This window comes from Ursus americanus, chromosome 17 (genome assembly GCF_024610735.1).
Source record: "Ursus americanus isolate L20-20 chromosome 17, mUrsAme1.1.p, whole genome shotgun sequence".
NCBI lineage: Eukaryota > Metazoa > Chordata > Mammalia > Carnivora > Ursidae > Ursus > Ursus americanus.
Window position 1 is genome coordinate 49479005 of NC_142143.1, and position 144179 is coordinate 49623183.

Genomic DNA, 144179 nt, shown 5'->3' on the forward strand with positions numbered 1-144179 from the left:
CCTTTACTCATACTCAGGAACCCGCTGTTCTGCCAAGTTCGCCAAAGGTCACAGACCACCTCGCAACCCAGTGATTAGACAGGAAGGGATGGAGCTTTTTGGGCGGGTCCCCGGATCACGTGACCAGCGAGGGGGGAAAGTTGAAGAGGAATGTCAATGGCACGACAATATTCTATGCATGCGCTCGGAGAGAAAACGGCACAACAGCTACAACGAGAATCTTTATGCACATATCTCTGTAATCAGTACAATTCTGCAGAACAACAACAGAGACCCAAAAAAGGAATACAGTGTTTCAGTGACAGCCCAGAGGTCAACATTACAAACTAGGTTTAAATCATCTGGAGGCTTTTGTTAAGAGTACTGAGGTGCAGAAGCATCGGAAGGAGCCGGCTCCCCGCACAAGTGTTGACGGGACAGACATAGCTAGAAATAAAGAAACTGCTACTTGGTAAGTATTTCTGGTGCTTGCACAGTGTCCAATACACAGGGACGATAACAAGTCCATACTGGTCTTTGCACATGCTGTGTGGTTCAGGCTACTGCGCATGTCTTCATTTTCTAAAGGTGGCAAGGCTCCAAAATTGACCAATTCACATTGTGAGTACATGGTACAATGCATGCACGTTATTGGTACAGAGCGTGCTTCCACAGAAATCCGTCGGTTTTTAAAATCCTGACAAGGTCATTTTTACCTCAAAGGACTATTACACTTTCATTTCTTCGTTCCTTCATTTGGGATCAATGCTTATTCCAAAGCACGTGCCATCGCATCCAGCCCTTTCTCAGAAAGACCAACACCGGGAAACGGGCGGGGCATGCGCTGCTAATGCCAAGACGCTTTGTAGACAGCAACAGCGCCATCCTCAGGAGGGTGGCGAGTGGGCTCCACCCCACGCCCCGCCTCCCCAAGCCCAGACCCTCAGGGAGCAGCGAGCCCCCTCAATAGAAGAAAGAACAATTCTCTATTCGAGTCAGACGTCCCTCAAAGGGATGAGTCTGTTCTGACTCATGTGGGTCAGGGGAGGAGAAAAGAATATAAGGTGGAATCATTCTTATCTGTAAAGTTTTAGCAGATGGAAGAAAATCATATCATTTGCTTAACTTTGGAAAATGCAGTGGGTCTCATCCCCTGGGGGTGGAATGCAAAGTAAGCCCAACATTCCACCTACACTCTTCCTAAGACAGAGGTGGTGGGCATCGCTGCTTTTTAAGAAGCTGCATGCTAACTTCAGACTGCACAGAATTCAAGACCAAAACCGCAATGACTTATTAGTCATATTTTCCATCTTTGGCTCCTTTGGGGGTAAAAATACCACAGAAGGGATAAAATGGCTTTTCTCACTGTATGTCATTCTTGTGTTTTCTGTTCAAAAGAGCCCACACAACCACATTCTCTATTATAAAAATTAATACCTCTCATAGTAAAAGCCCTCTCTAAAATTATAGCTTTGGTTTCAGAACTGGCAACCCAATTAGCTCAAATTAACATCGACTGCATCAACACTAGGCCTGCAAGCATGGCCAAGGTCTTTCAGAGATAAGGCTAAAGATGCTGAGTCTATTCTTCTAATGACAGTAAGAGAAGGGGACTGTGGCGTGAGCCTTTGTTCAGACAAATGACAGCTGCGTGAAACATTTTTAAAATGAACCACCTTTTTGGGTAAAAAGGTTAGAGCTGGTTTTGTGAAACACCATCGCAGGGCTCTGTAACATCTGGAGAAAGGTCCTCCGAGTCGGGAGGGAGCATCATGAATGGCTTCCCGGTCTTGGTTTTTAGAACCCATGTAGCCAATGCATCTGTGTACAAAGCACATTAAATCCGCCTACGGCGCTGGCACAGTCACACTGAATACCAGGGGTATTTACCGTGAGGGTCAGAGGTGCTACCTCACCTCTGTTGTGGCTCAGAGTTCCCATCTGCATAGTGGAAATAACAGGTGCTGTCTCTGACCCGCTGGGACCGGGGAAGAGGTGGGTAAGAGAGAGCTAAAAGCACTAACGCCTTCTCTCAAGAAAGGCAGTGTTCAAGTAACAAAGTCCTCAACAAAGTACTCCAATCGAAAAAGCACAAAATTCAAGTAACAGAATTGCAGGTGCTATGTTCTGGCTTTTGAATAGCAGGGGCCTCGCGGCATCTGCCGTGAAGAGCTGGTAGGTAAATGAGCTATGTGGCGGAAGATGCGGGACCAGCTCCGTGTGGAGCCCATCGAGGCATCCCACCACTGAGGACCGTAACTCTTCGGAAGAGGAGAAGAGGAATCTTGGGAAAAGCTTCGTGGAATCAGCAAGCTGCTCAGGGCGCTTGTTTAATGCATATCCCATGTGTGTTCACTGCATAAGATCTTCGAGTTGGAGGACCAACCTAAATTTCAACAGATAGAGGTTTTCTTCATTTTGCAGGCAGAAATAGAAAGGCTATCTACATTTTTCTCCTGCACTGTAGCATAAGAATAAAAAAAAAAAAAACAATCTTGAGACTGGCTGAAAAAACTACTGAAGAAAAACACACACACAAACATTCCCTCGGTGGGGCAGGGAGAGGGAAATCGGGAAGTTTTTTGCAAACTAAGAAACTTATATCCTTTTTACAGTTTCTGTTCTAGCAAGCTAGTTTGTGCATGCTCAAGGGTCAGTAACACCCAGAGAACCAGAAGGTTTGGGGGGAGTGTGGTCACAGGGACCCTGAAGGCCCTCAGCACAGGAAGAAGGAAGAGGGGTTAACAGTCTAGATGCACAGTCTTATCTAAACAACTCACAATGAAAAATTGGGAAAACTTCACACTTTAAAACTACGATATTTATTCTGCCACGAGAATTCACTGGATCAGTTATCGGTGGGTGGGGACACGTACCTATTCTAGCTCCCATTACAAAACTTCCAGTTCCCCTTTTCACGGACTGGTGTTCATCTCTGAACCTATCTATTCGTTTTCGCTGGACAGTCAAAACTCTTACGAGCCATTCCGCTGGAACCCTTATACGGCCACGAGAAGGTGAATCGGGATTCAGTTTCTGAGGGCCGTCATCGTTTCTTAGTGCTACTGTTTCCACCACCCGATTTGCTGAAACTCCTGCTCATGTGAGGAAAGTGCACGGTTGGGGTTCTTTCAGTAGGACCGTATAACCCCAAATTCCTGGCGGTGGCTGACTTCCGCAGTGGTTTGACGCTGGGGAAAGGGCTGAAGATGGGCGCTTTTGGGTGGCTGCCCTGGGGAGGCTTGCTGGGGGCTTTGTTTTCACCAGGGGCATCAGGCCGCTCCGGGAAGTGCTGTTGGCAGGGCGGGTGTGCCTTGGGCTCGGGGACAGCAGCGGTATCCCTCCGGTTCAGTTCCAAGGCTTCTAACTTCACCTGGACCTCGGACACATCGGCAGCGGCATCCCCGAACACAGGCTCCGGAGACTGCCCTTCGATCGTCCTCCCTGTGCTGCCTTCAGAACAGCTGCCCTCTTTTCCAGCTGTTGCTACACAACTGGAGGAAGCCTCCGCTGCCCCCAGGCCGTTAGTCTTGCAGCCCTCATTCTGCTCCTCTATGAGCCCAACGGTGTCCCCGCAGCCCAGCTGACTCTTGGTCCTCGTCATATTCTTTTTGTGGACTCGGATGTGAGTTCGCCATGGGGAGTTGAGCTTTGTCTTCAGGTCTTCATAGGGGACAGGAGACGTTTTGCCTCCTGTGTGACCAGGGATGTGTACGACAGCATTCTTGGCAGGTCTGTTTGACATTTTCATCTTCTTTCCTAAGAGAAGGTGGTTGATAACTGGAGAGTTGTTTACCTGAGATGGGAGAATGCTGGTCACTGGCCCTTTGTCTGAAAGAAACGGTGAAAGTTTGGATGAAACAGACCACAGAGAAACCATCCGTCGTGGCATAGGAATCACAGACAGCTTGTCCCCCGATCCTGCCCGTATACTTCCCAGGTTTTGGCAAGGCCATGTGACTGAAGGGAACAAAAACTGAATTCAACCCTAGAGCCCACTGTGCCTATTCCGTCCTCTTCAGAGAGGGGGACACACGAGGCTGAGGATACAGAAGAAGCGGACTCCAGCCCCTCATTACTAACTCAAGTGCAGACACTCTACTGTTCCTTCCCAAGAGTTTTTGTCTCTGAGAAACAATGGCAGAGGCCTTGTATCTAGAAAATCTTAGAAGACTTTTCTAAAATAAGTCAAACACTATGACCATATGGATTATCAGCTGTTAGTTTCTGAGAGGTAGGAAAAGAACATACTGTGTATTATGAAGTGAGAGACAGCAGGATGAGAGAAGTGATAAGAAGGTGGTAATAACGCAGTGAAGTCACTGCTCCCCGATGCCTGGGCCTAGCTACGAAAATCCATTCCCGGTTCCTCAATGCACTTTGAAAGCAGATCGAAAACTGGAAAGCACCAAAAGTTGTGTTCTCCTGGAGGGCACTGTTGATAGTATTATTGTCCTCCTCCTCCCGTGGCTACAACCAAGCCCCTATTTCAGATGATGCTCAAACACACACGGCCCCAGGGAGAAGGCCCCACCACCTTTGTGTGAACGGCCTTCCTCCTGACGTCCATGTCATCAGCTGAACTCACTTCTATGCTTCTCGACTACTGTCATCTACCTCTGGCCACACTCCAGTCCTTACTGAAAATGCTGACAACTCTCTCCTGTTCACCCCATATTCTATCACCCCCCTCAGTTACTTTAGTGTTTCTCTGACTGACCCATCCTCATACTTCTTCAACCACCCCCATCCTATCCCAAACCTCATCACTCAGATCTACCTTACCTGAAAAATATTTAACTCTCCTATTCTTCTCTTTGACTCTTCTAGCACTCGGGCTCTCAATAGAGCCATCTATGGTACTGAAACAAAAAGACCTTGGTTCTTTGATCTTTCAACCATCCCATCACCCTCGTCTGTGTCTGGGTCACTTACACCCCTACCAGGCTAGATGCATGGCTGATCTCTGGGACTGCTGCTTCATCAAAAACCACACACTCTCCCCATCCCCATGACTTTATGCCTGGCAAAATCCCAACCCTGGACCCACAAATCACATTATCTTTTCGAAAAAGGTGGGGGAACCACACAGACAGGTGGACTGAAAGCCCTTCAAATTCATTAATTTCCTATTTTGTTGGGTCCTCAAAGCCACTGAACAATCTTTTCCTTTCCCTCTTCCATTCCATCCAATGACCTATCCAAAGCTTCCTTACTTTCTCTACTCTCCCACCTTAGTCCCCCAGCTTACTCCCAAGCAAATGACTTTATCTCCAATTGCTCCACAAAAACAGAAGCTATGAGGTCCAAAAGGCCCTAACTTCCTGTCCTCCCTAACCTGGGAAGTTGGTCCCTCAGCCACCATCCTCACCACCTTCCTTTACATCTCAGAAGCTGAGGTCACGTGCTACCACTCCCACCTGCACTGCTAATCCCACCGTATACCATCGCCTCTAAAAGCTTGCTGCTCAAAGTGGGATCCCCACCCAGCAGCACTGGCATCACCTAGGACCTTGTTGGAAATGCATAATCTCAGCTTCACCCCAAACTTGCTGAAACAGATTCTTCGTTTTAACAGATCGCCAAGTGATTTATATGCACACTGAAGTTTCAGAAGCAATGCTCTAGAACTTTGCCTTTGAGCAACAATCTCTCCCTAAAAAGAAGCACATAAACTATGATCTAGAGAAGAGTCAGCAAACTTTTCCTGTAAAGGACCTGACTGTAAATATCTTAGATACTGTAGTGCAAAAGCAGTCATAGACAATATGTAAATAAATGGGCATGCCTGTGTTCCAATAAAACTTTATTTATAAAAACAGGCAGCTAGCAGGATTTGACCTGTGGCGCATAGTTCACGGATCCCTGACTAGAGTACAAGGCACTGGGCTGACTTAATACCCACTGGTAATACCCCCTGTTCACCATCCCACCCATAGATGTGTATGCTGCGTATGAAAAAGGACTACACAAAGAATCAGAACACAGGGGTCTAGCCCTGGCCTGACCACCCACCAAAGCCACGTAACCTGGCTAAGCCTTTCTGAGCCACCATTTTCTCATCTTTAAAAAGGATATAAGAATATCCATCCTTCCCCTCCTCACAGATTTGCTCTAAGGACAAAATGAGGATACGTATGAACCAATATTTTGAAAATTAAAGTGCTATCGTTGTTTCCTTTGAGATTTCCTTCTTAATGATTCAGGTCGAAGTAAGAATCTTCGGGAAGTCGCCCCCTTCCCCCTTATAAGTGGAAGGTAAGTTCAGTTTTTGTGCAAGATCAGTCACAGGCTCGCAAGCCTCTTAAAAACATGTCAACTTCATAGTTTGATTAACACCAGGCAGGCATCATAATCATTAGGATTTCACTTAGGACGAGACGAACCACTTCCCAAATCAGCATGTATTAAGGAATAAAGCAGACTGTTCGTTGCGATTTTTGGAATTTAAAAAGAAAAAGGCAGTTTGACAGTCCTTGGAAAAGAGCATTTCCAACTGCATCCCACTTACGTTCTTCTCAGCAGACCCCCCAAGACAATGCCGACCCATCAGTGAGACACAGGAATTTTTTTTTTCCTTTTTCTCTGACCACAACTATCAGTTATATAACTACCTAAATGACTGGTGGATAGCTTATAGCTTAATTGACTAGCGCCCAGATGAATGCGTTCCAGAGGCAAGAGCTCCAAAATGTCTCAAGTCCAAGGACTGCATGGCTTTTGCAACATTTGAATCAGTCGTCAACCCCTCTCCACAAGCACACATAGTAAAGAGGTGTTTAATACCATCGATTGCCTGGTTCTTGGTACCTAAAAGGAACCCATGGTCTTTTTCTTCCGTAGAGCCTGATAAAATAAGAAATGAGATGCTAAATGTGCTGTTAGCTCATGCTAGCTGTGTTTGTGAATGCTGAGCCACAGAGAGGGGCAATTCGGAGGCTATCCTCGGACTACTTGCTCTTTCCTTCACAAGCTGACACAGACCTGAAATCGATTCGAACAGAGAATCGCATTACCTGCCCTGATGTACACCTGCTGCACCTGCTGCTGCTGCTTCTTCTTAATCCGAGAATACTGCCGCTTCAGCGCGTTGATGTCCGTGGTCATGCGTTCCATCATCATACTGTTGAAAGCTGCATGGTATTCACTTCGACAGGAATTGATGGCTCCTGGACTCAGCTCCGCGATGTTATTAGACCGCAGACTCTGTTCTTCGTTCGGTTCTGCACTCCAGGGGAGAGAGAGAAGGACACGGTGTCATAGAGGAGAAAGGGACTAAATGAGCACTGATGACACCATGCTCCGGGGTAGTATCTTAATTCGAACCACCAAAAAAAAACGTTCGCTACAATTTGTCTGGTTCGTGTTTTTCTTTGGCTCTGAAAATATTTCTGCATTTTCTTAGCCTAACTGTGGATTCTGAAATGAGCTGTATGTGTTCACTGCCGGATTTTTATTACCACTTTGTTCATTAGGTAGACCGAAGATCAACTGTTCTGACATGAAAGTCACTGCCATTTTCTAAAATTCCATTAGGAAAAGAGAACTCCAGGTGTCTAAAGTCCGTTTAGAGATTAGCATATAACTGCGCGAGGATTTATAAGGAACTGATTAGAGAGTTTAGTCAGTCATTAGAAGTTAGTTTTTAAGGTAAAAACAGCAAAACATTCTATAAAATCATCAAAATTTCAGATCACTACATCTCTGGCAATGAATTTTTTTTTTCCCTTTAACAAACATTTCCTGCTGTCTACTATACGTGTTTTGTCCGATGTGGTTTCTGCTCCTGTGACGCCTACAACTAGTAGATTTGGCCCTTAAATAAAACTGAGATTACATCAAAGAAGCAGAAATAAGTGCTGTGTGAGAGCGTACACACATACCACACAGGCTTTTCTAGCACAATATGGGAAAGTGGCCTGGGAACAACCTTTTAAAAAATGATTAATGGGGGATTTCAACTATGCTAACATCTACTAAAAGTGTTATTCAGATAAAGCCTAAACATCAGATAAATTTACTTCCTTTTTCACTGAAAACACCTTTTTGAGGAGAAGAAAATTAGAGGGGACCTGCTAATCTGAACTTACTTAAAACTGACAAGAAAGGCTAACAATAAAACTTAGGAGAAAGTGATCCTATCATCCTGAAGCACATAACAGCTACACAGAAAGAAAAACAGAAGGGGAAAAGGAAAAAAAAAAAAAAAAAGGACACATACCCAGACTACAGAAATGCAGATGCAAAAAATTTAGAGTTAAAGTACATATTGATTTCGTGGCTAAACACCAAAAGCTGAAATTCAGGTCACAAAGAGAAGGGATGGAGGGCACAACAAATCAGTAGGACTCTTGCTGAGTTTAGGTTGTTTAAAAACCATCAATGAAAATAAGAGAATATTTGGTATGTGGCCTGATATAAAATAAATATATAGAAATTTTAAAAAATTAAAAAATTAAAATAAATAAAAGCCATTTAAAGAGATGAGAGTACACAGCAAGGACATACACCCAAAATCACGTGAACCAAAACTATAAAGCAGGCTAAAACTCAAAGCAAGCGAAGGCTTGAGAAACAGACTACCACAAAACTTCCACAAGCAGAAAAAAACAGCCGAAGAAAAATAAACCTTCTGAACACAAAGAACAAAAATGAGAAAATAGCCCCACGACTCTGAGAAGGTAGTAGGAGGCTAGCAGAGGGCAAAGAGAACACAGTAGGGCTTGACATCTCTGGTCTCTGTCCTCTTTCACCAGGGAGAACGGTCTTCAAACTAGAAGGGGTACAGCAAATGTTCTAAAGGAGGAACCGTCACCCAAGATAGGAAAGAACACAGTGGGAGGACCACGAACTGCTTCCAAAGAGTTCATTACATCCATGGGGTCCAGACCACAGGGAGTCCATTCTCCACAAGAAAAAAACAAATGCAGCATAGCCTCCAATTCAGAGGGACACTACCAAACGGCAGGGCATTAAAAGGTGAATATGCAGAATATTAAAAGTTCTGGAAGTGATACCTTTTGAAAAACTCTGAACTTGGGCCATACAGAAGGATTTGGGGGACATGATGGCTGTTCTCAAAGATTTAATGAGACGTCCAGTGGAAGAGGGAGTAGACTTGTTCTGTTTTGTTCAAAAGAACTATTAAAAGAACTGGTTGGTGGAGATTATCTCTTCCCAACTAAAAACCATGGGCTAAGCAGAGGGATCCAGCAGAATGTCTTATGAGATAATGAGTTTCTAATCACTCAAATTCAAGTAGAGGCTATCCTAATGTTTCAGAGTACATTTCTATGATGGAAAAGAAGCCAGTCTGTATCAATTAAACTTAAACTGCAGGTGGTAATAAGCATCTATCATATGCCAGGTTCTGAGCTGAGGAACTGAGCAAAGAAAGTGGAATCAGATAAAGTGGGAGGAAAACACATCAGAAAGAAGAAGAAATATGCATGATGTATGCAACACCTAACAGAGATCCTACTAAATGATAAAGGCACCTGGGTGGCTCAGACTGTGAAGGGACCAACTCTTGGTTTCGGCTCAGGTGGTGATTCAGGGTCATGAGATCGAGCCCTGCCTCAGGCTCCATGCTCAGCACGGAGTCTGCTTGGGTTTCTCTCTCCTTCTGCCCCTTTGCCATGTGCGCGTGGACACGCACGCACGCGCTCTCTCTCTCTCAAAAATAAATAAATCTTAAAAAAAAAAAAGATAAAGTAACACAGAAGACACTTTTAATAAAGACCTTTAATACTGGTAATCAGGCCAGGAAACAGCAGGCATTTATCAGACACAATAATAATACCTTTGCTATAGTGAACCAATACATTGAGATCACCTACACAGAAAGCCGCCTCTTTACCTTTAATTTGCTTTTGGTACTTCTGCAGTTCAGGGGCCAGGAGCCCACTGAAAGGTCCAAGACACCCCACAGCATTAGCAATAGCATCTTCATCGTCTGGGTCGTTCTCCTCATCACTGTCTCTGACCTTACTGTGTCGTCTTGGAAAACATAAAAGAAGAAAAAAAAATATTCAAAGAAAATAATGGTGTTTTTAAAAAATAAACGATACAGTCACATGGTTTAAATGACATATACATAATTTTTATACATAAGTATACATATAACTAATATATAAAACGTCTCCCTCCCATCCCTGTCCAACTTCTGCCCCTGCCCCATCTAATTTCCAAAGATGACCCTTGTTACTAATTTCTGATGGGTTCTTCAGTGCATAGGTAAGCAAACAGAACTATATAATCTAATTTTTCTCCTCTTTTTGAATAAATATTAGCATACTATATACACTCTTCTGTACCTCGCATCTATTTACCTAAAAGTCTCTCCATATTCACACACAGAGCTTCCTCGTCCTGTTTTTATTGCTGCATTATATTGTATGCAGGTAGCCCGTGTTATGGACCCGGGCCACTAACGACATACACCTGAGTGGTTTCCACTCACAGACTATTATAAGCAATGCTGACATAAATAACCTTATACGTACTGTGTTTTGCAGGGGTACACATATATTTGTGGGATAATCATAAAGGTAGAATTGCTGGGTCAAAGGGTATATGTACTAATAATCTGGGGAAACACTGCCAAACTGCCTGCCACAAATCTTGTAATAATTAACCTCCAAACAGCAACGTGCAGTCTCATCAACAGAGTGCACATCAACCTTTTCCATTTTTATCAATCTGACAGGTAAAAACAGAGCCTCAATCTAGTTGTAAGCTACATTTCTCTTCATACAAGTGATGTTGCCTCTCATGTAAACTACCTATTCCCATTCTTTCATCATTTTCAATGGGTGGTCATTTTCTTATTGATTTCTAGAACTTTCTATATGAGATATATCAATTACAAATATTTTTTCACAAGTATTTTTGTGCCTGCTCATGGTGGTTTGGTTTTGTTCTGTTTTCAGTTGTGTAGAAAATTATTTTTAAAGTACTTAACTTTTTCCCTAGTGTTTTTGAGGCAGTTATTAAGGCCTTCCCAGTGCCAATGAACTAAAGATATTCTTCCACATTTTCTTCTGCTAATTTTATTATTTTTTCCATTTAAATATATTTTTCACTATTGATTTGATATGCTGTTGTCAAACACTAAATTTATACATATATATCTGTCAATTTCAGTCTTTACATTTTAAAGTAGTTCACGGTCTCTTCATGCACCTGTTCTATACTATTTTAATTATTAAAATGTTTAATATTTGATATTTTTAAATAAGTTTCTAAAATGCCTTTAGTTTATGTTCCAATCTTCTTTGGAAAGTACAGGTTTAAAAGTCTCTCTCTTGAATTTCAATCAAAACCTTTGGGAAAGAGACATTCAGATTTTAAGTACTGAAATACTTTGAATATATACGTCTGGGTCTTAACAAATAGGAAGTTACAATAACACATTGTACTAAGTCATCCATCATAAAAACAAGAAAAGGCAGAGGGGAAAAGAGACCTTACCCAGAAACTGAGGTGGGTTTAACTGTGGCTGGGAATGGTGTAATGTTGTAGGTGTATTTTTCCCTCAACTCTGCCAATTGTGGGAAAGGGAATGGAGCCATAGAGTAAACAGTCTGAAAAACAAAAGCAAAAATGCCAAGTCTGAAATGGTGGCCTAAAACAATTCTTATCAATCCTGGAAAGACATTAGTTTTATGATTTGGACGTGAAGAGGTAGATTCTGCTCCTTATACAGCAGGTGGAGAGATTCTACTTCAATACCTGCTTTAGAGAAGAACAAAATACTGATAAATGCAATGCGTGAGTTCTCAAATCAATCTAGCTGTGCCTAGGCATTCCAGGTGGTGAACACGGGTGGCAGATGGGGGCAGTCTGACTGCCTCCGTGCCCAAGTGACAGGTGGGGTAATTCAGAAATTCACAGCTCCCTATTACTTCCTTTTTTTTTTTTAAGTAGGCTCCACACCCAGCGTGGAGTCCAACACAGGGCCTGAACTCACAACCCCGAGATCAAGACATGAGCTGAGATCAAGAGCCAGAAGCTTAACCAACTGAGCCACCCAGGCGCCCCCTATTACTTCTTTAACAAAGTACCCATCAGTTATCTTCATATGTAGTGCTTATTTTTCAAAGCTTTGTTTGATGATTTTTATAGACATTTAATGTCAACTTTCTGGACAAAATTAAGTCTAGTGGATGATCTTGTGACCAGCTGCATGCTTTCTCCAAAGATACCACCTTTTCAAATGTCTGGGAATGAGTTCCAGGTGAAAATCGTTAGCTGTTATTTTTAAAGAAAAAAAAAAAACAAGAAAAAAGTGACAGGGTGTAAAGCAGAGGCTGTTAAAAATCTATAAATAAAAATGGGAAAAGCACCTGTACTCCTCCAGAATTTTAAAATTATATATCCCTCTATCAGCAGGAGGAAAGTAATCCTGTTTGCTCTCTTAATTTTAGTAAAATTTAATTGCTCCAAACATATTTCTTCAATCTTTCAAGTACTTATTCACCAGAAAACGTATATTAATCACAGTTTCATTTCTCCCAGGAAGCTATTAGCCTAAAACTAACAATGTTATAGAGGTCAACTATACCTCGATAATTTAAAAAAAGAAACCCCTGCCATTTGGATTCAAGTTTAAAAGATGAAATTATTAATGCTAGGAATTTCAAAATTGCTTATAAATGAAGTCAGATGTCTCACTGAAGACAATTAGTAGGGGAATCAGCTAAAGATTCACTTGTGTATTATTTTTTGCCAGTCATATAGAAAGCTACCAAAACAGTCCCTTGTCCAGCCCCATGAAGGAAGCTGGTAAGAAAGGAATGGGAAGTCCATCCCGCCCCTACTTCATCCCATCCTGCCCCAGCGTAACTGGCCCGGGCTCCTAGAAGCTCCTTCAAGCTTCCACTCAGTTTCAGACATCTGACCAAAAAGAAAACTGGCCCCACTGGTGCTTTCATTCTCTATTTTTGGTCTTTCTTCCTCTATCCTTTACTTCCAGTTAGTCCTTCAAAGAAGAAATCAGCGCTCCTGAAACAAATGCGTTTCTAGTACTTCTTCGCATATATTCACTCACGTATTTGAAGGTCTCACATCTGAAGGCAAGTGTATGCCAGGAATGTACGCCACACATCACCACAGTCCTCAGAGTACCTGAGAAGCTCGAGGTCCCCAACTTCGTAAATCAGAGACTTACAACAGATTCCAAGGAAGACATGTTAGGAATCACCTTAGAGCCAAATATGGTGCGCTAATAGAATCTTAGGGCTAGAAAGGCGTGTGACCATAATTTAGTTCAACTTCCTTCTGCAGTAGAAATTCCCTCTAGAGCATCTCCAACAGATGGTCACAAAGGCACCACTTAAACACTTCCAGTTACGGGCACACATTATTTTGCAGAGCAGACGGCGACAATTTTTGACAGCACTAATTCATCAAACATGATCCTTCTATTGCACAAGCATCCACATCCTTGTAATTTCCACGCCATCACGGATGGAAAAAAGTGAACAGTCCAGGGGCTCCTGGGTAGTTCCGTTGGTTGAGTGTCCGACTCTTGGTTTCAACTCAGGTCATAATCTCGAGGTCCTGGGATCCAGCCCTGTGTCGGACTCCGCACTCACAGGAGTTTCTTTGGGGTTCTTTCTCTCCCTCTCTTTCTGCCCCTCCCCCCACCTCTCTCTCGTGTACGCATGCTCTCTCTCAAATGAATAAATAAATCTTTAAAAAAAGAAAAAAGAGTGAACAGTCCAAGGGCAGATCCCACATCATGGCCCCGGAGCACTCCCCCAGGTAACAATCATTATTGACAAGCACTTTGGCGTAGGCTTTCCCAAGCACCTACAGACCCTTCTAACAACAGCACCTAATTTTTCTCTCTGTTGCCCTCGAGGAAGTCATGAGAGACTTTGTCAAACGTCTTACTGAAATCCATATATACAATTTCACTGGCATCCTCCCAATCTCTTTTCCAGACACTATCAATTTTTTTAAACCAGCCATTGCTAATAAAAAAAAAGAGAGAGAGAAAGATGTGATTTACTGAAGGAAAAAACCCAGCAGATTATTATGTGTGTGGCATTGAGAACTGAAAGAACTGGGGAAGACCACCAGGGAGAATCCTTCCACGTCCTCAGCTCAAAAATAAAGACCTTACACGCAGCCTACATTCTTCATCTGGAGCCATTTCAGGTTTGCTGACAGATTTATGGCCCACCATAATTGGATCCCAGCCATTGAATTATTATTTTTTTAAAGAGTGAATACAGGAAAGAGGGTGCCTTGAAATGACATTCGCCATTTCTCTCTGTAACACCCTATGATGCCAAGGAAAACCAACAAGTCAATTTACGATCCAAACTACCAACGTACACTTAAATAGACATTTATATTTAGATACTGCTGGAAAAAAATCCTACTTCTTTTTTCACGACTGACATGCTTTACAAAAAAACATGAAAACATAGTTGTACAAAATTAGGCTCAGTTCATCTCCACCCAGATGTTTTCCTCAGCAGAAGAAAAGCCATTCAAATGGCATCTCATCAATCAAACCACAGCCTGCATTCTTCCCTCTAGGATTCTCTTAAAGCAGGGGAATGAGGTGGTTCTCTTTTCTCCTAATTCCTAAGATTGGACACTTCTATAGGACAAAAATGGTGTATGTCAACATGTCTTTCCTTTGTTCTGGCAACGTTTAAGTGAAATAAAATATTGCTTTATTTTTCTAAAGGGGAACTAAGCCTTGAGAAAGACATGTTTTGAATAAGGTGGAAGCGGTGTGCTGGGTGGTAGGGGGAAAGTAGCGGGCCAGGAGTGGAGCACTTGGCTCTGGTCCTGGGTCTGCCACAAGACAATCTAAGGAACTGGCCACATGCTCACTCTCTGAAGTGAGAGAATTCAGTTAGTTGATCTTTAAGCTTCTTTCATTTTTCTTTAAAGATTTTATTTATTTATTTGAGAGAGAGAGGGAGAGCGAGAAAGAGAGAGAGAGAGCAAGCGCACAAGCGAGGGGAGGGACAGAGGGAGAAGCAGGCTCCCCGCCGGGCAGGGAACCCAGTGCAACGAGGGGCTGGATCCCAGGACCCTGAGATCATGACCTGAGCTGAAAGTGGACACTTAACCGAATGAGCCACCCAGGTGCCCCTCTAAGCTTCTTTTAAACCACTGTTTCCCTAAGTGTTGTTTAAAAACCACCTGCATCAGAATCACCATGGGCTAAATGCCTGCATTCTAACACACTCCTGAAAGGTTTCTCATACACGGTCAAGTTTGAAAACCACTGCCTCGAGTTCTAATGTTCTATGAGTCTGTGTGTTCACTGAGCAACCAGGTGTATTCTTAACAGTCCTCTAGATGTTATGAGGATACAGAGTAAAACGAGGCCCTTATCGTTAAGGAACTAACCACTTCATTAGAGAAATAAGATCAACATATTTGAAAAAATGCCAACAAATGTAAAATCATCTCTAATTAGCATTGAGTTGGTTGTTGAAACTCTTACGTGCTGAAGGAACACCAAGGCAGCCTCGTCGGTGAGGGCTGAGATGAGAGAGGCTGTGTGGGGGTAGGGGAGAGAAGGGACTGAGCGGGGTCCAGGTAGGCACACAGCTTTGCACAGAGAGACTGTCAGAGGGACCCACAAGCCCGGGTATGGGCACGAGAAGAGAGGGCCGGGTGGGAACAGAGCTCTGACCAGTGCAGAAGGTTCCGGCTGTAAAGTAGTGGAAACACCTCGCATGGGTAAGGCATGGGGCAGCCAGAATGGACCTCCAACACAACCTATCTCCAAACAAACCCATCTTCCTCCCCCCATACACTTACGCTCGCCTTCCTAAGCCAGAGACTTGTCAGCTGCCTTTGTCTCCCCATTTCTTTCTCCCTCACCCCATATCCATTTTCTATGGCCAAGTCCTATTGATTTTGCCTTCTAAATATCGTCTCTGTTCCATCCTTGTTTCTACCCATCACTGCCTCTCACGGGCTCCTGCTGATAGACTTGACCCCTTCAAGTCCTCCCTTCACAGTCTGCCCCTGCCTGCATCTGACAGAAGCCACAACTCAGATCATTTTCCTTCTCTCCTTAGGACCTTTCAGGTCTTCTTTTTCCCTTTCCAAAGGCTCCACAGAATCCCTAGAATTCCAGCAAGCACGATTTCACAACCACTGACCTAAAAAGTCAAATCCAATCCTTACCACGGGTTGTAGTCTTCCATACCTACCCCAAATACCAAACTCCTTGTAGTCTCCATCACACACACACAGTTTTCCACTGCTATGCCCTTGCTCATGCCACTCCCATAACCATGAATCCCCTTCCTGCTCTCCACCACTGCCTCCAACACACACACACACACACACAGACACACACACACACAATCTCACGTGTGCAGGCACCCATGTGCATACACACATACACATACACAGAGCCTGACCAACGCCATCCTTAAAGGTAAAACCAGACATTATCTTCCTCAAGGAAGTCTTTTGACAGCTAGAAATGCTCAAAAATATTTGGAGAAGTTAATATAGGGCCTAGAAAATAGGCTGAAGCATCTTATTTACTGCAGTTAATAACAAGAAAACACTGAAGGCGTTATGAAGAACAGAGAAATGACCCAAGCAGTGCGGACTATCGCTCTGGCAGCAAAATGCCAACTGCATTAGAGCAAAGGGAATCTAGAAGGAGGGCCGCCATCTGTGAGTGTTGTTTAATCCAGCAAACATTTATTGAAAAAGAGTCGGCAGGGAACTAATCGCAGACTCTCAACAGGTGTTTGCTTAATGAAGTAATAAATTTATTGAGCAGCTCTAGTAAAAGCCAAAGTGCTAAGTGTTTACGAGCAAAGCACAGTCTCTGTCCTCGAGGAGTTTAAAAATATCACTAAGGAAATAAGATGGTCTTCAGTCAAGGTCAAATGTGATGAAGGCTCACAAGAGAGGAACAAAGAAAATGCCATGGTGATTCAGAGAAATGGGAGATGATTTTCGTTGAGATTATCAAAGAATGTTCCACAAAGGAGATGGTATGTGCACTAGAACTTTTCAGGAGGAGGCAGGCCTTGAACATGTGGAGGCAGAAGGGAAAGACTGAGCCGAGGGGGCACAGGGACAGAGGAGGCATATTCCCAGGGATTTCAGGGAGCGTGGAAGACAGCCTGACTTGACTAGACTAAGTCAAGGGTACAAAACGGAGCAGCATGGCTGGAAAGATAGGTTAACACCAGACAGTCAAGAGCACTGGATGGTAAGCTGAGAAATCCACGCTTCATTTTGTAGGCAGTACATCAAAGGAGCTATTGGAGTTTCGTGAGTGAGGGAGAAAGGACGACACACCAGAGTCCTGCCTTGGGCATATGATTCAGGCAGTTGTGTGGGACGTAGGGGATCTCATACGTGGAAAATGCCAAGAACGGACCTCACATCCAGAGCCATGTTCAGTAAAAGGTACTTCCCTCTGAGTGAGGATGAACAATGATGCAGCAATGGCCCTGGGATACGTGAGAAGAGTCGGGATCAGAGCATCGATGTCAGCGTCGACAGAACCCTTCCTCCTCTGAGACAGGAAAGAAGGAAGAAGAGATGAGAATGCAAAGAAAAGTTGAAATGAGAAATACAAATGTTCAAGGAAGTTCTATCAGGTGGCCAACATTCTCAATGAGTCAGGTAGCTGTCTGCTAAAAATCAGGGATTCTGAGAAGGAGCTGGAGATGCCAGCAAATGAGCAAAGGAATAGAAATTCCCCCACTTCTCCAGCCCTAAGTCAGGGTCTGAGCCTTCGTGTACCAATCTGTTGACTGGGCCCAGCACCCAAACATGACCTCACACATGGAACCCAACATAAGGGTAAAAGCTAAAACCCAGAAAAAGGAGAGAGAAATCACAGAGAAAGAAGGAAATAAGGCCCAAAGACAACCTTGGACAAGACCCATGGTTGGTTAGTGGGCAAGAGAAACAACCAGGAAGAGAAGCAGCAGCAGTCAGAAGCATCAGAGGAAAATAAGGGTAAAATTATATTACACAACCTAATGGAAGAGAGAATGTTAAGAAATTTGCTATCTTTTCTATACTCACTATCAATTTTAATGCCTTCATGAATATAATACTGAGATATAATAACATGCCAGAAAGTAACAAAACCCTTCAAGTCTTTCATATTGAAACTTAACGATTAAGACATAGATCTCACTGTCCTGGGATGGAGTCCGCATCGGGCTCCCTGCTCAGCAGGGAGTCTGCTTCTCCCTCTCCCTCGGCCCCTCCCCCCACACTGTGCTCTATCTCTCAAATAAATTAAATCTTTAATAAAAATACATAATAACATGAGTAGAAAATATAGGTAAGACAAACCAAAATGCTGATTAGACTAATCTCCTTTTTATCCTCAATAATTTCTCCCACAAAATAATTATGTTGCCCCACAAGTCTCCCTTTAAAAGGTTAAAAATCAGATTCGTGGGTGCCTGAATTTGCCTCAGTCAGTTGAGCATCTGACTCTTGATTTCAGCTCAGATCATGGAATCGAGCCCCACGGTAGGTGCTCTGTTCAGTGGGGAGTCTGTTTGAGGATTCTCTTCCTCTGCCCCTCCCCCTGCACACTCTTTTTCTCTCTCTCTTTCTCTCTCGAAGAAATAAATAAATCTAAAAAAAAAAAATCAGATTCGGAAGTTTTGGGGGTTTTTTTTGGAGGCTGGACTTTTAAGCAACACAGCTTGAATGAAGCATAACAAATATCCATGATTCATGTCTTTCTTCCTCTTGTGACATAGTTACATTCTGATCAAATTACATATAGACTCCCGGTCAAGTGAAAAACTAAATCTGAGGGCTGACCAAACATATTTCCCTGAGTTCCCTGAGTTCCCTGAGGTGGGGCCGTGGTGCCCACTCACCTGCATGAGTTCGTGGCTTTCCAGAAGGTCGTTCTCTAGCATCTCCTGGGTGAGGCGCCCCATGGTGCTGTAGAATTCATCTGCTGTCTCACAGCATTCTATCTGCCTGAAGAACAGAAGAAGAAAATGTTTAGGACCCCATGCTGGTTATCAGGTATATACTGCAGGTGCAACCGGATGTTGCCTCTTGCCATCGAAGTCAGCATCAACAAAAATCACAATCCTCGGCCATCAACAAAAATCACAATCCTGGGCACTTGCCCATGGCCTCGTCACAGTTTGCATGTCCTGGCTTGCAATTCTCTGCTATTCCCAAATAAACCCATTTTTGCTGATTTTTTTTTTTTTTAATCACAACCCTGGTACAGAGTTTGCCCAAAAAATACCAAAGGCGGCTTAGAGGTACTTATTACAGAATGAGTTCCTATCGTTCCTATCTGGTCGCCAGCCTCACAGCCCCACCTGTGGCATCTTTATTATTTTCACGTGACACCGTCTACACATCCCAATGCCCACCACCAATCAGAACTAATAACCACAAAATTGAGTACTGAAGAACAATTACCCCCTGCAGGGAGTCTGGGGCTCTTCATCTGCAAAATGGTGCTATCACTGATAGACTGAAACCAAACCACAGTAGAAGTGAAACATGAGAAATGCAAGAACAAGAACTTTTCTGCATATTTCATCATCCACAGGACGCTTTCACAGACAGAAATGTTTCCGTTCTTCTCCGGGCACCGCAGTCAGCCGGAGATTACACCCTGCTCCTTGCATTTGGTTCTACGTGTAAATAAAGAAATCTGTCACCTGGCAACCTATAAGGCAGGTTAGACTTTCATCCTTCTTCTAGAGGGGGGGAAAAAAGGAACGGTCTAAAGCAAAAGAGCTCTTTCCGCCCACGGGTCCTGTCCCTCTGCTTTAATAAAAACAACTTTTTTGGCACAGAAAAATAAATAAATAAATATTAAAAAATAAAGCAAAAGTCCTGTGTGTTTGTTTTATCTATTACAACGTCCTTTGTACAGCAGGATGATTGTATTTGCCCACCGACCATAAGACGTACATTTTGACATATACTAATGTCAGGGAATTTCCACGGGGCCACCCCAAAAAAACATGATGATGGAAAAACTTCAGGTTCTGGAGAGCTCTTCAATCCCATTGCCATTAAATGAAATAGACTGTTGAAGTGCTATTAGAAAACTACAGAGTAGCATGTGGCCATAATTGAAAAAGTGGTTAAGTTTACCCTGGAGGGTGAGGAAGGGAAATCACACTTCAGATGAGTTCTGAAAAATATTCTCCAGGCTGACAAGGAAGAAAAAGCTTTCCAAAGATGTACAGGCCAAAGACGGCAGGCCCTTTCCGGGCCCTGCAAGGAGCTCCACGCAACCAAAGGTGGCCAGGAAGCCCGCATGGCCAGAGGGCAACAGCGAGAGCAGAGGGCACAGGGCTGCAGACAGCAGATGGCAACGGGGTCACGTGCCAGCTGAGCCTCTTCAGGGCAAAAGCCCCTCAAAGGCACTTCCCAGGGAGTGTGGGAACAGATGTGCCCTCGGCAAGGTTGGCTGGAGGTCGCACGGCAAGTGTAGGATTTGCCAGGGAGACCGGGGCAGAAACACCGCGCTAGGCCGGGAGGAGGTATGAGGGAGCAAGCCAACGCAGAGCGTCAGACGAGAAAGGATATGTGAGAGACGCGGGGGAAGGTGCGCTGAGAGTCCACAGCTTACGTATTCCCAAAGCACCCGTGGTGTGAATGAGAAGAAGAAATGCCAACTTGCAGGGGTAAGGGGAATGGAGAGGTCCCATGGATCTGTTGTTCATAATTTTTCCAGTGGAAAGTTTGTGGGTAGGAATACGGGCACTGGAGTCAGAAAGATCCAGGATTAAGTCCCAGCTCTGCGACTAATGAGATATGTGACCAGGACCTGGTCAACTCACCCTCCTGGGGTAGCTTTCGCACTTGGTAAGGCAGGAGAAGAATCCTACCTACTTCCCAGGGTTATGCGGAGACCCAAATGAGACCATGTGTTTAAGCTGCCTGACATAATGAAGGCACTATAGGCGCTTAGGAACGTGTGTTGGCTGCCCTTCCTTTTGCTTAACAGGCGGCATGCTCAAAAAATGTAGAAGCGTAGTGAGCAAAGACACAGAAACACTTAAAGTCCCACCAGTGTGATTCCCTATACCCCCTGAACTTCATAAACAATACCTGCTTAGTGTCAGTAGATTCACATTATTAAAGTGCAGATTCTAGGGGCGCCTGGCTGAGTCGGTCAGTGGTAGACCATGCGACTCTGGATCTCGGGGTTGTGGGTTCGAGCCCCATGTTAGTTGTAGAGATTACTTAAAAATAAAATCTCAAGTTTAAAAAAAAAAAAAAGTGCAGGTCCTTGAGCCAGGGTATCTGGGTTCAAAATCAGGCCCTTCCACTTACTGAGTGACCTTGGGCAATTCACTTAACTTCTCTGTGTCAGTTCCCACGTCTGTAAAATGGGGGTGAGAACAGTACCTACCTCATAAAATGATGGTGAGGATTAAATGAGTTAGTTTCACTTCTAGAGTGCTTAGAGCAATGCTGGTCCACAGTGTGACATCCCTGGGAGGACCAGATGAATAAATTCTGATCCTACACATAATGGATAGTGGGGAGTAAAACCAGAATCTCTTCTTTTCCTCCTGCCCCATAACTACAAGAACTAACACAAAGGCGACTCTAATGGACTCAGCACACAGTAAAGTGCTACACTATTTTAATCCCATGAACTAGTTACCGGGTGACCGTACTATCCCACCCACAGACACTAGCAAAGTTCAAAGAGTTTCAGGCATAGAGTAGGTTGGAAATGTAGGACTGAAGAAAGATCTAGATATTGGCGGGAAATGAAAAGATAAGTAAACAGCACACCAAAACCTTCTCATTTATTTGCCCAGCTGAAAAGCAGTGTATCATAAAACAAAAGCAAAGGAGATAGCTGTGTGATGTTTCAAAATACTTATACACAATAATGATCTTTCTAAATCCCTGAATTGATAGTTGGTGGAGCTTTCTTGCAAAAAGTATGAAATTACTGCAAGTCTCCCAGGAAACAACTTATCATAAATAAAAAGGCTAGTTAAAAGGTTTTTGAAACAAAACACTGGCAGTGATTTATTAGTTTTCTGACATGTTGTCTATGAGTACCCACTCAAGTCATTTATAGCTCTAGGAAAGAAACATCAAAAACTTTTCTGCATCGTAACTATAACAATTTCATCTTAATGTCCCCTCCATTACCCAAAAGGTAGAATTTCAACATAATAGTCATAATATATTAGAGATGGGTGAAAATACCCTCCTTTTTGCAGTTCTACTACTGGTAACAAATGTAAGTAACATCTGTGTGGTAATATGTTTGGTAGTAATAGATTTCATCACAGAATTAATTCTTGATGAAAGGAAAGAAGTTCCATGTGTTCTACTATTTTTTTATTTATTTTAATTTTTTTTATTATATTATGTTAGTCACCATACAGTACATCCCTGGTTTTTTATGTAAAGTTCGATGATTCATTAGTGGCGTATAACACCCAGTGCACCATGCAATACGTGCCCTCCTTACTACCCATCACCAGTCTATCCCATTCCCCCACCCCCTCCCCTCTGAGGCCCCCAGTTTGTTTCTCAGAGTCCATAGTCTCTCATGTTTCATTCCCCCTTCTGATTACCCCCCCTTTCTTTATCCCTTTCTTCCCCTACTGATCATCCTAGTTCTTATGTTCCATAGATGAGAGAAATCATATGATAGTTGTCTTTCTCTGCTTGACTTATTTCACTTAGCATTATCTCCTCCAGTGCCGTCCATGTTGCAGCAAATGTTGAGAACTCGTTCTTTCCGATAGCTGAGTAATATTCCATTGTACATATGGACCACAACTTCTTAATCCAGTCATCTGTTGAAGAGCATCTCGGCTCCTTCCACGATTTAGCTATTGTGGACAATGCTGCTATGAACGTTGGGGTGCATATGGCCCTTCTCTTCACTACGTCTGTATCTCTGGGGTAAACACCCAGTAGTGCAATGGCTGGGTCATAGGGTAGCTCAATTTTTAACTTTTTAAGGGACCTCCACACTGTTTTCCAGAGTGGCTGTACCAACTTGCATTCCCACCGAAAATGTAGGAGGGATCCCCTTTCTCCACATCCTCTCCAGCAATTGTTGTTTCTTGCCTTGTCAATTTTTGCCATTTTAACTGGCGTAAGGTGGTATCTCAGTGTGGTTTTGATTTGAATTTCCCTGATGGCTAATGATTTTGAACATTTTTTCATGTGTCTCTTAGTTAATTATTCCCTGCATATTCTCAGACCACAACGCTCTGAAATTGGAACTCAACCACAAGGAAAAATTTGGAAGAAACTCAGATACTATTTTTTTAAGTAGGATCCACACCCAAAGTGGGGCTTGAGCTCACAACCCTGCGATGGAGAGTAGCACGGTCTACCAACTAAACCAGCTAGGTGCCCTTTGTGTTTTCCACTACTGACTATGTATTAAGCACCAGAGACACCTTGTACATATTATCTCATTTAATTTTATCATGACCCTGAAGGGCAGAACTAAATAAAGACTAAGGATTCAAAAATCATCCAAGAATGTTAATCAACAAACCCAGCTACTCCTCTCCAATCTTCCTCTTCTCCGTTCCTCTCCTTCCCCTACTTCTCAACTAGAGTTCAGGGACAGGCTGCAGAGTAAACCAGCCAGAACACTAGGACTTAGGAGAAGGAGATCTACAGACCTGGAAAAGTCTGCCCCCTTCCCCTAAATAGATTCTATTTTCCCCCCCAACAATCAAGAATCAGCCAACTAAGATTTCAGGGGGCTAAAGCAATTCGACAAAGTTCCCAACTTTCTCTTTTGCTCCTACTTAAATAGAGATGCTTTGCACGTTAGAGCACAACATTGCGTAAGCCCCCCCCCCCCACAGAACAGAACAGAACAGAACGGGGCAATCACTTACTCCCCCAATTTTGCCCAGATGGCCAGCGACACTCTCAAGATGATTTCCGAACCTTCGAAGAAGACTGAATCCCAGATCTTTAAGACCGTATGGTTAGGGAGGCATGTAGCAAAGAGAGTCAGAAACCACTGCATCGTGAAGACATTCGTAAGGGGGGGCTCGTATCCACCTAAAATAAAAAAAAAACACTCTGTGTTTCCTCAGAATAGATGCTTCGCAAAATATAAAATTAGCCTTGTTCAATCATCCATGTCCACCAAATATGTTACATTTCCTGCCTAATTTCTTTTGATCTCTAAATTCAGGTTCTTTCCTCCTTTTTCTCCTTCCTCTTTTTGGAAGAACAGAGGTGTGTTTAATAAAAATCTCAAGAGATTTCCACAAATTCTTTATGATATTTCAGAAATCTTTTTTGAAAAGATTTTATTTAGTTATTTCACAGAGAGAGAGAAAGAGAACGCACAAGCGGGGGGGGGGGGGCAGCAGAGGGAGAGGGAGAAGCAGGCTTCCTGCTAAGCAGGGAGCCCAATGTGGGGCTGGATCCCAGGACCCTGGGATCATGACCTGAGCCAAAGGCAGATGCTTAACTGACTGAGCCATCCAGGGGCCCCGATATTTCAGAAATCTTAACCGAAAACTTAATTTGGCTCTACCTATTGTGGGGTGCTGAAAATTAAGGAGAATATTCTCCTCACCAAAAAACAGGATAGAAAGAAAGGATTTTAAGCCTCTTAAGAGCAGAATCCAATTTTCAAAACCTCATAAAGCCCACTTTTATTCAAATGCTCCTGATAAAAACATAGCTCATTACAAAATTATTTGTCTACTTCTTAAATTATGCACAGCTCTCAGATCACAGTGGAATTAAACTAGAAATCAGTAACAGGAAGAGAGCTGGAAAAGCCCAGAGTATCTGGAGATTAAACAACATGAAATTTTAAAATATTGTGAACTAAACTATACACAGCTCACACTGAAGTTTCTGAGTTCACCAAAAACACAGAGCTCCTTTCTACTTCCCAGGATGACATTAAGTATGTAGTTTATGAAACATAAAAATGTACATATTTAAACTGATCCTCCGTCCAAATTAGTCAGACTATGCATTTACCCAAGGATAAGCCAAAAGAGCTCTATTCTCCTGCACTCATTTTCTCTTCTTCCACAAGAACAAAGGAGCATCTTTGTTCAGAGACTTACAATCTGAGGGCAATGCTTACGGGCAAGTGCAGGACATTGGAGGAAAAGGTGGAACCCAGGAAAGCATGTCTGACGTGGGACAGGCAGTCTATCTGAAGTATTATGAAATTCCCACAGGTGCACAAGGACACTGCAGAGCCAGATTAAATGAGATTATTCAAATGGCTGAAAAGGAAATGCTGAGAGACACCCGGGCACCACTAAAATTTCCAGTGTCCTGTAATCACAGGTTAGGTCCTCACATCCTTTCATACCTTCCCAGATTTAAATGCACGGGTGGGGAACTGGTTACCGTTTACAGGAAACACAACAAACTTCATTGTTCTTTCTGGTACCCTGCACACTGCCAGGGAAGTGCAGGCAGTGGGTACAACCACAGCCGCGAGCTCGGGCGCTTCAGAAAGCTGGGCGATGCCCACCAGACAGCAGCGACTCCATCTCGGCCTCAACCCGGGGCCTCCCTGCAAGGCTCAGATGCTACCTGGAGGTCCTGGGGAGCTCATTCACCTCTAGTAAATCTAAATACTCTTACCATGGAGAGATAAAAGGAGCACTGAATATTTTAATCCAAAAGACTGGTGGTTTATCTCCCAAAACTTAAGGAAGATACATATTCCTCTCTCCATAGGCTCCATGGTTCAGGCAAACCCAGTCTTTTTGTAAATTGTACCATCCTCGGCTTGAAACAACTCCTATGGCTTGGTGCCAGCTGAGAGCAGCTCAACTGGATGGTAAGACACAGACTGCACTCTTCATCTAGAGTGCGATACATCATTTTAGGTGTTGAGCCGGTAGTGGTAAAGTATTCGGTTCTTGACGGATTTCCTAACCAGGACCAGTCAGAGGTTCAACGTGTGGCCCTGTGATTTTTTCAGTTGTGTTTCTGTTCTCTAGCCATCTAGTTCACCGCACCAAACGCTCACTAACAGAAATACCTGAAAACAAGTATTTCCGCTCAAGGTTTAGGCTCAGGTTGTAGAATCGGGGAAGTAAAATATTTTCAAAGGTATCACAGCACTGAGTCATCACTACCTCCACTTTCCTTGTTTGCTGTTCTCTGAAGAGTATCCAGGTGCTGAGATAATTCGGGGAGCTTCAGTCTCAAGAGATCTCTGAAGACAGCCATATCCACAGACAAAGCCCGGAGATTATTGACAAAATAGCTCTCGGGAAGTACCTTATCAATAAGGTAAATCATAATCTGAAGAAAAAAATAAAGAGTAAGATTGCTTCCTAAAACTAGAATCCCAATATGTCCCAAATAGAAGGAACATATTCAAAAATGCAGTTAGCCAAAGCACACCAACCTTCCAATGTGTCAATACCGAATATTCTGGAATTTCAAGGTTCATCTCCATGCTGGGTAAGGAGCGAGTGGCATAATGATTAAGTAACTCAGACCCACAGCCCACTGCTGTCTAAAGTTTCTAGATGGGCCACTAGACCTGAGCTCACCCCCCTAAGGAGCTGTGCTGGTACAACCCTCAGCCTCACTCAGAAGTGATGGAGCCCATGCACCACCAGCAGCCAGCAGGAATCCCAATACTGGCTCCCTGATGTCAGCACAGTTTCACAACCTTCATATGAAAACCAAGAGCTGAGCCATCATAACTCCCCCCGCCCCCGCAGTGAAAGCAAGTCTCGAGATACACTCAGCATCAACCCGGTTATTAGAACTCAGAGTGGCCTTTAGCCCACTTTCCTCTCCCAGGAGAATGCAACAAGGGTTTTGTTTGAACATATGGTACTTTCAAAATCTGGATTTATTTCATAAGATTGCCTCACCAGTTCTTGAAATTACTACTTTCATTCTTACTTTTCTATTTGTGTTACCTTTGTTAAGATGTCAAGAACCAGCAGAATGACCCAGCAAAATGCAAGAGTTCTATATGCCAATCTCTGGTCCTTCCCCTGTCAGCTCATATCCTCTGTTGTGCTCCTTCTCCCTAGACCACTCACTCCCCAGAGTGCAGGAAAAACACAATTATAAGAATAAAATCATAGCTGACCCTATATCATGGTCTCACATTTTAATTTTCAGTCTAACATGAAACTCTATTTTCCAAGAAAATTCTCTCCCAGACCTGACAAGGGCCCATCTTTCCCTCATCTCTGGCTTGTAATTTCTACTTTTTAGGGTCATTGTTTCGACTAAGTCAATAAGGACTGGGCCATACTCTTTTTTTTTTTTTTTTTAAGATTGTATTTATTTATGTGACAGAGAGACAGCCAGTGAGAGAGGGAACACAGCAGGGGGAGTGGGAGAGGAAGAAGCAGGCTCCCAACGGAGGAGCCCGATGTGGGATTCGATCCCGGAACACCAGGATCACGCCCTGAGCTGAAGGCAGACGCTTTAACGACTGCGCTACCCAGGCACCCCAGGACTGGGCCATACTCTTGAGAGGGTCCCTCTGAGACCTTTATTATAAGAGTGGGTAGGTGGAGCTTAGCAATAAAGGGAGTACAGTATATTCAATCTGTGTGGAGGAAGGAGGTCTTGGAGAGACTGGGGCCAGTTGCTGGGGAGTGCAGATGTCCAGCACAGCAGACTGCCCTCTCTGAGTAAGGACAAGAGGGATGTTACAGGATCACAAAGGCAATATTTAAAGGGAATGGTCTACTGCTGCACTTTTTATCTAAGGATATAATACTAAGAGAGATACTTCAGCTTTTCTGAGCTCTCAAAATTACATGAAACAAGAAAAACAAAAATAAATGTTCAATTATCATAGTAATTCCTGTGACACATTGAAATTCTCTGTCCAAAGGCATCTCAAACTCTGATGCAGGACACCAGAGACAGCTCTGTGTAATGTTAGGTACGTCACTCCACCCACTAATCTATTTCGAAGACCACACATTAGACCTTTTTAAAAAAATTAGGATAAATAATGGCAATGGTGCAAAAAGAGTCTCTTCAACAAATGGTGCTGGAACAATTGGACATCCACATGTCAAAAAATAAATCTAGACACAAACCTTACACCTTTCACAAAAAAATTGACTCAAAAGAGATCACAGACGTAAATGTTAAATGCGAAACGATAAATCTCTTAGAAGATAACATAGCCCAGATGACCTTGGGTATGGTGATGACCTTTTAGATGCCAAGAGCAAGGACACGATACATGGAAGAAATCACTGGTAAGCTAGATTTCTTCAAAATTAAAGAACTTCGGTTTTGCGAATGATAACTTCAAGAGAATGAGAGGACAAGCCACAGACTGGGAGAAAATATTTGTGAAAGACCTATCTGATAAAAGACTGTTATCCAAAATACACAAAGAACTCTTAAAACTCAAAATAAAACGATGTGACTAAAAATGGACCAAACACTCTAACAGGTACTTCGCCAAAGACGTATTCAGATGGGATATAAGCTTATGAAAAGATGCTTCACATCATACGTCCTCAGGGAAATTCAAATTAAGACGAGATACCACCGCTTGCAATGATTAGCATGGCCGAAATGTGGAATGCTCCCAACACCCAATGCTGACAAGGGCGTGGAGTACCGGGAACTCGCACACATCGCTGGTGGGAATGCAAAATGGTACAGCCACTTTGGAAGACAGTTTGGTGGTGTCTTACAAAACTAAATATACTCTTACCATATGATCCAGCGATCACACTCACTGGTATTTACCCAAAGGAGCTGAAAACTCACATCCACACAAAACCTGCACACAGATGTGTATACCAGCTTTATTCATATTTGCCAAAACTTGGAAGCAACAGAGACGTCCTTCAGCAGGTGAATGGATAAACACACTAGGCATATCCCGACAGTGGAGTATTATTCAGCACTAAAAATAAATCAGCCACCGGGGGCGCCTGGGTAGCGCAGTCGTTAAAGCGTCTGCCTTCAGCTCAGGGCGTGATCCCGGCGTACCGGGATCGAGCCCCACATCAGGCTCCTCGGCTGGGAGCCTGCTTCTTCCTCTCCCACTCCCCCTGCTGTGTTCCCTCTCTCGCTGGCTGTCTCTCTGTCACATAAATAAATAAAATCTTTTAAAAAAATAAATAAAAAATAAATAAATAAATGAGCCACCAAGCCACGGAAAGACACGAAGGAACCTTAAATGCATATTACAAAGTGGAAGAAGCCAACCTGAAAAGGCTACACAAACCGTATGATTCCAACTACATGACATTCTGGATACAGCAAGACTGTAGAGATGGTAAAAAGAGCAGAGGTTGCGGGAGGGTGGGGGGATGAACAGGCGGAACACAGACGATTGTCAGGGCAGTAAACATCCTCTGTACGAATATTACAACAATAAAGACAGGTCATTAAACATTTGTCTAACCCACAGAATGTACAACACCAAGGGTGAATCCCAATGTAAACTCTGCACTTTAGGTGATCACGACATGTTGACAGAGGTTCATGACAGAGGTTCATGGATTGTAACAAATGTACCCTTGGTGGGGGATGTTGATGGTGGCGGAGGCGGTACGCGCGTGGGGGCAGGAGGCATATGGAAAATCTCTGTACCTTCCTCTCAATCTTGCTGTGAAACTGCTCTAAAAAAAATTACGTATTTTTTTAAAGTAAATAATGAAGGAGCTTCAACGTTTTCACAAATAGTTAAAAACAGTTACTAACGAAAACCAGTAGGTGCTGAAAAGCACTCAAAATGGTTTGCCTACATCTCAAATAACTATATATCTGCCTAATAATTAAAATTTGCAGGGGCCAAAATAGCTGCTGAAAAACACTGACCCCCAATATCTTCCTTTGCATCTGAAGTGATTCCTCGTGAATCTAACCTTCCTCTGCGTATTTAATGTCTAACCACAAGATTCCGAAATGATGATGATGATGTCATTTCATTTCATGAGTTCATTTTCTTAGAGGCCGAAATATAAATATTCTGTTCCTCAGTTTTCTCTCATCCATCTTTTTTATGTGAATTTTTAGTTTCTCAAGGAGTTTCTTTCATGATTTGATTGGCATGTATGTCCCCTCCCCCAGACTTCTCCACCTCACCCCCTAACCTGAACTGCTTATTCCAACCTTTCAACGGAAGAGTTCTCATTTTATAGTCATGGAAATTACCTCTGAAAAGAAAAAATCGACTAAAGCTGATAGACTGAGTTTAAAAAAAAAAAAAGGCTTAATAAAAAATGTTTTAAACTCATGTATTTGATTTGTCACTGGCTCCCCCTCCCCCACTTATTTGATGAACAAGTAGTTTCAGAGCTGTTTCCTTAAGTACAAGAATGGAAAAAATGAAAGGGTGAATACAGATTTAGACTAGGTCGGGCTGGGTTTATAATTAATTCCACCATGATGCATATAAAACCAGGAGGAACATTTGTTTGTTTTTCCATATGACATTAGTCAGTGACTGGGAAGATCACTAAGGTATTTACCACAATCAAATACAAGGCTGGGGTTGGGGGAGGCTCTTGAATACAAAGAGTAAGTATCCAGCCCATCCATCACAAAGCAATGCAACCAATAGCAGTTTGAGAGCTCAAATATGAATTAGCAACCCCATATTGCCCCCAAGCTAATAAGGAAGTAGCCATTATGTGCATGTTAAATGCTTCATTTCTCATAAAGATTCTTTCTGGTGACTCCCAGACTCACATTCCAATTTATAAGCTTAAATTGCTTGTAACCTATCTCAGAGTGTTTCCAGAAAGTTTTTTACTAATAAAGCTTCCAGGCATTGAAGATTAAAAGATAATAAAATATAATTCACTTCCATAACCTTTCTCCATGCAAACAGCTTCCATCATACACTCACTCCATCCATTATACACTCACTCCCAACTTACCTCCTCCATACCTCCCCCCATCTATGAAATAGTAAAGCAACCCAATAAGAAGATCCAACCAAAATTAAACATAACTTGTGGAGTAGGCAGTTTCTAACATGACACCTGTGACTTCCACCTCTTGGTAGTCACATCCTTACATAAGCCCTTCCCCTTGAGTAAGAGCTGGACCTAGTGACTGGCTTCCAATGAATAGAATATGGCAAAAATGATGGAATGTAACTTCTGGTACTCAGCTACAAAACTGCAACTTAATCTCTCCTACCTTGCTCACTCTCTTTTACTCTCTTAATCACTCTGAGCAATGCCAGCCACCTTGTTGTAAGATGGAGACATGGCAAAGAACTAAAAAAGGTCTCCAGCCAACAGCCAGCCAGGAACTTAGGCCCTCGGCCCAGCCACCTGTGACGAATTAAATCTTGCCAACAACCACATGAACTTGGAAGCGAATGCTGTCTCCACCTGAGCCTTCAGATGAAGCTGCAGTCCCAGCCAGCAGTTTGGATGCCACAATGATACGACTTTGAGCCAGCTACGGTGCACCCAGATTCCTGACTCAAAGAAACTGTGAGGTAAATCATGTTTGCTATTTTAAGTGGCTAATTTGTTACGAGCCATGAAAAATTAATACAATTCATATTCAACTTGCTTTAAAAATGTGATGTTTTGGGGCGCCTGGATGGCGCAGCGGTTAAGCGTCTGCCTTCGGCTCAGGGCGTGATCCTGGCGTTATGGGATCAAGCCCCACATCAGGCTCCTCCGCTAGGAGCCTGCTTCTTCCTCTCCCACTCCCCCTGCTTGTGTTCCCTCTCTCGCTGGCTGTCTCTATCTCTGTCGAATAAATAAATAAAATCTTTAAAAAAAATAAAAATAAAAATGTGATGTTTTATATGTGGGACCAAAAACATAATTATTCTCCTCACATTTGGCCGCTACAGGAGTCTGTCACTTGACCTGGCTTTACCGTGGGGGAAATGGTCATTAGGGGTCATTACAAAGGTGCAGCAAACATCTTGGAAGGGGGGTGGGACATCAGGGAGGAGGAATTACAGTTCCAGTATTTCACTCTCAGAAGAATTTCAATTGCCCTTCAAAGTCTCATACTCACTTTCAGTGCATCCCCTTCATTGCCTTCCACTACTTCCAGAATTAGAGCAGCCAGGATGTTAAAGCCTTGGCAGTACCCAACATTCTTGTTCCATCGGGCGTAGGCCAACAGGACCCGTTTTAACACAACCCTGTCCTGCTCAGCCTCCTGGCCACAGTAAGAGCTGCAGCCTGTGCGGTGAAGATCCTGCAGGAGGCAAACATGGTTTTTTAAAATGGCTCCTTATAGTCGCTCCAAAAAAATGCTTTTAGTTATAACTTTGCCTCAGCATTATTATCAACACGGATTTTAGTTTTTAAAAATGTTATACACCTGAGCCAAAACAATTTTTTAAATTTTTTCTTAATGTTTTCTAATAGGCTAAGATACATTTTTTTCCCAGTTTTATTGAGATATAGTTGACTTAGAACATCGTCAAGAGGCATTTCAGTCAGGCAACTTTTCTAACCTTCTTTATAATTTCCTGTCAAAATTTAAAGTGTTTCCAGAATTAACACAAAAGTGATTCAGGATCAACAAAAATTACATTACCTGTCTATATAAATTGACAGTTTCTTTTAATACTATGTCTCAGATAAAGCAAGTCATTTCAACACATGTAGGACAGATGTTAACATTATTCCTTTCTCTGAAACACGATGTGATATTCAGCTATCAAAACTCTAAATAAGATTAAGGAGCAAAATCAAAATAGCAAATATGCAATCTGACTGGAGAGAGACAGGAAAGCCATTCTGTACAAGACAGAAAAATCTATCAGAATTGTTTTATAAATTTGTATAAAACATACAGAAACATCTGTCACACTTTAATATTTAATGAGGACAATATATATCATTTAATAACTCAGCAGAGACTATGGTTTTCAGGAGCTAGTGTCATTTTTACTGACACAGCAGTCACTTCAAGGAGAAAAATGAAAGATCCTCTTAATAACATGGTTGTTATAAAATGTATACGACCTTAACTCACAATTTAAAAGAAAGAAAACATTTCAAATACGGAATACTTCATCTCTGAGAAACATTCTGAAATCCTGAATAAACAGCTGAAATGCGGACAGTGCCCAGGCTTTTAAAACATACAAAATAGAATTTCATCATTGTTTTTAACATCTGTCTGAAACAGACCAAGTTAGACCACAAAGTAGCTCCTTTCAGTTAGTACTTCTTCAAGAAAAAAGTATCTTCAAATCTGTCAAAACCTTAGCCAAATTCTGGTGGCCAAAATGTATATGAGACAACTTTCCTTTTAAAACCCCAGCTTAGCATTACACTGTAATGAACTCCTATAAAATCAAAAGCCATGTGCTAGAGGCTTATGTAAGAGAACAAGAGTGGGATCAAATGGTATCAGCAACCTTGGCTTTTGGCAACAGGCCCTAATCAATTGTAATAATCCCAGTAGGCAAACCACAGCTGCCTCCACAGCTGGCTTGACCCCTTGACCATCTGGTTTTAAGTAGACCCATCAGTCACTCTATCTTCATAAATTGGCAGTTAAGAAATCATCAAAGACCCTAGTAAGAACCCAATTATTCTAATATGAAATATACTTAACTTTAAATTTCCCAACCTGTAACTTTTATGTCAAAATTCAGCTAACAGCACTGACCCATGCTAAAGAAAGAAAAAGAAATTTCAATCTCTTATCAAGTGAGCAAGATAAATAAATAGAATAGGAATAGGAACATTTTCTTCTTACTGCCAACATGCAAATTTATGAAAACAAGACCATAGTCAAAGTTCCCATTAAAAGGCTGTTAACTAATGGAATAAGAAAGCAGAAAATACACAGACATTCAGACTATAAGGTTTGATCCTCTGTCCAGGGAACATCTGGCTCTTAGAAACCTTCTAAGTCAGGACAACAGGCCAAACTCAGGGGTCTTACCTTGACTATCTGAATTCCCATCGAGTCATCATCAGGATTACTCCTTTCATTGAAAGTGAAGCGCATGGTTTTGTCCCAATCAATAGCTATACTGTGCAAATAATGATCTGCCAAGGTCAACCAAACCTAAAATATTAAGATATAAAGAAGAATGCTAGGGGCGCCCGGGTGGCGCAGTCGTTAAGCATCTGCCTTCGGCTCAGGGCGTAATCCCAGCATTCTGGGATCGAGCCCCACATCAGGCTCCTCCGCTAGGAGCCTGCTTCTTCCTCTCCCGCTCCCCCTGCTTGTGTTCCCTCTCTCGCTGGCTGACTCTATCTCTGTCAAATAAATAAATAAAATCTTTAAAAAAAAAAAAAAAGAATGGTAAAGTAAAATCTATAATTTCACCTTTCTTATTAAAAAATAGTTATTGCATCTAACAAGAAAATGGGAACTGATCCTAGACCAAATAGAACCCACACGTAGGAATCAACTTTTCATTGAAATGTTTGCTTTACTGAATTGCACCAGTTAGGGCCTTTCATTTCTTCTTTCCACTAACATTTGTTGAGCTTCTACTATGCACCCAAGCAATGATTCAGGCATTAGGTATACTGTTAAGAAAAAAAAAAAAAAAAGTCAACTCCTATTTCAGTTCACTGGATTAGGTATATTATCTTCTGAGCTTGTTATACTTGGCTCAGAATTGCTGTCTGTACTTGGACGTTCATGGGGAATGGGTCTTTTTTTCACCATGGAGCAGCCTCTGCTTTAAATCATCCTTCAGTCTCTCTCACACACACAAATCTGACAGATGGGGTCCCATAATGAATAACTTTTTTAAAAGAGTCACTGGATATTTTTATTCCTTTGATTACTTTATCCTGAAAAGCTGTTTCCGTAAGATTTTTAATGTATATGTTGAGGAAACCCCAATGTTCAAATTCTAGGGATATTAAGACTAGGTTTATAAATTACTATACGAAGAAAGTATTTCAAGTTTTTGTATTTGAACATACTTTAGCAGGAGTAACACTGATCATTATCTCCAGCCAGATTTTTCTCCCAAACATCAGAAACACATGCCTTATATTCAATCTAACAGGAATCCATGTCAGTTCAGCCTTCAAAATGTAACTAGAATCTGACCCCTTTTCTCCATCTCCACTACTGCAACCTGGATCCACCTCTTGCCTGAATTATCCCAAGTCTTCCATTGATCTCCCTGCTTCTGCCCTTGTCCCTCATATTATCAAGCCAGAGAGGTCCATTTAAAATATAAGTTGTATCAGGTTGGTCCCCCACTCAAAACTTCCTAATGCTGCCCATCTCGGGCTGGGCAAAGGTCCTACTATGACCTATAAGGTCTACGTGATCTGCCATCGCCTCACCCCCAGCACATTTACCTCTATGACCGTCTCTCCAATTGCTTTCCCCTTGCTCCCTGTGCTTCAGCCACCCTAGCCTCTTGCTTTTGCTTGCATACTCCTGAGATACTCTCGCTGGAGGGTGTTTCCCCCTGTTTGCAGTGCTCTTCTCCCAGGTAGCTGCCTTCCCAGCTGCTCACCTCCATCAGGGCCCCATTCAAATGTCACCTTGCTATTTAAAATTCCACCTCCTTATCCCCATTCCCCCACCCCCACCCGCTCTCCTCATTTCTTTCTCTGCTTTAATTTTATGCATGGCACTTATCACCATCTAACATACTTTATACTGTGTTCATTGTAAACTCCATGAGGACAAAAACTTTGGTCTGTTTATCCTCCCACTCCTGTATCCTCAGGATCTGGGACTGGCACAGAATCGATCATCAATAAATGTTTATTAAATGAATAAAAAATGAAGAGAGACAGCTTTCAAATTACTAAATCTAGAATATTCTTTTGGACATTTCAGACACTTTAAAGAGGAACACAGTGCTGATCCTTTTGTATTTTAGCCCTCTGAGTCCTCCTTACCTTTCTCCTCCATTCCTTTGGTATTCCTGTTGATAATCTGGCAACTGCCTTGAGAGCATCATACCACTGGGAACATGGAAGAAACACTGAATTGGTAAAGTGATAATACTCACCTGAATAAGCGCTTTCAACCTTTTTCCTATTTTGACACCCAGAGAGTTATGGCAAAATTTGTACAGCACACTGAGGTGAATAGAACTTCTTTCAGCTAGGCTCCAATGTCTACCCACCCCCCACCTTAGGTACTCTTAATACACCTGGGACTCATGTGCACACACAATGGTTGGGAAGCTCTAGTTCAGAAACAAAAACATGTATTATGGATTCAAAATAATATATATTCAGGTTTTTAAATCTTTTCTCACACTTGCACCATTAATAGCAAGTATAAAATTTTTCTTCGCAGATATAAATCCAGGCCACTTGTAGGCTCATAAGTTAATTTACCTATAATTTTAAAAACTGACTCACCTTATGTGTATCAAAGTATATGCTAATTTTCCTACTCCGAGAATATATCTCAGTGTACTTTGTAGATGCCCCCGAATAAGAGTATTTTCAAAACCGAAAATAGTTACCTGCTGAAAACCATTTTGACCTAAAGATGGCTCAAGAGTGAACTTCAACTTTGTGTCAACTCCTAAAAGAAAAATATAAAATTGTTATTTTGGAAGAAAATAACAAGTTAGATCAAAAATAAAAGTAAAAATTAACCTGATTCTACTGAATCATCATAACATTTTTAAAGCATATGTTTTTACTAAATTTTAGTCAATTTTGTTAAAATTAAAGGTAATAATACTGATTTTTAAAATAGAAAAACATCCTGCGGCCACTAGAACGGAGCTTACCACACAGAATGGTGGCTTCCACAACTGTCGGGAACGTAAAAAAAACAAAAACAAGACACCACAGACTTGCAATCACTCAGACGCCCCCCCACTCAACTTTGGTTCCTACAGTCAAACAAATTATTTAACTTGTCTCAGTCTCAATTCCTTTTTTTTTTTTTTGAGAGAGAGAGAGAGAGAGCACAAGAGCACATGGGGAGGGGGGCAGAGGGAGAGGGAGAGATTAATATGCAGGCTCCGTGCCCAGAGCAGAGCCCAGACGGGGCTGAAACTCAGGACCCCGAGATCATGACCTGAGCTGAAACCAAGAGTTGCTGGCTTAACTGACTGAGCCACCCAGGCGCCCCTCAATTCTTTATCTTTAAAATGAGGATGATAATATCTATGTCAGTAGATTGTTGTGAAGGTTAACTATAAACCACCCAACACAGTATAATTAATATTTATGAAACTTAGGAAGAGAATTCTCTACTTACAGAATTTGCTTTCCAAGACATTTGCATGGACTAAGTCTATGAAGGAAACTTCAGTGAAATATTAAAAGTTATAAAAATAATGTCACTGCCTTCTCACTTGTGGAATAATCCATGTTAACAATCTTATTTGGAGATTTTCATGTATCTTAAAATTCTGTCATGATACACTTGCTCATTGAAGATAAAACAGTTGGTATGTTTAATCATAGACTACAAGCTAAAAATATAATTGGGCTCTAATTCCAAGTTGTCTACAACTTTAAATAAACTTCTTTGATTCCAATCCCAGATCAAAGGAAGAGAACAAAAGAAATAGGAGATTATATCAAGACAATGTGTTTATAATATATAAAGACTACATGCTATATTCATATTGGGCTTTTATTCAGAATTCCACGTTAGAAGTATGTGCTGTTGTTCCTGAAGTGAAATTACATGACAATTTTTATTCCCATATAAATTTTATTAAAAATAATATAATCAAATCTGAAAATGTTTTATGTTCTTTTTCTACAATTTCAAAATCAATTAAATCATATTTCAAGTCACTTTTTTAAAGACTTATTACTTAAAAGTTCAAGGATCAAGATACACCAAACATTATTAACAGCATTTCAGTTTTATAATTTATGATTGTCATTTATGACAATATGTTTGCTTCTAAGATGTTGATTGCAGATTAGACATACTGAAACCCTCCCCACAACTACCACTGCTTAGGACTGGTATGTGGATAGAAACGATCTTCAGAATTTAGAATTACAATAATAAAGTAGACTTGTCCTTTTTAAAAACATATATATATGGAGTCAAGAAGCTGGAAAGAGATGTGCATGAGGTGCCCAAGCCCATGACACTATGCAGATGCCCTTCTTGGGAGTCCTGGAAGAGTACTGAAAATGCAAATGTTGGGTCCTAGATTTCTAAAGTCAAGCTGCGGTACAGAACCCCAGGCATCCAATCAATGCCCTGCTATGTCTTTTCAAAGCTTCAGGGCCACAAGCATATTCTGCCTAAATAGATAAGATCTCCTTCTCCAAGGGTATATCAAGTACCCCCGAAAATTCTCATCTCTCTGAGATGGTTTAAATGAAGTCCTGCCTCAGTGCAGAGCAATGACACGATGGCCACATGATTGCCTCCAGCTGGAGAGAATGATTTAAGGCAGTATGAAAAACACACTTCGTTTTAAGGTTGCTGTCCAGATTCGGGGTGCTGAATGGAGGAGCATATCGTCATGACTTTTGCTTTATTGTAACAAAGGCAAGAAAATTCTGTCCCGTGCTGACTTATTTCAACCGACCTAAAAGCTCTGGATTCCCTGTGTGTATGACCGATTATGCTCCCTTTGCTTTCTCAGAGCACCTGCTGGGCATCAGGTGCTGAAAACCGGCTGGGGTTAGTCTAAACCACAACTATTTTCTCATGATCTAAAATGAGTCACAGGATTTAACTGGAATTGATCATTCACCACCTGCATGGGATAGCTGAAATCAGGTCATTTTCTCCTCTTTTCTTCTGAGTAAGGGAGGGGAGAAGGTTTATGTTTCATCTGATAGTCACTGCTGTTCCGTATTCAGAAATACAAAACATTTTTAACGTGGGAAGGAGATTTTTTTTTTTTAAAGGGTAAAGGAAGATGGTGAATAAATACTACAGTCTCTGCAATTAGACACTTCCTTGGGGAGAAAAACAAAGAAACCACAAGGTTCGTAAAGACAGTCACGCGTACCACCCTTTGGGGTTCTGCGCCTCGTCAGATTCTCGCCAGCAGCCTCAGGATAGCAGGTCCCCGATGGCGCTAGGAGGCAGGGGCGGGGGGAGGACAAACTCGCCTGGAACGACGCTGGTGCCACTCTGGGGACAAGCGAGCCAGCGCTAAGCACCGGTGAGAGTGCAGCCGGCTGCCTCTGCGGCCACCCCTTGACAGAAAGCTCTATGCCCAGGAGCCCGCGCCAGGGCCGGGCCCATAAAACCCCAGGGAGGGATGCTGGGTGGTGGAGCAGACGCGGAGTTATGCAGCCTAGAGAAGCAGGGATGTGTAAACACAAGCTAGCAGTATAAAAGGCCTAGCCTAGCACGCAAAGCGCGCTCCCGGACTTTGGCTCTAAGAAAGAACCTCTACTTGCAAGAGTGCGTCCTACCCGTTCCCCACACGGGCACACAAATTAGAGGCTCCAGGCGAGCAGAGCCTGGCACTCACGCGGCACAGACCCTCAGGAAAATGCACCCGATTTGTCCTTCGCAGCCGCTGCCTTCCCTTCGGTCCCGAAGTATCAAACCTGTGCCTTTCGCTACCTCACACACCTCTTTCAAGATCTAGCTTCCCGTAAGCCCGGAGCACAATTGGTTGCGCGGCCTCTGGTACCCTGGGTAGCCGCCGGCACTGCCCTATCACACGCACAAGGCCGAGCGCACCGCTCGCTAGCGGCTCCCGGCACAAACAGGGCTAGACCGCGCACAGGCCGCGGGGTCGGGACCCGCCGGCAGGAGCCGGCAGCAGCGGGTCCTCCCAGCCTTGGGAGGCCGCTGCCCGCGCCCAGGCCTTCGTCCGCGGTCTTCCCTCCCAGATCGACCCAGCCCCGCCTGCGTGGAGCCGCGGAACCCCGCACCAGGCGGCCTGCGAGCGCTCCCCGGCCTAGGCGGAGTCCAACTGAGGCAGAGGCACCAGCTCCGGGGCGCCACGCTACTTTCCAGTGCCCTATCTGCAGCCCCGGGTCCTCACCCGGCTCCAGGGTGCAGAGCAGCCGGGGCGCGGTCCGAGAAATGCAGCTGCGCTTTTTGAGCACATTGCTCAGAATGGTCCCCACGCCGCCGCCACCGCCGCCGCCACCCTGCCGCTTCAGGCATCTCCCTCCGCGCCTCAGGGAGCCGGTCAGCTTGTCCTGCCGCATTCGAGAGCGCCCTGGGCTCCGCTGCGGCCACCGTCCGCCTTGGGTCCCCGCTACCCCGCCGGCGTAGCGGCTTCGCGCGCCGAACTTGGCGAGTCGGTTTAGTCGAGGAGCCCTTGGAAGCAGCGGGAGTACGACCGGCGCTCGGGGGTCGAAGGGACCTGCGGGGTACCGCTGGAGGCGCCGAGCGCGGGGCGGTCGGCAGGCATCTGCAGTGCGGAGCCTGCACAGCTGAGGCAGGAGAGGGCTTGGGGCGGGGAAGAGGGCGGGAGCGAGCGAGTGCGCGGGAGACGAAGGCGGTGCTCCCGCCCCCAATCCCGGCATCACTGTGCGCAGGCGGGGCGGCCCTAGCTCCCCAGCGCCCGGCGGGCTCCTGGCACCTGCGCCCGGGAGCCGCAGAGCTGCGAAGCCTGGAAACCCCGGAGCCCGGGAGCCTGGGAACTGGAGAGCGGCCGGGTGAACAACTGCGCCCCGGGACCAGAAGCAGCGGGAGTTTTCTGCGCTTTCCCCAAGATCTGGGAGGGGCTGGGGAGGGTGCACCAAAGAGGGCAAGTCTCAGGTGCAGAACATCAGAGAGATGCAAGTGCCCACCTAACCAAACAGCGTCAGAAGGGACAGTTCGCAGACGGAAGGACGAATCTGGCAGCGTGGCAGGGAAGCTGGCAGATGGTGAAACAAAAGCTTCATCCCAAATTGTGTTAAACTCTTTTCTAGCAGCTTAGAGAGACACGGAAAGCACGTAAAAAAAATAAGAATATTGGTTGTTTCTCCTGGAAGAATAGGCTTCAAGAAAAAAAAGTGTTCACATTTAAAAGCAGTGTTGTTTTTTTTAAGTGCTCCCTCATGTCTCCAGCCAGACATTTAAGTAGTTTAGAACTATGAACTATTATTACTGTTAAAAAAAAAAGGTCATTCTTAAACTATGACATTAACCAATTTAATATTAATCATAAAAATGAATGAGGAATAAAGGACAGGATGTGGAAGGAAATACAGAGGCATTTGTATTTGCTAATATTTAGAAAAGGAACACTACATGGATAAACCAAAACTAAAAAGTATTTATATGAGAGGGAACAGTGTGGAAGAAAGAGGAATGGAAAACCAAGAGATCTTCTGGTTGTGCCTTACATAGTTTTGACTCTGGAATAGCATATTAATAAAAAGAAAAAATGAAAATGAGTGGAAACAAATGAACCTAACTGAATATCCCGTTGATGGCACAAGAATACAGAAAAAAATTAATAAATTGCTTTAGAATACAGTATTATGACTGTACATGAATGGTGGTTATATTCTAAGGGCAAAAAGAGCTGCAAAGAAATCTTAAATGTCAATAAGTAGCATTATTGTTATTTATGATATTGATGTTGTTTTTTTAATTCTTATGAACACTATGGGATAAAGCAAATAATTATGTAACGTTAAAAGGAACCAAGATCTTTTCAGTGTGACAGAAAATACAAGTGCACAAAGAAATTAAGGGTTTTAAATCCTGCAATATTATATTTAAATTGGAAATACTGGTATAAACTCATTTTTTTCTTTTTTTTTTAATGTCTCCAGACATTTGTCAAATGTCTTTAATTTTGTTTTAAGATTTTATTTATTTGAGAGGAGAGAGAGAGCATAAGTGGGGGTAGGGGCAGGAGAGGGAGAAGCAGACTCCCTGCTGAGCAGGGAGCCAGCCCTACTGCAGAGAATGGGGGGAGGCTGGATCCCAGGACCCAGATATCATGACCCAAGCTGAATGCAGCCGCCTTCGGCCTGAGCCACCGAGATGCTCCTCTTTCTTTTCAAAAATACATACATGGTTGATTCTTGAATAAGGAACAAAGGGAATTGGGGGCATACACCTCTCCCCACTCCCCTCCCACAGTAGAAAATTTGCAAATAAATTTTGACCTTCCAAAAAACCTTACTAATAGCCTACTATTCGCCAGAACTCTTACCAATAACATAAAGCAGGCAATTAACTCATATTTGGATGGGGCACCTGGCTGGCTCAGTTGGGAGAGCATGCGACTCTTGGTCTTAGGGTCCTGAGTTCCATGTTGAATATAGAGCTTACTTTAAAAAAATTAATTCCTGAAGTGCCTGGGTGGCTCAGTGGGTTGAGTGGGGACTCTTGGTTTTGGCTCAGGTCATGATCTTAAGTTCCTGGGATCTGCTAGGCAGTGTTGGGATCCGCACTCAGCCCAGAGTCTGCTTCAGATTCTCTCTCCTTCTCCCTGTCCCTCCCTCTTTGCCCCTCCCCCAGCCCACCAGCTCTCTAAAATAAATAAATAAATAAATAAATAAATAAATAAATAAATAAAATCTTTTTAAAAATTAATTTCTGTGCAAACTTTTGAGAGACACCTGGCTGGCTCAGTCAGTAGAGCATGTGACTCTTGATCTCAGGGTTGTGAGTTTGAGCCCCACATTGGGTGGAGATAGTACTTAAAAAAATAAAAAAAAAAACACTTTGGTATGTTATATGTATTATATATGTATTCTTACAATAAAGCTAGAGAAAAAATCTTAATCATACATAAGAGAAAATGTATTTATAGTACTCAAAAAAAAATCCACCTATAAATGGACCCATGCAGTTCAAACCCGTGTTGTTCAAGGGTCAACTGTGTATCCCTGAGTAGGTTTCGAACTAAGGACGACCCAACAGCAATGAATACCTACAGCCCCCAGGCTGTGGTCTCTAAAAACCATTGCCCACTAAAAAGAACCAGGGCTCCTTTGAAGTGTGACTGATTCTAGGTCCGAGCCAGAAGAAAGTACAAAATGAGCCTGAACCATTTTGACGAGCTAAGGAAGTAAGGAAGTGCTCCAAGACTAGTAGGGTCATGTCAAAAGGACATGAGAGTCACATGAATAGGCTACTGTTGGCCAAAGATGGAAAACTTTGAGCATCAGGAACAATGGCTGCCATTGATTGAAAAGTATGGAATATTTTTTAAATGCATTCCTAGTGAGACTCTGAAAGAGCTGGAAAAGAAGTCATTCTTACGACTCTGGCATACTTATTTGGTAATCAGTACATTCTGGGCTTTGTGAAGTAGCCCCAGAATTTGAGGACAATGTCAGAAATGACACAACCCTAAGCATAAAATATACATTTCATATATAAGAATCTGTTAAAATGAGATTGTTAATCCTCAAAAGTAAACCTGGCTCAGACGGGATATAGAAGCTACTCAGTTATGCCTGCCCCACCAGAGGAAAAGTGCTTTGAAAAGGCAATACTCTGCCTCATCGCTTGAGAAGATGAAGTCATTGCTTAACCTGGTCATGATTAACTGTTTGGCTTAGATTTCCCAACATTTTACATGAACCTCGGGTACAAAAATCTATCCTTCATCAGACTGATGATATCATAGTTTCAGTACATGTTCATTTCTTCAGCTTTCTCTTATTTTTAATAAGATGTCCATTGACTATTCCAGCCTATCTCAGCTGTGCTGAGAACAATAACAGAAAGAGAACTGATGTCTGGCTTTGGCCAATTTTCTAGAGGGCACCCCGGGCCCCTGGGGGTGAAGATGGTGATTAACGGCCGGAATCAAAGGAAGAGAACTGGAAGGAGAGGGAAAATCCAAGAAAACAAGCTGGTGTCTGCATGCACAATCTCGTCTTCCAGAGCTCTCATCGGCTCAAACCTTAGAGGGTTTTGTGTTCTCTTTTAACAAGAGAAGCTATTCACACTCCATTTCCAGCACCAGGCCAGCAGGAAAGACAGCCTCAGCAGCCAAGAGGAGAAGCAATGGGCGCTGCTCTACAATACTGCCTCTGGAGTAGAAAGGACATCCAGCTCCCACAGCTGGCTGACATATGCCACTCACACCATCCCCCTCCCTTTGGCTCGGACTCCAGGCTCACCAAGCAAACACTGAATGTCATCTGACTTCCCATAGATTTTGCTGCAAAGGAGACAATGTACTGACCGGTTAACAGTGCAGCCAATACCCCTGAATTCGGTCAACTCTCAGGGAGCTGAGGAAACCAAATTTCTGGACTGCCAAAGCTGAATCTAGACCCTAGATTGCCAAGCCACCTAGATGTGTCATGGCTGACAAAAAGCCCTCTCCTTGAAACTCTTCTTCAGTTACTATACTTTTTTTTGCCATTAGTAACAGGGGCTTGTTGATAAAAATTGTATTTCACCTCAGATTTATTACAAGGAAAAATTCACTCCTTAAAAAAAAAAGTTTCTGGGTGGCTCAGTCAGTTAAACATCTGACTCTTGATCTCAGCTTAGGTCTTGATCTCAGGTTTGTAAGTTCAAGCCCTTCACTGGGCTCCATGCTGGGTATGGAGCCTACTTTAAAAAAAAAAAAAAAGTTTCCTTGAAAACTTCCCATTCCCATTCTAAACTACATAGAAATTGAAAACAGAAAAAAAAATTTACAGTTTCTACTATTATACCAATAAGTAGTGAGGGAATTAAGTAATATCATTTTGTTTACATTGGAGAGGAAAGCCAAGATTGCCGACTTTTATAGCAAACAGATAATTAAACAAGCACTAAACTACAATGGTCTACGAGCAGTCATGGCACAAGCCTAGTATTATACTTATTGTATGACTCATAGTTTCTTATTCATGTCTGGAATATTGTTTTCTAGAGGCAAAAGATGTCACCTGAAGTCAACTTGCAGCCAAAACAATGCTAGCATGGACTTTGCTTGAAGTTCTCGGGTGGTAAGATTTCCAGCCAAGGCCTGCTTCACATCCCTCTTAACTAATGCAGTGACCTTCACTAATCAAATAACATCACTGAATTCACACTTGGGCAAATCGTATCTTGGCACAGTCCAGAGCACTTAGAATTCTAGCTGAATTTGGGAAAAGGAAGGCTTCACACTGAATGAGGATCTTTCTTGGATTGCTGAAGGAACATCCTGCATGTCTCCGAGAGTCCAGTCCCCTTGGGACATCCCCAGAGAGGGAAGTTCCCAGGCTGACCCAAGAAGTCGGGACTGTTCGGCTGCCCCTGCACCTTCAAGTCTATGAGCTGGGAGTGAGGCTTCCTTGAGAGCAAATTATCCCTTTCATGGGAGAAGGGGAAAGAAGTCAGAAGGAACAGAAAGCCCAATTTGAGGAATAAAAGCTCTGTCCCAAGGGACTTCCAGACAGAAATCAGGTCTGGGACTTCTGTGATTTCCTAATGCTGCTATTTTTGTTTAACAGTAAAATCTTAAAATAAAAAGGGCCTACGTGCTTATCTTCAGGGACTGCACAGAACAAGTGGTGACAATTACCAAGAGAAAAAGCCCCGGAAGCCTGATCTGAGGAGAGAAAAAAACCGCAGGGAGCTGGCTTGCTCTGGGGAAATGGGCCTGGAGCTCATCCTTCCAGCTGCAGTGTTCCCTGGCCGTCGTTCACGAGTGCACAAGTCTCTGCGGATCCGAAGAGGTCTCAGCAGAGAGCAGGTCTAGGGTGTCTCCCACTGGGCAGACGGTGGGTACAACACCTTTGCATCCCTGCTAATAAAAAGGGTGGGGGGCTGGTGGCATAAAGCCCCAATCTCCTCTTTGCTCCCCTCACGACTTTTGAAGGTCTGTGAGCAGCTCCCAAATAGTAAAAATAACAGCTCCCCTGAAGGGATCGTTTCTGTGGGCAGAACTGTAAGAAGTTGACACTCTCCTCAGACCTACCCAAAACGAAGGCCGTAATAAGTAGTTCCCTCAACCCATGACCCAGGACGAAGCCCACACAATCTGAGCTCATGGTGACGAGCTTCATAACCATTTTCCCCTCATGGAAGAGGCACAGAGGAAGAAGCAGGAAGAAACTTGGGGGGGAAGGGAGGAGAAAAACCTTACAATTATCTGACACATCACCTTACGTACACAGGAACATTTTTTCTTTTCTTTTTGTATGATGTTCTCCCCCTCAGTCATAAAAACCGATTTCTCTGTTTAAATACAGGCATCCTCGAAGACCATCAGGTGTGGCTTTTGTATTGGTTTACTACAGAGAAAGGATTCTATCAAGCATGAAACAGAGAGGCTTTGAAATTCCAATACCAAATCAACTCAGCCCAGCCTTCTACCCCCTGAGAGTCCCTGCTGATGCTTTCCCAGGACCATTCCCTTTAATCAGATATTTTCAAGAATAAAACCACTCCTCACATTCCCCCCAAACACACTGAAATATTTTGGATGAAGTATTTTAAGAATAATCAGTTTTATCGACAGACCAGAAATTTTTTAAATTAAAAACTGATATAATAATTCACAAGGGGAGTGGAAGTCCCATTCCAGGGTACCATACTGGAAATATACTTAAAATCCCACAGCCAGGTAGGTCCACATAACCTCAGATACACAGCTAACCCAAAATTTTAGAAATCATCATATTATTCCTCTTGACCTGTTATTTTCTGTGAAGTATTTTCTGGCCTCAAAATAACTGAAGCTGATTTAATACTACTTAAGGTAGGTTTATGTTGACCATATAATGACATCTTTCTATTTCTTTTGTTTATTTATTCATTCATGAAATAAATGTTTATTTGTCAATTGCTGCTGGAAAGGCATCATGCTATGGTCTGGGGAAATAAAAGTATGAATTTAGTACATTCTCTACCCTCAAGGAACTTACAGTTTACTGAAGGAGAGACAAAGTGGGTAGAGATAAGACAGTGTTAAAGGTTTAAAAAATACTATGTGAGGGGCGCCTGGGTGGCTCAGTCAGTTAAGCCTCCGACTCTTGATTTCAGCTCAGGTCATGATCTCAGGGTCTTGAGATCAAGCCTGGGCTGGGTTCCACGCTAGGCATGGAGTCTGCTTGGGATTCTCTCTCTCCCTCTCCCGCTGCCCCTCCCCTGCACTCAGTTGCTCCCTCTCTCTCTCTCTCTCAAAAAATAAAAAATAAAATACTGTGTGAGTACTTGGAGGGATAGCATTATCTTTACCTCCTCCTAAGGATTGTACATTCCAATGTTTTCCCAGGGCTTTATTTCATTGAGCTATTATATTTCAACTGAAAATGAGCCAAGGAAAAAGCTCATCTCTGCTCTTACAATTATGGTATTTGGCTCTTTGCTTCCACATCAAGAGTGGAACTGAAGACTTACACCATCACTTTAGAAGATGAAATCACTGTTCAACCCAGTCCTGATTAACTACTTAGCTTAGCCTTCCCAACCTTTTGGGCCAAACCATTCTAAGATTCCTTTGACCCAGTCGAGGGATATGAAAAGAGAGGGTTTCTGATACCTGTCGATGCAAATTAGGGTGGCTTAGAAATATACGTTTATGCAGAGAAGAAGGGTCATGCCTTGGAAAAGGACGTGCTTAATTTTGATGGTGAGAAGAGAGAAGTGTGGGAAGGAGAGATTAGAATGGACATTAATGTTGGCTTGGCTGGGCTGGGAGGCTCAGATCACTCAGAGAGAAGATGCAGAATGTGCGGACGAATGAGGGAGCATATGAAAGCAGTCTCTGCACCTCATACAGCCCTCCAGGAAGGAGTGTGGTGTGTCACGAAAGCGCTGCAGACAAGGTGAGAATTCTAACGCCCACACTCAACTAGCTCAATGTCCCTGGGCAAGTTCATTAATTCCTGGGTTTCAGTTTCCTCCCCTTTAGAATCAATGTTACTGATTTACATTCTTGTGAAAATGAAATGGCATAACAAGTCAAGAGTCTAGCACACAGTGGCGCAAAGCAGGCACTCAATAAGACTTACATTTGGTGTCCTTTTGTTCTTAGTACTTGCTGTTACTGTTGTTACAGGCTAAAGGTTAAAACGGCCTGGTGCGCGGTCTACCTGGACGCCTGCCCAGCAGATGAACCAGGCCCAGACCCACAGGAGCGTCTGACTGGCCAGCACACCTCACTGAGGTCCTCCCCAGACGTTCCCTCTTCTACCTTCTTCTCCTCCTGCCCTCACTCACTTGATAGGAGTATTGAGATTAGCTTCCTATGTACTCCAAAGGACCAAATCAGAACTGCTACATGGGAGTTACAGGGAGGCAGATATCTGCAAAATTCAAGAACGCTCTAACCATAATAAAACACAGAGCCTCAGGAGGTCTTCAACGCCCTGTCATTTGCAGCTCTCAGGCTGCATGCCCAGCAGTCAGGAGTACCCTGGGAGGACATGTAAAATGAGGTATGGTTCAACAATCAATACCAGTGAGGTAGCTTCAATTTAACTGATACTCAGATTCTATTACTCTGTCCTCAACCCAATATCACCAACTGTGATGCATAGAGAATACAGTTTGGGTTGTCATATTTTTAGGTAAACTGAAATTTAAGCAAAAAAAAAAAAAAAAAAGATCCTTTTGGCTTCGGTCCTCAATAGGAATACTTTTTTTTTTTTTTAATTTGACAGAGAGAGAAAGCACACGAGCAGGGGGAATTGGCAGAGGGAGAGGGAAAAGCAGGATCCCCACTGAGCAGGGAGCCCAACGTGGGGCTCAATCCCAGGACCCTGGGATCATGACCTGAGTTGAAGGCAGACGCTTCACCGACTGAACCACCCAGGCACCCCAAGAATACTTTTAAAATGTATTACTATACTTTCCTGACTTAAAAAGAATATTCTGAACAAACCGAATTTTTCTGTATTTATTAAGAATCTTACATTATCTTTAGATCATTATTTTTATTATATAAGAGTCCAAGACAGGTATTAGAAAGAAATTCCAAATCACGTTAGGAACTACGTGAAAAGGAAATCGCATATCTCCTGAATTACACGGGTGACAGATACTTGGGGGCAGGAGGGATTTTACAGTCTATCAACACAGCTTCAGTGTAGCTTATCTGGTGATTTATATTCACTTCTACCTCTACCTTTATAAAAGCTTTAGGAATCCACCGGTGCGTCCTTGGGAATGGTCATATACATGTTCTAGCTTTTGAAAGTCAACCTAAAGTTTTGGTAATAGAGAAAAACTCTTAAAGAAGCAGACAACTCTTAGTAAATCCACTTGCTATGTGCTCCTTCTCCTCTAGAAGCAATACAACTGTGGCCTATTATACTCATGTACTTGATAGGGCAGTGCCAGCACCTTCAATTACCATTGTCTTTAGTCCCCGCTCTCCAGAGTGTCACTTGGCAGTATATCAGTCTGGCCTAATGCCAGAATCAATCAGATATGCCAGCTCCTAGGGAGGGAATAGATTATGTCTTAAAAAAAAAAAGTTATCTCTGGTTTCTCTAAATTTTAAAGCTTCTTGACCCTTGAAAACTAAGTACCATGATGTATTTTAGAAAAATTCTAAATGATTTTCTAGCGCAGGTCCTGATACACCATAGGCACTCAGTAAATGTTGTGGTTTTTTAATTGCCTCTGTGACACACAGAGAATATCAGATCATGATCCTGGATTAAACATTTAAAAATGGTACCCGCATGAGGACCTGAATGGACATTTTTCCCAAGAAGACATAGAGATGGCCAACAGACACATGAAAAGCTGCTCGACATCACTCATCATCAGGGAAATGCAAATCAAAACCACAATGAGATACCACCTTACACATGGCAGAATGGCTGAAATCCAAACAACAAGAAATAACAAGCGTTGGTGAGGATGTGGAGAAAAAGGAACGCTCATGCATTGTTGGTGGGAATGCAATCTGGTGCGGCTACTGTGGGACACACTGTGGAGGTTCTTTTAAAAATCAAAACTAGAAATACCATACAATTCAGTAATTCCACTACTGGGTATTTACCCAAAGAAAACAAAAACTCTACTTCAAAAAGATTTAGGCACCTCTATGTTTATTGCACCACTATTTACAATAGCCAAGATATGGAAGCAATCTAAGTGCCCACTGATAGACAAATGAATAAGGAAGATGTGGTATAAACACGCACTGGTCTATTACACAGCCATAAGAAAGGATGCGATCGTGCCATTTGCAGCAACATGGATGGACCTAGAGGGTATTATGCTAAATGAAATAAGTCAGGCAGAGAAAGACAAATACCATATGATTTTACTCATACGCAGAATCTAAAAAAATAAATGAATTAAAAAAACTAAAAGCAAAATCAGAACTATAGAGAACTCATGGTTGCCAAAAGGAATGGGGTGGGGGGAAATGGGCAAAATGGATGAAGGAGAGTGAAAGATACAGGTTTCCAGTTATGGAATGAATAAGGCATGGAAATAAAAGGTTCAGCATAGGGCATCTAGTCAATAATACTGTAAGAGCATTGCATGGTGACAGACGGTGGCTGTATCTGTGAGGAGCACAGCATAATGTACACGAAGCTGAATCATTATGTTGTACACCTGGAACTGATGTAACATTGTGTGCCAACTCTATGCAAATAAAAATGTTAAACGATAAAATAAAAAAAAAGTACCTGCATATTGTGGCAATCACTTCACAATATATACGTATCTCAAATCATTATGATGTACACCTAAAACTAAGGTGTCAATTATTTCTCAATAAAAATAAATAATTTTTTTACAAATGGTACCTGCCTTCACACCTATATTCCATATGACACACTTCTCCCAACCCCACAGCTGATTCATCTATGCCTTTGAATTATTTATAGGCAGATCTTTTCCTCTTAATAGATCATAAACTCCCTGGAGCGTAGGGACAAAGTCTTATTCATTGTTGTATCTCTCCCCTCCCCTGCCTGCAGCGAGCCTGGAACTCTGTACACGTTTGGTACTCAGTACATGAATGTTAAAAATACACATCATAAATTCATCATGCCAAGAAGAGAGCCATACCTTCCCACTCATTGAAAAAGAGCTTTTTATTCAACCACAAGAGAAATAAGCAGATGTGTTTATGAACAGTTATTTTCACTGACATTTGTACAATGTACAAAAAAATCCACAAATACTATTCTTAGTCTCCCTGACAAGTTTCCAAAATATGTGATGCTCAAATGTGACATATGTGCTCTACTTATCAGGCAGAAGACGCTCTTGAAATGCTATATCTAATGGCAGTCAGCATAATAAAGCAGCGAAAAAGCACAGACTCTAGAACCAGCTGCCTGGGTTTGAAACCTGGCTCTACCACTCGGTAGCGATGCAACTGGGGTAAATTCATTGTCTCGTTTCCTCATCCACAAAATGAGACAATTAAAGTACCTACTTCATAGGAGTTATTCTAACAATCCAATGATACAGGTAAAGCACTTTACTACAATGTCTGGCCCACAGTAAGCTCTATATAAATATAACCTATTATATCTTTAGTATCTAGTATAACGGGGGCACCCGGGTGGCTCAGTCAGTTGAGACTCTTGATTTCAGCTCACATCATTATCTCAGGGTGGTAAGACCGAGCTCTGCATTGGGCACCCCACTCGGGGGGAGTCTGCTTCTCTCCTTCTCCCTCTCCCTCCACTCCTCCCCCTGTCTCCGGGCACTGTGCACTCACACACTCTCTCTCTCTCAAATAAATAAATAAGTAAATAAATCTTGAAATATATATATAGTACAAAAGGCACTTTGTCTTTTTTTTAAGATTTTATTTATTTATCTAATTGAGAGAGAGAGCAGGGGGAGGAGCAGAGGGAGAGGGACAAGGAGACTCTGCACTGAGCCTGGAGCCCAAGGCAGGGCTCGATTCCACAACCTGGAATCAAGAGTCAGTCACTCAACCACCTGAGCTATCCAGAGTCAGTCACTCAACCACCTGAGCTATCCAGGCACCCCGAGACTATCTTTTAAAGGAAAGACATTTTAAACTAATACATCAATATTGCTATAGATTACTAACAATGCCACCAGCTCACTCTAGCTTCTTTGCTCTTTAATTATGTCACTACCCATTTTGGAATACAGATTTTAGTGCAAAACTAGTCTAGGAAGCCCATAAAAAAGAACATTCATTTAAATTGACAAACTGCTCACATTTTTCATCACCCTGATTTTTTTTGACATGTTGAGAATTCACTTCAATGCAGACAAGTTAATCCTTCCCTTCTCTTCATAAATTAATAAAGCCCCAGCATTAGTTACCCAACAGCCACTTGCTCTACAAGATCACTACAAGCAGGAAATCAATCTTTCACAGCACAATTTAAGTAAGCAATTTTCTTCTCAATCTTTCCATTCCACCAATATTATAACGTTTTAAATAATGCATGCAAGTTTCCGAAATTTGGTTCAATCATTTTACTGTAAAGGTTTCCCAAATGTAGGCCAGCATTTATTAGAAAGTTTTGGTCTTTCGATAAATTTTGATTTGCAATATAATAAGTTGTATGGTGTATTCCACATTCTTACATGTAGTAACACTAATTCCTCAAGCTGAGAGTGGCAAAGACATTCTAGAAGGAGAAATAGGTTGTCCAAAGAAAAAATCATTTTTATAAGTCTGTAAATTTCCAGAACTATATTTTCTAAGGGAGATGCACAAAGAAAGAAGCGAGGATGAAAGGAGAACAACTAATAACAACCATCACGTACTAATTGTCTACTCTGAATCAGCACTAAGCTAGGTGCTTTAATGAGCTCATTTTAACCCAAAAAGGTAGATATTATCTTCCAAGAAATGGAGAGTAAAAGAAAGTGTATGCATATAATTTTTTGCTAAGCAGAGGAAACAAATGACTGAAAGAAAAATACAATCCAACACCATGAATCCTGTGTGGTGGGAATATGGGAGCTTCCTGTATTGTTCCTTGTACTTTCCTGACTTTTTTTTATTCCCTAAGAAGGAACCAAGGAAGGAAAGAAAGAAGGAACAAACAAACAAACCAAGAGATGAGATAACTTTCCAAAGGTCATACAAACAATAAGTGGTGGCGCTGGGATTTGAAGGCAGGTCTGTCTCCCTCCAAAGCCGCACTCTAGCCTCTAAGCCAATAAAATATAACCAGATAATTTTTATCTGAGCAGGATCAAAAACATTTTGGAAGTTCTGAAAGACTTGTTCACAGCCCCATTTATGTTACCAAAAAGTGAATAAAGTACCCATCATTTCCTCAAACTCCCCCTATTCTATTAACCTACTAAAACAAAGTGTGGGTAGAGGTAACAAGGAGCTGCTTCAACCAGGTCAGCTTAGCCCAGCAGTGAACAACAACAACAAAAACCCCATGATGCCAGAGCAAACGAGGGAAGTTCTTAGGCTGGGATTACAGAAAACCAGCTGTATCCTTTATGACAACATGATGGGGCATGCAGGAGTTAATTAGTGCCCTTGGAGAGGTAGGCTTGGTGGAGACCCCATGGGGCATGTCTTTCTGCATCAACTCATCCCACAACTCATCCAAGCAAAATCTGGGCCACCTTGAAGTTCCCCCAAGAAGCTGCAGATATGATTTATCTCTAAAAATAATTTGCCAAATGTGAAACAGGAAGCAGGAAGCTGGTTTAATTAGCTGAGAAAGCAACAAACCAAAGACCCTCTCCATAGAGAGCAAATGGTAAATGATGCGGACTCAGGGTGTAATCAGTCTTGAATGATGCTGGTGCCATTGTTGCGTTCCCTCATGTGCAAGGAGCAGCTGTTGTAATTACTACATCTCGGAGTCAGGATAACATTTGAGATGATTCAAACCAAATTGCCCAGACTTTTAAGAACGTGTCTGAAAACTCTTGCGCAATATCACACGCGGTAGCAAAATCTCATTAACTACTTACTGATGCTAAAGATTCGATGCAGTGAATCAACACTTCAGATGCTCCCTTGCCATATGTCCCACATTTGCATTACAAAATCTGATGTACAATTTGATTCAAAATGAACTTTAGTCAAAGAGAAATGTTTAGGATGCTTCCACCATCCCACCTGACCTCACCCAGGTGAGTTGGAACCACATAGAGGGATGTTAGAGGCAGCAAATTCCTCTATGACTGACTCTTCCAGAAGGGACAAATCAGATTAGGCCAATGATGTGAGTTCACCTTCCACCTCCTTAGTCTTCTGGCTTCCTAACAGTAAGGACAGTTGTGCTCTAAAATAGATTACTAGGGGGGCGTCTGGGTGGCTGAGTCGGTTAAGCGTCTGCCTTCGGCTCAGGTTGTGATCCTAGGGTCCTGGGATGGAGCCCCGCATCTGGCTCCCTGCTTCTTCCTCTTCCTCTGCCCCTCCCCCTCCACTTGTGCTCTCTCTCGCTCTCTTTCAAATAAATAAATAAAATCTTCAAAATAAAATAAATAAAATAGATTAGTAGGGCCTAACAGAAATGACTGCCAAAGAGAAGTTTTCAGGGAAAGAAGTCCAAAGAACACTGAAGAACAAGATTGTCTTAGACTCAAGTCAATAGCCAGCCATTTCTTGTGTCCTTCCGTGCATGTTGCAGTTTTCTTCCATGTTACCCTGGAACCTTCAGGTAAGTGTGTTACCCACAAGCAGCCTCACGCCAGTGGTACTTTGGGGAATGACAAAGGAGGCTCAGGGTGAGAGTGAAGCGAAGGAATGAGGAGGAAAGCATGGGGGCGGGGAGCACATAGCAGTGGAGAAGTCAGAAGGCTAAACCAGATTAGGTGTGAACCACGCTGCTGCCCCTGCCCAGATCCACCAACAAGGGCTGCTGGGAGCAGGGGCTGTATTTTGCTATTGGTTGTCTCCGGTACAGGAGGTCACTCTTCATTTCTCCTAGGCTTTGCAATCGTGGGAGATGTGGGGAGGGGAGCCAGCAGGAATGAAGGGTAAGGAAGGGAGGCTTCATGCTGAACAGAGCATGGGAGAGCTGCAGCCAGAGAATCCTCCTTTCTCTGATGAGAATAGCTGGGAAAAGCAAAAGGTAAAGCCGTGGAGGGAAGGAGAAAGTACAGGAGGAAGAGGGAGGGGAAGACATTCTATCAAGAGATCCCATACTCCATGACGTATGGTAGCAAGCCTTCAGACAGGACCTGTGGATGACCGACCTGAAACCACAAACAAGTGGGTGGGTATGAATCACAGAAGCAGAGGGAAGCCACAGAAGCAATTTTAAGTGAGGAAAAACAAGTCACAAGATCAAAGCTGGGGAGACTGGAACAGGACAAAAAGCAGATGGATGGAGAAAAACAGTTCGGGATGAAGGCTATTAAGAACTCAGGGTAGGAGTGCCTGGGTGGCTCAGTCAGTTAAGAGTCAGACTCTTTTCAGCTCTGGTCATGGTCTCGGGGTCATGAGATCGAGCCCACTTGGGCTCCACGCTCAGCGTAGAGTCGGTTTGGGACTCCCTCTCCCTCTCCCCCTGTGGTCACTCACGTGCTCTCTCTCTCTCTGTCTCTCTAAAATAAATAAATAAATAAAATATTTTTTTTAATTTCAAAAAGAATTCAGAGTATGAAAGGTGTGTTTTTGATGTAGTGCTGTATGAATGGCACAAGGCCAGCTCTGCCATGTTTATAAAGTCAGAGCTACTTTGTAGCAGCATTATTCCCAAGAGCCACCGGGTGAGAGCAACCCAAGTGTCCATCGCCAGATGAATGAATACACAAAACGTGGCACATACATATGGTGGAACATTGTTCAGCCTTTAAAGGGGAGGAAATTCCGACATATGCTACGACATGGACAAACCTTGACAACGTTAAGTGAAATAAAGACAAATACTGAATGCTGGTTGACAGGGGCTGGGGAGAGGGAAAATTGGGAAGTTCTTGTTTAGTGGGCATGGTTTTGCTGGATGAAAAGAGATCTGGAGACAGGTGGTGGTGATGGTTGTACAATATAAAGGTACTTAATACCACGAACTATACCCTTAAAAGTGATAAAGATGATAAAGCTTATGTTATGTGTATTTTACCACGATAGAAAAAATGAGAGGGTGCCTGGGTGGCTCAGTTGGTTAAGCGTCTGCCTTCAGCTCTGGTCATAATCCCAGGGTCCTGGGAGCGAGCCTCTGCCTGCTTGCGCTCTCTCTCTCTCTGTCAAATAAATAAATAAAATCTTTTTTTAAAAAAATGAGAGATGCCCTTAAAAGAAAAAAGCCAGAGAGTTGCAGAGTGGGACTCGGTGTCAGGCAGTTTTGAATATGTGTCCCCTACAGCAGTATCTTCCAAGGTACAGTTCATCTTTGGCAAACATTTTAGAGCATCTACCTATACAAGCAGTGTGCTAGACACTGAAAACGTCCAGTTCAGCGTGAGATACAGACCAGGAAACAAAGTATGGCAATTCCATGTAGCCAGGATGACCCTGAAAACAGTGAGCATCTAATTCAGACTATGTGGTCAAAAGTACTTTGCAGGAGAGCTGATGGCTCAGCAGGACCCTAAAAACAGAAATTACCATCTAGAGGTGGGGGAGAAAAGAGGAGCAGGCAGAGGAAGTCGTTGGGGCTGGAGAGAATATGGTGAGGTTTAAGCACTGCAGTGTAACTCACCTGCCTGGAGCACAGAGTGACAAGTGACGTGAAGGAGAGGAAGGCAGAGATGGAGTCAAGCAGCATCCACACATCAACAATGAAAATTATTTTTCTGGGCAGTGGTGAACCAACCCAAGGAAGGATGCTTTAGCTTCTGATCATAATTTTGAGGGGGGGGGGGAATGCCATGACTGGCATATTAGGACAAGCACAGAACAGGAGGTAAGAGGAAATACAGCACCAACTACCCACGCGGGCACAAGCATCTGTGTGTGTGTGTGTGTGTGTGTGTGTGTGTGTGTGTGTGTATGTGTGTGTGTGTGTGCGCGCGCACATTAAAATACACATAACATAAATTTACCATATTAACCATTTTAAGTCTATAGTTCTGGAGTGTTAAGTACATTCACACTGTTGTACAACCATCTCCAGAACTTTATCTTCCCAAACTAAAACTCTATACCCATTAAACAATAACTCCCCATTTCCTCCTCTTCCCGGTCCCTGGCAACCACCAACCTATCTTATGTCTCTATAATTCTGACTTCTCTAGGTACCTCATGCAAGTGGAATCATAGAGGATTTATGTGATTGCATTATTTCATTTCGCATAATGTCCTCAAGGTTCGTCCACGTCGTGGCCTGAGTCAGAAAGGCTGAACTACGTTCCACCGTACGTACATAGCACGTTCTGTTTATCTGTTCTGCACTGATGGACACTTGAGCTGCTTCCACCTTGCGGCTATTATGAATATTGTTGCTATGAACATGGGTTTACAAATGGCCCTGCTTTCAATTCTTTTGGGTATATGCCCAGAAGAAAAATTGCTGGCTCATATGATAATTCTATTTTTAATTTAATTTTTAAGGAACTGTCACACTTTTTTCCACAGCAGCAACACCATTTTACTTTCCCACCAGCAATGTACAAGTGTTTCCATTTTTTCCACATTCTTGCCAACACTTGTTATTTCCCGTTGTTGTTGTTGTTATAGGCGCCTTCCTGATAGGTATAAGGTGGTTGTAAACATCTTGCTCAGCCCCTCTGAGCCTTCATCATCTGCAAAATGAGTACCTTGCATTAAATGATCCCCAAGGATCTCAAATTTCATTAATCTATGAATTGAGGGGAGAATAGGGTTGATTTCCTGGGAAAATTCAGGTCATCAATCACTCTGAGACTCATATTCCCTAACTGTATTCGCAGCAGTGACACACACTCTGGATGTGGTTTCAAGTAAAGCACAGACTGAAATTCAAGAGCAGGGAAAGTTTAAGAGAGGCGGGTCCCAGCCATCCACAGAGAGGGCATAGATAGCGCTGGATACGAAGTTCATGGGTCCACACAGCTGGAGCAAAGCTTACAGTTCGCCCACACACACAGGTGGGGCTGATTGCTAGCAATGATTATAATAGAGACGCCTTCTACTCACTGTTCAACGTTCACTTACAGATAGAACTGAGGGACAGAATTGCAATTAAATAAAAAAACGGCCAGGCTGGGATGGCTGACAGAAGAGTCATTACCCCCAAGAAATCTGTTATGTTTTCTGGTGTGGGGTGAATCCTCCCCACTCCCAGATACAGCAAGAAAAACTTCGAAAGAGGAAACATATGTTCTCAATGAGATACCTTGAAGAAGAGACACCACTAAGTCCCTGGGAAGAGCACTGTGCTTACAAACAGGTAAACAAAGGCAAGCAGGATGATCTGCAGAAAAAAACTGTAGTATCAAAAACAGAATCCAGGACTCCTGAACTCACAGTCTAATACGGTTCACAAATTTAGCTCCTCCTCTAAAAGGGAGGATTATTATTATCACATCTTTCCAAGAACAACAGCAACAAAACCTATTAATACGAATGTGTACAGACTGTTCAGCTATGTAAAAGTCCAGGTCTCTTTTTGTAGGAGCGCGGGAGCACCGAGGACCTTGGTGTGGTATTCCCACAGGAGAAGCCTCTTTCACGTGCTATTAAGAGTCATCATCCAACACCTGAAAACCATAAGGGTCAAAGATTGAGTACCTTATACTTTCTGTGGCTGATCTGGGGAGAATTAGGGCAGAAAAAACTCAGAGAAGGTCACCAACATGGGCTGAAAGAGATCCTCCCCAAAAGAGTCACGCTTCATTTTTAATCATATTACATACTGATTCTGGAAACTGTGATCTGACAAATCAGAAAACTGCTGGATATGAGAAATACGCAGCAGGAGTGGGGCGCGGGGTCCAAGCCCCAGATCAGCGAAAGGAGCAAGCCTGCCCTCTACTGGCCAGTCTGAGTAGTGGCAGCAGGATCTGAGAATGAGACCCTTTGAGCTGCAGGAGGATCCAGACCCGCAAAAAACCAAAGCGCCCATCTACGAGTTTCACACGTCTCAGAAACCTTGTGGGAGGGATCACAGGCCAAATGGCAAACTCTGATGTTGCCTTAGTGGAACCCATTTTTGCAAATGATGTCGAGAAGGCAATGCTGAATGAGACCAAAAAAGAGCTCTGTATACAGGGCGCCTGGGTGGCTCAGTCGGTTGAGCAGCAGACTCTTGGTTTCCCCTTAGGTCATGATCTCAGGGTGGTGGCACGAGGCCCGCATCTGGCCCTGAGCTCAACGCGAAGTCTTCTTGAGATCCTCTCCCTCTCCCTTTGTCCCTCCCCCTGCTCGCACTCTCTCTCTCTCTCAGATAAAATAAATAAAATCTTTAAAAAAAAAAAAGTTCTGGGCGCCTGGGTGGCACAGCGGTTGAGCGTCTGCCTTCGGCTCTGGGCGTGATCCCAGCATTGTGGGATCGAGCCCCACGCCGGGCTCCTCTGCTATGAGCCTGCTTCTTCCTCTCCCACTCCCCCTGCTTGTGTTCCCTCTCCCACTGGCTGTCTCTATCTCTGTCAAATAAATAAATAAAATCTTAAAAAAAAAAAAAGTTCTGTCTAAAAGGGCATGGGCTTCGATGTGCATTCATTAGGAGCTATTCTTTCCCGACATAAGATAGAAAAATATATTTCTGGGTGGCTCAGGTGGCTAAGCGGCTGCCTTCCGCTCAGGTCATGATGCCGGGGTCCTAGGATCGAGCTCTGCACTGGGCTCCCTGCTCCTCTGGGAGTCTGCTTCTCCTTCTCCCTCTGCCCCTCCCCCCATTCCTGCTCTCCCTCTCTCATGCCCTCTCAAATAAATAAAATCTTTAAAATACATATACATATATATTTCTACAGAGTCCATTGCTAACACCTACCTGTTCATGCAATTACCAGAAAAAAATGTTACATTACTGTTCAATGATCTATAACCCATAGAAAGTAAAAATCATGACAAAAACACCCAGAAGCAGGTAGGAAAAAACATATGACATCCTGAGGAGGGAAAGAGAGTCAGATGAATACTTAGAATCAGGTAAGTAAACTTTTACAATGCTCTTAAGGAGATAAAGACAATACAGCTGAATTATCTGTATTTGCTATTGTCCTGCTGCCTGATATATAGTTTTCAAACAATTTTTCAGACCTTCTTCTACCTAGAATGATATAACCTAATTTTTCTCTACTCACTCCTTCCTCACATAGAGCTAAGACTGCATTAATAATATCAATTAATAAATACATACTTGCCAAATAGCCAAACTCTCAAATAGCTTTCACACACTGGTGTCCTGTGTTCAACAACAGGGACACTGATTAATTCTGAGGAACCCTCTAATTCCAAAATTCTAAGATTTTAAAATTTTACAAGATTTCCGCACATTTACTAACTAAAAAGTTCCAATCTCAGCAATCCTAATACTGCTCCTTCCTAATCAGTCCCTTCTGCATTTATCCAAGTGATGATTCCAAATATGCACTGTTGTTCACAAGCTCTGAGCCCACCTGGTCTCTCTCACTTCCGTCACCAAGTCGCCTGCCTCACATGTGCACAGCAACTTTGATCCAACCTCTTAATTTATCCACACCCCCTAGCTATCTATCCATCCGTCCGTCCGTCCATCCAGCAGACCATCAGTGAGCTCCATTGTAATGCCAAGCCCTGTAACAGGTGCTGAGGATAAAAAGGTGAATGATACAGACTCTCCCCCAGGAGATCTAGTCTAATGGTGGGGGAAGGAAATAAACAGATGTATAAAGAAACAAATTACCACTATATATATATATATATATATATATATACACACACACACACACACACACACATATCACATATATATATCCATATTACCGCCATATATATACATATATACATATACATATATATATGTATATATATATAAAATTGGTGCTTTGGTAGAACTAAGGATAGGGAATAGTGGGGTTAAGAGGAGGAAAAGGTTAACCAACAATAATCAAAGAGGACACAGAAAAGGCTCCTTACAAGAAAGTCAGGACAAGCCTAGTTCTCAACCCATCTCATCACATCACCAAAAAACTTGGAAAGAATGTAACACCCTTGCTGTCTAAACCAAGTGTAATATGCCTTCTGTCTCCACCATTCGAGTGCAACAGAAACTCCTCTCCAACATTTTAAAAAGGCAAAATCCAATGCCCTTTTCAATGCTTCTCCTATTTGACTTCTCTAGAGTAATTATATGTACAGCCACTTTACAGTAGTTCTTGAAAACTGTTCTCTAGAAGCTGTTCTGTACAGCTGTTCTCCTGGAAACTGTCTCTGTCCACCAGCAGCTTCTTCCACACGGCTCTCCTCTGCGGGCTCTTCTGTGTCCAGCTTCTGTGCTCTGGCCATTCCCCACTCCCCACTAGCAGTCCCACATGGTGCTCCTCAGGGGTCTCGGCTCTAAGCACTTACCGATGCCCCCCACAACTTACCCAAACCCTCGAGCCCCCAGATTCCCCCTCTTCCCATACCACCTTCCCGGTCCTAAATATCTCACTGCCTTTTCTCCATTCCCAGGGCTCCTTCTCTCAGGGCCCACCAATTCTGCTCTATTGCATCAGCCTCCTCCTGATACTCACGTCCACTCACCCTCTCCAGCCTGTCCTCCTCACTCGTGCCAAAGTGACCCTTGAAACAAAAATCCAACCACATCACTCGTGCTCAGCAGTGGTGCTACAGGACACCATGGAAACTCCAGCCTCGAGCTCTGCCGCTTGCCTCCAGCCTCTAATTTTAAATCCAGTAACACAAGAGTACTAAACATCTCCCAAATACCTGATGCTCTCACAGCCTCTGCACCACTTCTCTGCCTGAAATGTCTCCCCCACAAGGCACACATGTCCACAGGGCACATGTCTATCATTCTTCTGATCCTAGTTCTTTGAGATGTTTCAAGGAGGATTTTGGTGGTTCTCATATTTGCTCCTATTGCAGACAGGCAGTTGCCTATTTTCAGATATAACATGTGTCCCAAAGACATGTTTACATGTCTGACCAACTGAAACACATAAAAGAGAAGGAACCTCCTTGCACGTTATTGGAGAAGAGTAAGCTCTCCTTTCCCAAAGGCTAAAAAATGTAAAAAACCCGAATGATGACTATTCGATATCTCCTCTTCCAATAACCCCATCCCATCGGGGTTTTTTTTAAGATTTTTTTACTGATTTATTTGAGAGAGAGAGTGCGTGCACATGAGTGGGGGAGGGGAGGCAAAGGAGAGGGAGAAGCAGACTTTCCACTAAGCAGGGAGCCGGACATGGGGATTGATCCCAGAACCCGGAGATCATGACCTGAGCCGAACACAGAAGCTTAACTGACTGAGCCACCCAGGTGCCCCCCCAAATTGTTTTTTTTTTTTTTTAATGAGGAGCCTTAGCAACCTTCACAGTTGCCTTAAAAAGGAAAGTATCCAAAGGCTGATGGAAAACGCAGCCTCTGAACCTTCCCACAATAATGGGCATAATAGTAAATAATACAGCCAACACTATTCTAACCATTTTATACACTTTAACTCACTTAATTCTCATAACAACCCTCTGAAGTAGGTATTATCATCATTCCCTGTTTACTGATGAGATGACTAAAGCACAGGGGTGTTAAGAAACTTGCGTGAGGGGGCACCTGGGTGGCTCAGTAGTTAAGTGTCTGCCTTCAGCTCAGGTCATGATCCCAGGACCCTGGGATCAAGCCCCACATCGGGCTCCCTGCTCAGCAGGAAGTCTGCTTCTCCCTCTCCCACTCCCCCCTGCTGGTGTTCCCTCTCTCGCTCTCTGTCAAATAAATAAAAATCTTTAAAATAAATAAATAATAAATAATAATTAAAAAAGAAACGTGCATGAGAACGCACATCTAGTAAGTGGCAGAAGTGGGCTCCAAACCCAGACCACAAAGAAGTTCCCCCTCTGTGGTTTCGCTTTCCATCATCCACAGTCAACCAGGGTCCAGAAGTAAATGATGCTCCTGGTGTGTCATATCCTGACCTCCTCTCATCACACAGGTATTGTATCATTTCATATCATCACAGGAAGAGTGTGCACAGCACAATCAGATATTTTGAGAGAGAGAGAGACCACATTCACATAACCTTTATTATAGTATATTGTTATAATTGTTCTATTTTATCATTGTTGCTGTTAATCTGTTACTGTGCCTAATTTATAAATTAAATTTTATCATAAGTACGGATGTATAGGAAAAAATATAGTACATAGAGGGTTCAGTACTATCCGCGATTTCAGGCATCCACTGGGGTCTTGGAACGTACTGCTCGTGAATAAGGGAGGTCTACTGTACAGAGAACATAAATGTAATACTGCTCTTAAGAAAGCTTAAAAGAGGACGAGAACGCCCCCTGCTGGCTGCATATAGATTTTTCTTTTGTCATAACTGATAGCAAGGAAATCCAGCAGGGAACTCCTGAGTCACCAACCAGCTGAGTGAGTTTTAGCAAGGCTCTCAACTCCGCTACACCTCACCTTACTCAACCATAAGGTTGGGAGGAAGTAGAAAGTAGGTTTAAGTTCTCTTCTGGCTCTAAATGATTACGACTTTGAGATTCAGATCTTTTTTTCCTAAAAGCCACAGTTCCCTTTGTAAAGGCTCACAAGGAACATCTACTGTTTCTTTTCAAAGCCACAAGAATCTCTCAGAAGTCAGAGGTTCAAAAGCTATTACTGTTCCAAATATTATACAAACTTGCAGTATGCGTAGGAATAAGCAAATTAGGACAAAACAGAAAAAAAAATAATCCTTAGCTGCAAGACACTAAAGAGTTGAAAGAAAATGAGAGGAGGCTGTGGCTAAAAATATCATAAGCAATTATAATCCCATTTCTTTCATCTAGTCAAATTCTTACTAAGTTACTTCAGGGCAGACCAAGCTGCTACTTACATATCAAAACATACCTAAATCTGTTATCAATGTTAACAAAATTGTGCCAAAATTCACAATTCTGCCACAAAGTTCCAAATGTAAAGCAAATCTACCTTAATTTAAATGCTAACTTCCTTATACGTTAAATATATCTCAGTAAAACTAGAAAAAAAAATGCTTATTTCTTTTCACCTATCAAAACAAATGAGCTCGTAAAAAAGGAATGTGCACATCTGGGTTAAGAAGAAAGACTGAAAAAATTGCATGTAATTTTGGTCCTCACCAAGATTACACTAAAAAAACAGTACAGGGATTTTTATCATAACCTACAAAGACCAGGGGGAAAAGAAACAGACAACACCACAATTTTGAAGCTAAAAAAGCACATAGACAACTAGAAATGGACTTAGCAGATCATATGAAGCCAAATCCCAAATTGACAGGGGCAAAGCTTTATTACACCACATATTCCACAAAACACTCAGAGATAGGCAGCCAGCTCTTGAGGAGGCTTAATAAGGAGACGTGGAGGAATCTGTTGAGAAACAATTGCATTCCTAGGTCCTCTCCTCTACTTCATGAGGCTGGGCAGTTACTCTTCTCCCATCCCTACAAAAGTTTGAAGGTTTTGTTTCTAAAGAGGGTTCAAGGAGGGAGTTGACAGAGAGCCAGCTGAGGGCTGCACACTCATGCTCTCGCTTGCTCACTCTCTAAAAATAAATAAGTAAATCTTTCAAAAAAAAAAAACAAAACACCAAAACAGAGAGATGGAAAATAAGAAAATAAAGAATCTTACAGAACTAGTCCAGAAGTTCCAACAGCCAAAAAATAGAATTCCAGAAAGAGGAAAAAGAAAAAGAGGGAGGAAAAGCATCAAAGAAATAATTTGCATGAATTTTCCAGAACTGAAGGATGTAAGTTGCCTCACTGAAGGAGTCTATCTACGGCGAGCACAACAGGTGAAAACAGATCCACACCAAGCAACATAATCATGAACATGGTGGTTTCAGAACACTAAGAACAAAGTGAAGATGCCACTTTCAAGGAGGAAACAAACAACAACCCAGGACACAGGATGAGGAATCAGAAAGGCTTCAGACTTCTCCAGAGCAAGAATGGAAGCAAGAAGCCAACAGAGCAAGTATAGAGTTGTCAATGTGAGGATCTAATAAAGACATTTTCATTCCTGCACAATTTCCAAAATTCTACTCACAGGCACTCTTGCTCAAGGGGATATGGGCACTGATATAAAATGAATAATCGGGAAAGAAGAAAACATGGAACATAGGGAACTAAAGATCCAACACAGGAGAGGGGCAAAGAGAGGGAAGGGAAATCCCAAGGTAACAGCTGTGCACCAGACTGAGCACAACCGGTCCAGAGTGTAGCAGTGTGGCTCAAGTGACAGTTGTGTTGATGGCAGTCAACACAAGATCCTTCCTGCTACTGGACCATCTTTCTAACTGGAGGACAGAATGCCTAGGAGAGCAGGTCCACATTCTCATCTGTACTTGTTTATCTCACAATGTGCTGACCAAGTGCTCGCCCTCTCCTCCCCTCCACGCCCACAAAAGTGTTCCGCTTTGACCTACTTCTGAGAGCAAGAGCAAGGCCATGGTCAGCTTTGAATCAAAAATAAAAAGCACGCCACTCCCCCACTTAGCTGATCACACAGCAAAAGATGCCACAGGACTCGTTTATAACCTTGCTCCCTGGCTCCCCCAGAAGGGGGTCCCGGGCATTCTCAGGGGAACCCAACACCACACTGTGACCCAGAGACTGGTTTATCTTTGGGGAGCTTTTATCTAACAGAGGCAACATTAATTCCCCTTTCCCTGTACAGCTAGAGTTGGGCTTACTACTCAGTTTCTCGAAAGTATACATTGTTCAGGAATGTATATAGGAGGTGGAAAAACTATAAAGAAAAGTAAGGGAATGATTAACACAGATGTGAGGAAGAGAGGAAGTTTCAACCAGGGAGGAACACTCAAGAGCTTCTAAAGTGCTAGTAAGTATTACTCAGTCTTGGTAAGTAGATATCCACTTATGTAGAACTTTATTTTTTTAAATTTATTTCTAACACATATATGTATTAGGATGCTCCTTATGATGATACATTCTATAATAAAAGATATTTTAAGTAGTCAGTGAATTCCTATTTAAATCAGTGAAATCAAAAATAGTCTTTAAAATTTTCTGCCTATAAACGAGAAAAGTTATGTGAAATGGGCAAATTCTATAATAATGTACCAAAGCTGATACAAGAAGAAATATAAAATATAAATAAGACGATAATTTTTTTTAGGTTAAATCTATAATTTAAAACCTTCCTACATAGAAAACTTCAGGCCCAAATATTTTACCAGCAAATTCTTTTTTTTTTTTAAGATTGTATTTATTTATTTATTTGAGAGAGAGCAGGGGGAAGGGCAGAGGGAGAAAGAGAGAGAAGCAGGCTCCCCGCTGACCAGGGAGCCCCACACATGACACACGAGGCTCCATCCCAAAACCCCAAGATCATGACCTCAGCCAAAGGCAGATGCTAACCAACTGAGCCATGCAGATTCTCCTTACCAGCAAATTCTATCAAACATGAAAGGAATAATTCCAGTCTTACACAATCTCTTCCAAAGAATGGAAAAAGTGAGCACACTCTGAAAGTTCTTTTATGAGGCTCCAGAAACCTGACAAGAGCATTATAAGAAAGGAAAATTACAGGCTTGTCACTCATGAACATAGCCATAGTAATCATCAGCAAAATATTAGCAAACCAAATCCAGCAATATATACATATACATATATATATATATACATATGTGTGTGTGTGTATATATATATGTATGTATGTATGTACATGTACCACATGACCCAGTTAGGATATTTCCAGGAACGTGAAGTTGTTTTAGCATTCAACATATCATCTCAATACAGCAACAAAGTATATGATATGATAAAGTTCAACATCTTAGCAAATTGGACAAAGAGAATTTCCTTCATTTGATAAAGGATTTCTACAGAAAACTTTCAGTAAGCATTGGACTTAATGGGGAAATGATAAGGCAAAAAAAAAACCTTTCCCTCTGAAATTTTACCTGAGATAAAAATTTCACTGCATTATCACTACTTCTGTTCAACATTATCCTGGAGGTCCTAACCAGTGCAAGGTTAACCTTGTCCTAACTAGACAAGAACAAGAAATGAAAGAATGGTAATGAAAACTGACATAAAACAGACAGTATTCACAGATGATAAAGATTATGTTCTTTAAAAAATACAAAAGAATTTACTGGGGCACCTGGCTGACTCAGTCAATGGAGCGTGTGACTCTTCCTCTCAGGGATGTAAGTTTGAGCCCTACATTGGATGTAGAGATTACTTAAAAGAAAACGAAAGCTTTGGGGCTCCTGGGTGGCTCAGTCATTAAGCATCTGACTCTTGATTTTGGCTCAGGTCATGATCTCAGGCTTGTAAGATCGAGCCTTGCATCAGACTCTGCTGGGCGTGGAGGCTGCTTAAGATTCTGTCTCTCCCTCTCCCTCTGCTCCTCCCTCCTCTTAAAAAATCTTTTAAAAATAATAAAATAAAAATTCAAAAAATATAAAATACAAAAGAATTTATAGACAATTAGAATCAACAACAAAAAAAGTAAGAGTGTTGGATATAAGGTCAATATGCAGAGAACAACCATATTTCTATGTACTAGAAACAAAGAGAAAATGATTTAAAACATACCAATTTAAAATAGCATCGAGAGACTCAACTACCTAAGAACAATCTAGTAAAAGATACGTGAGACCTCTATACAGAAAACTGTAAAAATAGACCAAAAACCATAAGATACCTAGGAATAAACACTAAGCAAAGAGGTAAAAGATCTTGGGGCGCCTGGGTGGCTCAGTCGGTTAAGCATCTGACTCTTGGTTTCTGGCTCAGGTCATGATCTCAGGGTCCTGAGATCAAGCCCTGTTGGGCTCCACACTCAGCAGGGAGCCTGCTTGAGATTCTCTCCCTCTACCCCTGACCCTCCCCGAGCTTGCACTTCCTCTCTCTCTCTCCAAAATAAGTAACCTCATATGCAGAACACTTTAAGAACTCCTGCAGGTCTATAAGAAAAAGTAGGCAATCCTTTTCTTCTTTGACAAATAGCCAATAAACATACAAAGAGGTGCTGAACCACGTTAGTAATCAGCAAAATGAAAATAAAAATCACACAGTCACTAAACAAACACTCACTAGAATAGTTAAAATTTAAAAGACTGGCAATACCAGTACCAATTGTTGGCCACTCCAAATCTCCCTTTACCTGTTTTTTTTTTCCATTTCCTATAGTACTTATCACGTCACCACCTTCTACACACATAAATATTTTGTTGATTTTTAGTGAGCAGGTGACCCAACTAGGTCAAGGAAAGTGAATTATGGAACTTTCTAGAACTATGGAAAAAGAGATCTGTTCTTTCAGGTAAGCTTGCTTAATTGGAGTTGCTATATTGGCCATTTTGGCATTATCCAGTGCAGAGGAAAGCACAGCTAAGAGATGAAATCAGTCTTAAAGATACTATTTGAGCAGCTCTATCTGATTTAGTTACACCTGAAGCCATACCCCTGGAGTTTTAATTATGTAAGCCAATCGACTTCCTTTTTCACTTAAATTAGTTTAAGTTGTGTTTCTGTACTCACGACTGAAAGATTTTTCACTATTACAATGTTCTAACAAAACAAAAAGATAGACTGAAAAGCACTGTATTAATCATTCAAAATTATATTTACGGATAATTTATGTCAATGACACTAGCTTGTGATATTACGTGAAAAAGGTAGGATACAGAAATGTTATTTAGTACACTAATTTTGAAAAAATTTTGTGAGCTCAGTCGGTTGGCTCAGTCAGTTGGGTGGCTCAGTCGGTTAAAGCGTCCAACTCTTGATTTCTGCCCAGGTCATGATCTCAGGGTCCCGGGATCAAGCCCCGAATCAGGTTCCCTGCTCAGAAGGAAGTCTGCTTGTCTCCCTCTCCCCCTCCCCCCATTTGTGCTCCCTCTCTCTCTCAAAATAAAATAAATAAATCTTAAAAAAACACTTGAATAAATATTAGAACTATGAAAAGACTGTCTTTAGAAAATGATTTTTTCCTCTTCTTTTTATAATTTTATATTTTCCAAGGTTTCCATAAGGAATGTATTATATTTTTAACACTTTTTATTGAGATATAATTCACATACCATAAAAGTCACCCTTTTAAACTGTATAATTTAGCAATTTCTAGTATATTCACAAAATTGTGTAGCCATCACCGCTACCTAATTACAGAACATTTTTATCACCCCAATAAAAAACCCATAGCATTAGCAGTCACTCCTCATTCTCGTTAACTCAGCCCCTGACAACCACTAATTGACTTTCTATTTCTTTGAATTTACCTCTTTGGGACATTCCAAATAGAAGCATACAATACATGGACTTCTGTGTCTTGCTTCTTTCACTTAGTATAATGTGTTCTGGGGTCATCTATGTTGTAACATGAATCAGTACTTCATTCCTGTTTATGACTGAATACTATTCCATTATATGGATATACCACTGTGGTTAATCCATTCATCCATTGATAGACATGTGAGTTGTTTTCACTTTGTGGCTATTATGAATAATGCCACTATGAACATTCATGTATAAGTTTTCATGGGGAAATACATCTTCAATTCTCTAGGAGTGAAATGGCTGGTTGAGTGCATTTACTTCTTTTTTTTTTTTTTTTTTTTTAGTGCATTTACTTTTATAATTTGTTTTAAAAACACAGAGAATTGTTTAGCGGAAAATGTTAAATGTCAGTGTCACCAAACTCAGAGCCACACAAACTCCTTCTCCTGCCACAGAGAACAAGGTACTGTTTTAGAGAAGACAACCATAGCAAAAGAAGAACAAGGACCACTGACTATTTGACAAGTGTCAGTGTCTGCCAGGCATTTATGATAGATAGCAAGATTTAATCACATTATTATCAAGATGCCAGAGTAGACACATCAATCGAATGAGGCTATAAGCTGTTTAAGATTCCTGTTTTTGGGGTGCCTGGGTGGCTCAGTCGTTAAGCGTCTGCCTTCGGCTCAGGGCGTGATCCCAGTGCTGTGGGATCGAGCCCCCACATCAGGCTCCTCCGCTGGGAGCCTGCTTCTTCCTCTCCCACTCCCCCTGCTTGTGTTCCCTCTCTCACTGGCTGTCTCTCTCTCTGTCAAATAAATAAATAAAATCTTTTTTTAAAAAAAGATTCCTGTTCTTATTGACAAGGCTAAAATAAAGACAATACTTCCATAAACATTCACAGTTTTCCCACCCTTTTCTCTTACCACAGTTTTCCAATGACAGCTAGATTTTATCACTTGATTTATACTCCATTTCACAAACTTAACCAGCATAAACAACGTAAGTATTTACTACACCAATGCAGAAAATTGTAAAATTAGGAAATGCTGCTAATTAAGAGGACGTCCCTTCTGCCTTCAGGAAAAAAATAGTTAAATCATAAGATAAGCCAATCACTTAAAAATCTTGAGATCAGAATCAAACTCCTGGCCAAACACATCTTATTCTTCTCATTGTCTTGAAGCCATGAGGTGGATTTTCCGGCACACCTCCATGCACTTGATGAACAGTGATAGTCGCTACCATTCTTATCGTTAATTTTATTATATAATATTAAATTGGTTATACCATGGTTATCCTTAGATAGACAGTTAAATATAGGGAGAAAATCTGCATTTCTACAAGGCAAATAGTGATTCTGCTCTTCTGATTCCCACCCCTGTTTTAAATAAAGGGATTCTACCATAAGGCTTGGTGTAGGAAACCATAAAATCCAGGCAGTTACATCATACGTGTTCAAAATAAAAACGATCTAGTCATTTTTGTTCATAATCCACACGTACTTATGAAATCGTTATATCTCCTTTGGTGTATCAACAGGAAATGACCCTTTTGATTGAAGATTAAAATAGTTCTATATTATAACATGTTATGGAAGGGGGAACATCACTTACGGAAAGAATTATAAGCACTGGATCCATATATAGAAGGAGAAACGGGGGTTTTGTGGACTTTTGCATATTAAATACAAAGAAGTCAACATGCATGTTGTATTTAAATGCATCACTGCCGATCACTACTAAAATGAAAGCCCATTTATTCAGTGTAAAACAGTGAAATCTAAATTCTTTAAGAGTTCTAATCAAATGTATCTATTAGATGACTTTGAGGAAAGAAGCAAAATGTGCAACTATGGGAATCAGACATTGAGTCCCAAAACATCTAACCTCTGGAGGAATAACCATTCAGTCAAATTTTGAACAATGTCTACATCATAATATAATATCGTATGATGAGAATGATAATTCTGATCCATTGTCCTTTCTTGATTCAACAAAAAACATTCTGTTCCATTTAGTTAAGTCTTATTACCAAGGTGATAATTCAGCTCCCAGGGTTAAGAGGTATTAATCCCATACTCTCTGAAGTACGAAACTGTGGCTAGATTTAAAGAAACAAACTCTAAAACACGTTAAGAAGTCTGCATTCACAAATTCACAGATTGAATTAGGTGCTTGTGAACACATTTTTTTCTAAAAAGACACAAATGCCCGTCTTTTTATCAGTCAAGTAAATTCAAACTCTGAACGGTTATCAGTCCCTGGTAATTATCAACCCCTGATCCTGGGCCAGTCAGACATTCCTCTCTGTCTCCCCCCTTAGACTTCCCCACACATCCAAACTCCATGCATTTACCACTTCATGCTTTTAACTTCTGGTAAAAACAATAATAATGGGTAGATGAAAACATAGTTGAAAAAAAAAAAGAAAAATCAAGGTATTTCAAAATAAAAGGGGAAAATAACAGCATTTTTACTAGACACTTGGGAATCTATCAGAATCCATGGAAAAATATCAACTACCTACAATACAGGCTAACTTTTTATAGACAGACATAAATAAATATACGTAGATGTATATCTATGTATATCTACATATGTATTCTCCTTCTCTAGCTATTTCAGACAAGCATCTGGCTCTGGAGAAAACCTTATTCAATGACACCCCTGCTCTCTGTATGGGCCGTTATATCATTATAATAATTAAGCAACATTCTGTTTAATATACATTAGGTTGACGTCTTCTTTAGTAAACAGCAAGAATAATAATTTGGGGCTGACAGACAGTGATATAATAAAACAGGGGGAAGAAAGGGTGGTATTTACATTTAATAATGAACAGAAGAATGGAACTGAAGCCATTAATTTTAGTATCTGAAACTCATCAAGCCCTGAAAATTGCTTTATGAAAACAAACACATCTTAATTTGGAATTAAAAAAAAAAAACTACAAAAGGTATCACTTTATATATAAAATATGACAGGGTAAAGAAACAAAGTAAGGCAACTTTCACATGCACCTAAAAAGCTGTCATAGGCATTTTAGCAAAACATCATTGGTGCCTCTATTTGCCATACCTGAACATAGAGTTCTGCCGTGCTGCATGTTAATAAAGAATACAAAACAAAAATAAGGACATGTTAGCAGAAGAAAACATAAAACTACTGCATGGAGAATTAAAAAATTAATTCACGTGCTTTTATATCTAGAATTTAACATGGATCAGTGATTTAACATTTTTAACTCAATTAACAAACCACACAGCTCTTAGCTATGAATGGACGGCCCAGGAGACGGATTTAATTTGTTAAAATATTTTGTCCTTTTTAGACTTCAAAGCAAGTTGTAAGACTCTGTTACAAAAGTGTCCTTCTTTTAAGCCAATTTTTAATGTACTTATTTGAGTGACACAGCATAAGAGAACGAAGATATGCTTTTTTTAGGTGGTGTCTATTTGATGCAATTCAAAAAATAAAGATTTTAGTCCTTATTTAGCATCAGGTAAAAAATAACCATTGTCAAAATGAAGTACTACTTCAAATCCAGATTAAACTAGGCTTGTAACATCAGACATGCACTATACATTGCAACCAAAAAACTAGGAAACTTGAGTTGTTCGTAGTTCTTGGTTCTGAGGCTATAAGCTTCCATTTAAAACTCTGTGATATAGTCAAAAACACGACTACCGGCTCAGCTCCACTAACATTCCAGACACGTGTGGCAAAAGGGCTAACCCGCACTCCCATACTTACTTCGCTTCTGGGACACAGCCTGCAAGCATGCAGTCACAATATCACAGTTTCTCTGTACTTTGTGCAGAAGCCTGTCTTTTTGCTTCAGCTGCCGAAGTAACTTTGCTGATTGAATGCCAATTCTGTACTTTAGCTCTCGAAGGATTGTCTTCAGTTCATTAATGTCTATCAGTAAAGAAAAAGAAAAAGGACATAAATATCCAGAGAGGAATATAAATTCCAATGTAATATTAATCGTAGGATAAACATCTAGAACATCCATTTAAACCAAGTAATTCTGGGTTCTCACCCAGGATTACCTGTATGTATTCAGCTGAGATTTTTTTTTTTAAGATTTTATTTATTTGAGAGAGACAGAGAGAGAAAGAAAGCCCGAGCGGTGGGGGGAGGGGCAGAGGGAGAGGAAGAAGCCAAGTCCCCTTTCTTCCCCAGGAGGGAACCCAAAGTGGGGCTCTATCCCAGGACCCCAAGATCACGACCTGAGACAAGGCAGACACTTAACCCACTGAGCAACATAGGCGGCCCCAGCTGAGATATTCTGATCAAATAATTCACTCAAGCATTTCCTGCCCTGTCACTGAAACAAATACTGTAAGATAAATTTTATCCTTGGGGCGCCTGGGTGGCACAGCGGTTAAGCGCCTGCCTTCGGCTCAGGGCGTGATCCCGGCATTACGGGATCGAGCCCCACATCAGGCTCCTCCACTAGGAGCCTGCTTCTTCCTCTCCCACTCCCCCTGCTTGTGTTCCCTCTCTCGCTGGCTGTCTCTGTTAAATAAATAAATAAATAAATCTTAAAAAAAAAAAAAAAGATAAATTTTATCCTTGAGGCTACTTGCAACACGTAAGCAAAGACTCTTGTCATATTTAGCTCTGGTTACAAATTTACCTTTCATTGCCTGAAAATTGGCATGTATATTTTGTATCATTAAAGTGCTCAGATGGTAAGCTTACAAGAAAAGAATCCTTTTGAGTCGGTCACATCAATGATAAACCTAATAGTTGATAACAAATGTTTTTAAAAGCACTCACATGTTTGTACATGATCAGTTAAAAATAATAATAGAACCACATTTTCTAATGTAGATGAATATAATAATATTGGTTTTGTTTTAAATATACAGTCTTCCAATAACTTGACTATTAGGTACAATATTTCATTTTAGAAACTCAGTAATTTTTCAAATATGATAGAAAATACTTTTCCTTTAAATGGATAAATTAAGGATAAGTCTACATTCATAACATTAATATTACCAACAGCTGTTTTTCCACATGTGAAAAAAGATTTGGGAAGCAAAACTATCCACAAACTTTGTATGAATAATCATTACAATTTGGGAGTTCTGTTTATCACACTTTTTTTAAAAGAATTTATTATTTATTTGATAGAGAGACAGAGACAGAGAGAGCATGAGTGGGGGTAGGGGCAGAGGGAGAGGGAGAAGCAGGTTCCCAACACAGGGCTTGATCCCAGGACGCTGGGATCACGACCTGAGCCAAAGGCAGACACTTTACTGACTGAGTCGCCCAGGCACCCCTATTTGTCACTCGATATTATCATTAGTCACTACAGTGTGACCTGCCAGTCAGGCAAGAAGCTTCCACTCAACTTGGCATTAGCTAGGCCCTCATTAAAGGTCCTGTGTGGGATTTGGAGAAACTAGCAAGGACCAGAAGAGAACAAAAGAAGTGTTCAAAGGCAAAAAAAAAAAAAAAAAAAAAAAAATCCAGAGGTCAAAGAAAATGAACTTTGGGGGTCTGTGTAACAGAAGTGCAAGGGGGTCCTTTAACAGCAGTCATATTTGACCACATCATGGAAAATGTATTTAACCTTAAAAATGCAAATTCTCTTTGGATCAAGCAACTACCTTTGTGATCTTAGACAAGGTAGTGCTCTGAGTCTCAAATTCTGCTTAGCATACAAGATAATTCTGAGAAACAAATGTGAATAGTCTTTATAAACATCAATACAAATAACACTAAAGTAAGAATAAAGGACTACTATGAGGAAGAGACCAAAGGCCAGTTATTTTTCTTACCTTGAGTTTAAACATGGCGGTATATAGTGGGAAGTAAGAGCACATTTAGGTTAAATGATAGTATTTGTGCTCTAAGGACAATTAAATATGGAAACAAACTATAAGAAGAGATGAGAGGGCTCTTCATTCCTAGATTCCTTCCATAGAGCAGAGAGCCTTTCTTTGAATGTTTAAAATTTTTCCTTCCAGAAAGAAAACGGGTAGGAATATCATCATCTTGCATTTACATTATAGATTTCTTCCAACAAAGAGTCATTTTTAGTGACTGTTAAGGAACCTACAGTTCTGTGATTCTCTGAAGTGTATGTATTGTCCAATATGCGAAAAATCTTCAGAGGTGAGTTACAAGTGTCTTCTACAGCAATATGTGCCGATATACAAGCATCCTGAAGACAGAAAGAAGCTCTCCTTTATCCTTGTATGCCTTACTGCCTCAGCCACTTTTGCTGTTAAATGAGTGTTAAATAAACGAGCAAAAGTGCGATCATCAACTGACAAGCAGTGGACAACCTCCTCTCCAAGGCATTCTGGTGTATGTGATAATAATAAAAATAGTATCTAACATTTGTTGAGCATTTTGCACACAAAAACTTATATAATTATCACCACAGCCCTCTCTCGGGTTAGGTTATTATTATCCCCAGCTGCAAGGGAAGAAAATGAGAGACAGAAAGGTTAAAAAGCTTGCCCAAGGTCACACGGCTAGTAATGAACAGTGGCAGGATATCAGCTCCAGCATTCTGACCTCAAAGTCCACCTCCTTTATGAAAATGCTGAGAAGAGAGCCAAGATTTCCTGAGAAATCATTTTCATGCCGCACGTAAATGAAGGATCCACACATGCCAAACATCTATAAATAGGTGCTACAGCAAAATTCCTAATAGAGAGAAGAGTGAATTAACACACCAATTACCTGCATTATATGAAATTCTTACTAAGCATTATGTTAGCAGAGACATTTTTTGACCCTGAATAAAATCAAGTAATCTAATAAACTATAAAATTATTAATGCAGGCAGCTGTTTTCAGGTGCTTCCACCTGTTTCTTTATTCTTAATACTCTTCTTTTTAAGATTTTATTTATTTACTTGAGAGAGAGAGAGAGAGTGCACGCACAAGCAGGCAGAGGGGCAGAGGGAGAGGGAGAAGCAGACTCCCTGCTGAGCAGGGAGCCCGACACAGGGCTCGATCCCAGAACCCTGAGATCATGACCTGAGCTGAAGGCAGACGCTTAACCGACTGAGCCACCCAGGCACCCCTATTCTTACTATTCTAATGATGTTCATCAATAAAGGGGTGTCTGTGTGTAACATTATTAGAATATGGCACTTTTGTTCATTCTAATAGGGTTGATTTAAAGGAAAGAAAGGGTAGCAGGCAACTAACCATGCAGTAAGACTGAAACTTGGAAAAAAACAGACTCTTAGAGGTCTTAATGAATTAATAGAGTGGTCACTGGTTTGAAATCCACGTGCAAAGCTGTACTGTTACCTCTTCTTTACAATTTAGCTTGCCAAATTTCCTCTTCCAAAAGGAAATTACCAATCCCCAGAATTTGCTCAGTAATGAAAAGTGAACATTGTTGTAAAAACAGAAAGCCAAATCATAATTCTTCAAAATTGACTTTGTTAGATTCTGAAAGAACTATCGCCTTACGGAACTCTTGGCATAAACAGACACTCTGAGAACAGCCAAGTAACTGTATAAAATGAAATGGCACTATTCCAGGCAAAGTCCTAGGCAGGGGGAGGAAGGTGGAAGCCATTTGTAACAATCAGCTGGGGGAAAAAAAAAACCTTTGCTAGGAAGCCAAAAGAGGAAGTTGAATGCTGTTTACATAGATTTGAGAAAGCAGACAGATTTATTCCTTTTCTGGTGTGTGTGTGTTTCCCCCTCTGGCACCAGCTAGACTGATTACAATTAGGAGACAGGAGACCATTCTATAGTTTCCTCTCCTTCCTCCCTCTCCTGGTAATTTAGCACAAGGACATTAATGCAAAAAATGTTATGGTGACTTAGCATCTGTTTTCCACTTCCCACTTCATTTTGTAAATTGAAGTCTTGGTATGCCTATAAAAAAGACAACTGTAATAACTGTGTGAGTGCCTGAAAGGCAAACTATTATGAACAGTGGGGGGGGGGATCTCAATTAGGACGTGAGCATCAGAGTCTGATAACAAAAGAAATACCAAATTAGCCTCTCCCCACCGAAAACAAGGCCATTTTCAGATCGCCCTTTCCAACTGAAGGTACCAGCAGTCAAATCCCGTGATAGTGCCAACACAGTAGGGCCCTCCACTAATCCTCCACCCAGAGGGAAAAAAAATCCACCTAACGAGCTTCCTGAAGCCAGACAGGCTGGCAGAAATGGAATTCATCCGCTCTGCTTAGAAACTGCATTATCGAATTATTCTGCCTCACTAGCGAAACACTATCCTAGGGCTGTGGCCAGGGGAGGGCGGATTCGGGGAAGAGGAAAAAAAAAAAAAAAAAAAGCCGCAGGAGTCGCCTCTCTTGTCCGCGCGCCCTCTAGGTAACTTCTGATACACGTATCAGAAACTCCAAACCCGTCCTAACAGCTGTTCTGGTGAAATCAGACGGTGGCCTGCCTCTCCCTTTGGGCCTCCACAGACACATGGCGGGGTGAGGAGTGGAGACCCGCCGCTACCACCCCCACCCACTGAGGTTCCACCGGACAACTCGAGAGGGAATGGGGGTGGAGGGATAGTAAGCACTAAGTTCAGTCATGAATCGGTGACGCTGTGGGCACTAGCGGCAGGTCAGAGGAGACGCCCCAGACGTACTGTCTGAGCGCTCGGCGGCTCAGCCAGGTGTGCCCAGGTAAGCGCTGGAGCGCAAGCGGGCGCGGTGGGGTCGGGCTCCGGGCAGCCCCCCAGAGCCCCCGGCCGCGGCGCTCACCTTTCTGCCGCAGGTACTGCATCTGGTGCCGCTGGCTCGGCCGCTCCTGCAGCTCCTGCAGCACGCGGGAGTCGCCGGCGCTGCCGCGGCCGCCCAGGAACACGTCGGAGCCGGAAGCCTCCGTGGAGCTGTCGAGGCTGTCGCGGCGCCGTTGGCGACCCCCGGGCCCGCGGCCCCTGCCCGCCGCTTCCTCCTCCTCCGCGCAGCTGTACAGCTCGGTGAGCAGCCCGCTCACCAGGGACGCCGTGCGGCTCGTCCGGCCGTCCCGCGGCTCGCCGGACTCCAGGTCCTCCTCAGCCTCCCAGGAGTCCCGGGAGCCCCGAGGCCGCTCCGCCGGGGGCGCCCCTCGCACGCACGGGGCTCGGGGCACTCCGGGAACCGCCTCCGCTGCCGCGTCCTCCGGCCCTGCCCTGGGCTCCGGGCGCCCCATCCGGCCCCCGCCTGCGGGAAGGACCTCCATAGCCCGCGGCGTGCGATAGCCCGGCTCCTGCGGCTCCTCCCGCCCTGCCGCGCGGACCAGTTCCGGGAGGAGGCGCGGCCTCATCGGCGCCGGGGGTGCCTTCGGCCGGGCGCCGCGCCAGTCCGCCCCAAATCCCCGAGTCGCCAGACCTCCCCGCTTCAGGCACCGGAGCGGCGGCCCCGCAGCCCAGTCCCCGAAGAGCGGAGGGGCGGGGTGGGGTGCGGCCACGCCTCCGGACTACATAGGGACACCTGCAGCAGGTGAGGCCCCACTTCTCCTGGGAGCGCTATCTGATCCGCCTCAAGGAGGATGTGGCCAGAGCACATCAGGACGAAGCAGCCCTCAGCCGGAGGGGGAGGGCGTTCTGGCCATCTTCACTTTTAAGCACGTGATTTAATTCAAAAAGAGGGTAACTCTTTCATCCTATTCAGTCATCAGCTAGAAATCATGCCGGGGAGAGTTCTAAATGCCACTCAATAGTCCGAGGCCGGGATAGTCTTCGCATAGGCCGGGCACAATGCCCAGGCCTTTCCACCTTCCCACCTGATCTGGGCCCCTTTCCAGGCGCCCTTACTTTCTGACAATAACCTTTCCGAAGACTTGGCATATACTTGAGATTTAATAACGCTGTGAACTTTAATCCATCAGTGAAAAATAAAGTGCTAGATTAAGATCAACTAATTCCCAGGCACGAGACCTCACAGAGAATGAGGGTTTTGATAAATGTCCATGAGATGGCCAAACCAATAAATAGACATTGCTGATTCTGACAGAAAAATCAAAAGTTCACGTGATATCCTGAAAGATGTATCTTTACATTAGATCTCAATGGAAGAACTCTGAGATGCCTCTCCACTGTATGTATTTTTGTGAATTTAATAACAATTTTCAGTTTTTGAGCACTTTTTTGTGTGCCAGAAACTGTTCTTCGTTCTTTGCACAAATTATCCTATTTAATTCTCACTTTAACCTTATAAAGCAGGTAAATAGTACTTTTTTTTTTATTGAGGTATAATTGACATAACATTAAGTTAGTTTCAGAGGTGCCTGGTGGCTCAGTCGGTTAAGGGTCTGTCTTCGGCTCAGGTCATGACCCCAGGGTCCTGTGATGGAGCCCAGCATCAGCTCCTTCCTCAGTGGGAAGCCTGCCACTCCCCCTGCTTCTGCTCACTCTCCCTCTCTTTCTGACAAATAAATAAAAAAATTTTTTTAAGTTAATTTCAGGTGTACAACACTTCAGTATTTGAGTATATTTCCAAATGATCACTAGGATAAGTCTAGTTAACGTCCCTCACCATACATGGTTACAAAGGTAAGTGCTATTTTATCCTCACTTTTCAGATGAGGGAGCTGAGGCACAGAGAGGCTAAATTACTGCCCATCACAAAGAATAAAGTGAATTTCTCTTAAAGCATAAAGTGTCTGGTTTTCATCATGGATAAATACATATTCCATTATGGATGAATACGTATTTGTCTATTTCCTAGCACTATTAAATATTTGCCATATTTCTAAAAGGAGCCATAATGTACCTAGTGAACAATGATGGTGCTTTATGTTTGTTCAGCACACTTTTACTTCTCAAGGCACTTTCATAATAGAGCCTGACCCTACAGGTAAAAAAACCTGATGTCTCTTGGCACTACCACCACAATACTTGTAAACAGCGCGAGAACAATAAGACCCTTTTTGAAATTGGAGTTAATATAAGAAAAGCAAAATGTTAATGACTTTTCCCTTAGGTATCCAGAATTTGAAATTATTCTAGAAATATTATTTTATGGTTTTATAACTGTATTAACTACTACTATATCTATTTAATTTTAAAATGTATGAAATAGAAAAAATTGAAATTATTTAGTTTGTCTTTTGAGCTTTTTTTTTTTAATTATTGTTTCCAGCTTTGAATAGAGTCCTGGGAGCCTACTTTCATATGCCAAACTTTGCAACAAGCAGGACTTTCATAAAGGGAAACACTGAAATTGGATCTCTTTTCTTATTTGACTCCCCAGCCCTTTCTCTAACTCCATCCAGTAAAAGATGTGATTAATAGTCTTCAGCACCTCATGTTGGGCATCTCTATCAGGACCTGTGGATGAAGCTATTCCAAGTGAACGAGACCAGTAAACACAATAGGTCATTGACAGTCAACATTTCTAAATTAATCAGAACTTCAAAAATTATTTCTCGTTTCCCATCAGTACCAAATCACACGAGGAGAGGAAATTGGCAAAATAAAAGATAACAAGGAAAGCAGATTCAAGATCCTTCCATGTGTTGGAGTGATCATCCCCCAGGTATGCACGTGACTCTTACCTCACCAGAGTCAAGTCTCTGCTTAAATGTCATCTTCTCAGTGGGTCTAACCACCCTATTTGAAACTGTGGATCCCTACCCTCCCTTATTCCCCCTCCTTATTCTCTTTTTTTCTATAATACACTCTACCTTCCAATATACTATATCAACTACTGACTTATTATCTATCTTCTGCCAGTAAAATGTGAGCTTGGTAAGAAAAGAATTTTTGTCTGTTTTGTTCACTGATGTACGCTCATCACACTAGACAAAAGACCAACCAACTACCTGCTTTCCTATGAAAAAAGATTCTCATTGAAAAGAATCTTAGAAGTGTTGTTAGCAAAGAGCAGTCCATTTTGGATCTTACATTACGGCTTCTTGGTGACTGGAAGGCCCCAGGTGAATTCCCTGAAGCTCTAAAGCCAATTAATTGAGTATAAGAGAACTAATGGTCTCACAGAATATGATTTCAAACTGATCATGACTAAAGGTAATAGCTAAAATTAAATTTACTATGGTTAATTATGCTACTGATAATCATCAGTATTTCAACTTGTTTAGAACCTTAGTTTTAGGGGCGCCTGGGTGGCACAACGGTTAAGCGTCTGCCTTCGGCTCAGTGCGTGATCCCGGCGTTATGGGATCGAGCCCCACATCAGGCTCCTCTGCTATGAGCCTGCTTCTTCCTCTCCCACTCCCCCTGCTTGTGTTCCCTCTCTTGCTGGCTGTCTCTATCTCTGTCAAATAAATAAATACAATCTTTAAAAAAAAAAAAGAACCTTAGTTTTATTTAAATAATCATACTAATTATTTTATACCAGATACAAGATCTAGTGCTGCATTACATTTACAAGGAGCTAAGAAGCATCTATGTCTAAGTTGAGTACAATTTACTAAAATCTACAGAATACAATTTATGTGAAACTAGTGCACAAGCTACAGGCTATGAACATTTAAATTACTTCCAAACAGTTATCAGGGTCTTATCGATAACCTTCTGATACCCACCATTTAAAACTACCTAACAAAAAATAAAGTGAATTAAAGCTTGTTTAAAAACAAAACAAAACAAAAACAAAAAGAAAAAAAAACTACTTTGGACGCCTGGGTAGCTCAGTAGGTTAAAGCATCTGCCTTCGGCTCAAGTCATGATCCCAGAGTCCCAGGATTGAGTCCTGCATTGGGCTCCCCCATTAGCCGGGAGCCTGCTTCTCCCTCTGACCCTGTCCCCTCTAGTGCTCGCTCTCTCGCTCTAGCAAATAAATAAATAAAATCTTTAAAAAAAAAAAAAACCACCTTAACAAGACTCTCAACATTTTTGATAATTTGATAATTTTTTTCAGCATATTCAGGCACACACATAAATACTGAACTGCTATGATGAAAGCTTTAATTATGCTTGGAATGGCTGATTTCTAAAATCTAGCATTTAATCTTTCACTCTAATCCTTCAGGGATTACTCATTCCCAAACATAAGAGGAATTCAAAAGGTCACTGCTGGGCTTCAGCTTCTGCTCATGGATGCTCATTTTTACTCTTTCTTTTTGCTGATTAGAATTTATTTATATCCTTGGACTACAATACAATCTCTATTCTCAGTTTAATAACTATACATGAAGAAGACTCATATTTTTCAATCCAAAAAGTTGGGATGCCAGGTAAACAAGGGATTTTAGTACTTTTAAAAACCATCAAGCCTTAGACAGACCTTAGGAAATACATAGTAAGACATAGACAGTCAATAAACAAAGGCTATTAATGATGAATGACATTTATTTTTTTTAAAGATTTTATTTATTTATTCGACAGAGATTGAGACAGCCAGCGAGAGAGGGAACACAAGCAGGGGGAGTGGGAGAGGAAGAAGCAGGCTCATAGCGGAAGAGCCTGATGTGGGGCTCGATCCCAGAACGCCGGGATCACGCCCTGAGCCGAAGGCAGACGCTTAACCGCTGTGCCACCCAGGCGCCCCCAATGATGAATGACATTTAAATCATAAAATTTGAGTGCCTAGAGGAATTTTGGAGATCTGACTACTGCCTAATTAATTATTGTTACACTAGATTTCAAAGTGACCGAATATAACCTTTTCTTTGTAATAGTAAAAAATTGTGATTGCTCAATGCATATCAGCTGGGAGCCAAACTTCTGCTTTCCCACCCGTACTCACGTGACATTCTTTGAGCGTGAGGTGCCTACCATGCCAGGATTTAGGTAGCCGCTGACAAAGGGTGGCTAACCTAAACTGACTAAGCTGTTTTGTCTAATTTGTTGTTCAGCAGCTCTTCCACGGTGAATGCTTTCTGGTGAGCATAAATATGTCACACAATGATCTTCACACTTTGTGCCTATTCCTGTGTGTCCATCCTTTGGCCTCTACCTCAGACCTCCCTATCCCTAATCTTCCGGTCATTTTCCTTCCATACTCATGATGGGACCAGCCAAGGTCATTTACCACTACCAATGAATGCATATATATGCTAACCGCAGACCACTTCCCTTATCTCAGAAACCGGATGGTCAGGTGCACCAACCAAAGCCTTGCCCATTAGGATGGTTTTCTCTTACCGCTATCATTCAAGGCCGGCCCGGAGTGAGGCTGTAATGCAACCCACCATCCATTTCCATCCTGCACCAATACACCAAGCTGTTTATCCATAAACCAAGCTCGGACCTTCTCCTCCTCCTTCAGGTACTCCAGGAACCATGAGGAGCACTGTGGGTCTGGGCTACCTTTTCATGCACTTGTTTATGCCCTCTGATCTTGCTCATGTTTGGTTCCAGATGTAACAGTTCATCACATGTAAAATTACCGCTGATCCTGACCAACTCTGACTTGGTGGGACCCAAGAGGACCCAACTCATGATGGACAGTACAGGAAGCATGATCATTTGGTGTCTCATGACTAAGAATTCCATCTCTATCAGGGCTCAGTACACCAGGAGCTGTTTTTCAAAAGATATGTAATTCCTGCTGTAGATAACATGACCCTGCTCCCAAAACCCGAGGGTCTGGGGGTAATTTCCCCACTGGGGCTTGTTCCACGTTGCATCTTTTCTCATCACTGAAACCGGGATAGCATAGGGTCTGCCAGAGTGTATGGCCCAAGCAAAAGGGTTCCTTGTGTCACAGGCTGGATCTGCCACCAGGACGGACTTCAAGATGTGGACCCTGTAGTTATACAGAGCCTCTCTCAAAAGGTCCCCACACTTGGCTTAGGCTTTGTGGTCACCAGCTTGAAATTATTAACAATTTTATCTTTGAACTTGTGTTTTGAAAATAAAGTCCAATGGGACATGTACGTGAGCAGAAGAGATAAACCAGGACAAGGAGTACAATAAGCAGGAGTCATGCACCAAGTCATGCACAATTGTCACATGCTCACGCCTCAGGGCAGTCAGAGAGTCTCAGGGCCCCAAGGCACCCAGAAAAAGAACAGAGCCCAGACTGATGGCAGCAATGGCAGAAAGAACACGGGAGAAGCAGCAGTGGTGGCAACAGCAATAGGAAGGGAAAGGGGCTCTACACAAGGTCAGTGCTGGACCTACTGTGGGGGTCCCCATCTGCTCCCCAAATCTCATCTTTGTGATATTTGCACAAATCTTTGAAAGCTATGATGGGAACTGCCAGCTTTCAGGCAATACACTTTGTCAGTAAATTATTACAAAATAAAAGCACATGTGTTCATGAGAACACTGAAATAAAGCAAATCAGAGAATTATTTGAATTATTAAAATTTACAGTTTAGAATTCTCCGAAGAGTTTAGAAAACTTCTGCAACATGGCAAATCAAATATCCACAAACTTATAAATGAAAATAACACCATTTTCATGTGAAACTACAGACAAACTAATTATTAATGATGAAAACAATTTAAAATTAATTTTTCCTTGTAATTGAAGACACAGTGATCGAATGATTATACAGGCACCTTCAACTACCATATATTAAAGGTTGAACCCATTTGAGGTTTCTTGTGCACCCTCTACAAGTTACAGGAAATGTCAAAGGAAACATCACAATGTAACTATTATACCAGTGACAATTTTACAATTGCAAAATTACAATAACTTGTGCTTTACATTTAAAATCAAATTCATATCTAAATAAAACTGATCTATAGGAAGATTTACATGTATTTATTTTATTTTTTTAAGACTTTATTTATTTACTTGAGATAGAGCGAGACAGATCACAGAGGGAGAGGGAGAGGGAGAAGCAGACTCCCTGCTAAGCAGGGAGCCCAACACAGGGCTCAGTCCCAGGACCCTGGGATCATGACCTAAGCTAAATACAGACGCTCCACTGACTGAGCCATGAAGGAGCCCCTATTTTATTTTATTTGTAAGTAGGTCCCATGCCCAGTGTGGAGCCCAAAGCGGGGCTTGAACTCATGACCCTGAGATCAAGACTTGTGCTGAGATCAAGAGTCAGACACTTAACAGACTAAGCCACCCAGGCACCCTGAAATTTACATGTTTTTAGAAAAATTATTCCACAAGAATCTTGTGGGGCCTAGCGTCCCCTTCCTCCCTCCCAGAAGAAGTCTGAGTGGCTTCAACAACACAGTATGTGGGTGTAGGCTGTTTTTTAAATGACCAAAGTAGTTCAAAAGTTAGCAACCTTCTTAAAAGCTTGAGGTAAAGGTGATTGGGACTTTAAGAATAGGATCCTGTTGCGGCTTCTGGAAGCCTGGGGACATCTCATCTTACCATTCTTGGGTAGGTTATGTTTCCATGGTATCTCAGAGGAGCACTGGCCTCTGAATGTTAGTGCATCCCACGAGTCAAATTATATCCCAGGCCCCTCAAATGCTGTGAGTATTGCTGGTGGTCATTACCAAGATCAGAAACCAGGTATTCCATTCTGGATGGAGTGCAAGCGTTGGGCAGTCACACTGTGATGGAAAGTCTGTGCCCTAGCCCTTGGGAAGAGAGAGCCAGCTGCTTGCCAGCACTCAGAGGAGGGTGGGCTCCTGGCTGCCTGCCTGGCCTCTTTCCACAGGCCTCCTCTGAGTGCTGGTGGTCATTACCAAGATCAGACCCAGAGTACCTGAGCGGCCCAGTCACCTGCCTCCTCTTACAGGACTCGGGATGGGAGAGTGTAATTGTGCCCATTTCAGATTTTCCTCTTCTCCATCTTTTACCCTGCAAATAAACACCTGAGGACAAACCATAAAAAAAAACCACACATTACTATTAATTATATCAAATGAAGTTGCTAAAAGTATACATTTTGATGGCCTAAGAAATGAATTTACAGGAAAGCAAGCCAGAAAAAAATATATTAGCAGTCAAGATATCACATTAATAAAGTATGAGTGTTAATTGGATATATAAATTATAACACCAAAAATGTTAATTGTAGTTTGTCAGATTATGGTGTTACTCATGTATCACTATAATCCCCACTGCATTTTGTTAGCAATACAATATTTTTTAAAGAATTTATACTTTAGTACCCTTAGTGGTACTTTTCCCCTGCATTTTTATTTCACAGTAGGACCCACAGATGATGTAGCTAGCTAGCCCGGTCTGCTCCAGCGTGCTTTCCTGCTCCAGGCCCCACTCAAAGCTGGCAGCCTTTCATGCCACACAGTATACGGGCTGAGGCAGGATTCCTAGGTCGATTAAGTTGCCTACAGCATGCAAAAAGGTCAAACAAGCACTGTGCTTCCTTTTTTTTTAAATAAGAAAAGCAAGATGCAGCCATTCGTTTTTACTTTGGAGGCAATGACATGGCATACCCCAGGACCCCCACCATCCTTTACTGAAGTGCCAAGTCCCTGAATTTCCTTAGGGCCCATCTCCCACTCTCCAGAGGACGTGTCATATCAAAGACTACAGTATGTTAGCTGCCTCTTGTTCATCCTGCCTGATCAGCATGTCATCAATGCAATGGATGGATATGCTATTCGGCAGGATGCCCAGACAGTCTAAATCTATTTAGACTATGATATATATTTGTATAAGAGGTGTTTAAAATCCCTGACCTGTTAATTCCTTCATCTGAGTCATTTATTATGTTTCCTTTGACTGATTTCTCCCTAGTTATGGGTCACATTTTCCTATTTGATATCCCGTGTAAACCTGTGAATTTCATATTGTTGAGCATCTAGATTTTGTAGTTTTCCTTTGAAGAGTGTGGGTCCTTGTTCTCACAGGCAAGTTAAATTTCTTGCAGATCGGGGCACCTGGGTGGCACAGCGGTTAAGCGTCTGCCTCCGGCTCAGGGCGTGATCCCGGTGTTATGGGATCGGGCCCCACATCAGGCTCCTCCGCTATGAGCCTGCTTCTTCCTCTCCCACTCCCCCTGCCTGTGTTCCCTCTCTCGCTGGCTGTCTCTATCTCTGTCAAATAAATAAATAAAATCTTTAAAAAAAACATTTCTTGCAGATCAGCTTGATATTTTGAGACTTGTATTTACACTTTTTCATTGTAGGGGTGCCCGCGTGGCTCAGTCAGTTGTGTCTGACTCTTGATTTCAGCTCAGATCATGGTCTCAGGGTCATGCGATCAAGCCCCTTATCAGGCCCTGTGCTCAGTGGGGACTCTGCTTGAGATTCTCTCTCCCTCTGCCCCTCCACCCCAATCTCTCTCTAAAATAATAAATAAATCTTTAAAAAATAAACTTTGTCACTGCAGGTATACAATACTTTCCACTCATGATAATTTAGCCCTATTACTAAGGTCTGACCTTTTTGGGTTCTCTATTAAATACCTCTGATGACCGAGGAAGACTCTCTTCTTGCTGGTTGGATCTCAAATATCTCCTCTGAGAATTCTTACATCTCCTTGGTTATTCATTGCCTTACCTTATGTATGCTGGCTTCACCCTACACACGGACATCTTAGTGTTCAACAAAATCTCAAAAGGATATCTGCAGATTTTTGGAGCTTTTTCTCCTCATAGGAACGCCTCACAACTTCCAGCCACCTCAGCCTCCCCCAAACTTAATCTCTGTCCCTTCAACTCATCTTTGTTCTACATAGGATCCTCTTTCTGGCTCCCTGGTTCAGAATGTGCCTATAGACTGAGAGTGGGGACAATTATTTCCTTTTTACACAGGATCATAGTCCTGCAATGTTGTCCATTTTGTGAGACATATCTTGTGCCATTTTCTGCTTGTCTATAGCAAAAAGGACAGTCTGCCCTATAACTCCCTCATGGTCAGAGATGGAGGTCTTAAGGTTATTAAATATTTAAGTTAAAGATATTTTTACTTCGAAGGTCATGATAAAAAGTAGTGTTGTACCCATAATGGAAATGTCATGGGAATTTTTCAACTAATAGCTGGGTTTAAACCACTTTCGCTTAAGGTGGAGGAAAAAATTATAAAATGTTTAAATGTGACTTATTTTACCACAACAATTAATGAAAAATTAATTTAAATGATGGGAAAATGTTCTTAAAAATTTTTAAAGACTTTATTTTTAAGTAATCTGCACACCCAATATGGGGCTCAAACTCACAACCCTGAGACCAAGAGATGTGTGCTCTAGCAACTAAGCCAGCCAGACGTCCTGATGGGAAAATGTTTTGGGTTTTTTTTGTTTGTTTTTTAAACATCTACATTTTTTACATCCTTTTTTAAGATTTTATGTATTCACTTGAGAGAGAGAGAGAGTGCAAAAGCATGAGCAGGGGGAGGGGCAGAGGGAGAGGGACAAGCAGACTCCCCAATAAGTGCAGACCCCCACTAAAGGGTTCCATCCCAGGACCCTGAAATCATGACCTGAGCTGAAATCAAGAGTCAGACACCCCGCATGGGAAAACGTTTTCAAAAGTGGTAAATCAAATATATAACCAGACACCAAATAATAACATTATACATTCTATTCTAGATGTGACAAAATGATCCGTTGTCAATTATTGTGCACTACTCCTCTAATAGGAACCCCTATTAGCAATTTTTAACTTTCTTACCCAACTGAAAACATTAATGAGACTTTATTCAACAAGGTGAAAAAATATTTGAGCTATTTTAAACTGCGGTTAAACAACATTTACAGTCATATGTCAGCACAACTATTATGATGATTATAACAAAGGCTACATGCTCTTTAAAAACCACTTTGCAGGGGCGCCTGGGTGGCTCAGTCAGTTAAGCTTCTGACTCTTGGTTTTGGCTCAGGTGATGATCTCGGAGTCTTGAGATCAAGCCTGGTGTTGGGCTCCACCCTCAGTGGGGAGTCTGCCTAAAGATTCTCTCCCTCTGCCCCTTCCTCTGCCCCATTCTCTCAAATAAATAAATAAAATCGTTTTTAAAAAATACAAACTTACCTAACAGCTGATAAAACCCAAACAAAACATTTTAACTGTCATTTAGAAAGACACTTTGGAATATTTCAGTTAAACAACTGACAAATTTCAGACTCCTGATGTGGATGTATACAGGAGGCACCTTCTTATGTCATCTTTAAATTTATTTTATTAAAGCACTGAGATAAAATTGAGGTAAAAAATTCATGAATATGAAATCAAAGTGATAAAGACGAGTGAGAAAATCAAAAGAAATTATCCTGACATTGAAAAGTAAATAGCAATCATTTTTTTGCAGATCATAACAAAAACAGTAACCATGGAAGAGATAAATTGCAAGTGAAAGTAATAAATAGGCTCTTGAATTGTTTGATAATCAATTTGTTAACAAAGCGAATCATATAAATGCATTAAAAATATTGTATCTTTCTGATATAACCTCAAATTGACATCAATGAAGAGGATATAAACTCATAATACATGATTACAATAAGTACGTGTGTGTGTGTATAACCAATAATGAACTGAGGATGAAAAAAAATTTCTGAACTATCAGTAATAAAAAATGAATACTGATCAACTATGCTAAATAAAAGACTAAATTATTTTCCTATTCTCTCTACAGAATATATTACAAAGCCACGGTCATATGGAGAGATGATTGAAGTGTACATAGCTATAAAATGTTGGGGGGGAAGCATGGAGACGTGTGTCTGGTAGTTCATTAATAAAAATATTATATTTTAAAATTTTGCATTTGTAATATTTTTCAACCTTTAAAAATCTGTAATATGGTTATTTCTTTTCTTAGTCTAAATAATCACTTTTGTGCCTAATTCTGTATTCAAAATTGTTATTCTTTTTCTTAAGGAACCACCCTTGCCAAATTGTAGACATGTAAGATTCACACCCCACAAAATTTGGATTTGTTCTCTTATCATCATCCACTCTTGTCCTCTTCTAATCTGTACACCATACCACAGCGTAAAGGACCTAATACAAATTCACGTATGATTTTATTTCTCCCCTACTCTTCAAGTGATTTCCCATTAGCCTTATGACGAAGACCAAAATCCTTAACATAGGATCTGGGCTCTGTCTACCTGTCCACCTCCTTCTCTCCCTCTGCTCCAAGTACGCTGGCATCTTTTAGTTCTTTGAATGCACTACCTCGAAATCTTTGCGTGTGCTGTACTTCACGCCTAGGACACATTCTACCACCCCACTACCCCATTAACAAATTATCTTCTATTTAAACTCCTCGCTGCCACTGAAAGTTTACTTCCTCAGGGAATCCTTAAATGTTCATTTCTCTCTTTACTTATTTGTCTCCTTATTTGTAATTATACATTTCTGTGATTATTAGATTGTATTATCTTTCTGCAACTAGACTGCAAGTTCCATGAAAAAGGAACAGTGTCTCCTCAGCATTAGTCTAGCATCTGGAATAAAGATGGCCCTTAATTATACAATCTCTGCCATCAAATAATTCATAATCTAGCCTTGAACTAAGAACAGTGATATAATCTTAAAATTTGGGGCATCAATGCAGGTTCTTTTTTGTGCCAGAAGTCTTCCTGGAAGTCTTGATTTCCTAGGATTATTGCATCAGCTTGCAAAATGAGCCTAGTTTGAGGCTGTAACCCAGTACCATGGCCATCTGGGAACTAGTCTGACCAGATTCCCAGAAGAATTTTTCTTGCAGTGGATCTTTACTTCATTTTGTAAAGACTCTCTTTCTGTAAACCTTTTTTTTTTTTTTAAGATTTTATTTATTTATTTGACAGAGATAGAGATAGCCAGAGAGAGAGGGAACACAAGCAGGGGGAGTGGGAGAGGAAGAAGCAGGCTCATAGCAGAGGAGCCTGACGTGGGCCTCGATCCCCAACACCGGGATCACGCCCTGAGCCGAAGGCAGGCGCTTAACCGCTGTGCCACCCAGGCGCCCCGTAAACCTTTTTTTTTTTTTTCCAAAAAGGCAACACTTCCTTTTGCATAAGACTTATAGTTGTATATATGATACTTCAAAGTACTTCCACAATTATTTTTACCTCATAATAGTACAGTGCTTTCATGAATTTTAAAACATTTTTCATGCCGGATGGTCTAGCTTAGAGAAAATACACTTTGTTAGCAGCCAGGAGGTACGGGTTGTTGCTCTAAATTAGGAATGAGGCTTGACCCTTCACCTTGCCAGGGATAATTCTGTTTTCATAGACTTCAGCAGAGGGTTGAGGTAGAGCTGTACTAGAGCTATTACAGAAATATTTGGAGCCTTAGTTCACGGAATTTTTTCCCCTAAAGATTACTTAATGTGGTTGGGTAACCATGTTTCAGGGGTTTTGTTTTTGTTCAATGTGCATATCCTCCAACATCTTCTAAGAGGGCTTTCAAAAATTCACCAAGTAATATTAGGCTGTCAGGATATTCCTAAATCGTTTGCTTGTTTGAAATCACGTTATCAGCTGAAGCTTGAAGTTAAGAAAGATGACTCGGAATCCAGCTTCAAATTTAACAGGTGAGTTGTAGAGAAAATTAGAAATGATTAATATAAGGGCTTTCTTAGGTGTCTGTTGACTCGAGGATAAAATACGAGAGACCAGACCTCGCCCACCAGCTGATCTTACTACCTGGTAGGTCCATTCCTCCCTTCTCTAATCGCTTACTGTGAGCTGATTCCCTCCTCTATTTCATCTTATCTTCTCTCCATTTTAATCCTTGCACCAAGCGTTCAGATTCACACCCCCTGAGAACCCAACCTGAGCCAGAGACTGAAGCAAGCCCAAGCCGCATCTCCGACCCGTTCTTCGCTCCCTCGTGTCCACTTCCGGTTTCCGGCCCGCTGATCCGACCTCCCTCCCTTTCCGCCCGCAGTCCCGCCCCGTCGGTCCTCATGTGACCGCACGGCGTGCTCCGCCCCCTGTCCCCGGTTCACGTGATCGTGCTAGGGGAGAATACGCCTGACCCCAGACCCCGGCCTTTTCCTGGCAACCCTTTTCCTCCTGCGGCTCCTCCGCCTTTTGCCGTTTAGACACCTGCGCGTCCCTCCGCTCGGTCTCGGGCCCCCCCGGAGCCCTCTCCGCCATGTGGCTCCTGCCTCTGGCCCCAAGTGGGCCCGGGCGGAACAGCCCCCGTCACCTGCCTTCCTGCAGCCCGGCGCTGCTGCTGTTGCTGGGCAGCTGCCTGGGGGTCTCTGGGGTGGCGGAGGGCTCTCGGAGGCCCAACGTGGTGCTGCTGCTCACCGACGACCAGGACGAAGTGCTCGGCGGCATGGTAACTCTTCTATTTCTGCCCCGCCCCTCCGTCTCCCGGGCTGACCCCCAGGTTTCTTGTCCTCTTCCCCATCCCCACCCCAGTTCCCTCAGCTGGCTGCCTTGACTCCGGATACATTTGCTTTTGCCACGCCAGACCCCTTCCGCAAGTTTGAGGGGCCGCAGGATTCTATTTCCTCTTTCTCCCGCGTCTCTTCTGAGTAGACACACATGCACGCACCACACAGAGCTTCTAGTCTGGACCTTAGTGCTGTGGAGTTCGCGTTTATAGCTCAAAATAAACAGGTGGACGCCAGTTGGGGATGGGCTGAACCAAGGAGGAGCAGATGCTGGCTAAGAGCACGCAAGCCGTGTTTTTCTTTTGGATTAGAGGATCTGAGGACAAGTCTAGCCCTCTCTTTGAAGGACCTAGGCTACCTCTGTATTCGTCTCCGTGTACAGTGTCTGTGCCTGATATTTATGAAATAAGTGCTGAAATGAAATAATCTGGCAGGTAGGTTGTCGAACTCTTCAGGGTGCGCCTTGCCTAACAAGAGTCAAGAAAATTCAATTAGCCTGATTGAGCACCTGGCTGATGCATTCGCTGCTATTGCCCGTGTTCCATTTTAAATGTGTTTTGTCATGAGACTTCATTCTTTCCCAGAGTGAATGTTGCTTCTGTATCTTAGAGTTCTGGAATTTATGACCTTAAGAAGCATTCACCCAGCCCCCTACTCTTGGAGGCCACAGAAAGTGGCTTTCCCCAGGCGCTTAGCTAGTTGAAACAGGTCAGAATCCTGACGAGTGCTCTGATCCTCAGTGTGACGTTTCTCTTATCTTTAAGAAAATATATATATCCTTTATTTCTTCGTTTAGTTCTCTTTTTGCTTTCAGCTAAGTGCTGAAACTATGAGAACACTTCACACAAGAGGTTCCTAACTTATAATGTCTGGGAACACCCTACCTCAGTGTCCTTCAAACTGCCAATTTCAACCCGTAAGTGAGTTGTGAAATCAGTTTAGTGAGTAGCTACCGGCATTTTACATTTACATATTCCTGTGGAATAGAGTAGAATAGAAAATGTTGGTGTGATACATGTGCTATATATAGTAAAGGTACACTTATCCATATATATATTTCTGGGTTATGAGTGAAAATGTATTTCTTACTCAGGACTGTGTTCACCACACGGAAAACCTTTTCTAGTTTATGTTTAAGATGCTTGCATTTTGACTCCACACTAATTCGTGCCACATACGCTTCATTGCCATTTAGTTTCTACTCCACCACATTGACATTGAAGAGTCTTGACTTAATTGCTTTCCTGGAATTTCCTTTGTTTTTTCCATTCCCAGCACTACACTGACCCTCCTCAAAAAATTCCTTTAAAAAATTTGTGTGTGTGTGTGTGTGTCCTTGAAAAGTGTTTTGTCTAGAAAGTGTAAGCCATCTGTATCAAAAATTAGTACTAGCTTAGTGACTAAAACAATTAAAAGGTCAAGCTTTTACATCTCTGCTGAAAACAAAAATTTGTCACTGAAATATAAGGAGTTCAGAATTGAGCTTCTTCTTACCACAGATGTATCTTCTTAGCGTGTTAGCCATATTTGCTTCTTTAAACCAGTATCAGATTCTTTTTTATAGGTGTTTATACTAAAGAGAAGAGCCAAAATTGAGTAGAGGGAACAGGTCAAATTTAATGCTCCCAACTCTCCTGGGTATTCTGGCTTCTCTTGTAGCCTTTTCCAGAGTATTCTACCACTAGTTGTCAAACGGGACTTGAAGGGAAGGCACTAAGACAATAACAGCATTTGAAAACCTACTTGGAGCCAGTTAGAGTGTGAAGTATTTTATACTTGTGCTTCAGTCATTATAGGAGTCCTCTGCTGTATGTATTGTCCTTCCCTTAAATAAGAGGCAACTAATACTTAGAGGGTGTTAAGTAACTTGGCCAAAGTTCGTATAGCTAATAAGTAGCAAAGCCTGGTGTCTTATGATCTTGAAGCCCCATTTTTCTCATATTCTAGAATACTGTGATAATACTGACTCACCAGATGTCATTCCACATACCCATATCAGCATACTCACTTATACCTCAGGTCAGAGATTCTTTTTTTTTTTTTAATTTTATTTTTTTATTTTATTTTTATTATTTTTTATTTTTTTATTAGGTCAGAGATTCTTAAGACGATACTCAGGGACACCAGTGGGGTCATGGAAGTCCTTAACTTATATGTAATACCCTGTATTTTATCTTCATTTTTGTGGAGAGAGTGAGGTCTCTGACTCAAAAAAAGATTATGAATTGCTGCCATCTTTGGCAAAATAAACAGTAGTCCAATCCACCAGATCAGCTCAGGTCGAGGGATTATAGTGCTGGTGGGATTTTTGTTTCACGTAGAATCTTTCAGTCATCTTTGAAATCGTCTTTTATGCATCATCTTTAACATTTCACTGTATTTGTTGCGGGTATCATCTGTGGGACTTCGGGTTTTTTGCTTAGGGAACAGTTCCTGTTTTTTATTTTACTTGAATGTTATGGCAGGATGAACACACTGTTCTTCACAGAAGCACGGGTTGCTCTTTTTAAAATCATTCACTTTAGCAAAAGTGACATTTGGTCAAAACTTCAGGGAAGGGAGGGAAGGAGCCATGATGAAATGTAGGGGAAAAATACATCCTGTCTTTGCTTAAAGCAAAGTGGTCTTTCATTGTTAAAAGAAAAATTAGCCATAGATTATTAGAAATGTTAAAATTTTATTTCAGAGCAGCTGTACACGGGAGCCAAAAAAGTAAATGACTCCTTAGGATTTTTATGGAAGGGATTTGCTTTGGAGGAGTAAAGGAACACATTTACCCATATTCAGGTATAAAATTGGCGGCTGCTTAAGCAGTGTTGCACACCCTTCACCTGACCAGCCTTGCAGCTATCTTTACTGACATCTTAAGCCTCCATTTTAGCATTCAGATTAGCATGGACACACACATTTTCAGTACAGTGTGGTTTCTTGTTTAGGATTTGTTTGATTCAGCACAGATTATGGTTATCACTGTACTAGTGTTAACAGTATAAAGATTACAGTCATTAATATAAACTTCTTACACTAAAATCTGTGTTCCTAGGCAGCCTTGCATCATCTGCTGGCTCCTGCCTAACGCTTTGACCTTGTCTTACGCCACAGTCTCCTTTACTTGCTGTGCTACTTCTACCACATTTGGCTTCTTTCTGTTCCTCATATGTGCCTGTTCTCCAGCAGCCCTTGTCCTTGCTGTTCACTCAGCCTGGAAGCACCTCCTAGATCTTTGCATGGCTGGCCTCCTCATCATGTGACTCTGAGTACCAAAGTTACCTCCTGAAAGAGGCCTCTCCTGACCACGCATCTAAAGTCGTTTCCCCGGGCGCCTGGGTAGCGCAGTCGTTAAAGCGTCTGCCTTCGGCTCAGGGCGTGATCCCGGCGTTACGGGATCGAGTCCCACATCAGGCTCCTCCGCTGTGAGCCTGCTTTTCCTCTCCCACTCCCCCTGCTGTGTTCCCTCTCTCGCTGGCTGTCTCTCTGTCACATAAAATAAATAAAATCTTTAAAAAAAATAAAATAAAAAAATAAAGTCGTTTCCCCCTTTCACTCCCACCAGTTGTAAGCACATCATCCTTGTTTATTTTGTTCATAGCACTTTTCACTGCCTGAAATGTTTAAGTCCCCAAGAGTACAGAGGTCATGAGGGTAAGGACCTTCTGTCTTTTGTCCTTCCTGGCCTCAATCAGTGCCTGGCACACATTAAGTGTTTAACAAATGAGCTGTAATCACACAGTATATAGTCTTACTGTAAATCAGATATTCTTCAGTAGTTTTGCATATTCACCAGTTTGAGGATTAAGTCCCATATAATAACTCACATAGTCCTTTTCCCCACTTAAACTTTGTATTCTCATTTCCCTCCCTGTGTCATCATAACTCAGATTTCTCATCAAACCAGGGTTTCATTCAGCCCAATATTCTTTACCTGAAAGTAGCACTCAGTGATGTTTTGTGGAAGATCGTAGCTGATGATGTTGCTTCTGAAGGTTAACGAAGACCTTGTATATCTGTAGCATTTCTTGGGAACCTATTATGGATCTACTCATGAAATTATGAAAGGTCTTCTTAAATAAGTTAGAATTCTCATCCTTTTGAGCTTATGGGTTCTTTAGGTTTTTTACTATCTATGTAAAATAGTGGGGGAGAGTCATTTATACAGTATTATAAACAAGACCCTTGTTAACATAATTATATATCTAGATTATCTTTAAGGAATTACTGCACGATAAGGTATACGTAAAACTGCACTGAATATGGTCTTAGATTTCAAAGGTACTTCAAAATCATCATGAACTGATTCATACAATACAATTAAAATTAGAGTCTCTTCAATGGTCCTTTTTTGTTGTCTGGGTTCTGAATAAAGATGGTTAGTGTTTCTTTTATTTGTATTTATTTGTATTTAAATGACCTTCTTCATACTTGTGTCCTCACTCTAGGATTTGTGATTAATTGTTGTCTGTACTCTTTGCCACCTGGTTCAAGTTCTTACCTGAGGCGGTGGTTGGCCTAGTGCATGGGGTTTTGAGCTTATAGTTAAAATGCATGCATTTGGACTCCACCACTGGATGTGTGATATTTGAGTCCTTTTCTGGTCGTCAGGACCTTATCTGGCTCTCAGATAAGAGTCAGAACCTAAGTGTTACTTCTGTTTCAAAGGGTGGAAGTCTCCTTTCATCTCTTAGCCCACGTTCTACTCCTAAAGATGAATTAATGGAGATCTGCCCTATCTGTCCTGTGAGGGGGCTGGTGATGAAAGAGAGCACCAAAACTTCATTACACTGAAATCAGTATTGCTAGAATAATGCTATCAGCTGTGAACTTTCCCTTCCTGCAGGCCTGATGACCTCTCTGATCTTTTGCATGGGACATAAGTGACTAACCAAACCTGTTTGGTTCATCTCCAGAATCACACAGGACTCTTTTGACAGTTTTTTAGTGTCAAATGGAGCTGATCATTGTGAGTTAAGATGCAAACAACATGAGTTTTGGTCTGTGTGTTTTGTTTATTGAAGGAAATGGTTTAACAGATGATTATTTACTTCACAGACACCACTAAAGAAAACCAAGGCTCTCATTGGAGAAATGGGGATGACTTTCTCCAGTGCTGTAAGTTTCAAGGCAGACTTAATTTTGTGAGACTTTCTGTTCATGCTCTAAGAAGAAGCACTCTCTTTTGGGGAGTCTAGTGTAATCTGTGTGGTTTTTTTCCTAGTTAAATGTCTGAACTAAAAGAAGGACTTTAATTAATGTGATTTGAATTCTTTTAATTGAAACATTACTTTTTACGAATTGAACCTTAATTGTAGGTATTTTCTAAGCCAGTTTGATTTATAGCTCAGAACTAGAGAATTTTCTTTAAAACGTCACTGTTTGAGGTTTGAAAATGGATTATAAGAGTCAAGTAACATTCATGCTGTGTAAATTGCTTTGTGGTCAATGCTTGCAGGCCACTTTACAAAGCCCAGTTAACCCTGACGATCAAACCTGAGAAAGGTAATAGCAACCAGACAAAACCAACATGTGTGTGTGTGTGTATACACATATATGTGCAGGTATTAGATACAAATATATATGTATATATAAACATAGATGCAGGGGCGCCTGGTTGACTCAGTCAGTTGAGCATCCAACTGTTGATCTCAGCTCAGGTCTTGATCTCAGGGTCGTGAGCTCAGGGCTGGTGTGGAGCCCACTTAAATAAATAGCCCACTTAAATAAATAAGTAAGTAAGTAAGTAAACAAATGTAGATGCAAAGATCCATAATAAAATACTAACAAATCAAATTCATGCACATAATCAAGTAAGTAGTAGTCCAGCTTATCAGGAAATCCATTAAATAGCAGCACAGTGTTGTGCTTAAGAGCACAGATTCTGGAGCTGGGTCACCTAGTTTTGGATGCTCTCTCTGCCTCTTTTCTAACTTTGTGACCTGGGGCAGGTTATTAACCTTTCTGCGGACCTTGGTTTCCCCATTTGTAACTGGGTGTACTAAAACCTATCTCAGGGTTTTTGCGATATTAAGCAAATAGATACATGTAAAGCAAGCACTTGTATCAGCGCCTGACTTACAGTAAATACTACATAATGGTGGTTGTTATGTTGTCCACCAACAAGATCAGTAGTTGAAAGACGAAAAATGTAATGTTCATCTTAATAGATGCTTGAAAGTCCCCTGAAATTTTAGCATCCTTTCCTGGTAATTTATTAAACTGTTAAAAGAATGTATCCTTACTATGATGAGTATTTCAAACAAATGGCTCACCTTATAGTTAAGGTGAAAGACTCAGGCCACTGCTTTTAGAGATGAGACAAGGCCCTGATACTTGTCACTTAATGCTGTCCTGAACTGTCTAGTCATTGGCATAAGTCCCGTGGAATTAACTGGAATATTGGAAAAGGACAAATTATTTCCACTTCTTTGTATTTTCTACCTAGAAAATGTAGAATTGTTTGAAAACTTTTTAAATTAATAGAGTTTAGTAAAGGAGAAATGAAAAATAAATATAATCTCCAATGTAACCAGTTAGAGAAGTACTCCGGAGGAGAGAGAAGAGAGCCCATTCATACAGCAGGAAAATGCAGACTCTAGGTATAGCTGGTGGTGGCCAGTAATGGTTAAGACCTATAAATAAGGTTACAGAACTTCGTGCGTGATGTAATAAAAATACTTAACATGTAGACACACCCATCATTTTCTGTGGGAAGACCCAAGATTAGTTTATTCTAATCAGAATCCCAACAAGATTTGTTTTAGGCTGAGTAAAGTGATTTTAAATTTATCTGGAATTATAAGTAGGTTAGAACAATCAAGATAATTTCTTAAAGGAGGAAATTGCCCTTCCAGATAATAAAATGTAATATGAAGGTACAATAAACAGCGTGACTGACCAAAAAATAGGTCAGCAGACACAAAAGCAGAAGGATTAAAAGGCTTGCCAATGTGAAAATTACAGAAGTCAAATATCTGACAAAATTAAAAAAGCAAAAGTAAAAAATGACAAATACTTGTTACATGACTGAACCCTTCCTTAACTCAGATTTTATATAACAAGAAGCTGATGCCCCAGGAAGAAAACACGTACAAAGCACATGAACAAATCATTCACGTAAACACAGTTGGTCAGTACGCATGTGGAGAATGTCTGTCTCCACCAGTATTTAAAAATGCCAAATCCAATTTGAAAGGCCAAAGAAATGCCAACTGTTTAAAAGGGATAATACGTAATTGTGGCAAGGGTGTACTTAAATGAGCATTCCTTCCCTGCTGGTGTGAGTGTAAACTAGTATTCTCTGTAAAGTGGCTTGGTGATGTGTACTAAGACCTATACAAATATTAGGTAGAAAGGGCTAAGATTAGTGATGATAGTAGCTAATAGGAATATAATTAGAGTAGAAAAAATAATCTACATTCAGTGTATTAAGTGATACAGGAAATCTATAAAGCTACAGATCACCCTGAAAATGGACCTGTGCCTCTCAGCTACATTAGAGTCAAGTAGTAGTCTTTATTCTTGGTTAAGACCTAGCTCCTAGGGCCGCCTGGGTGGCTCAGTTGGTTAAGCGTCCTACTCTTGATCTCAACTCAGGTCTTGATCTCAGGGTCTTGAGTTCAAGCCCCATTTTGGGTTCCACACTGGGCATGAAGCCTACCTTAAAAAAAAAAAAAAAAAAAAAGACCTAGCTCCTATCATGTAAATATTTCTTTGGCAGATGAGATTGGAATAACTTCTATTCTGCAGAAAGAAACCAACTGAAAAAGAAATCTGTTCTCTTGATTTATCTAGTTTACTGTCTCCACTATGTGACTTAAAGCAGCTCTAAAGTGTGTCATGTGTTACCAAAAAAAAAAAAAAAGAAAAAACTCTATTCCATGAGAAACTAGACATTCAAAGTTAGAGTATTAAGTAGCTTTCTTTACTCTCTTTAGAAATGATGAGAAATCCATCTTTCTTGTGTAACCGGGTTTTTTGCTTCTGTTCCCTTTGTAGTATGTGCCAAGTGCTCTTTGCTGCCCGAGCAGAGCCAGTATCTTGACAGGGAAGTACCCACATAATCATCACGTTGTTAACAACACTTTAGAGGGAAACTGCAGTAGTAAGTCTTGGCAGAAGATCCAAGAACCAAATACTTTCCCAGCAATTCTCAGATCGATGTGTGGTTATCAGACCTTTTTCGCAGGGAAATACTTAAATGAGGTAGGTTGAATGATCTAATTATTTCCTTTAAAAAAAAAAGCTTTATAAATGTGAATTAATGTAATTCGTGTTGTCTTTTAATTATTATCCACTTGAGTCATGTTAAAATGTTTTTGGTATATGTTGTTTTCTACTAATCTGCCCATTAAACAAGAATTTATTTACTTGAACATATTTACATGATTTAAGTATTATAGTTCTTCTTCCTTTAAATAGCCTCATAGCACTTATTTTAAAGTTGTCCTATGACTGCTACTGTCTGATGGATCTTCCCCTTTTTCTTCCTTTTGCTTGTCATGTGGCTGTCATGGTATCTTTGTCTCCACTTCTCCTTTATTAGGATGAGGAAGAATTTTTTCCTTCTACCACCTTTCCTGCGTTATAACAACTTAAGACTAACCCTTTTTCTAACCTGAAAGAATGGGAATAAAATGTGGAGAGATCAGTGATAGAGGGAAAACGCCCAGAGCCTGGGATATTCAGGCCACTAAAGCGTATGACTTAGTGGTTGATGTAGTGACCTCTTATGCGCCTGGATAGAGGGATACCCATTAAAGCCTACCAAGGTCAGATTTCATGGCCCCCAGGTTCACCACATTGGCCTTAGCTTTTAGAGTTCAAACTTAAAAGAAATAGTTTATTTGAGTTATCTCTTATAGTAAAACTGGGGATGCAGGACAAAGAAAAGAGGTACATTTTCTTACATACTTTATCCATGGTTGCTAGAGACACTAATATCTGATCTGAATATTCTGTTCATTCTTTCCCTCCCCACAATTGGGAGAATTTGCAGCCTTGTGAGTTTGAAGGAAGATGAGTCAGTTTGAAAAGAATCATGAGAAATAAGTACAGCTACTAGGTTATTAAGATAAAGCTGTGGGTCATAAAGAGAATTTATACTACTTTGCATATCAAAGATCATTTAACGTCTATACAAAATTAGAAGAAATTCATTAAAATACAACAATTTCTCATAGATTAAATTCTTCCTTAAATGGGCAATGCTAAACCTTGTCGAGATAAAATGGGATAATTCTCTGGTCACTTAATTCATCTCATCAAATAAATTGAGCTCCAAAGGAGGTTTCATCATCAGGACAAGTGAAGCTATAGGCTGAGAGCCCATAGTCTGATTATTTTGGCTGTTGTTAGCCACAAGATCAGTTGGAGTATTCAGTCTATGCCATCAGTAGCTCAGGAAATGAACTCTGTGGCCTAAGCCATGCGGACTTTTTCTAGGAAGGGCCAGAAGTAAATATTTTGGGCTTTGCAGGTCATATGTCTCTTTTGCGATGACAGTAGTTCCCCACCACCACCTTATCCACGGGGGATGCTTTCCCAGACCCCCAGTCGATGCCTGAAGCCATGGATAGTACTGAACTGTATATATACTGTTTGTAGCTGTGTATATGTACCTGTGATAAAGTTTAACTTATGAATTAGGAACAGTGAGAGATTAACAACAACCGATAACAAAATAGAACAAGTGCAGCCATATAATGCAATAAAAATTATGTGAATGTTGTGTCTCTCAAAATATCTTACTGCATTGTACTCACCCTTCCTGTGGTGATGCGAGATGATAACACGTACGTGATGAGATGAAGGGAGGTGAATGGCAGGCATTGTGAACCTTCTAACAGAAGGATCATTTGCTTCTGGACTACGATTGACCAGGGGTTAACTGAAACCATGGGAAATGAAACTGCAAATAAGGGGGACTCCTGTATTTGACTCTGCCATTGTGGCATGAAAGCAGCAATAGACATACACAAACCAAAATGAGTTCACCTGTGTTCCAAAAAAACTTCATCACTGAAATTCCAATTTCCTATAACTGTCACATGTCACAAAATATTCCTCTATTGATTGCTGTTTGTATTTTTTAATGGATGGAAAAAAATTCTTAGCTTGCTGATCATACAAACAGTTGGCAGGCTAGATTTGGCCTACTAGCCATAGTTTGCAAACTTCAACTTCAGAAGTTCCTAGGATTATAGTGTTCTTTACTTTTTGACTAGGTTTATGTGTTTGGGAAAATTGAGCACCTGGTTTCAGGCACTGATCTAAAAGGATTCTAAAAGTTTCCTCTTTCTTTCTGATCTGTTCATGTCTGAGCATTTCTAATGTCCTGCTTGTCTTGCTTTTCAGTATGGGGCCCCAGATGCAGGTGGACTAGAACACGTACCTCTAGGCTGGAGTTATTGGTATGCCTTGGTGAGTGATTACTGAAGTTGGTGATGATTATACACAGCCCTAGAGACGTAAAATATGCGTACTCTCTAATTTAGCTCTGATTTTGACATAAGTTGCTTTGAGTTTAGGATGAGCTATTTTATCTCTTTAAAAGAAAGTCTGTTGATTGTGAGTCACTCCTCTGGAGGATGTTTTTCCTGCATCACACAAGGTTTAGTTACATATTTTGCTGTCTGTCTGATCCACTTGTGGCTTTTTAAACTATGACAGATTATTGAAACTATGCCAATAGTTGATAAAACTCTAGGCAAAAAATCCAATTCAGTACTAATGTGAGTAATTACCCTTTTTTTTAAATGCCTTTTTTTTTCTTTAAAGATTTATTTGACTAGGGCTGGGGGGATGGGGCAGAAGGAGAGAGTCTCAAGCAGACTCCATGGTGAGCATGGAGCCCGATGCAGGGCTCAGTCTCACAACCCTGAGATCACTACCCGAGCCAAAATCAAGAGTCTGACGCTTAACCAACCATGCCACCCAGGTGCCCCATAATGTCTTATCACTATTTAAACAGAGTGTAGTTTAACCCAGCATGATTTCTGACTTTCATTTGGTGTGCTGACTTCCTAACAAATTTTACTTTCCTGTCTAATAGGAAAAGAATTCTAAATACTATAATTATACCCTCTCTATCAATGGGAAGGCACGAAAGCATGGCGAAAACTACAGTGTGGACTACCTGACAGATGTTCTGGTGAGTTATCAAAGCTCTGTTCTTGCAGGTTTGGCTCACAGTTGATTGAAACCTCTGCCTAGAAAACCTCTGGACTTGGTCATGTTGAGTAATGGGAATGAATAATAACTTCATTTAACTGCCAAAAAATATTTCCAACTGATTAAAGACTCCCGAGGGCATTTTTCTTTGTATATAAGCCAGGCTCAGCGTTAATGTTCTTGAAATTCCATCAACAAATCCTTTTCCAAAGGCTAATCTCTAAGCCTATAGAGATTACTTTGAAGAGGTTTTACTTGAGAGGTTCTTACTCTTGACCCCAGATTCACTCACAAGCTCTGAGATGGCAGCTTCACCATGAGGATGGGGTGCTGGGGACTGGAAGTTCTTAAGTCTTTGTGGATTTATATATAAAAATTACTGAAACTGGGTGAATTTAGGACTTTCCTTTCCTATCTAAGGTGTTTCTAATGACAGCCTTCCATAGAGTATTCATTCACCAAATATTCCAGCACCCAGCATAGCAGGTGGTTCAGTAAATGAAGCAGAGTCCCCCCAGATAGACAAGGCAAGGTATGGGCATTACTTAGATATCGTTTAAGGAGGTGAGAGTGCGCTATGCAGATCAGGGGAAAGGGTGCACAGACAGAGGGAACAACGGGTGTGGGGGGCACTGAGGCAGAAGTGTGCTCGGCGCGTGGGGACCGCAGGCTTCTGACAGGGCTAGAGTAAGCAGGGGAAAGGAATAGTGAGATGGTGAAAGGCAATTGATGCAGTCAGTCCGTTGAGTTTAGTGATGGGAATAAATGAAGCTATAAATCGACTAGAACAATTAAACACATAGCATGTATGTGGGATGCTTTCATTTTCATAATGTATCTCCAGATAAGCAAATGAAAAATTGAAGTCAATATAAATTAAAATCCTGGTGTGATGTATTTGGATTTAATATTATTCATTTAGCTTAGCTGCTTTAGTTGGCATAACTTACGATGTCTACAGATTAAGGTAACTTAATCCACCTGTCCCACTGTGAATTAGATTGACTCTCTTTTATGTACTTTAGGGTGTCAGAGGCATAGTCTAAGCCATATTAATGCAAGCTAATCCTTAAAAGGCCAGATTACTGTTTCTCTCCTTACGGGAGGCATAACAATTTTTAGATCGTGTAAAATCACTAAGATCTTATTTGCTTTCTTAGGATGGTATGTTTTTCCATTTCTTTAAATAAGTATTGCCTAAAACCCAAATAGTTGTTCCAACAACATACTTGTAAATAACTGTAACATAGATTGTGTTAATATTAAGATCATTAAAATTGGTTTAAATTCTTAAGATTGATTAAAAGCTAATATGACCGTCTACCTCCTGTATATCTGAGAACATGCATCTCTCAAGTCCTGAGTAGAAGATGACCGATCTTTGTATATCTCAGGCTAATATCTCTTTGGGCTTCCTGGACTACAAGTCCAACTCTGAGCCGTTCTTCATGATGATCTCCACACCAGCACCTCATTCTCCTTGGACAGCCGCACCTCAGTACCAGAAGACCTTCCAGAACGTCTTTGCGCCAAGAAATAAGAACTTCAACATCCATGGAGTGGTAGCTTCCCCTAACCCTTGAATTAAACCACACTTGATATAAGAAACTGTATATTATCTTGTTAGGGAGCCTTTGAGCCATGTAGTTGGTTTTCCTTACAGATCTTTTAAAGGTAATTGCACCTGTCTTGAGTATAATAGATAGCATAAACATGCTTCAGAAGTGCAGATAAGCTTCCTGCCACACATCCAGTTAGCAGCTAGAGAGTCCACAGGAAGTATTAAAGAAATGCTCTTTCCTGACTGCAGGCTCTCCTGCTAATCTCTGTGCTGGCTCTCCTACGTGGCAGTGGTAGTGGCTGAGACACGTTCCGTGGGGCTGAGCTAGGCCTGCAGTAGCTCCCGTGGGTGGCCCTCACCAGACCTGAGGCATAGAAAAGAGGGGGTGACATAGTGCAATGTGATTGGAAAGGGAAGTTAAATGGAGAAATGAACGAGAGCAGGGAATATAATTAAGGGCCATAACTTAAATATTTGCCCCCTTATGCCAGTTACTCACACTTCCCTTGGCACAGAGGGTAGGCTGTTCACTGGTTCAAAGGCAGAAGTTCTCTACTGCCTCGTCCCTGTTGCCCAGAAATCTTAATTGCTGGCGAGGTGTGGTAGACAGAATGAGTCTTGGATTAGACTCAGCACTACCACTTTCGAGCTAAGTGACCTGACTGTGAGCAAGATACTTAACTTCTGCTTTTCTATCTAACGTGGGAGAAATAGATAAGTAAAGTTGGAGGTCTTGATTCCTCATGCAGCCGCAACGTGGATTAAAGAACATAGAAATATTCAGCACGTTGCTGGGCACATTGTAGGCAAGTGCTTAAGTAGGATCTTTAAAGCTGGGAGAACTGAGTTTTGAACTAGAGGGCCATTCTCTATGTTCCTAAAGAAGTTAATAGAGGTTCCCATGAGCAAGTAAGTTTAGAAATTTTAACAAAGTCACTTTGTTATAGAATTTCTCAGAGTTATTCCTGTTCCAACATGATTTTCCAACAGGAGGCTATGCTGTATAACGTTTCTCAAACATGTTAACTAAGAACCCTTGGAGGCTGACAGTTTGAGAGATGGTAACTTAGGGCTTTATGAGTAGAGAGGAGAGAATTAATGATGTATGGGAATGTTTTTGTTTTTTAAAACTGTGAGTGCTTTATTTAAAAGAGAAGAACCCTCTAGATTTGGGCTTGAGGTTTTAGGAAATTGCTGTGATGAGATTTCCACAAGGTTCAAGGATAATCAATATCTTGGGTAGGAAAATAGAGGATGATAGAATGATGGCTTTTTAGGGCAAAACTTATTGGAAGGTAAAGTTAATATTTACCCATTTGTAGCTTGGATAGTAGACCCAAAGCATGGACTCAGTGTTATAGTTTTAGACTCCTTTTAGCCGGTAGTTTCCCAATATCTTTCACTAAATCTCTTTGAATGCTGGTTAATGTTGCTAACAAGGAGCCCAGGCCTTCTTTCATTAGGGAGGTACTGGGAAGAAGCTAAAGAATGAGTGAGAATCTATAGAAAGTGTTTTTAGGAACACATGGGGCAGGGGACAGGAAGTCTGAAGTTCCTTAACTGCTCCAGTAAGTTCGTTTTTGCTGAAGTATAAAATGCTCCTTTTCATTATGTATTCTAGTAGCTTATTTGATTTTAGCGACTTGGTCCTAACATTTTTTTTCTTTTAAATTTTAGAACAAGCACTGGTTAATTAGGCAAGCCAAGACCCCAATGACTAATTCTTCAATTCAGTTTTTAGATAATGCATTTCGGAAAAGGTAAGAGCTACTACTTTCTCAATCTGGGTGGTCTTTGAGGACTTTCCAAATCAGCCCATGAACAAGGGACTGCACATGTGGTTATCTTTGAGACAAAATCAAAAGGTAGCAAGCTGATGGGAGAGACTCTTTGATTGGGGGTCTGCTGCCCCAGAAGGTGTAGGAGATGGTCTTTGGACCTCAGGACTAATAAAACAATTCATTTTTAAGACTTGTTAAAACATAATTGCAAACTGGAGCCATTTGGTAAAAAAAAAAAAAAAAAAAAAATTTCCCTGTGTCTGAAGAAAAGGTCAGTTTGTGAGAGATCAGGCCCAATATTTGCATAAGACCCAAAGGCTTAGACTAGAGCAGAATATTTGCCATTGCTATTTGGAATTTCAAGGAATTTCTTTAAGTCAGTTCTTAAAAATTCATTACACTCTCTTAAGATGTATTTAGATTATACCAGGAGCTAGCAAACTTTTTCTGTAAAGGGCCAGAGAGTAAATATTATAGCCTGTTAGGCCAGACAGTCTTTGTCACAGTTGCCCAGCTTTGCGGTTAGAGTAAAACTAGGCAATATGTGAATGAGTGAGCATGACTTTGTTCCAGTAAAACTTCATACAAAAACAGTGAGTTGTTTAATGGATACAGAGTTTCAGATTTGCAAGAAGAAAAGGTTCTGGAGATCGCTTTGCTGTGTGAATATACTTAATACTATTGTTTGTACCCTTAAAACGTAAGATGTTAAATTTTACATTGTGTGTTTTTTACCACAATTTAAAAACAAAAACAGTGAGCACACTGGCCCATCGCTATAGCTTGCCGACCCCTAGTTTAGACCCTTAAATGTTGCTGTAGCATGGGTCTATCTGAATTTATCTGTGCTAATCAGTACTGAATTGACAGCTTTCCCTTCCAGTTGTTTCTGCTCTCATCACCAGTATAATAAAGCTAACTGGTTATTAAAAGCCTCATTTATTTCTTTGGAAACAGTTAAATTTGGAATGAACTAATTATGTTCTGGGATTTTCTAATCCTTTTTTTTTTTTTTTCAGTGAGGGGTCTGAGGAAAGGAAGTTTGGGATTTGAGCTTTTGGGGAGCGTGTTTTGGGGGCTTTGGGTGGTTTTGTTTTGGACTCTGCTCCTGCTTTTTTGGCAAGATAGCATTCCTTCAGCCGTTGTTTCTGAAATCCTATTGTCACCCTCTGTATATATCCAGATGGCAGACTTTACTGTCAGTTGATGACCTTGTGGAGAAACTGGTCAAGAGATTGGAGTTCAATGGGGAGCTTAACAACACATACATCTTTTATACCTCAGACAATGGCTATCACACAGGTAAGGGGCAGACTGGGGTATTCCTGTGGCTTCGATGAGGTGCCTTTCCTTTTTCACCCAGTCAGTAGCACTAGCAGGGAGCTCTGGGCCTGTTGTAGCAGTGGACAGGCCAGAGGGGTAGGTGCTGCCCTCAGGACCCCCCTGGTTAGAGGGTCAGCTCATTCGCACATGGAGAGATCAGGTTGCATTATTTGCTGTTTCACGTGCCAAATTACATGACGTTCTAGGAGTTGGGAGCAGAGAGTGAGCTTTCTAGGTTGGAGGCAGGCTTTAGGAAAAAGGTAAGAAACTGAACTGGATTTATTTTTTTTTAAGATTTTATGTATTTATTTGAGAGAGAGAGCACAAGCAGGGAGAGCAGTAGGAGAGGGAAAAGTGACGAACAGGGAGCCTGATGCGGGGCTTGATTCCAGGACCCTGAGATCATGACCTGAGCCGAAGGTAGCCGCTTAACTGACTCAGCCACCTAGGGCCCCCGAAACTGTACTATATTTAAAGGGCAAGTAGACCTTAGAGACTAAGGGTAAGAGATCTTACATCGAAAGACCAAGAGAAGATTGTCTTGGAGGAAAACCCCTTTCTTGTGAAATTGTGAGATAAGTTTTATTGATTTGTGTGTGTGTGTGTGTGTGTGTGTGTGGTTTTTGTTTGATGTTTTGTCTTTTCAAAACTATGTATGAGTCAGCCCACATCCTTGACTTCCCTTTCTTCTACTTGGATTTTCTGAAAAATGAATGTCTTCTTTCTCCAGCTATCAATTTCATAAACTTGAAAACTACTAACGTGAGGCTTGGTTGTATAGGAGCAGATTGATGAGGCATTTAATGTTTTGTTGTGAAATTTTTTAAGCTCTCAAAGTAGAGACTAAAAAAATAACCTCCATTTCCAGCTTCAATTTTTCAGCTACATGTGGCCAGTCTTTTCTTCCTACCTTCCCCATGTTTGTCTTTATTTAGCTTCGGAGGTTTTTTCTTTTTTTTAGGATTTTATTTATTATTTGTCAGAGAGAGAGAGCCCAAGCAGGGGGAGCGGCAGGCAGAGGGAGAAGCAGGCCCCCCACTGAGCAAGGAGCCTGATGCGGGCCTTGATCCCAGGACCCTGGGATCATGACCTGAGCCGTAGGCAGATGCTTAGCTGACTGAGCCACCCAGGCGCCCCCAGCTTAGAAGGTTTTGAAGAAACTCCAGACATTGTGATCCTGTACATCCACACTACATTGTGCATCTGACTAGTTTATTATATATCGGGATCTAGACAAAGGCCACATGCTACCCGTATTTTTTTATGTGCCCTGAGGCTGTTGTTGCCACTAATTTATTGGGAAAAGGGTTTTTTGTTGTTGTTGTTGTTGTTACTTAGAACATCTCACATTCTGGATTTGGCTAATTGCATTCTCATGATGCCTTAACTTGTGTTTCTTTAGTCAGCATTTTCTATGGACTGGTAGTTAGATCTAGGAGTCTTAATAGAAATGGACATTTCCAGTGAGAATGCTTCCTTGGTGATACTGATATGTATTTCCTAGTACATCACTTCATGTTGGTGTCTGGTTGACCCACTTTAGTGATGCTGCTATTAGCTAATGGCTCATGGGGTGTCAGCCTGAGCCTGTCCTATGAACCTTTTGTGGCTGAAGCTTCCATTGATAATTGTTGCTTTAATCCCCTCTTCTCTCAAAAATGGCAAAATGTTGACTTCGTAACTCTGTCCTTTTGCATTTTTTTTTAAAGATTTTATTTATTTATTTATTTGACAGAGAGAGAGAGAGAGACAGCCAGCGAGAGAGGGAACACAAGCAGGGGAGGTAGGAGAGGAAGAAGCAGGCTCCCAGCACAGCAAGGAGCCTGATGCAGGGCTCGGTCCCAGAACCCTGGGATCAGGCCCTGAGCCTAAGGCAGATGCTTAACGACTGAGCCATCCAGGCGCCCCTGTCCTTTTGCATTTATTAGTCGGAATTCCTTAGAGAAGAAGTCAGCTGTTTGATTATCTTGAAATGCAGTTTATTCAGGAAAGGCCAGATAAATGTTTTTGTCCCTTTATTTACGTCCCTTTACGTTTTTAGAGTAACCTCATTCAATTGTGGTCAGGTTGAGTATCATACATAAATTATGTATTTGTGTTTCCGTACTCTGCAGTCATTGTTTTTGCTGAATTTGTCCTATCTTAGACCAAAGGAGTCCCTCTAGTCATTTGTTTAAAGAAGATGAACTCATTTCCTGCCTTGTAGTAATAAGAGACCCAAGCAATTGTAAACTTTCCATTAAACCCCCATAAATAGTAGAACAGAGTTGTTTTCATTCTTACTGTCAATTGAATGAATGTGTGAGTGACACTTCTATCCTGGCTCCAACTTTACCCTCTGTATTTTGTTTTCAGGACAGTTTTCTTTGCCAATAGACAAAAGACAGCTGTATGAGTTTGATATCAAAGTTCCACTGCTGGTTCGAGGACCTGGGATCAAACCAAATCAGACAAGCAAGGTAGGTGCCTGAGAAACTGGTGGTGTTTACAGGTAGCGCTTGCCTGAGAAAAGAAGGCTCTTCTCTGAAGAGGAGGCTGATTAGATTTCTTCTCCTACTAGGATGAAGTCTGATCGGCTTAAGATCTTGTAAATGTATTTATAAGCCTTGGAGACGCTGGTGGCCTTTATTATTTTTATTTTTTTAACTCCCGGCCACCTTCTGTTAACTGTATTCTTCCCCCCACCCTCCCATATATACATATCACATCAATATGAGTAGCTTTTATTTGTCCTTCAAGACTGTAAATCTTTACTTTGTCCTGGAGCAGTGACTTTCCACCTTGGTCCTCATCAACATCACCTTCTGAATTTGTGAAAAGTTCAACATCCAAAGTGGTTCTGATGGACTCACTTGGACTAGAATAGAGACCCAGCCTCTGCTGTTTTTCTTTAGCTCACAGATAATTCGGAGAGGCAGCCCAGTTTGGGGCCCACTATCCCGTAGATCAGAGCTCCTCGTGCTGATTCCCCTTGGGACCTGGTTAAAATGCAGATTCCGATTCTGCATTTCTGACCTCCCAGCTGATAGCTTTTGCCGATCTGACCTCACTAAGTATAAGGCTGTAGAAAGCATGTCTTCTGATGATTTTGTCCCTCTCTCTGTGGGACTCTTCCTCAGTAAAGCATTTCTGTTTTACTGATTCTCTCTCCTAGAACTCTCATAATGTACCACTTTCTTTTGTTGCCATTTCCATTTGGTTTCAGTGTCTTTTTCCAAACTTGGTACCTAATACTGAGACACTTTGTTCCTAGAGATTGTGGGCACTCTGATCCAAAACACTTTGGTCTAATGCTTGGAAGATAAGAATTGATAAGCTCTACTAGTTACGTCTTTTCTTCTCTAATAACACAATTTTAGTCCCAGCTCTGTGAGACAAAAGAGAATGAGCAAATACATCATTTAAGCTAAAATTGGAAAACAGGCCAGCCTTTCTGGGTATACCAGTTACTTTGTTCTAACTTTGGGATTTAATGTTTACTTTAAGCGTCTGTAATTCACTTCTTTTTGTAACGCTCATGATGGAATTCTGTTGAAATTCTTTCAGAAAGGTAAAATGGCCTTCATAATTTCTTTTGAGTTTTCTTTTTTTCTTTTATTTTTTTTATTTTTGCACGAGAGTGAGAGAGAGAGAGAAAGTGAGCAGGAGCAGTGGGGAGGGGCAGAGGGAGAAGCAGACTTCCCGCTAAGCAAGGAGCCCAATGTGGGACTCTATCCCAGGACCCTGGGATCGTGACCTGAGCCGAAGGCAAACGGTTAACTGACTGAGCCACCCAGGCGCCCAAGTTTTCTTTTTTTCTTAACACCTACATTCCTAAAGCCAGTCACTTCCCACTACAAATTCAGTACCCGGTAAATGGGTCTCTTTTCAAAGGAGATAGCGAGTTTGGAAGACCATTAAGTCTTCTTTTTCTAAGCCTTCCTTTCTTTCTTTGAATTTTTTTTATTTTTTTAGTTTAAATTCAGTTAATTAACATATAATGTATTATTTGTTTCAGGGGGACAGGTCTGTGATTCATCAGTCTTATTTAATACCCAGTGCTCATTACAACGCATACCCTCCCCAGCATCCATCACTGAGTTACCCCATCCCTCCACCCACCTCCTCTCCAACAACCTTCAGTTTGTTTCCTGAGATGAAGAGTCTCTTATGGTTTGTCTCCCTCTCTCCTTCCGTCCTGTTTCATTTTTTTCTCTCTTCCCCTACGATCCTCTGCCTTGTTTCTTAAATTCCACGTATCAGTGAGATCATATGGTAGTTGTCTTCCTTTGACTGACTTATTTCACTTAGTCTTAAAAGCGTGTTCTTGATCTTGGTGTTGGGAGTTGACTCAGGAGAACATGTCGGCAGCTGTGTGCATTCCTAAGGAGCAGGACTACTAGAGCCACTTCTAACCAGTGTGGAGAAGGAGGCTGAATGAGAACAGAATGGCATGTGTCAGCCAGCTGCCCATCAGACAAACTGTTCCTTTTATCTTCAAGTTAACAGTGGCATCTAAATATTAAAATCAGAAAAGTTCACCTTCTCTAAGCAGTCTAAATGAAACCTGGTTCCTAGGAGACCATTTCAACAATAATATCTATCACTTACTAAATGCTTAGCGTGTGACAGGTGCTACTCTAAGTGTATTAGCTGTATCAACTCAAATATTTAACTTTCATAGCCTTATGAGATACAGATACTGTTATGCCCACTTCACAGATGAGGAAACTAAGGTACAGAAGTTAAATGACTTGCCCAAGATAATGTAGCTATAAAATATCAGAGTCTGGCTCCAGAGTCTATCCTTAACCATTACAGTATAGCTCAGAAAATATTTAAATATCTTCTTGGGCCAGCAGGCTTGGATACACAGCACTGAGCGGTCAGGGAAGATTGATTCTTAACTCCCAGTGTCCGGAGAGCCAGATACTTTAGCTACAGTTGTCAGTGAAAGCCTCTGAGGCATTTGAGCAGAGACCTGGGTGTTGAAAAGGATTTAGTCCTGCAGAGGTCTGTGGGAGGGCATTCTCGGCAGAACAGTAAATGTGAAGTCACACATCTGAGAATGAGCTTGGCTTGTTCAGGGGACAGTATGGCAGCTCTGCTGAACTACTTTTACCTCTAAGTGCACCATCTTTCTCACCTCCGTGTGTGTGTATGGCTGATTGCTCCTTCTGTTTGGAATGCCCTGCTCATGCCCCTTCCACCTCACTAATTGTCCTTTAGAGCTTTGGTTTGGGGCTTTTGTCTGGAAAGTCACTACAGACCCCCGCCCCCACTTGGGGTAGGTGCCCTTCCCATGTTCTTAGCTGCCCTCACACTCACCACACCCTACTGAGTTTGTCTTTCTTTTACTTGAGTTCCTAGAAGAGAGGCACTGTCTAAGCTTAGAATACCCAGCCCTTAACATACATTGGGGGATATCCATGTTGCTTGAATGGTTATTACCAAGGTCATATATAGTAAGTGGCAGAACTAGGACTGAAAATTAACTGTGTCTGTTCTCAAAATCCGTGTGTGTGTGTGTGTGTGTGTGTTGCATTGCTCTGCTGACAGATGTAGCTTGAGAAGTATGAAATGCTCAGCCTCCACCTAGCACAAAGAGTGTCAGAGATGGTGGATCATTTGTCACCTGTGGTGGCAACGTAGTTGTCTTGGTGCCAGTTGTCCTGTGTGAGTGTCACAGGGTTATGAGTTGGACATAATAAGCTGAGCTGTCAAAAGCTGATGGCCAGGGGCCCCTGGGTGGCACAGCGGTTAGGCACCTGCCTTCGGCTCAGGGCGTGATCCTGGCGTTCCGGGATCGAGCCCCACATCAGGCTCCTCCGCTATGAGCCTGCTTCTTCCTCTCCCACTCCTCCTGCTTGTGTTCCCTCTCTCGCTGGCTGTCTCTATCTCTGTCAAATAAATAAATAAAATCTTTAAAAAAATAAAATAAAAAAAATAAATAAAAAAAAAAAAATGATGGCCAGAACAGGGCACGTTTGACCAGTGGGCTTAGCTGTGTGTTAGCTGTTGGAGAGCAGAAGCAGGTGATATGTGCGGATGCCAAAGACTGGCTTATTGAGGTTTTCTTTCCTAGCTGGAAGTTAATCTAGCTTTAGATTTGGTGGTAGAAGTTCTTCAAAACGGTTTTAAGAAAGGAAAAAGCAGGGGGAAAATGACACAGCATGATCCAGGGAAAATAGAACTGAACTGGGGGGTCAAGAAGACAACATATTGGCTTTGAGGCTGGCCAAATAAGCCTTGTTTCCCTATGTGAAATTGGGAGAATGGTAAGTGGAAAATTCTCAAGTGTAACTCCGTGACTCCCTGGCTTATTTTATAGGGAAGCTGGGGCTGAGGGGTGAATCCAGATGACGTAGCCCAAGATGTGAGGAGTCCTCTGCTTTCTTATGCGGTTCAGTGCTTTTCACTACCTGGATTTGGGGTGCTCTCTGGTGTGCTTGCAGCCTTTCCTTTGATCACTCTACATGAATTCTGTAATATCAGGGTTTAAATGTCCATTTGGAAACCAGACATATCCTCCAGAGAGCTGGCTTATTTTTTCTTCATAATTTTGTAGCACCGTCAATCTTCTAGAGCTAAAAAATAAGCAGGTCCAAGACGTGATATCCTTTGATTTCATGCCCCAGAATTTTCTAAGAGCTTTTATTTGATCAGAATATCTATATACATAAATCCTAAGAACGTCCCCAAACTGCGAGGCTGTGATTTATGAAATAATTTACTTTTGGTCTTGTCAGTGCTTTTCAGTTCCAATCCATAAATGAATCTTTAAGTTTATACTTAGTGATAAAAGCAGTACCATTTTAGAACTTCAATTGCTAGTGTTTCTAGAAGTCATGATCCTGGGCCTATAATATCCATTCTAATTCTTGTTTGTAAAAACCAGAGACAGGTAGAATTCTCTGTTGGATTCTTCCCTCATACTCCGTATCCACTAGAAGTCTCCCATATTCTGACATAGTATGCTGATTTTGAGATTCTTTACCTCTTAGTCAAACCAAAGCCTGGAAGGGAAGAGAATTTGTCCGTTATTTTTTAGGGAAAATGTGATTATTGTAGATAGCTGGGAACAGAATCCTGGGATGATGTCTCTGGTGCTTGGGTATTTGGGACAAATCTTAGTGACTCTTGATTCGTACTGAAACTTCCAGACCTTTCTCCCCATAGAGGAGACTGCCATTCGAGAGAGCCTTCCATAATATAGCTGATGGCTCTTAAGGCAATTCCTGATGAAACAGGCAGTCACCATTTTATTTTGGTGTTTACTTTTTTTCTCTTCTTATAAAACTGCCTTGGACATCCTAGTAATAACGTGTGGATTTGGCTTCACTTCATTCATATTCTAGACATGACTGAAGATCTTTCAGTCACACGTCAGGGTCTTGTTGCCTTGATCTGATTCTGGAAGTTATGTTCCTGCTTGTCTCTTCTTCCCTGCCATGCTCTCTTCCATATTCATACCACTCTTGTTGACTGTGTTCAGAGTGGCTCAGAGTGTGTTCAGACTGCCTGGGGGACTTAGAATTAGGGAAGATATCTCCTACGCTGGGTCTTGAATAGTTCCTAGAGACATTGTTTTTGTGGGTTTTTCCGCAGTGACTTTTATACTTAGTGATAGAAGCAGTACCATTTTAGGACTTGAGTTGTTAGTGTTTCTAGAAGTCATTATGATCATGGGCCCATAATATCCATTCTAATTCTTGAGTCTAGAATTAGAATCTAATTCTAATTCTCTAACTTTTATCACTTAAGTAGAAAAGTGAAGAAAGGATTGCCTTTCCCATGAGTGACTTACCACTGGATGGTAATTTCTGACAGCTCAGCATTAAACTAATTGATTCAGAGCCAAAATAAGTGTATCACTCTGTCCTCGTAAGAGCCATCATAGCTGCCAGGAAACCTGGCCCCTGGTGAACAATGCTCTGAAGATGTTTTCTCACCTTTTATGTCTGTACTTTTGGTTTTGTTTTTAAATGAAAAGTTCCTCAGGTTTTATTTTTTAATCCCCCTTTGGCCTTTCCTAAGATGGCTCTAAGTTTTCTCAGCCATCCTGAAGACTGTTATTTCCTTTCAGTACATGGTAGCTTTTCAAGTTACAAGCTGTTGATTTTGTTTCAGTTACTTCTCTTTCACTTCCTCATCTGTAAAACGGGGGGAATACTGCATCCTAGGGTCCATGGTAGGGATTAACAGAGGATAAACTGTAAGGATTGGCACAATAGGTACTCGGTAAACATTCGTTTCCCTGGTTTCCCCGGTGGATTGTCTTCAGCACTGTGAAAGCTTTCCTGGCCTGTGATTTAAGTGACTTTAGGTATATGCTCAGGTCCTGTGTAGGCCTGCACTGTCCACCACACTGGCCACCAGCCGCTGTGCCTGTTGAGCCAAAACATATGGGATAGTCCAAACTGAGATGTGTTGTAACCTTCCAGATTTCAAAGACTCGGTTCAAAAATAAAAGATAAAATCTCACTAAATTTTTTATATTGCTTACCTTTGAAATAGTACTATTTTTGATATATCAAGTTAAATAAAATATATACAATGAATTTCTTCCCCTTTTTCTTTTTACTTTAATGTGGTCACTAGACAATCTTAAATTACACATGTGGTCCCATTGTATTTCTACGGGACTATGCTGGTTTAGGTCCTAAAGAGGATTTGTATACAGAAGGAAAATAGTCTAATAAACCAAAGGAATAAGGCAAGGAAGGTATAAATGCAGGACAATAACCTTAATTTCTAGAGTGTTTATTTAGCACATCTTAGTTTTGTGCTCTTTAAGGAAACTTTGATCGATGCACTGTTGGAATGAGTTTTCTGCAGTTTCCAAAGCCTATTGCAAACATCTTTTTTTTAATCCCCCTCCTCCATCTCCTATTGCAAACATTTTTTAGTACTGTTATCACTTTGAGAAACTACAAAAAGGGCTAATATCTTCCTTGGTAAGAAACTTTCAACCTTTGAGGATTTCAAAAATGTCAGGAGTCCATTTGAAATGAAATTTAGTGAACTGTAGAAATGCAAGTTGTAAACACTTTGTGTAAAATAATTACCCCAACAGTTTCTCATGATTCATCGGACTTCAGGCAGTCCCAAAGAAGTTTCAAAAAATGTGTTTTGATCAATAACAGTATGGTTGAATAGATACATAACTTCCCAGAGGCATGTATTACAAGTCTTATAAACCTTTATGTTTTGTTTTTTGAATTATTGTAGTTATATAAATCAATCAGTAAGACCTCAGTAAGTCGGCTGGACAAAAGATAATAATAGTAAATGCTGTTTGTCTCATGGGTGGGGTGGGGGGAAGAACTTTATTATAGATAGAAAAGGAAAACCAGACCAACTGTGTTCTAGATTGCTTGTTGTTTTTTTCCCTCATTCTCATAGATGCTCGTTGCAAACATTGACTTGGGTCCTACTATTTTGGATATTGCTGGATATAACCTGAATAAGACACAGATGGATGGGATGTCTTTATTGCCCATTTTGGTAAGTATAAAGCCCTCAGTCAGGCCTGAGCCAAGATTCTGAAATAAATTCCAGGTTGTACAAATTTAAAACTAAAAATTTAAATCTCAAACTATGAAATTTGGGGAATGGAGAATAGAACTTTTCTCTTCTCTGTGGTGGGAAAGAGTCTTCTAAAAGACTGATTGGACCCTTATAAACAGATCTGTATCTTCCTTTCTTCCCCTCTCCTCCCAAAACCCATCATAAACAAAATAAGGACAGATGACAAATTGGGAAAATACTTGCAACATACAGAGGGTTCTTGGTCATAATAGATGAGTTCTTGGTCATAGATGAGTTCTTAGGTGAGTTCCTAGAAAGCAAAGATTAATATCCCAGTAGAAAAGTGGGCAAAAGAAGAACTAATCAACTCACGGAGGAATTGGAAATGGCCACAGTAAATGCAAAAAAGATTGCTCCGGTGCTGATCAAAGAAATGCTTAACTGAAGGAGGCCTTTATTGCCTACGCAACTGACAAAGATTAAAAAGATTTATACCCAAGTATTTGCAGAAGTCTGAGAAAATGAAAACTACTCAGACTGATTCATAAAAGTGTAATCAGTATGAGCTGTCGGGGGGCTAATTTGACAAAACCTTTCACTTCAGAATACAGAATACCTTAAGGGACACCTTGCTGGCTTAGAGAGTAGATGATGTGACTTGATTTTGAGGTTGTGAGTTCAAGCCCCATGCTGGGTGTAGAGAGTACTTAAAAATAAAAAATCTTAGGGGCACCTGGGTGGCTCCGTTCTTGATTTCAGCTCAGATCATGATCTCAGGGTCCTGGGATTGAGCCCCATGTCAGGCTCTAGGCTCAGTGGGAAGTCAGCTTCAGGATTCTCTTTCCCTCTGCCCCTCACCCTGCTCTCTCTTTCTCTAAAAAATAAATCTTTTTTAAAAATAAAATCTTTAAAAAAATAGAATACACACATTAAGCAGTTCCATCTGGGAATTTATTCTAAAGAAAACAAAATTAACTCAGAAATATTTGAGTACCTACTGTGTGTCTGGCACTGCACAGAGCTAAGGATCTGTGGAACAATCAATATTAAATTGGAGGGGTCAATATTAAAATGCGTTAGCTGGTTATGGTAACTCATAGGTGACTGTTAATCATTGATTTGTTACAGTTTATCATTAGGTAGTATGTGCTTCATACAAGAGAATACATGTCACTCAAATATTTAAGTTATGAAACACAAGAAATACCCAGGAACTCATCATCCCATTTAAGAACTCAAATATTCCGGGGCACCTGGGTGGCACAGCGGTTGAGCGTCTGCCTTCGGCTCAGGGCGTGATCCCGGCGTTATGGGATCGAGCCCCACATCAGGCTCCTCCGCTATGAGCCTGCTTCTTCCTCTCCCACTCCCCCTGCTTGTGTTCCCTCTCTCGCTGGCTGTCTCTATCTCTGTCAAATAAATAAATAAAATCTTTAAAAAAAAAAAAAAAGAACTCAAATATTCCCAGTCCTGGTGCATTTACCTGTATGCCCCTCCCCGTCCTACCTGTCTATCCCTTGCCTGCCCCAGAGGAGTGATCATATTCCTGAATTTCATGGTTATCATTCTCTGGATTTTATTTTTTAGTAATTATCATGTATGTATCCTTAAATTCCCTTTGTTCTATAAGAAACTGTCAGACAACTTAATTTTTGCCAATCTAGTGGGTAGAAAAGACCAAAATTATATTTGGTCCTACTGTGCATTTCCTTGTTTATTAATGAGGTGAATCATTTTTAACAGTTTAATTCACTTAATTCATATAATTCACTAATTTAAAGTTTATAGTTCAGTAGTTTTTGGTATACTCAGAGTTGTGCCACCATACCGTAAGCGAAATTTAGAACCTTTTCATCACCCCAAAAAGAAACCCCAGATACATTAGCTGTCTCTCCTCCAGTGTTCCCTCTCCCAGCACCAGGCAAGCACTGACCTACTTTCTAGTGCTATAGATTGGTCTGTCGTGGACATTTTGTATAAATAGAATCATGTATATGTGGCCTCTTGTGACTAGCTTCTTATATTGAGTATAAGGTTTTCAGAAATCATCTGCTTTGTAACATGTATCAGTATTTCATTCCTTTTTATTACCAAATAATATTCCATTGTATGGATATTCCACATTTGTTTATCCATCCACATTTGTTTATCCATTCCTCAGTTGATACGTTGTTTTCCCTTTTTGGCTATTACAAGTAATGGGGCTATGAACATCTTGTGTAGAAGTGTTTGTGCAGACAAATGTTTTCAGTTCTCTTGGGTACGTAACTACACACCTAGGAATAGAATCGCTGGGTCGTATGGTGACTTACGTTTAATCTTTTGAGGAACTGCGAGACTGTAAAGCAGCTGCACCATTTTATATATTCCCATCCGCAGTGTACAAGGGTTCAAAATTTTCCACATCCTTGCCAGCACTTGCTGTTAAATTTCTTCTTATTACATTGTAGTGGGTATGAAGTGGTATCTTATTGTGGCTTTGCTGTGCATTTTCCTAATGACTAATGATGTTGAACATCTTGTTGTGTGATTGGATATTTGTGTATCTTTTTGGAGATATGTCTGTTCAGATCCTTTGCCCATTTTTTAAGTTGAGTTCTTTTTAAAAGACTTTATTTATATGAGGGGCACCTGGGTGGCTCAGTCTGTTAAGTGTTTGCCTTCAGCTCAGGTCATGATCCCAGGGTCCTGGGATTGAGTCCTTCATCAGGCTCCCTGCTCAGCAGGGAGTCTGCTCCCTCTCCCCCTGCTCTTTCTCGCTCTCTTTCTCGCTCTCGTGAGTGCACGCTGTCTCGCTAATAAATAAAAGCTTTAAAAAAAATAAAGATTTTGTTTATTTGAGAACGCGCACATGTGGAAGAGAGAGTGTGAGCACGCATGGGGGGCGGGGAGCAGACTCCCCGCTGAGCAGGGAGCCTGATGTGGGGCTTGATCCCAGGACCCCAATGATGACCTGAGCCGAGGGCAAACTGACTGAGCCACCCAGGTGCCCCTTAATTGAGTTTTTAATGAGCAAATCAGTTTTTCATGCCTTTTGTGTTGCTTCCCTTGTGAAATACCTCTCTTTGCCCATCATGTACTCCGTTTTTGGCTTGTCTTTTCTCTGCATTAAAATATGAGAGCACAGGAGTTAAATGTATAAATTATGACTTTTATGGTTAGTATTCTTTGTATCTTGCTTATAAAATTGCTTCTGAACCTTGGATCAAAACATAGTTCTCCTAGGTTTTCTTGGAATAGTTTTGTACTTCTGCCTCTTACCTGAAGTCCTTGGTGTACCTAGAATTGATTTTCTAGTATGATATGAGTCAGGGATCCAATTTCATTTTTTTCTCTATATATACTCAGTTGTCTTTTCTGTTCCGCAGATCTGTCTATCCTTGTACCAGTATCATTTTGTCTTGTTATAAAGCTGTGTAATTAAATCTCTGTAAAGGCAAACCTCTCTGCCCTTGTGGGGACCCTAGCTGCCACTCTTCCGTATAAACTTTAAAAACAGCTTTTAAGATTAACTGAAAATTCATGTTGGATTTTTGGTTGAAATTGCATTGAATCTATAGATCAGTAAGAGGAAAATTTACATCTTTTAATGTTCTCCCACAAACTTTATACTTATGTGCCTTATTTATTTCTAGTTAGGAAATAAACATCTTCACTGTGTGGGGGTGAAATTACTATGCAGCATATACAGTTGATCATTGAACAGCATGGGTGTGACTTGTAGGGCTCTAGTTACGTGCAGATTTTTTTTTGATAAACATTGGAAAATTTTTTGGAGATTTGTAACCATTTTTAAAAACTAGCAGAGAACCATGTAGCCTAGAAGTATTAAGAAAATAAGAAAGAGCTAGGTATGCCATGAATGCATAAAATACCTGTAGGTACTGTTTTATTACTTACTACCATAAAATATATACAAATCTATTATAAAAAGTTAAAGTTTATCAAAACTTACACAGAATATACATAACACTATTTAGTTGAGAGAAATATAAACATAATGATGTAGTATTAAATCATAACTGCATAACATTAACTGCAGTACATACCGTATAACTGTAATTTTCTAGCCACCTCCAGTTGCTGTTACAGTGAGCTTAAGTGTTGTATCTGTTTAAAATGCCATGTGATGCTAATCATCTCTGCATGAACAGCTTGTCTCTCCAGTAAATTGGGTATCATCGTAAACAGGGACCTCTTCCCGTTCTCGTGTATTTTTCATTGTGTTTCATGCTATACCATAAGCCTTGATTAACACCATGGAACCCATGTGAAGTGCCACTAGGGATGCTGGAAATGCTCCCAAGAAGCTGAGAAATGTTACAGCATTGTAAGAAAAAGGTGAATTGCTTGCTCTGTACCACAGATTGAGGTCTACAGCCCTGGTTGCCTACCATTGCAAGATAAATTTATCCAGTATAAAGACCACCATGGAAAAAAAAAGAAAAGGAAATTAATGAAGCCATTGCTGCAGCTATGCCAACAGGCGTGAAAACCTTACACTTTTTGCAAAATGCCTTTTTATCTTGTATTAAAAATGTAGCTTTATGTAGGTGCAGGATTGCTGTAAGAAAGGCATACCTATAGACTCTAATATGATTAAGTAAAAGCAAAGTCACTATATGACAACTTAAAGCAGAAGGAAGATGAAGGATCTAAAGCTGGAGAATTTAATGCCAACAAAGGATGGTTTGATAATTTTAGAAAGAGATTTGGCTTAAAAATGTCACCGTAACAGAAGTAGCTTCTGTTGACCAATAGGCAACAGACAAGTTCACAAGTGCCATTAAGAAAATCATTGAGGGGCGCCTGGGTGTCTCAGTTGGTTAAGCATCTGCCTTCGGCTCAGGTCATGATCTCAGGTTCCTTAGATGAAGCCCCATTTCAGGCTCCCTGCAGGGAGCCTGCTTCTCCCTTTCCCTCTGCCCTTTGCCACCCCCACCCCCCGCTTCTGCTCTCTCTCAAGATCTTAAAAATCATTGAGGATATCTGTCTGAACAGGTTTTTAGTACAGATAGAAATTCCCTATTGTGGAGAAAAATGCCACAAAGGACACTTATTAGTAAGGAAGAGAAGCAAACTCCAAGATTTAAGGCAGGAAGGGATAGGCTGACTCCTACTGTTTTGTGCAAATGCAGTTGGATTTATTATCAGGACTCCTGAGCCTTGAAGGGAAAAGATTAATACCAGCTACCAGTCTTTTCGTTGTATAAGAAGACCTGGACAGTGAGGACCCTTTTTCCGGATTGATTCCATCAATGTTTTGTTTCTGAAGTCAGGAGAAAGTACCTTGCCAATAAGGAACTGCCTTTTAAAATTCTTCTGGTATTGGACAATGAGGATGGCCACCCAGAACCCCATGAGTTTAGCACTGAAGGCATCAAAGTGGTCTACTTGCCCCCAAGCACAATGTCTCTAGTTCAGTTTCTAGATGAAGGGTCGTAAAGATCTGTAAGGCTCGTTACACACAGTACTCTATGGAAAGCATTGTTAACACTGTGGAAGAGCACCCTGATGGAATATCATGGAAATCTGGAAAGATTACACCATCGAAGATATTGTTATAGAAGAAACCATCACAGCCAAAACAATAAATTCCTGCTGGAGACAACTGTCCAGATGTGCCTAACTTCACAAGATTTACAGTAGAGGAAATTGTGAAAGAGATTATGGATATGGCAAAAAGTGGGGAGAGGAGTGTTGAAGGGTTTCAAAATCTGGATCTTGGCAAATTGACACCAGACAATCTGGCAGAAGGGTTTTGATTATTCACGGCTGCTTTCGACTTCTTTGATGACATGGACCCTTCGATGATACGGGCACAGAAGGTAAACCAAACAAAGGAAGAAGGATTGGTACCATATGGAAACATTTTTAGAGAAATGAAAAGGCAAAAGGTCAGACAATTGTGATTTATTTTGTAAAGTTAGAGTGCGCCTGCCTCCCTTTCCACCTCTGCCACCACTGAGACAGCAAGACCAGCCCCTCCTCTTCCTCCTCCTCAGCCTGTTCAACAAGAAGATGACTGGGATGAAGACGTTTTTGATGGTCCAGTTAATAGTGCGGTCACCACGCTGTACGGCTAATAAATTTACATCGTGTAGGTTTGTGTCTTTGTGCAAAAAGCTAAGGACTGTACAGCGAGAACTGTACCAGCAGCTGCACCACCTAAGTACTCACTGTGGAGAACATCGTGTATGAGACTTGTATGGATGTGTGTAGCCTTTCCTTACATAGGCATAAGGTGAGTGGTGTTTAATATAAGATTAATAATGTATTAGTTCGCTTAATGTTTTTGCTTTCAAAGAATTACATTACCACGCACTGTGGCTCTCTCTCTCATAATTGGAGAAACTGAGTATCAGCCCATTATCACCGGTAAGAGGCTTTTTTTTAATGTAACCATGTTGCCAGTGCTGTGTTATGAATATGACATACCACTGTCTGCCATAAATTTTTTTTGCCCTAAAAATTTTATAACGATTCGTTCATTAAGCTAGGCTACCATGAAGCGGCTGCGGCAGCTACACTAGGCTACCGTGAGTAATCATATTGCTGCTGCTTTGTTACCAGTGCATGAATCATTATACCTGTAAATACACATGAATTTCTTTTGCATGTTTTTTCATTTTTAATGTCTAGTGTTAGTAATACGTATAACATGCACGGTGTGTTGTATCTCGTAAGATGGTATTAATGTAGGTAGGAAAGATCACCTTGTAAACAGATGACAGACTTACGGTATGAGAAATACAGTGCTATAGATACATTTTCTCTCCCTCTTGATTTTTTTAGTATTTTCTCTTCTCTAGCATACTTTATTGTAGGAATACAGTATATAATACATACACAAAACGTGTTAATCGGCTGTGTTGTCGGTAAGGCTTTCAGTCAGAGGTAGGCTGGCAGTAATTAAGTTTTTGGAGAGTCAAAAAAATGATGCTTGGATTTTCAGCCATGCAGGGTGTTGGTGGCCTTAACCCATGTTGTTTGAGGGTCAACAGTACTTAATTTCTCTGCACAGTTGTGCAAGTGCCACTAGGACTCAGCTCTTCTCCTTGTTCCTGTTTTGTTTGGAAGATACTCTGGTGAATTACTGGTGCAGTGGGGTTGCAGAGCAGTTTGTTGCTGTTAGAGCCCCTGTTCTGCACTGATTCCATAGCTGCTAGCCCCGTGTAGCTATTTAAGGAAACTAGAATCACATGAAATAGTTCCTCCGTGTCACTAGCCACATATCCAGTACTCGGGTGCCATTCTTTTTTTTTTTTTTTTTTTTTTAAGATTTTATTTATTTATTTGAGAGAGAAAGAGAGCACACGAGCGGGGTGAGGGGCAGAGGGAGGAGCAGGGAGCCCGATGCGGGGGCTGGATCCCAAGACTCCGGGGTCATGACCTGAGCCGAAGGCAGTCGCTTAACTGACCGAGCCACCCAGGTGCCCCAGAAGCCATTGTACTGAATAGCACAGACACAGAACATTTCAGTCCGAAAGTACTGAATAGTGGTGCTAGGGACCAGAGGCTGGCAAACCCCTGTGGGCCAAATTTAGCCCACCCCCATTTCTGTAAATAGTGTTCTATTAGAATACAGTCCCACTCTTCCATGTTTATATCGTCTAGGCCTACTTTCCTGGTACAATGGCGAAATCGAGTAGTTGCTGCAGAGACGATGTAACCATAGACCCTAAATACGTAATGTCTGGCCTTTGACAGAAAATGCTTAATGAGCCTTCCTGACCATGTTGATTGACATGGGATATAACCTGGCCCTCGGGATTTTTAAAGCTCCCCTGGTGATTTTATTATGTAGCAAAGTTTGAGACTGCTGATCTAGACAGATAAGCTATTCCCCTGAATCCCTGCTTCCATGGCTCAGTGTTGACAGAGTAGGTACTTAAGAGGAGTTAGTGGCTTCTGAACTCTCCTGTGACATTAGATTTCTGAGCCCTTGACCTGCAAGGGATTGTTCAGGGTTCATTATAGCATAGTGGGTTAGGAAACGCATTCCTGTCTCTGCATCCCCCTTTGCAGGCAGCTGTGGCACTCTGAAGCCATGCACAGGCTGTCTCTCGTTCCCACTGTGCGCATCAGGTTATGTGGGTCCACTTACGTCCTTAGTGCACAGTTCTGAGACTAGCATTCATAAGGAACGTTTTCCCTCCCCAACTAGGAATTAAGAATTTGTATTTGCAGTAAGTACTCACATGATGTTAATGCTGCTGGGGGAGGGTGGAGCACCTGGAGAACCACTGTTTCAGAGGTGCTTCTCACATTTTACTGTGCATATGAATCACCAGTGGATCTTATTAAAATGCAGACCATGGCTCATTAAGGATAAGAGTAGGGCCTGAGATTGTACATTTCTAACAAGTTCCCAGGAATTGCTGGCAGACTACTGTTGAAAATCCAATCAAATTGGCTTCATTCAGTGATTCATTATTTGGGCAGCATCTCATCCAGTAATAGAAAGGAACTCCACCAAGCTGTAAAAAATGAAAGGTTCTTAAAGAAAGGGGGCAGAAAAAAATTATTAGCAAAGAATGCATTGTTTCAGGCAAGGTTGCCCTCCTAAGTGGAATGAAAGGACCCAATGGGCAGATTACCTCACTAGTACTAACCAGATAATTCCAGGTTGACTGATTAAAGTTAAGGAGGATGGGGAAGGACGGGGGGCGGGGGGACTATAATTAGGTTAGGTATTGAATCTTGGTTTGCTGGCATGGGGTTTAGCACAAGTGACTCCATTTTGGGCCTGTTGTCTCTTTTTTAACAGTTTACGCCCCCCCCTTTTTTTTTGGCCTTGTTTTTTATTTTTATTTATTTTTTATTATGTTAGTCACCATACAGTACATCATTAGTTTTTCATGTAGTGTTCCATGATTCATTGTTTGCGTATAACACCCAGTGCTCCATGCAATACGTGCCCTCCTTAATACCCATCACCGGGCTAGCCCATCTCCTCCACCCCCCTCCCCTCTAAAACCCTTTTTGTTTCCCGGAGTCCATAGTCTCTCATGGTTCATTTCCCCCTCTGTTTACCCCCCTTCATTTTTCCCTCCTCCTAACGATCTCCTTGCTATTCCTTATGTTCCACAAATGAGTGAAACCATATGATAATTGTCTTTCTCTGCTTGACTTATTTCACTTAGCATAATCTCCTCCAGTCCCGTCCATGTCGATGCAAATGTTGGGTAATCATTCTTTCTGATGGCTGAGTAATATTCCATTGTATATATGGACCACATCTTTATCCATTCATCTGTTGAAGGGCATCTCGGCTCCTTCCACAGTTTGGCTATTGTGGACAATGCTGCTATGAACATTGGGTTGCATATGGCCCTTCTTTTCACTACATGTATGTCTTTGGGGTAAATACCCAGTAGTGCAATTGCTGGGTCATAGGGTAGCTCTATTTTTAACTTTCTGAGGAACCTCCACACTGTTTTCCAAAGTGGCTGTACCAACTTGCATTCCCACCAACAGTGAAAGAGGGTTCCCCTTTCTGCACATCCTCTTCAACATTTGTTTCTTGCCTTGTCAATTTTTGCCATTCTAACTGGTGTAAGGTGGCATCTCTATATGGTTTTGATTTGAATTTCCCTGATGGCTAATGATGTTGAACATTTTTTCATGTGTCTTAGCCATTCGTAGGTCTTCACTGGAAAAGTGTTCATATCTTCTGCCCATTTTTTGATTTGATTATTTGTTTCTTGGGTGTTGAGTTTGAGAAGTTCTTTATAGATCTTGGATACTAGCCCTTTATCTGTAGTGTCATTTGCAAATATCTTCTCCCATTCCGTGGGTTTCCTCTTTGTTTCATTGACTGTTTCCTTTGCTGTATAGAAGCTTTTCATCTTGATGAAGTCCCAAAAGTTCATTTTTGCTTTTGTATCCCTTGCCTTTGGAGATACATCATGAAAGAAGTTGCTGTGGCCGATGTCAAAGAGGTTACGGCCTACATTTTCCTCTGTAATTTTGATGGATTCCTGTCTCACATCGAGGTCTTTCATCCATTTGGAGTTTATCTTTGTGTATGGTGTGAGAGAGTGGTCAAGTTTCATTCTTCTGTATATAGCTGTCCAATTTTCCCAGCACCATTTATTGAAGAGACTGTCTTTTTTCCATTGGATGTTTTTTCCTGCTTTGTCAAAAATTAGTTGACCATAGAGTCGAGCGTCCATTTCTGGAGTCTGTATTCTGTTCCATTGGTCTATGTGTCTGTTTTTGTGTCAGTACCATGCTGTCTTGGTGATCACAGCTTTGTAGTATAGCTTGAAATCAGGCAACGTGATGCCCCCAGCTTTGTTTTTCTTTTTCAACATTTCCTTGGCGATTCAGGGTCTTTTCTGATTCCACACAAATTTTAGGATTGTTTGTTCCAGCACCCTGAAAAATGTCATAGGTATTTTGATCAGGATAGCATTGAAAGTGAGATTTCTCTGGTTAGCATGGACATTTTAACTATGTTTATTCTTCCGATCCATGAGCATGGAATGTTTTTCCATCTTTTTGTGTCTTCTTCAGTGTCTTTCATCAGCGTTCCATAGTTTCTAGGGTATAGATCCTTTACCTGTCTGGTTAAGTTTATTCCAAGATATCTTATGGTTTTTGGTGTATTGTAAATTGAATTGATTCCCTAATTTCTCTTTCTTCAGTCTCATTATTCGTGTATAGAAATGCAACTGCTTTCTGTGCATTGATTTTGTATCCTGCCACGTTACTACATTGTTGTATGAGTTCTAGTAATTTGGGGGTGGAGTCTTTTGGGTTTTCCACATAAAGTATTATGTCATCTGTGAAGAGAGAGAGTTTGACTTCTTCTTTGGCAATTTGAATGCATTTTATTCTTTTTGTTGTCTGATTGCTGTTGCTAGGACTTCTAGTACTATGTTGAACAATAATGGTGAGAGTGGGCATCCTTCTTGTGTTCCTGATCTTAAGGGAAAGGCTCTCAGCTTTTCCCCATTGAGAATGATATTCACTGTAGGCTTTTCATAGATGGTTATTATGAAATTGAGGAATGTGCCCTCTATCCCTACACTCTGAAGGGTTTTAAACAGGAAAGGATGCTGTATTTTGTCAAATGCTGCTTCTGCATCAATCGAGAGGACTATATGATTCTTGTCTCTTAATGTGTTCTATCACACTGATTGATTTGCGAATGTTGAACCATCCTTGCATCCCAGGGATGAATCCCACTTGATCATGATGGATAATCCTTTTAATGTACTGTTGGATCCTATTAGCTAGGATTTTGTTGAGAATTTTGGCATCCATATTCATCAGGGATATAGGTCCGGAATTCTCCTTTTTGATGGGATCTTTGCCTGGTTTTGGGATCAAGGTAATGCTGGCCTCATAGAATGAGTTTGCAAGTTTTCCTTCTGTTTCTATTTTTTGAAACAACTTCAGGAGAATAGGTGTTATTTTTTCTTTGAATGGTAGCATTCCCCAGGGAATCCATGAGGCCCTGGACTCTTGTTTTTTGGGAGGTTTTTGATCACTGCTTCAATCTCTTCACTGGTTATCGGCCTATTTAGATTGTCAATTTCTTTCTGTTTCAGTCTTGGTAGTTTATAGGTTTCCAGGAAGGCATCCATTTCTTCCAGGTTGCTTAATTTATTGGCATATAGTTGTTGATAATAGTTTCTAATGATTGTTTCTATTTCCTTGGCGTTAGTCGTGATCTCTCCCCTTTTCATTCATGATTTTATTAATTTGGGTCCTTTCTCTATTTTTTTGAATAAGTCTGGCCGGTGGCTTATTGATCTTTTTAATTCTTTCAGAGAACCAGCTTCTAGTTTTGTTGATCTGCTCTACTGTATTTCTGGTTTCTAATTCATTGACCTCTCCTCTAATCTTAATCAGTTTTCTTTTCATGTGTGGCTTAGGCCTGTTTTTTTGTTCCATCTCCAGCTGTTTAAGGTGTGAGTATAAGGACTGCATTTTAGATTTTTCTATTCTTTTGAGTGAGGCTTGGATAGCTATGTATTTTGCCCTTAAGACTGCCTTTGCAGTGTTCCATAGGTTTTGGACCAATGTGTTTTCATTCTCATTGGTTTCCATAAATTGCTTAAGTTGTTCTTTAATTTCCTGGTTTACTCAAACATTCTTAAGCAGGATGGTCCTTAGTTTCCAACTGTTTGAGTTTCTTCCAAATTTTTTCTTGTGATTAAGATCCAGTTTCAAAGCATTGTGGTCTGAGAATATGCAGGGAATAATCTGTCTTTCGGTATCGGTTGAGACCTGTTTTATGACCCAGTATATGGTCTATTCTGGAGAAAGTTCCTTGTGCGTTCAAAAAGAATGAGTATTCTGTTGTTTTAGGGTGGAGTGTTCTGTAATATGTGAGGTCCATTTGGTCCAGTGTGTCATTCAAAGGTCTTGTTTCTTTATTGATTTTCTGCTTAGATGATCTATTGCTGAGAGTGGAGTGTTGAGGTCCTCTTCTATTAATGTGTTATTGTCTATATGACTCTTTATTCTGGTTAACAGTTGGCTTATGTAGTTGGCTGCTCCCCTGTTGGGGGCATAGATATTTATAATTGTTAGATCCTCTTGTTGGATATACCCTTTAAGAATAATTTAGTGTATGGGGCGCCTGGGTGGCACAGCGGCTAAGCGTCTGCCTTTCGCTCAGGGCGTGATCCCCGCATTATGGGATCGAGCCCCACATCAGGCTCCTCTGCTGTGAGCCTGCTTCTTCCACTCCCACTCCCCCTGCTTGTGTTCCCTCTCTCTCTGGCTGTCTCTATCTCTGTCGAATAAATAAATAAAATCTTTAAAAAAAAAAAAAAAGAATAATTTAGTGTCCTTCTGTATCTCTAACTACAGTCTTTAGCTTAAAATCTAATTGGTCTTGGGGCGCCTGGGTGGCTCAGTCGTTAAGTGTCTGCCTTCAGCTCAGGGTATGATCCTGGTGTTCTGGGATTGAGCCCTACATCAGGCTCCTCTGCTGGGAGCCTGCTTCTTCCTCTCCCACTCCCCCTGCTTGTGTTCCCTCTCTCGCTGGCTGTCTCTCTCTCTGTCAAATAAATAAATAAAATCTTTTAAAAAATCAAATCAAATCAAATCAGATCTAGTTGGTCTGATATGAGAATTGTTACCCCAGCTTTCTTCTGAGGTCTGTTGGCATGAGAAATGGTTCTCCATCCCTTCACTTTCAGTCTGGATGTATCTTTAGGTTCACAGTGAGTCTCTTGTATACAACATATGGATAGGTCATGTCTTTTTTATCCACTCTGCAACCCTGTGTTGTTTTATGGGAGCATTTAGGCCATTCACATTGGAGATATGATTTTAATGTCATGTTGCCTGTGAAGTCATTGTTTCTATAGATTGTCTCTGTACATTTCTGTTCTGTATCACTCTTGGGGTCTTTCTACTTTTATAGAACTCCCCCTTAATATTTCTTGTAGGGCTGGCTTGGTGGTCACATATTCTTTCAGTTTCTGCCGGTCTTGGAAGCTCCTTGTCCCTCCATCCATTCTGAATGACAGCCTTGCTAGATACAGTATCCTTGGCTGCATGTTCTTCTCACTTAGTGCTCTGAATATGTCTTGCCAGCCCTTCCTGGCTTGCCAGGTCTCTGTAGACAGGCCTGATGTTATTCTGATGTTCCTCCCTCTGTACGTGAGGAATCTCTTCCCCCTGTCCGCTTTCAAGATTATTTCCTTGGATCTAAGATTTGCAAATTGTATTATTACGTGTCATGGTGTTGGTATGTTCTCATTGATCTTGCGAGGGGTCCTCTCTACCTCTTGGACATGAATGCTTGTTTCCTTCACCAGATTAGGGAAGGTCTCAGCTACAGTTTGTTCCAATATCTCTTCTAGACCTCTCTCTTTCTCCTCCCCCTCGGGGATCCCGATAATTCTGACATTGGAACATTTCATTGAGTCATAATCTCCCAAAGCTTTTTTTCATGAAATTGGAGGGTTTTTTCTCCATGTTACCTTTCTTTCCTTCTTTTCTATCATCTCATCCTCTAACCAACTAATTTGTTCTTCTGCCTCATTTGCCCTGGCCATCAGAGCATCCAGTTTAGACTGCATTTCACTCATAGAATTCTTAATTTCTGCCAGATGCGTCCTCATTTCAGCCCTTAGAGATTCTATATTTTTGTTAATATTCTTCTCAAGCCTATACATCATCTTGATAATTGTTACTCTGAAATCCATTTTTTTTTTTAAGATTTTATTTATTCATTTGACACAGAGAGACAGCAAGAGAGGGAACACAAGCAGGGGAAGTGGGAGAGGGAGAAGCAGGCTTCCCAGTGGAGCAAGGAGCCCGATGCGGAACTCGATCCCAGGACCCTGGGATCACGCCCTGAGCTGAAGGCAGACGCTTAACGACTGAGCCACCCAGGCGCCCCTGAAATCCATTTCTGACATCTTGGTTATATCCATATCCATTAGTTCTGTGGCAGAGGCCACAGTCTCTGTTTCTTTCCTTTTTTGGGGGTTTCTCTTCCGTGTCATTCTGATGAGGTATGGTTGCGGGGATATACAGAGTCCAAATTATTGACCAAGACCCAAGCAAGATGCACCTGTTTTATAGGGACCTAAGGGATGTGGGCTTCTTGTTCTTTCAGGCTGCCTTCTGGGGGTAGGGGCCTGCCGCACTGATACTCAGGCAACCCTGTTTGGGCAGAGTTGCCCTGCCCCCTGTGGGGGGCGGGGGTGATGGGCACAGTGAGAACCGGTTTTTTGGGGGGCTTCTGTTCTCTGGTGGCTTTCCCTGGCGGCTTTCTGTGTGTCTTCTGAGAGTCAGAGCAGCAGTGACCGTATCCAAATCTCTGTGTCAGAACAGAGAGATCACAGTCTGCTCTCCACTGAGCTCTCCAGGCCACACTGACTCCGCTTCTGTCGGTGCTACTAAAAATCCGCAGCGTCCTGGTTTGTGCGCCCCACAGCCGCTCTCCCTGCCCTCACTTCCAGGGCCGCCTGTCTCTGCCCTTTGTGCTTCTAACACCGCCAGCCACCTCCATTTTGCACACACGCTCCCGAGCTCCAGGTTTCAGTCTGGTTTCCCCGCTGCTACCGGGCTGTGAGTGCGGCCGCTCCCCAGTGCAGGAGGTTTCTGCCTTCCCGGTGACCGAGCTCGGCGGCTCCCTCCCCCTTCCGTTTATCTTCCAATATCTGCGCGCAGCCTCTCGGCTCCCCGCTTCATACCTCGCGACCCAGTGCCGGAGATGTTCGTTTGTAGAGATCCAGACGTATCTTCTTACATCTCAGGCTGATTTTGTGGGTATTCAGGATGGTCTGGTAGATATCCAGCTCTGTTCAGGGGACCGGCTGAAATAGGGTCCCCTACACTCCTCCGCCATCTTTCCCTCCTCCAGTTTACCCCCTTTTGATCAGACTCAGCTTAACTGAGAGATGTGGTAATAATTTAAGGCATGAGTGTTACTCTCGGCTTTTGCTCTATAGTTCTCGCAGGTTTTGCCCATCCTTTGTGTGGTATTCATAGGTCATGATATCATTTGCTTAATCTCTGTGATATTCACAAGCCACGACTTCAGGTTCAAAATCTTTAAGTCAGTCACTCTGTTTATTCCTTTTCTGACATTCTAGTCTTGGGGAGGTCATTTGCTTGATGGTTAGTGGCTGTGAACACATATTTAAAGCTTTTGAGAGAATACAGTGCACCAGGAAGATGATTATTAACAGGATAATTCCCAATGTTTGGAGTCCCCAAGACCCAGACCAATCAAAATCAGTCAAAGAAAGACCCCTCTGAAGGAGTCACTTCTTTGAGCCAAGTGGCTTGCTCCGTTATCTTACACAGCTGGGTTTCAACTTCCCCAGAGGTGTTAATCCAGCAACAGCAGTTGATGTTGGCCATAGCTCAGACACCTCCGTGCTCAGCCAAAATATAATCGGGCTGTTCTATTAACAAGAACAGCTTTGGCCAGAGAGTCTAAGGATCTTTGTTGGACAGCTATTGTCTTAGCAGTGGATTCGGTAATATTTTTCTTTTTTTTTTTTTTTTTTTTCGGTAATATTTTTCAGTTAAGGTTTCTAATCATATTCTAATTTATATTTACTGAGAACCAGAGAAGTATGCCCCTGCAAAAGAAGGTGAATTCTGAGTCATGATTGTCTCCTGGAAATTTCTTTCTGACTTGATGTATATATCCAAGGGAGTCAACCAATGAGGTATCACAGTTCGTTGTGGAAAATTAGTGGCACAGCTAGATAACCTAAGACATTGTCCAGCTATGTGCCAGCTATCTAGGCGTTCCTAGGCCCAAGGAGAGTGATAACCACAGACAAAGACAAACCCTGTCGGGGTGCAGACCATCTCCATTAAAGTGGTTGTATTAATGGATTTGTTCACAGACTCTGCTGCATTGACCCATTCAAGCCAAGGGTCAGTTAGGTTTTCAGCACAGATGGGAAGAAAATCTCCTAGCTTGAAACAGGGTCATTTTAAATGCCTTGCAAAGGTATGTGCTGCTGGTGAGATCTTTGAGTGAAAAAGGGACAGGTCTGACCTACATAATCATGAGAGCGTAGGGTACAGGTATACTAAGATTTACATAGATACTTGTGTCCAGGCACATAGCAGTTAGGGAAAACGATAAAAACAAGGCACGGGATGTTCTAGCCGTTAGAGTTGAACTTGGCAAAAAGCTTTTTGAACGGGGTGGCGTGGGGGAGCGTGGGTAGTAAAGTAGTAATTGGGAAGAGGAGACAAACTGGTCACAGGGAAGACCAGGGGATCTCTAGCCTCATGGATAGATCACAATCTTTGATGACAAAGCCAGGAGTCTGAAAGGTTACCTTCCTTAGCACTGACCCAGGAGATAACAGATCGAGGGTGTTATCTTTCCAGGCTAAGACCAGAGTAAAGGAAAGACGGAGAAGGAAAAAAAGTTTCATGTTCAGTTAAAGTATGAAGTCTTGACCCAGGGGTAAGCAGTCTGCTTTCATATCACCTGCCTCTCTGCCTCATCAGTTTGACACGGAAGTTTCCGGTGTCTGTGCAGGACCAGATGTCAGGTGGAGCCTTCTTTAGCAGTGTCAGTGGTCAAGACCCACTTGGTAAGGTCCTTTCCAGTAGGTTTGAAGGCTATTTTCTTATGATGTTTCCAGAATACTCAGTCACCAGGCTCTAGACTGTGACTAGCAGGATCCTTTGAATTGGGATCCGGGAAAGCTTCACTAACCTATTGATGATACGCGTTAGCATAAGACATTAAAGACTTGCAGTAGCTAGTCAGACCGGCTTGAAACAACAAGGGACCAGCAGAAAGCTGTATACCAGTAGACATTGGTCTGCCACTGACTGTCTCATGTGGAGTGAGTTTATGTTTCCCAGAGGGGGGTACTGTGAATAGTCAGCAAGGCCAGAGGCACCAAACACCTTAGGTCAAAGAAATACAGTCATTTCAGCAAGTTAAGAGATCTTAAGTGTGTGGATCCCATTAGTTCTCTCAACCGTGCCTGATATAATCACGGGTGATTGGCACAGTGATCATTTCAAGAGGTTTGCAAGACTTTAAGGTTGTATGATTTGCCCAGTGAGGTGGGCGCCTCAGTCACTGGAAATTATAGAAGGTATACCGGAAGTGGAAAACATGTTTGTAATGGTCTCTTTGCTACTGTAAGGGCATCAGCCTTGCAGCAGGGAAAGGCTTCAACCTATCTGGAAGGCATGCACACAAGAACATACGGATAACCTGTACCAGCTGGCGACTGAATGAAGTCTAGTTGCAGTTGTTCAAAGGGGCCAGAAGGAAGAAGTTTGAGGCCTCTGGGAACAAAAATCGTTTTCCCAAGATTGCAGACCTAATAGGTGAGACATTTAGATGCAGTTGAGGCGGTGGGAGCAGAAAGAGCTCACAGGACGTTGGTCTGGGTGCAGGAGTGTTGGGTCGGTTCCGAATTGAGAAGACTTGAAGCTGTGTTTGGAGTTTACAGCAACATGTCATTTGCTAAAGTTAAATTCACTGAGGCTTCTGCAGCTGCAGCCTTATGGTGGCTGGAACAGGCTCTAGCAGTGGAATCTGTTTGCTGGAACAGGCAATAACAGGCCTGTGTTTATTCTCCTGTTCTTGCAGGAGCATTCCCACTGCTTGGTTATTTCTTCCATGCACAAATGAGGTGAAAGGGTTGGGTTTGGTAATGCTAGGGCAGGTGAATCTTCTAGTGCTTTTTTTTGTCTTAAAAAGGCCTTCTCATGTTTGTCTTCCCATGCAAGGGGTTCAGGGACTGAAATTTTAGTAAATTCATAAGAGTGGGGAAGAAAAATTAGAAACCCATAATGTGTAATAGCCAGCTAGGTTAGAAATCCACAAAGCTGTGCTCAGCTTAATCCTTTTTCGAAATAGCTAGATTCCTTTAGTGCTTAATTATGGCCTGGGTAATCAACAGTGTCTAGAAATAATTGTGGTTTTTTCCTCAGAGACTTTATGTCCCTTTTCAGCGAACTGCTACAGCAAGTAAATGGAATCCTTTAGGGACACCTCTTTGGTAATAGCATAGAAAGAAATGGTATGCATCCTATAGAAGGACTGATTTCCCAGGGAACTGGAGGATAGTGAAATCTTAGTGGAGTGTATGGGGATAGTGAGGGACTTTGATGAATCCTTGATGCCTGACTGTGCAGGTATATTATTGATTGTTCCAAGTAAAAGAAATTCATACTGGCTGTTGAAGTCCACAGAGATGCTGGAAAAGGCTGAACAAGTCTACAACAGTGAACCATTTGAGTCTGGTAGAACTTGTGACAAAAGGGTGTTTGGGTTTGGAACAACTGGGAAATAGGGAATAACTCATTAATAGCTCTCAAGTCCTGGGCAAGTTGCCATCCCCTCCCATTATGTTTCCAGACTGGCAAAATTCTGCATGTTGCCGGGCCTGGAACAGGGAATGAATAACCCCTGGGCAAGGTGTGAGGCTTTGTATGGCCTCAGACCTTAATGGATATTAGGGCAGTACAGGAGTAGATTTAGTTCTGTCTGAATTTCTGTAGGCTCTGTACTTGTTATTCTCCAATGTCAGAATTAGAAGTGGCCCACAGATTTTTCAGGCATTTCAGTTAAATTAGGGGATTTCTGTTGGAATTCTTCCTCATCTGTATCAAAGACCAGTCATAAAGAATGTAAGATCAGGTTCAGGTTGGTCAGGAAATTCTAAGGTGAGGTCACATTAGAAGCAAAATTTATTAGCCCTTTTAATTTAGAAAGGAGATCTCTACCTAATAAATTGGGGCTGTATCGCAGAGCAAAAAAAGGCGGCTTTTTAGTAAAAGGTCCTAAGTCATTTGTACTGCTCGAGATAGAAACTGTGTCTGAACTTTATGAGCTACCCCTCGTATATAAACCTTCTTTTCACTCTGAGGGATTTGTTGTCCTATGAGTGGGGTTTATTATTTTTTTTTAAGATTTTATTTATTTATTTTAGAGAGATCGTGCTTGGAAGCAGGGGGAGGGGCGGGGGGGAGAGAGAGAATCTGAAGTGGACTCTGCGCTGAGCACAGAGTTTGATGTGAGGCTCAATCCCAAGACCCTGAGATCATAACTTGAGCTGAAATCAAGAGTCGGTCATGCTTAACCAGCTGAGCCACCCAGGTGCCCCAAGAGTCGGGTTTAAAGTAGAAAGTGTAGGGGCGCCCGGGTGGCGCAGTCGTTAGGCGTCTGCCTTCAGCTCAGGGCGTGATCCCGGCGTTCTGGGATCGAGCCCCACATCAGGCTCCTCTGCTAGGAGCCTGCTTCTTCCTCGCCCACTCCCCCTGCTTGTGTTCCCTCTCTCGCTGGCTGTCTCTGTCAAATAAATAAATAAAATCTTTAAAAAAATAAATAAAAATAAAAAATAAAGTAGAAAGTGTAGTCCTGGTATCTACCAGAATTTAGCAAAGAATGTGATTAATTTTATTTTCCCCTTATATGTTTAGGGTATTACTGATACCAGTTTACTGGAGGGTCCCTTGGAGCTCTGTCAGGTTTGGGAATGGCCCATGTGGGAGCTCTTCCTTGGGGACATTGAGGAATTTGTGTAGGACATTTGAGGACAGTTTCTCTGAAGTGCCCCAGTTGATTACAAATGAGGTAATGGACCCCGGGCCAGCTATTTGATGATGGACTTTCTAGGAGGGTATGATGTGGGAGACCCGATAAGACCATTAAGGTGGCTGTTCTTTATGATTTTGGTCCAAGTCCTCTCAAAGTGTTTAGTTATGGTCACAGGTTCACTCAAGCCAGTGGCCTCTCATCCTATATTCTGCCTTTTCATTAACCCACTCATTTCAGGAAATAATCCATTTACAAATAGGACGGCCTGAGCAGGTTGTATGGAATCAGGAGAGCCATAGGAAGAACACTGCCAAACAGGCTTTAGATTCTGCCATAGATTCCTCTTTTATTTTCATGTTTGAGTAACAGACCAATTAGTGCAGGCAGGGAAGACTGTAGGAATGGCTTTTAATTGTTTTTTTTTTTTTTTTAATGTATTGCTTAGTTCCGTTTACTGGTATTTTGTTGAAAGTTTTTGCATTTATGTTCATTAAGGATATTGGCCTATAGTGTGTGTGTGTGTGTGTGTGTGTGTGTGTGTGTGTGTGTGTGTGTGTGTGTGTGGTATCTTTGTCTGGTTTTGGTATCCAGGTAATGTAGCGTTATAGAATGAGAAATTCAGAAGCATTCCTTCCTCTTTGGTTTTTGGAATGGTTTGAGGAGGATACATATTAACTCTTCTTTAAATATTTGGTAGAATTCACCTGTGAAGCCATCTGGTCTCACACTTTTGTTCGGTGGGAGTTTTTTGATTACTGATTCAGTTTCCTTACTAGTAATTGGTCTGTTTAGATTTCCTGCTTCTTGATTCAGTCTTGGAAAATTGTGTGTTCCTAGGAATTCATCCATTTCTTCTAGGTTGTCCCTTTTGGTGTAACTTCTCTTTCACTTCTGATTTTATTTATTTGGACCGTCTATATTTTTTTCTTGAGTCTAAACATTTACCAATTTTGTTTATCTTTTCAAAGAACCAGCTTTTAGTTTCTCTGATCTTTTCTATTGTTTTTTTAGTCTCAGTTTCATTCATTTGTGCTCTGATCTTTATTATTTCCTTTATTCTACTAATTTTGGGCTTTGTTCGTGTTTTAGTTTCTTAGGGTGTAAGGTTAGATTGAGATTTTTCTTGTTGCTTGAGATGAGCCTTATCACTATAAACTTTTCTTTCTTTTTAAAAAAAATTATTTGAGAGCAAGCGAGCATTGGGGGAGAGAAGGCAGCAGCAGGTAGAGGGAGGAGCAGACTCCCCGCTGAGCAGGGAGCCCAATGCGGGCCTCGATCCCAGAACCCTGGGATCATGACCTGAGCCGAAGGCAGCCGCTTAACCGACTGAGCCACCCAGGCGCCCTAAACTTCTCTCTCAAAATTGTATTTGTGGTGTCTTCTACGTCTTGAACTATTGTGCTTCATTTCCATTTGTCTCAAGGTATTTTTTTCCTCTTATTTCTTTGTTGACCCATTGGTTGTTTCGTAGGATATTGCTCTTAGCCTGCACATGTGTTCTTCCAGTTTTTATCTTTTTTGTTGTTGTTGAAAGTATTATTGACATATAATAATTTATTACATTTAGTTCCCATCATAGTGATTTGACATATGTATACACACACTATGAAATGCTTACCGTGGTAAGTGTAGTTTCTGTCACCATTCATGACATTATTGACTATATTCCCTATACTGAATTTTTCATAACTGAAAGTTTGTAACTCTATCTCCTTCACCAACTACACCTACCCCACCCCATTCCCCTCTGGCAACCACCAGTTTTCTGTATGTATGGATCTGATTCTGGATTTTTGTTTGCTTGTTTTTCTTTTTAAATTCCACATGTAAGTGAAAGCATACAGTATTTGTCTTTCTCTTTTTAACTTATTTCACTTAGCATAATACCCCTTGGGTCCATCCATGCTGTCATAAATGGCAAGATCTCGTTCTTTTTTATGGCTGGGTAGTACTCCATTGTATATGTACACATTTTCTTTATCCATTCATCTGTCGTTGAACACTAAGGTTACTTCTGTATCTTGGCTGTTGTAAATAATGCTGCAGTGAACACAGGGGTGCATATATCTTTTCAATTTAATGTTTTAATTTTCTTCAGGTGAGCACCTAGAAGTGGGACTGCTGGACAGTACGGTAGTTGTCTTTAATTTTTGAGGAACCTCCATACTGTTTCCCATAGTAGCTACACTTCTTGGAGTTGATTTCTAGTTTCATACCATTGTGGTCAGGAAAGATGCTTGATACAATTTCAGTCCTCTTAAATTTATTGAAACTTGTTTTGTGGCATAACGTGATCTATACTGGAGAATGTTCTGTGTGCACTTGAAAAGAATGTATATTCTGCTTTGGGGATAGAATACTCTGTATGTATCTGTTAAGTCCATCTGGTCTAAGGCGTTGCTTAAGGCCAATGTTTATTGATGGATGGTCTATCCATTGATGTAAGTGGGGTGTTAAAATCCATTACTATTACTGTATTACTGTCCATTTATATATTTATGTCTGTTAATAGTGGCTTTATGTATTTAGATGCCTTTATGTTGGTGTACAGACATTTTAAGTATTATGTGATCTTGTTGGATTGATCCCTTTATTACTATGTAGTTCCTTTCTTGGTCTCTTGTTACAGCCTTTGTTTTTTAAAGTCTTCTAAGTATTACTAACCCAACCTTTAGTTTTCATTTCCATGGAACATCTTTTTTCCATCCCTTTGCTTTCAGTCTGTGTGTGTTCTTTAGATTCGAAGTAAGTCTCTTGTAGGCAGCATATATATGGTCTTGTTTTTATCCGTTCAGCCATCCTGACATACATACCTTTTGGTTGGAGCATTCAGTCCATTTACGTTTAAAGTACATATTGATGGATATGTATTTACATTTTGGTGTGTCTGGTTGTTTTTGTAATTCTTTGTTCTTTTCTTGCTGTCTGCCCTTGTGATTTGGTGACATTCTTTAGTGTTTGTGTTCCTTTCTCTATTTTTTGTGTATCTGTTACAGGTATTTGGTTTGTGGTTACCATATAACATCCTACGTATATAGCAGTCTGTTGTAAGTTGATGGTTACTTAGGTTCAAGTACATTCTAAAAGCACTACATTTTAACCCGCCCCATTTTTTATATTTTTGATGTCATGTTTTACATCTTATTTTTTGTTATCTCTTGACTGCTTATTGTAGATTTAATGACTTTACTACTTTTGATTTTTAACCTTTACACTAGATATATAGTAGGTGGTTGATTCACTATCTTTACTATGTTTACCAGTGAGCTTTTTTTTCTTGACACTTATTTTGGATGTCTATTTCCTTTGCCAGGTTAGTTAAGTTTTCAGCTTTTATTTCTTCAAGTAGATTTTCTGTCCCTTTCTCTGTCTTCCTCATGGACCCCTATTATGAATGTTACTGTGCTCGATGTTGTCCCATGGATTCCCCTACCCTGTCTTCCAAATCACTGATGCATCTTCTGCAACATCTAATCTGCTGTTGATTTTCTCTAGTGTATTTTTCATTTCGTTTACTGTGTCTTCAGCTCTGATTGTTTGATTATATTTTCTAAGTTCTCACTGTTCATCCAGTTTTCTAATTTGGTGAGCATCTTTATGACCATTACTTTGAACTCTTTATCTGGTATATTGTTAATCTCCATTTTGTTTAGTTCTTTTTCTAAGGTTTTTGTCTTGTTCTTTTCTTTGGAACATATTTTGTCTCATTTTGCCTCTCAGTTTGAATATATTTGTTTCTGCATATTAAGTGGATTAGTTACATCTCCCGGTCTTGAAGAAGTGGCTTTAAGCCAAAGGTACCCTAGGGGACCCAGTAGTGCAAACTCCCCCAGTCACCCAAGCCATGCGTCCCAGGGATGTCCCGTGTGCGGGCTGTGTGCACCCTCCTGTCATGGCTGCGTTGCAGTTGGTGTGGACTTCCTGGTGTTCAGGGCAGTTCTCGGGCGCAGGTGGCTGCAGCAGCTGTGGGCAGAGCAGCCTTCCGGTGCTGCTGGCTGCAAAGTCCAGCTGCAGCTGTTGCAGGCACTCTCATGTGCGGAGCCTGCCCCCCACCCCAGGGCAGGGGCACTCGTGGGGGGAGGGGCGCCAGTGCCAGACAAGGCCTCCCACTGGGTGTGGCACAGCAAGAAGTCACTTGGGATAGGTTCTGGTGCTGGCTGAGGCTGCCTGCCAGGGTGGCAGTGTCAATTATGTTTCTTAAATGAGCAATCTTGTCTACTTGTCCCCATAAGGCCCATTTTAACTCTGGGCTGTTCTTAGTAAGATTGTGCCATTTTTGTAGATACTTGTAACTTCAGAAACCATAGTTTTTAGGTACAAATATGCAGGTGTGCCAGAAGGTGATGCACTTGACTTTTTAGAGTTTCAGTTTTTAATTAGCTAAGACTTTGGATTTCTCAGAGCCAATCTAAATACCTAAAAGGGATGTGCCAGTGGATTGGGGGTTGGTGTTTTACAGTGTACCCTGTTGCATAGAAATTTTCTTGAAGTTGGTGGGTGACCAATTTGTCCTATCACAGGGATCTTCTTGGGATGACGAGCACTGTAAAATACTCATGTCCACCAATTTTTGTGGCTTTTTGGCTTCCAAGATCCTCATTAGCAATAGCTCTTATCTACATAAAAGATGACAAATACATACCTTAACATACCAGCAGTAGCCAAGAGAGGTTTACTGGGGACTAGCCAAGAGAAGGCCGTGTGCATCACCAGCAATTCCCCAGCGTGGACTAAACCAGCAAATTCCAGCAAACAGGGACTTGGACTGGAAAGAGGTTCCACATAACTGGAGAACTGCAGACTGAACCAAGGGCTGGGGAATTGGGTTCTGAATGGAACATTCTGCCAGCTCAAAGTGACCAGCTAAGCCCTGGACTAGAAAGCCACTTAGACTAGGATCACAACTTAGAACGCAGAGCCCTCAGAAATGGTGAAAGGACCGTGAACTCAAAACTGGGCTTGCAGGGGCGCCTGGCTGGCTTGGTTGGTTGAGCATCTGATTCTTGATCTCAGCTCAGGTGTTGATCTCAGGGTCATGAGTTCAAGCTTCGAATTAAGCTCCATGCTAGGCATGGAGCCTACTTTTAACAACAAAAAAAAAAGTTTTGCAAGTATCATGCCAGTGGTTCTCCTTGTCCCAGAATGCTGTCAGAAGTTTCAGCTCCTGGCACTGCCACCTGATCTGTTAAAAATTTATTCAGTGATTCATGAATCAGGCAGCAACTCATCTATGGATAGAAGGTAACCTCTGCAGAGCTGTAGAAAAGGAAAAGTTTTTTAAGGTGGAAAGGGGGTGGATAATGGAAATTATGAGCAAAGAATGCATTGTTTCAGGTAAGGTCACCCTCCTGAGGGGAATGGAAGGGCCTATGGGGCAGATTACCTCACTAGGGCTAACCAGGGAATTCCAAGTTGACTGGTGAAAGTTTCATTCCTGGAGGACTGAAACTGCAACTAGGTTAGGTTAGGTATTAAGTTTTGATTTGTTGATGTGGGGTTTAGCACAAGTGGCTCCATTTTAGGCCTGCTGTCTCCTTTTTAACACCACAAACCAGACTTTGACTAGTAAGGCTGTAGACCATTTTAAGAGCACATTCTAACCTGATCTCCCTATCTCCATCTCTCTACTCCATCTCTCGATTCTGCTACTAGGATGACTTTTCTAAAGCACAGCCTTGATTGTGTTCCTTCCCTGGTTAAAAACCTCCCACTGCGCCATATGCACCCCAATGTTCATAGCAGCAATGTCCACAATAGCTAAATCGTGGAAGGAGCCGAGATGCCCTTCAACAGATGACTGGATTAAGAAGTTGTGGTCCATATATACAATGGAATATTACTCAGCTATCAGAAAGAACGAGTTCTCAACATTTGCTACAACATGGACGGCACTGGAGGAGATAATGCTAAGTGAAATAAGTCAAGCAGAGAAAGACAACTATCATATGATTTCTCTCATCTATGGAACATAAGAACTAGGATGATCAGTAGGGGAAGAAAGGGATAAAGAAAGGGGGGGTAATCAGAAGGGGGAATGAAACATGAGAGACTATGGACTATGAGAAACAAACTGAGGACTTCAGAGGGGAGGGGGGTGGGGGAATGGGATAGACCGGTGATGGGTAGTAAGGAGGGCACGTATTGCATGGTGCACTGGGTGTTATACACAACTAATGAATCATTGAGCCTTACATCGGAAACCGGGGATGTACTGTATGGTGACTAACATAATATAATAAAAAATCATTAAAAAAAAAAAAAAAAAAAACTCCCACTGCTTCCTACCACCTGTTATTCTTTACGGAACCAAGGGGGCAGCCTCCTGTCAGCACCTTTTTCTCTCTGGTTGCCGCCCCATCTCTCCAGTCCTTGTCTAAAAGCTGGATTTGGGGAAACCTTACTACCAAGTGTTCTGCTTCCTTCCAGTGCTCATAGTGTCCTTTTGATCCAGAACTTCCTTTTGCTACTTTAGCCGCCTTCCTTTCACCATTTGTGTGCCTGTCTTAAACTCTCCCCTTTCAAATGCTGTTGCTTCTTTCCTTTCACCCCACTAATGTGCAGTGAAATAAATGAGTTCATATTTGTACGGTATCTTCATTCTAACCAAGAACTTTTGTACCTGTTATAATCGTTAGCACACCAGCCATGTTTAGTATTTAATTTTTGTCCTTGTGTGTACTGGCTATAAATTTCTTCATCAGATGGGTTAGAAGAATTTTTAAGATTTTATTTATTTTAGAGGGAGCACATGGGGGGGGGGCAGGCAGAGAGAGGAGGAGAGAAACCCAAGCAGACTCCACGCTGAACAGGGAACCCAATGCAGGGCTGAATCCCACG

At 41.7% G+C, this 144179-nt stretch overlaps 2 protein-coding genes across 5 annotated transcripts in view; one reads left to right on the top strand and one right to left on the bottom strand.

Annotated features, from left to right (window-relative positions):
* Positions 1 to 2454: 2454 nt before the first annotated feature.
* TBC1D30 (TBC1 domain family member 30) lies at positions 2455 to 79055 on the bottom strand. Of its 4 annotated transcripts, XM_045789658.2 has the most exons (14): positions 77631 to 79055; positions 72670 to 72834; positions 36359 to 36420; positions 35781 to 35846; positions 33841 to 33966; positions 31948 to 32133; positions 26082 to 26250; positions 23850 to 24018; positions 18846 to 18951; positions 11452 to 11564; positions 9839 to 9978; positions 6996 to 7202; positions 6766 to 6825; positions 2455 to 3810 (listed from the first exon to the last, which is right to left on the bottom strand). In XM_045789658.2, the coding sequence occupies exons 1-14, from the start codon at positions 78172 to 78174 to the stop codon at positions 3026 to 3028; spliced, it is 2898 nt and encodes a 965-aa protein (XP_045645614.2). In that variant the 5' UTR covers positions 78175 to 79055; the 3' UTR covers positions 2455 to 3025. The 4 variants fall into 4 exon arrangements, with proteins under 4 accessions (XP_045645614.2, XP_045645615.2, XP_045645616.2 ...); XM_045789659.2 differs by lacking the exon at positions 6766 to 6825 and having other exon boundaries at positions 77631 to 79052; XM_045789660.2 differs by lacking the exons at positions 72670 to 72834; positions 77631 to 79055 and adding an exon at positions 39833 to 40298.
* A 12540-nt stretch (positions 79056 to 91595) lies between these two features.
* Positions 91596 to 144179, top strand: part of GNS (glucosamine (N-acetyl)-6-sulfatase) — a 60913-nt gene continuing 8329 nt past the window's right edge. Inside the window, exons 1-10 of the mRNA XM_045789663.2 lie at positions 91596 to 91926; positions 97031 to 97090; positions 99974 to 100180; positions 102332 to 102397; positions 103029 to 103127; positions 104542 to 104709; positions 106386 to 106468; positions 107673 to 107791; positions 110168 to 110271; positions 117197 to 117298. Of these exons, the coding sequence (XP_045645619.1) occupies positions 91738 to 91926; positions 97031 to 97090; positions 99974 to 100180; positions 102332 to 102397; positions 103029 to 103127; positions 104542 to 104709; positions 106386 to 106468; positions 107673 to 107791; positions 110168 to 110271; positions 117197 to 117298 (1197 nt within the window). The 5' untranslated portion in view covers positions 91596 to 91737. The remainder of the gene's footprint in view (positions 91927 to 97030; positions 97091 to 99973; positions 100181 to 102331; positions 102398 to 103028; positions 103128 to 104541; positions 104710 to 106385; positions 106469 to 107672; positions 107792 to 110167; positions 110272 to 117196; positions 117299 to 144179) is intronic.

Excerpts from the sequence above, each read along its gene's own strand:
- TBC1D30 (XM_045789658.2), bottom strand. The coding sequence starts at position 78,174 with ATGAGGCCGCGCCTCCTCCCGGAACTGGTCCGCGCGGCAGGGCGGGAG. Across the intron at positions 32,134-33,840 it reads TGGGAATTCAGATAGTCAAG|GATCTTCACCGCACAGGCTG; the intron begins GTAAGACCCCTG and ends TGCCTCCTGCAG. Across the intron at positions 7,203-9,838 it reads GTACCAAAAGCAAATTAAAG|AACCGAACGAAGAACAGAGT; the intron begins GTAAAGAGGCGG and ends CCTGGAGTGCAG.